Source organism: Phocoena sinus, chromosome 13, assembly GCF_008692025.1.
Source record: "Phocoena sinus isolate mPhoSin1 chromosome 13, mPhoSin1.pri, whole genome shotgun sequence".
NCBI lineage: Eukaryota > Metazoa > Chordata > Mammalia > Artiodactyla > Phocoenidae > Phocoena > Phocoena sinus.
In genome coordinates this window covers 74329529-74473707 of record NC_045775.1, presented here as the reverse complement: position 1 = coordinate 74473707, position 144179 = coordinate 74329529, and positions in this window count along the sequence as shown.

Sequence of the window (144179 nt, the reverse complement as noted above, 5' to 3'; positions counted from 1 at the left end):
AAAAATTCAGTGCTATTTTAATCACAGCTGTAGCAGGAATTTCCATGGAATTTAACCATTTAATTCAAAAAGTGATATAGAAAAATTAAAGACCGATCTTACAGTGGGCAAGGATTTAGGGAAATGGTAACTTGCAGAAACTGCTGATAGTTTAAGTGACTTTGGAGAAAAAATAATTTGTGATATCAAGTCAATTTGCAGATAAACAGAAATGTCATCTCAGAATTTAACATAGGAAGACTTTTACTTGCACAAGGAAAATATAATCTAATTGAAGAATTATTTGTAATCACTAACAGCTGATCATATTATGATATATTCATAGGGTGTAAAACCACAGAGCAACTCAACTAAATAATAAATATACCTTATGTTGGAATAAATAGGAAAGATCTAGAGTGATATATAGAGCATGATAGATTTAATGTAGATTTAATGACTAGCCAAACAGCAATAAATTTTGTTTATGGATATATGCAAATGTAACATACTATGAAAACATTTACTGCAAAGACACATATCACTTTTATAATAGTGGTTACCTCTAGGGAGGAAGGATATTTGGATCTGAATATAAAAGGGAATATAAAAGTGTCCCTTCCCTAATTAGCAACTGTTTGAACCTGCTCATAGGAACTCAGGGAAGGTCGGTCGTGGTTGCTGAATGAAGCCTATTTCCTCTAATCAAGAAATGGGTGACACAGAAAGGGTTTTGTGCCCGGGAACCCCACAGGGTCCTACTCAGTATCAGCATTTATATACACATATATTCAGACATGCATGAACGAGTGAAAAGGGTACCACCTGGTACAAAAGTGGTTAATAAATATTTGTTTTACCTCCTTTTTCTCCTTTGACTTCAGGATAGTTATGGTGACTAAACAAGTCAACACACATGTTCGGGTCACAGCTGCTGCTGAGAAAAAAGAAGTTGAGTCTGTCTCCCCTTCGACATCTCTGTCCATTTCTATATCTATTAATGCATATGTACTTCTAAATTAGTCTACTGAAAAAGACGTAACTATCTGGCATGGCAAAGAAAAATGTGTATGAGGGTAACTGTAAGTTGAATACATGACTATTTTTCAATATACCTAAAATAAAGCTATTCATGATGCCCTCCATCTCTGAGTTTCACAGCATGCCTAGTGTATAGGAAATAATTCAGTATTCAATTCTAGACTGCCACAAATCTCACTTTGTTATATTAAATACGTTTCCACCCCTAACTTCCTGATGGACTGTAAAAGTGGTATGGCAGCTTCTCCCAAGCCATAACATGTAGCTAAATATGTTCTAATAAATTATATCAATTAGGATAAGACATTAATATTCTCTGATATGTCTTCTCTCTTTCCCCATTAAATGTAGTACATGAAAAAATTAAAAAAGCCCAAAACATGAAGAGGGACAGTGAGTGGTTAAACTGTGGACTCTGGAGCCAGGATGCTGAATAGGAGTGTTCTCTCCACCATCTGGGAGAGAGCTGTCCCACCTGTAAAGTGGGATTAGTAACTACCTTTTAAAATGATTCTGGGAATTCAATCTTTTCTATGTTTAAAGCACTTAGAACAGCTCCTGGACATAGTAAGAGAACAATAATATTAGCTCTTATTGTTACTATCATCATAAAAAGGTTGGGGGAAATTTTAAAAATTCCAGCTATTTATGAGAAACACAGCTGAAACAGAAAGATGCCCAAAACTTGAAAATAAAAAGATTGATGATGCACCACACACATTATGACAAAATAAAGTGGGAGAGAACCTATCAATACAACACAAAAGAAAATATGTCAGAAAGAATTTAATGGAACAAGGAGAGATAATTATGATTGATAAAAGATAAATTCCATTAGAAAGATATAGCAATATATCAACTTTGAAGAACTTAAGAAATGTAAAGAAAATAAACATCTATAATTATAGTGACAGACATATACATATGTATATATATATATATATATATATATATATAATCAAAAACTCAATTAGAAAAATAGAAGAAGATGAGTAATACAACTATCACTCTTACTATATAGACACATGGGTATAATTAGATGTGAAACTTGTGTGTATCTGGGTATGGTCAGACTTGTTGCTCTGAAACTTCAAATAGTCCTGATGGATCAACAAAATTCAAAATCCAGAAATAATTATGTTATGTTCAGTGGTTCAGGAAACATAATGACCTTCAACCACCTCCTTGGATTCAAGGGCTTCACTTATTATTCATGCCTAAGCCCCTTTCCTGGGCAGAGACATGGAGATAAAACCTCCTTAGTGCACTATATTCAGCTGGTCATGCAGATTAGAGACCCTGGCCATTTAGCTGCTCTCAGAGCAAGCCCCTTTCAGTGCTGTTTGTAAGTCTGCATAACCATTGTGAATCATTATTTTCAAAAGTCATGTTAACTGAACAGATTGTTTCAGATGAGTAGAGGATAGAGATTGCAGCAAAATGCACATATGACATAAAACAAAGTAGACCCTTTTATTTTTAAGGGTGAAATATTGTGAGGAAGCCTGGCATTCCCAAGGGTCACCCCGCCCAACAGGCTACAAAAGATTCTTATTATCTTAGATGGGTGCTATGAGATATCGGAAGAGAAAAGATAATGTAAAATCTGTAAAGTTAAATTGAATTACTTGGGTGATATGATACACATATATTATTGAAGTTCTCTTTTATGGGATAACTGGAGCTATGAATGTGTTAGGCACGGTTAAACATGTTTGGAAGAGGCACAGCAAAGCTGCATCCCTTCACTGCCAAAGGCTAATGGTGATTAACATCTTTAAAATGATGCTCTACATTTTTCAATCATTTGATGTGTTAAAAATCTAATAATATACCACAGCTTGAGGCCACTACTGTTTCTTCAATTGATTTAACATTGTGCTTTATCTTAAAAAATAATTTAAATGAAAATCAGTTGTGATTTTGACAGAAGGATATTAAAACATGCTTTATTCAGATAGTTATGAAGAACACTAAAGATAATAAACTAGTTAGACCTCCCAGTCTGCCAGAACTATAGAATTAGAATAATAAACAAAATAGAGAAACACCCTCTATGTGAAATTCAGAAACATTTCACAATACGCTACTTTCTTTATAAGGGCTTAACAGATACTAACCAAGAGACTGGTATCATTTTGATGTACTTAACTGTGCTCTTAAAATATTTACAATCACTCTTAAGACCCAAGTCAACACCTGCACCTACTGAGGCTTTTTAAAGGGTGTTTACATCTCAGTAAGTTGATATGGATAATTTGAGGTTGAAAAAAAAAACATACTCTATTCATCTTTACTAGAACTCTGATTTCTACCACTCAGTCTGCCCATTGAAGTAACTTTAACCCTTGCTATAGAGGATCTCAATTCAGATTCAAGGTGTTTTTGTTTGCATACCCACATTTGTTCACAGAGAAAATAATAGAAAAGCAAGAAAAATAAATGGTGTCAATCTTTACCTTTATTTTATTCATATATATATTTGTATGTCATATTTCATATTTGTTTTATAGAGAAATCATATTGTTTGCTCCCATTTAAACTTCCTTACATTTTAACTGTATCCATTTTAATTATATCCAGAAATAAGACAAGTTGGCTACCCGCGACTACAATATTCTCTCATAAGCTCCACAAGACAGGCAGTTGGTCAGATGTTTTGTCACTCTCCCAGAAGCAGCCCTCTGACCACGAACACCACTTATGTTTGGGCTCTTGCCCTCCATCCAAAATTGGCAAATGGCCCTAGGAAACAAGCAGATGCAGACCATCAGCTGACATCTTTCTGGTTATATTTATAAAGAATCTTGGCTCCCTCATCCTCATTGCTTCAGCAACCTCATGGTGACTTTGTATTTTACCTAAAATTCTGGTTTTTCTCAGCAGGAGAGTTGGTTAACTACAAGCTGTTTAATGATACTGGGAAGTAAAAATTGATTTATGTAAATGGGCATTGACTTTGCCATAGTCTAAAATGCATATGGACATATATAAGTAATATTTTCAAAATAAATTGCATAATTAAGGGTATAAGTAATATTTGAAGGAAAAAAATAATAGTGACTAGATTGAAAAATAAGACCACAACTCTTCACTGCTTATAGAGGGCAAAAAGCAGCAAGTCCATGATCTGGGCTCTTCTGATGTGGCAGTACATCAAAACTCACTTCTGTGAAAGGGGGAAAAAAGAACCTTGGGAATTTTGCTCTTTGTGTTATCTTGTAGCCTTAATTTTGTGTGTATTCTTTGCATTCCTTGCCAGAAAAAAGCACCTCTTGCCAATTCTCATACCTAGAACAACTCAGATATCTGTGGTCTTCTGAGGCTCAGCCTGTGTGCATATGTGTCTTTGTGGGGGGTTGTATTCAATAGAAGAAGGCATTTACAAGAAAGCACACACATGTTTGAGAACGTGCATGTACATGCACACAAGCGTACACATTAACCCAATAACTGCCTAAAGTAGAATTCACTTGATATGATATCTTACAAAAACACAATAAAGACAGAACTTAAACTAAGAGTATAGTCAAAACTAATCTCTTGTATTTTTAAAGTACACTAACATTTAAAATCAAGGTTAAAATTAGGCTATTCATAAAGGAAGGACAAAAAAAAAAAAACCACTAGATATACCATCCTTAATGATATAGCCAAAGAGATACTCAGAGGGGAAGATTAGTCTTAATTGCATTTATTAGAAATTAAGACTAACTAAATTAAATTAATTGAATTTCCCCAACCCCCACTTCACCCCAAAATATAAGCTAAGGGTGAACAGACATACATACACTATATACGTTATATGTATATAATATATATATGCATTAGAAAATAAAGTAGAATTAAAGAATTAAGACAAAAACAGAAGTGTGATATTTTGAAACTTTTACATTCTACTGCAAGTATTAAAACTGATATATTGAATGTTTCAAATTTTTAAAAAATAGCCAAATTAAAGAAAAGAAAAGAGAATTTACAGAGATGAAAGTGGAAAGTAAGAGAATCTCCCATGTTAAGTTGTGGTTGAAACCTGAAGCTACAAAGAGTAGGAGGTGGACACAGGTACAGGATCCTGAACCTCGACGTTCACGCAACTTCTGGGACCAAACCTCAGTAAATTGTTTGTTGCAGAAGGTAAAAATTAGACTTCCTGGGTAAAGTTAGGAATTGCCAATTCACAGTTGGGGATGAGGGACCTTGATCTTGTTACTTCTATACACCTACACACAAACTATAAACCAACTTAAAAGACAAACCACACTCTGGAAGAATACTATAATTATTATAATTGCAATACTATAATCGACAAAGTGATAGTCTACAGATTATACAAAAGATACGTACAAATCAATAAGAAAAAAGATAACTCAAAAGGAAAAGTAGGGCTTCCCTGGTGGCTCAGTGGTTGGGGGTCCGCCTGCCGATGCGGGGGGCGCAGGTTCGTGCCCCGGTCCCAGAGGATCCCACGTGTGGCGGAGCGGCTGCGCCCGTGGGCCATGGCTGCTGGGCCTGCCCGTCCAAGGCCTGTGCTCTGCAACAGGAGAGGCCACAGCGGTGAGAGGCCCGCATACTGCAAAAAAAAAAAAAAAAAAGGAAAAGTACTTCAAGGATATAAATAAAATGTGCAAAGAAAAGGAACTCCAATTACATGTATGTGTTTACTCTCTCAGGTTCAGGGAAATGCACATTGCTGAAACAATGACATACCATTTGAAACTATTAGAGTGTCATTTATTTCTTAATTGGCAATAACATCTATTAGGGTTAAGCAGAATGGGAGGAAACAAATATCCTCATACACTGCTAGAGGCAGTGTCTTGTCAATAGATGACCATTGCTATATAAAATTATTTATTGATAAAACTGCAAAGCTGGATGAAATAAATATATTTTAGAAAAAATAAAAAGTCACTCAAGAGCTGTTGAACATGCTAATAGAGCAAATATGTTGGAATAAATTGAAAATAGATGCCAAAAATACTGCAAAAAACTCACTAGGCTTGCATAATTTCAGGATCATTTTTTAATTAAACCATCTCAGAATAAAATATTTATTTAATGTGACATATTAACTAGTCGTGATTTCACTATTCTCCCCATGCGACAAGTGTAATGATATTAAAATGAGATACATACATAGCATACAAAATGCATAAAACAATATTATTTTTAGAGGTGCAGATATAACAATTACAGTATTTTCAAATTAAAAATTTCAGTGTATTATAATATGATATCATGAACAAATAGAGATTATCCTAGTGATAAAATGGTACTTCAATATTATAATTTATGAAACATGTTATATTAAGAGATTAAAGCATAAAGCAAACATCTCAATTGTTGAACGTAAGTATTTGATGTAGTTCAACATTTAATTTGTTTTAAAAGCTCATAATATGCTAGATTTACAAAGAAATTATAGATGTATAATTTCTTTGTAAATCTGGCATATATATATATATATATATATAATTTCTTTGTATTTTTTGGCGATTTTCTTTGGCAAAGGGCCAAATAGTGAAATAGTTTTAGCTTTGCAATCTGTACTCAACTCTGCTCACCATTGGAGCTTGAAAGCACCCATATGTGGAAAAGTGTAGGTATGGCTGTTTTCCAGTGAAATTTTATTTAATAAAACAGACTACTGGGTATTTGGCACATGGATTTGCTGAACCCTGTACTAGAAACATTCTGCCAACCTTAAACTTATGAATGAAAAATTAGACATATTCCCGTGAATTTAGGAAAAAGATTTAGATGTCCACATTCAGTACTACTGTTGAATGCTGTTAGATTCCTAACCAGTGCAAGATGAAAAACAAAAAGAATTATGTACTGGAAAGGAGGAGCAAAACTACCATTACTTATAGATGTTTTGACTGACAGAGAATCAATTGCAAAAGTATTAGAAAAAATAAGATTATAATGATAGGATCTTATAAAAAATCAATCACTTTCCTATATGCAAGCAGTTAGAAAATGCAATGGAAAGGGAGTCCATTAGTAATCATGTCAAGGTCCAAAATATATCTTGGAATAAAACTAACCAGAAATATTATCCAGTAAGAAATTTTTGTTTCTCTGTGGAAAGATTGAAATGGCAGTCACTATAATTTTCAATAAATGTAATGCACCTCACAATCAAAATCCCAATATATTTTTAAAAAATTTTTGTGGAACTTACTAAGGGTTCCTAAAATTTCTATTTCGTTCTTTTTAAGCATGCCATATTATTTTTATAGATTCTACTTATGTTTTCAATTACCACTGTTATTTATTTAATCATACTTAGCATGCTTTTTTGTTGTAGTTTTGTTTTTTGTTTTTGACATCTTTATTAGAGTACAATGGTGTGTCAGTATCTGCTTTATAACAAAATGAATCAGTTATACATATACATATGTCCCCATATACTTTCCTCTTGCATCTCCCTCCTGCCCACACTCCCTATCCCACCCTCTAGGTGGTCACAAAGCACTGAGCTGATCTCACTGTGCTATGTGGCTGCTTCCCACTAGCTATCTGTTTTACGTTTGGTAGTGTATCTATGTTCATGCGCTCTCTCATTTTGTCCCAGCTTACCCTTCCCCCTCCCTGTATCCACAAGTCCATTCTCTAGTAGGTCTGAATCTTTATTCCCATCTTGCCCCTAAGTTCTTCTAACCATTTTCTTTCTTTTTTTAATTTAGGTCCCATATGTATGTGTTAGCATATGGTATTTGTTTTTCTCTTTCTGACTTACTTCACTCTGTATAACAGTCTCTAGGTCCATCCAGCTCACTACAAATGACTCAGTTTCATTCCTTTTTATGGCTTAGAAATATTCCATTGTATATATGTGCCAAATCTTCTTTTTTTTTTTTTTTTTTTTTTTTGTGGTACGCGGGCCTCTCACTGTTGTGGCCTCTCCCGTTGCAGAGCACAGGCTCCGGACGCGCAGGCTCAGCGGCCATGGCTCACGGGCCCAACCGCTCCGCGGCATGTGGGATCTTCCCGGACCGGGGCACGAACCCGTGTCCCCCACATCGGCAGGCGCACTCTCAACCACTGCACCACCAGGGAAGCCCGCCAAATCTTCTTTATCCTTTCATCTGTTAATGGACACTTAGGCTGCTTCCATGTCCTGGCTATTGTAAATAGAGCTGCAATGAACATTGTGGTACATGACTCTTTTTGAATTATGGTTTTCTCAGGGTACATGCCCAGTAGTGAGATTGCTAGGTCATGTGGTAGTTCTATTTTTAGTTTTTTAAGGAACCTCCATACTGTTCTCCATAGTGGCTGTATCAATTGATGTTCCCACTAACAGTGCATGAGGGTTCCCTTTGCTCCACACCCTCTCCAGCATTTATTGTTTATAGATTTTTTGAGGACAGCCATTCTGACAGGTATGAGATGATATTTCATTATAGTTTTGATTTACATTTCTCTAATGATTAATGATGTTGAGCATTCTTTCATGTGTTTGTTGGCAATCTGTATATCTTCTTTGGATAAATGTCTATTTAGGTCTTCTGCCCATTTTTGGATTGGGTTGTTTGTTTTTTTGATATTGAGCTGCATGAGTTGCTTGTATGTTTTGGAGATTAATCCTTTGTCAGTTACTTCATTTGCAAATATTTTCTCCCATTCTGAGGGGTTGTCTTTTCATCTTGTTTATAATTTCCTTTGCTGTGCCAAAGGTCTTAAGTTTCATTAGGTACCATTTGTTTATTTTCCTTTTTATTTCCATTTTTCTAGGAGGTGGGTCAAAATGGATCTTGCTGTGATTTATGTCATAGTGTTCTGTCTACATTTTCCTCTAAGAGTTTGATGGTGTCTGGCCTTACCTTTAGGTCTTTAATCCATTTTGAGTTTATTTTTGTGTATGGTGTTAGGGATTGTTCTAAATTCATTGTTTTACATGTACCTGTCCAGTTTCCCAGCACCACTTATTGAAGAGGCTGACTTTTCTACACTTTATATTCTTGCCACCTTTATCAAAGATAAGATGACCTTATCAAAGATAAGACATGTGGCTTTATTCCTGGGCTTTCTAGAAAGCCTCTTCCATTGATCTATCTTTCTGTTTTTGTGCCAGTACCATACTGTGTTGATTACAGTAGCTTTGTAGTATAGTCTGAAGTCAGGGAGTCTGATTCTGCCAGCTCCATTTTTCTTTCTCAAGATTGTTTTGGCTATTCGGGTTCTTTTGTGTTTCCATACAAATTGTGAAATTTTTTGTTCTAGTTCTGTGAAAAATGCCAGTGGTAGTTTGATAGGGATTGCATTGAATCTGTAGATTGCTTTGGGTAGTAGAGTCATTTGCACAATGTTGATTCTTGCAATCCAAGAACATGGTATATCTCTCCATCTATTTGTATCATCTTTAAATTATTTCATCAGTGCCTTATAATTTTCTACATACAGGTCTTTTGTCTCCTTAGGTAGCTTTATTCCAAGATATTTTATTCTTTTTGTTGCAATGGTAAATTGGAGTGTTTTCTTAATTTCACTTTCAGATTTTTCATCATTAGTTTATAGGAATGCCAGATATTTCTGTGCATTAATTTTGTGTCCTGCTACTTTACCAAATTCATTGATTAGCTCTAGTAGTTTTCTGGTATCATCTTTAGGATTCTCTATGTATAGTATCATGTCATCTGCCAACAGTGACAGCTTTACTTCTTCTTTTCTGATTTGGATTCCTTTTATTTCCTTTTCTTCTCTGATTGCTATGGCTAAAACTTCCAAAACTATGTTGAATAAGAGTGGTGAGAGTGGGCAACCTTGTCTTGTTCCTGATCTTAGTGGAAATGCTTTCAGTTTTTCACCATTGAGGACGATGTTGGCTGGCGGTTTGTCATATATGGCCTTTATTATGTTGAGGCAAGTTCCCTCTATGCCTACTTTCTGCAGGGTTTTTATCATAAATGGGTGTTGAATTTTGTCAAAAGCTTTCTCTGCATCTATTGAGATGATCAAATGTTTTTTCTCCTTCCATTTATTAATATGGTGTATCACGTTGATTGATTTGCATATATTGAAGAATCCTTGCATTCCTGGGATAAACTCCACTTGATCATAATGTATGATCCTTTCAATGTGCTGTTGGATTCTGCTTGCTAGTATTTTGTTGAGGATTTTTACATCTATGTTCACCAGTGATATTAGCCTGTAGTTTTCTTTCTTTGTGACATCTTTGTTTGGTTTTGGTATCAGAGTGATGATGGTCTCTTAGAATGAGTTTGGGAGTGTTCCTTCCTCTGCTATATTTTGGAAGAGTTTGAGAAGGATAGGTGTTAGCTCTTCTCTAAATGTTTGATAGAATTCACCTGTGAAGCCATCTGGTCCTGGACTTTTGTTTGTTGGAACAGTTTTAATCACAGTTTCAATTTCAGTGCTTGTCATTAGTCTATTCATATTTTCTATTTCTTCCTGGTTCAGTCTCAGAAGGTTGTGCATTTCTAAGAATTTGTCCATTTCTTCCAGGTTGTCCATTTTATTTGCATATACTTGCTTGTAGTAATCTCTCATGATCCATTGTATTTCAGCAGTGTCAGCTGTTACTTCTTTTTCATTTCTGATTCTATTGATGTGAGTCTTTTCCCTTTTTTCTTGATGATTCTTGTTAATGATTTATCAATTTTGTTTATCTTCTCAAGGAACCAGCTTTTAGTTTTATTGATCTTTGCTATTGTTTCCTTCATTTCTTTTGCATGTATTTCTGATCTGATCTTTATGATTTCTTTCCTTCTGCTAACTTTGGGGATTTTTGTTCTTTCTCTAATTGTTTTAGTTGTAAGTTTAGGTTGTTCATTTGAGATGTTTATTGTTTCTTAAGGTAGGCTTGTATAGCTATAAACTTCCCTCTTAGAAGTGCTTTTTCTGCATTCCATAGGTTTTGGGTCATTGTGTTTTCATTGTCATTTGTTTCTAGTTTTTTTTTTTTTTTTTTTTTTTTTTGCGGTACATGGGTCTCTCACTGTTTTGGCCTCTCCTACTGTGGAACACAGGCTCTGTATGTGCAGGCTCAGCAGCCATAGCTCACAGGCCCAGCTGCTCTGCGTCATGTGGGCTCTTCCCAGATCGGGGCACGAACCCATGTCCCCTGCATCGGCAGGTGGACTCTCAACCACAGCACCACCAGGGAAGCCCTCTAGGTATTTTTTGATTTCCTCTTTGATTGGTTCAGTGATCTCTTGGTTATTAAGTAGTGTGTTGTTTAGCCTCCATGTATTTGTATTGGGCTACTAGTATTTGCCTTATGCATTGAGGTGCTCCTATGTTGGGTGCATAAATATTTACAATTGTTATATTTTCTTCTTGGATTGATCCCTTGATCATTGTGTAGTGTCCTTCTTTGTCTCTTGTAATAGTCTTTTTTTTTAAAGTTTATTTTTTCTGTTATGAGAATTGTGACTCCAGCTTTCTTTTGATTTCCATTTGCATGGAATATATTTTTCCATCCCCTCACTTTCAGTCTGTATGTATCCCTAGGTCTGAAGTGGGTCTCTTATAGACAGCATATACACAGGTCTTGTTTTTGTATCCATTCAGCTAGTCTATGACTTTTGGTTGGAGCATTTAATCCATTTACATTTAAGGTAATTATCTGTATGTATGTTATTATTACCATTTTCTTAATTGTTTTGGGCTTATTACTGTAGGGATTTTCTATCTCTTGTGTTTCCTGCCTAGAGAAGTTCCTTTATCATATGTTGTAAAGCTGGTTTGGTGGTGCTCAATTCTCTTAGCTTTTGCTTGCATGTAAAGGTTTTAATTTCTCCATCAAATCTGAATGAGATCCTGGCTGTGTAGAGTAATCTAGATTGTAGACTTCTCTCTTACATCACTTTAAATATGTCCTGCCACTCCCTTCTGACTTTCAGAGCTTCTGCTGAAAGATCAGCTGTTAACCTTATGGGGATTTTCTTATGTGTTACTTGTTGTTTTTCCCTTGCTGCTTTTAATATTTGTTCTTTGCATTTAATTTTTGATAGCTTGATTAATATGTGTCTTGGTGTGTTTCTCCTTGGATTTATCCTGTATGGCACTCTCTGTGCTTCCTGGACTTGATTAACTATTCTCTTTCCCATATTAGGGAAGTTTTCAACTATAATCTCTTCAAATAATTTCTCAGTCCCTTTCTTTTTTGCTTCTCCTTCTGGGACCCCTATAATTTGAATGTTGTTTCATTTAATGTTGTCACAGTGGTTTCTGAGACTGTCCTCAATTCTTTTCACTGTTTTTTCTTTATTCTGCTCTGCAGTAGTTATTTCCACTATTTTATCTTCCCAGTCACTTATCCGTTCTTCTGCCTTAGTTATTCTGCTATTGATCCCTTCTAGAGAATTTTTTAATTTCATTTATTGTGTTGTTCATCTCTGTTTGCTTTTTATTTCTTCTAGGTCCTTGTTAAACGTTTCTTGTATTTTCTTAATTCTATTTCCATGATTTTTGGATCATCTTTACTATCATTATTCTGAATTCTTTTTCAGGTAGACTGCCTATTTCCTCTTCATTTGTTAAGTCTGGTGGATTTTTGCCTTGCTCTTTCATTTGCTGTTTGTTTCTCTGTCTTCTCATTTTGCTTAACTTACTGTGTTTGGGGTCTCCTTCTCGCATGCTGCAGGTTCATAGTTTCCATTGTCTTTGGTGCCTGTCCCCAGTGGCTAAGGTTCATTCAGTGCGTTGTTTAGGCTTCCTGGTGGAGGGGGACTAGTGGGACTAATGCCTGTGTTCTGGTGGATGAGGCTGGATCTTATCTTTCTGGTTGCCAGGTACATGTCTGGTGGTGTGTTTTCAGCTGTCTGTGGCCTTATTATGATTTTAGGCAGCCTCTGTGCTAGTGGATGGGGTTGTGTTCCTGTCGTGCTAGTTGTTTGGCATAGGGTGTCCTGCACAGTAGCTTGTGGTCGTTGAGTGGAGCTGGGTCTTGGCGTTGAGATTGCAATCTCTGGGAGATTTTCACTGTTTGATTTTACATGGAGCTGGGAGGTGTCTTGTGGTCTAGTGTCCTGAACTTGTCTCTCCCACCTCAGTGGCACAGCCCTGATCCCTGGCTGGAGCACCAAGAGCCTGTCCTCCCCATGGCTCAGAATAAAGGGAGAAAAATAAAAAGAAAGAAAGGAAGAAGAAGATAAAATAAAATAAAGTTATTAAAATCAAAACTAAAAAATAATTATTAAGAAAAAAAAGTTTTTGAGTAGTAAAAACAAACAAACAAAAAAAAACCGGACAGACAGAACCCTAGGATAGATGGTAAAAGCAAAGTTATACAGACAAAATCACACAGAAGCATATATGTACACACTCACAAAAAGAGAAAAAGGGGGAAAATTATATATATTTTTGCTCCCAAAGTCCACCTCCTCAATTTGGGATGATTCGTTGTCTATTCAGGTATTACACAGATGCAAGGTATATCAAGTTGATTGTGGAGATTTAATCTGCTGCTCCTGAGGCTGCTGGGAGAAATTTCCCTTTCTCTTTGTTCGCACAGCTCCCGGGATTCAGCTTTGCATTCGGTCGCACTTCTGCGTGTAGGTCGCCTGAGGGCATCTGTTCTTCTCTCAGACAGGACGAGGTTAAAGGAGCAGCTGATTCAGGGGCTCTGGCTCAATCAGGCCGGGGGGAGGGAGGGGTCCCGAAACGGGGTGAGACTGCGGCCTCAGAGGCCATTGCACCAGCCTGAGGGGCACCGTGCGTTTTTCTGGGGAAGTTGTCCCTGGATCACGGGACCCTGGCAGTGGCGGGCTGTACAGGCTCCCGGGAGAGGAAGTGTGGAGAGTGACCTGTGCTTGCTCACAGGCTTCTTGGTGGCTGCAGCAGCAGCCTTAGCATTCCAATTCCGTCTCTGGGGTCCGTGCTGATAGCCACGGCTTGAGACCGTCTCTGGAGCTCCTTTAAGCAGTGCTTTTAATCCCCTCTTCTTGTGCACCAGGAAACAAAGAGGGAAGATAAAGTCTCTTGCCTCTTCGGCAGCTCCAGAATTTTTCCCAGACTCCCTCCTGGCTAGCTGTGGTGCACTAACCCCCTTCAGGCTGTGTTCACGCAGCCAACCCCAGTCCTCTCCCTGGGATCTGACCTCCGAAGGCTGAGCCTCTGCTCCCAGCCCCCACCTGTCCTGGCAGGTGAGCAGACAATCCTCTCAGGCTGATGAGTGCTGGTCAGCACCAATCTTCTGTGCGGGAATCTCTCCACTTTGCCCTCCGCATCCCTGTTGCTGTGCTCGCCTCCGTGGCTCCGAAGCTCCTCCCCTCCGCCACCCCCAGTCTCTGCCCGCGAAGGGGCTTCCTAGTGTGTGGAAACCTTTCTTCCTTCACAGCTCCCTCCCATTGGTGCAGGTCCCATCCCTATTCTTTGTCTCTGTTTTTTCTTTTTCCCTACCCAGGTATGTGGGGAATTTCTTGTCTTTTGGGAGGTCTGAGGTCTTCTGCCAGTGTTCAGTAGGTGTTCTGTAGTTGTTCCACATGTAGATGTATTTCTGATGTGTTTGTGAAGAGGAAGGTGATCTTCACGTCTTACTCTTCCTCCAACTTGAAGCTCTTCCCTTAGTATGCTTTTTGATATTTTATATCTTTCAATGTAAATTTCTGAAGTCCTATGTATGGTATTTACATTTTATATTTTATAATTATTCTTAATTTTGATGCCTGGCTTTATTACATGTGTGTGTTTAACTTTCATATCCACTAGAATTTTATCTGTGGAGCTCTCTGAGGTCTATATTGAGGCTGTGTTCTTCCAGAGAAGATTTGACTTTGACTCTGACATTTTGTCCACTTTAAGTTTTGGATGATGTATACAGTGTAAATTTAGGCCCTAAATCCACATAAGGGCTGACCCAGTATTATAGAGTCTACAGGGAAATTTTGAGTCCTTGTACCCGGAGCCAAGCAAGACATAGATTTCCTAACTGTCTGCACTGGTAATGATTTTTCCACTCGCAGTGGCTCATGTCTTTCATGAGCATTCACTTTTTAGTGGAGTTTCAGGTATCATATCCTTTCCTGTATGGGATCAAGCCTTTGTATCTTTCCTTATAGTGATGAATGTTCATCAAATCAATGACCATTAAGACCAAAGCTCTAGGACCCTGTCATCAGGAAGTGGCCCACTGCCATCTAAATTCACTTACAAAGACTCAAGTTTTGGCTAACATCTTTACCCCAGAAGATATCCAATACTAAAAACTCTCCTATGTTTAAGAGATATATTTATAATAATCTATATATCAATTATCTGCATTTTTAGGTGTTTTATTGCTGCAGATTTCCCAGATAATTTAATCTACATCATTACAATAGACAGAAATCTCTTGTATTATATGTCTAGATAGAACTAGGAAAGTTAAAATGTCTCCCACACTTTACTTGATATCAGATAATTAGAGGCATGCTTGGTTTTGTATATATTTAGATTTACAAAATATTCTCTCTCATGACGACCTTTATAAAATCACCTTGCACCACATTTCTTTACAGGACTTATTATTTCTTGTCCTGTTACATGTTTAGTTGTTTATTTATTGTCTCTGTGCTTCATTCTCTGCCATAGCCTCTGTATGAGTGGGGCTCAGCACAGAGGAAATTTGTTGGAAGGTGGAGATATTGAAAAATATCCTCTGAACTGAGAAGAAACTTTGAGACCTAAAAATGAAGGAGGGAGCTCCCTAAAGTTCAATTATGAAGTTTTCTGTGAATAACTTACATACAGGCAGGACTGGGCGGACAATGATCCAGAAACATTTGCAGCTGCAGTTTGCACCACTAAAAGGGGTACAGGAGGAACCAAAGAAGCCAAAGCTGAAATTAGAATCTGACTACTAAGGGAGAAGCATTTTAGCACCAATGGGAAACCCAGGGTTTTTCCTACCCTCCCCCATCCACCCCATGAGGTCTCAGGACAATTAACCATTTATGTCAGCAAAAGCCATTCTTCCAGTTTTCATATTGGATGAAGGCAAGGGTAAATATTGACAGGAAGTTTATCTGGCTTGGCTGCATTCATTGTGAGTAGGCTAAAGCCTAAATAAAATTTAAAATGTCAGTTCTTTAGTCACTCTACCTACATTTCAAGCAATCAGTGGCCTCATGGTGCTCTTGGTTATTTTTGTATTGAACAAGACAGAATACAGAACATTTTCATCATCCCATCAACACAAGAAAATTCTATTGGAAAACTCTGGCTTGGAACATTCTGGATGATCAGAGAAGATTGTAGAGTGTGAAAACTTTCTGCGGTAAGGATTAAAGTATTTGGACATTTGTTCTTTATATGTAATGAAAGGGGAATCCAGGATTCGAGGAACTAGAGATAAACCCTATGTTTTCCCACTTTTGCCACCAAGACCACTTGCCAAAAATATTTAGTTATTTTTAACTTGATAACAGTAACTCAATAATAATTATTAAGCAGAATTTTGTTTGAATCTTCTACAGGGAAAGAAGGCGTAGAGTTTTTTTGTTTGCTTTTTCTTGCATCTAGTTAAAATTGTTTAACATCTAGTTAAATTAAAACTATTTTTTTTCTTTTTCACTATGTGCTTTCCTAAGATACTCAATATGGTTTCATGTGTATACAAGCTGTCTCTACAATGCTAAAGCCAATGAAAAACTGAGAGTGTTGAACGTTTTTATTCAAGAAATTATTTTAACTTATATTTTTAGCAATAACATTAAAAATCAAATGGACAGATCTCATAGTGACTAGTTTGCAAGGTTTATGACTCATTTTTCCTTGTAATTTCCCAGTTCTGTTCTGATAAGTAATATCAGAACTTATTTGGCCAACCCCAACCCAATCCAGTGTTCTCTATCTCCATTAAGGATGCATTTATGTCACACTTTCCACATTTTGATAATTTTCTATGTCTAAATATTGCTACTGCAATGTAGAATTCAAAACAAAACACACACAAAAAAAGCATTGCCCAACCTCATTTGCTTCATGCTTTTAGGGACAAGATAGTTATAGTTTATCTTCTACCAATCAAATGAACACACATAAGACTTAAATCAGAATGGAGTAACATGAGAAAGTAAGCTAGACCAAGGACAGTCATTTTTGCTGGTTTGGGTTTAGCAAAGGCAGCATATTCTATAGCCAACCACTGGGGAGACAAATCCCTGATTCCATAACTTTCTGACCACAAGAGAGGCAGCACTGGAACTGCATCCAGCAAAAGCAAATGTGACTTCCTGTTCTTGTAGCTTCCTGAGGATGGAAGAGAGAATTCAGGTCTGGAAACAGTAGCTATGTAAGTAGCTTTCTGATCCAGAGCTCCCTAATCATGGTAGAGATAGCAGCAACCTTGCCTGAGGTCTTTCTCTTGGAATGCCTCTAATGATTCTTTGAATTCTCTATATCCCTCAATAAATTCCTTTCTCATAAAGTTGTCTACAGTGGATTTTATCATCTGCAACTAAGATTCCTGGCTACTGGAGCCTCAGCAACATAGAGGCAAGAACCGAAGAGATCCATCCTACATCAAAAGAAAGTTGCTGTCATCATCATTATCATCATCATCATCATCATAATCATCATCAAATAGTAATTTATGCCCAATGAAAGTTGCCCAGAATTTTATAAAGCCCTGGGTTCAGTGATGAGATTGAGCTATAGTGTTTTGGTGTTTTTTCAGCACTAATCTCCAGTTGAACAGTGGCTAATATTCTAAAAGGCTATAAAAGGATGAGTCCAGAGCCAATGTCTTCAGTTTTTACTTGTTGTTTGTAGATTCTTTCTCTCATGTAATATGTTCTTGATTCTTTCTCATAAGACTGGACTCTGCCTAACGAGAAAAAAAACTTGGTGAGTATTCTGAGGATATAAACTTTATTCCTAGTTTTAACCCATGTTCCACGTTCTCTTCATTCAAATTTTCTTACCTGTGGAGATAATGTACGTAATATTTTGGACAACACAGCCCCAGGGTCTTTAAATCAAGCTCCTCTTGCCTCTCATTTAAAAAGATGCCCAGAACAAAGAGGTCTTCTATATTTTAGGGTGGTTTCTGTCCCTCTTTAGCAGTCCGTTTGGTCTCTCTCTTATCTTGCTGGAGTGGAAAACCAGCCATGTAACTGAAACACATATATAACATAATTCTCATCAAATTATGTTAACTTATTCGGGGGTAAAAATAGTGGCATACAACAATAACTTCAATATAATATGTCTGTATTTTCCATGCCTAAGCTAAGTTAATTTTTAAATAAAGAAACAATATAACAATGTAAAGGCAGTAAGATACCATGCATTCCAGAAAGAGCCATGACAGGTTCTCAAACTCATCTCCAAAGTAATCATATGGGAAAGAGGTAGAAAGTTGGCTGTGTTGTCCAGAACAATCGGTCTTCTGTGTTTTCAAAAATGCCTCATTTCTCAAAGCCACAGGGGACAAAAAGACCTTAGGGTGAAAGTAATTATTGTACAAAAAAAGCAAAAATGACCAGACTCTAGAGAAGAGGGGAGATAAACTAACCATAAACAGCACCAGTGGTCTCTTCCAGATGATTCTGATTTTCCCCCTCATATTTCTGGCCATGAAAATAAAAGAAAAAAAAGAAAGTTTGAGTTTGGTTTGAATCAGAGACTGTGGGGCTCAGAGGTCTTTGTTAAGGAAGATTTGAATTCTTGCTAAGAGGAAGCTATAAGCAAATCTTTTCATTTTTATTCTAGAATTTTTCCCTTAATTTAGGTACCTGGTAAGGCACATTCAACATTCTTAGATACTGTGGGGTTTAAAAAAATTTAACATCATAAGCATATTGTGTGGGAATAACAAGAAATTCAACAGGATTTACTAGTTACCTTCACTTCCTCTGTTTCTTCTCAAGAATTTTAATACCATCTATTTGTATTAGGCAAATGGCCTCCTTGTTTCCATAAGCCCCTAACTCAGAAATTGGCAAACTTCTTCTGTAAAGGGCTTGATAGTAAATATTTCAGGCTATGTGTGTTATATGGTTTCTTTTGCAACTTCTCTGCTCTGCTGTAGTGCAAATGCAAATGTAGGCAATACTTAAACCAATAAGTATTGGTTGTTCCAATAAAACTTTTTGTACAAAAATAGACATTGAATTAGATTTGGCCCATGGGCTGTAGTTTCCTGACCTGTACCTTAAAATCAAGAACACTAGTTCTCTACCTGTAAAGTTTGAAACACTCTTTGGAGAGGGATATAGCAGATTTCATTAGGCAAATAACATTTGCTAAAGAATACCAGAAAGGGCACTAGATTTAGGTCAGGGACAGAAAAGCAAGTAATAGTTTCAACATACACAAAACAAAACATTCAGAAAAGCAAAAGCTAGTAACATGAGTCCAGGATCATAAAGGATCTGTAATCTGAAGCAAAATAGAGAGTTAAAAGTGTAGACCACACATATGTCACAGGTGACAGTAGGTAGAGATTAAATGAAGAGATTTAAGCAGTCCCTAGATGGAGATTATACAGAAGGAAAGTCCTTGGCCCTTAAGGAAAACAGTGGCTTTAGCTAGGTATCCCTTATTCAAAATAGGGGCTATTAGATAAGTAAGACTGGATAGGAACTTGCCAGTGTTAAGAAAACCCATTTGGAGCAGGAAACAAGATGATAGAGATACATACTATTTCTGACTTTTATGAAGCTCATTGGTGAATTAAGGAGGATAATGCTGTATTAAAGAAGTTCTACCTCACCATGTTCAGGGATAAACCTGGTAACCAGTCCTCTTCTCCACTGTGTACTCTTACAGTGCCTCTCTCCCACTCTAGATTCTCTCCTGACTATATTGTGTCCTAGGCCTGAAGATTGGCCCATACAAATGTATGACATTTATCTGCTCTTCCATTTTAATTTCAGTACCCATTTGATGGACACATTTGTCTTCTGATATAATGACTGTTGATTATTTAGATGAGATAAGCTGAAAAAGGTGAATACTGAAAAGTGTTTGAATGAATTACACTTAGCACTTAGCTTAAGAGGGTCTTTCAACAAACAACTGTTTTGGCATCCTTTCTTCCTTGAAAAGTAATTCTTTAGTATGGTAGAAATTATACAAAATGCTACTGATTTTGTGCACATTCTACTACCTGAATTGAATCTTTATTTTGGATAGCTTCTTCTGTAACCTGATGCATTCACTTATTAGTGAATATTGCCTTGACAATGTGTGTAGATTTGATTTCATATTGAAGGGGATACATATGGGTTTAAGCAGTATGTTTCAAGCACCAGGATAGTACTTTTGATGTTCATGTTGTTAATTGCAGTTGTTTTATGCCAAAAACAGCCAAGATATCACAAGAAGAATATATTATTACCCTAATGAGAGTTCTCAAAAAGAACTGCTAAAATGCCATATTCAGTGAGATGCCAGTTCCATTCTGTCTGTTTTGTATTCGTTCTTTCCTTTCTGTATCCTCTCCTTAACAACTTTATTTCCATAGGCTTACACCAGGGATCTCCAAAGTGAGATTCATGCACCCCTGAGAGTTTGGAAGATTATCCTGTAGGGCACAGGAAGAAAATCCTAGAATTGGTGTCAACATATATTCTTTAAAAATAATGGAGAATTTAAGCTTATTGATTTGAAAATGTTTATATATGTATATTCTTTAATATACAAGATATGTAATTATGCATAAAAGGCATATAATATAATCTATAATAGAATATGATTATGATATTTTTTATGTAGATTGACAATGGTACCCTCACTCAGATTCTAAGTTAGATGTTCCTGTGTCACATAGAATATCCAAGATATCTTGAGGGAACAGTGGGATTCCACAATGCAGAATGGGTGAGACTATGGAAATTGAGTAAAAGTTTCAACATGTTTCAATGCATGCTATTTATTATGAATTACTTCAATTTTAAAATTCATGCCAATTCCAAAATACATGGATAACAACATTTGTTCTAATCCACTGACGAAACATAAGAAAATACATAAAAACATATCAGAGAAGAAAGATTCTCAACAGTTGATTGTTTCTTTATCAAATATGATGCTTTGTGGAACATTTTTATGCATAACTACTGGTTGTGAAGCTGACTTGACTAGAATCAAAAATAAACAAGAATTCCAACCACTGAAAGGGACTCCAGATGGATTTTGTTGCTTTCAACTTTCTTCTATTCCCCTCCATCCTTCATTTCTCCCAGAGTGAACCAACTTCTTGAAACTCACCACCAATCATGTCACCCTCCTTTTCACATGCACACACTGGTCAACCAGAGTTCACATAACCTTAAGAAAAGTATAAGACTCACCACTTTGTGAGCCTTTCACTCTTTTACTAAACCCATTATATATTCTTGCCACATTAGACTACATAAGTATTTCTGAATAACCTTACCTAGAAAATCACGAACTTCCACATTCCTCTTTTATATCTCAAACATTCTGCACTTTCTAAGTTAATCTCACATGGTATCATCTTCATAAACCCTTTTGTATTCTCCCTACTATTATTTTATATCTCCTTTCATATTCCCAGTTTGTGCAGTTGACTTGCCTTTTATTTCTTTTGAGAGAAGAGGTTTTGTCTTATTTGCTTTTGTCCCATACTAGGACTCTCTGTTGAACTGAATAGATTACTCCTCCTGCAAACCTAGTTGAAGGCTTATCTCCCACAAACCTTCTGTAACCATTCAATCTTTGTCTGAGCCCCATCAATGGATATCTACAGACCTTTAGCAAGAAGAAAATCATGTTAAAATGTTACAGCTGTGTTTTATGTTTATTTGGATTGTGTACTTCATGAAGACAAAGACTATGCAGTATTCTTGATTTGAATCTGATAACTCTTAACACAGAGCTTAGTAAGCTGATTAAATGCATGCTGGTTAACATTATTCTAAAGTTATAGTTTGGACAAAATAAACCTTCTGTGTCAGATTGTACTTTTCAACAATGACCACAACATTATCTCCTAGCTCATGTGATACTATTTCCATCAAGAGATGTGGTCTCTGTCTCCTCTTGAATTTGAGTAGGCTAGTGACTTTCTTATAACAAATACAATGCTGTGGAAATGATACCGAGTAACGTCTGAATCTTTGTCAGAAAAGACCATGCAGCTCTTTGCATTGCTTGCTGACCAATCATGGATGGAACCCTGAACAACATCTAAAAATTCTGCCTAGCCCTGAGGCTGCTGGGTTGTAAGCTGAGCCACATGGGAAGCTGCACGTAGACTCTTCAGTTTGAACACTTAGTTTCTGCGTTTTCTCATTCAAGGTTCCAGGTATGTGAGTGAATGAACATTCAGATGATTCTGTTCTCCTGATGTTGAGTCAACCCAGCTTTTAGTTCTTCCCACTCCAGGCTCCAGATACTATGGCACAGAGACAAATCATTTCTGCTTTGCTCTTTCTAAATTACTAAACCAAAGAACCTGTGAGTATAGTATGAATGTTGTTAAGGCTGGAATACCTTGTTATGCAGCCATATTACCAGGAACAATTTTTTTTTTATTTTGAGGAAAATGTTTTTATGCAAACAAACGTGTTAAATATAGCCTATGGTTATGTTTTTAGACATATCCTAAATAACCCTACATGGGCTCATGACTTTCTATATCCCAAACTCTGGAGCCTTGTCACCACTTGGCCTTCCAATGCAATCTCACACAAGACCCCAAATAGTCAAAGTAATCTAGAGAAAGAAGAACAGACCTAGAGGCATCACACTCTCTGACTTCAGACTATACTACAAAACTATAGCAATCAAAACAGTATAGTACTCATAGAAACAGTTACATAGATCAATGGAATAGAATAGAGAGTCCAGAAATAAACCCGTATTCATACATATTCATATAGTCAGTTAATCTATGAGAAAAGAGGCAAGAATACACAATAAGGAAAAGACAGACTCTTCAATAAGTGATGTTGAGAAAACTGGACAGCTACATATAAAATGAAACTGGGCCACTTTCTTACACCATATACAAAAATAAAATCAAAATGGATTAAAAATTTAAATGAAAGACATGAAACCGTAAAACTCCTAGAAGAAAACATAAGAAGTGATCTCTTTGGCGTTGGTCTTAGCAATATTTTTTTTGGATATGTCTCCTCAGGCAAGGGAAATAAAAGCAAAAATAAACAAATGTGACTATGTCAAACTAAAAAGCTTTTGCACAGCAAAGGAAACCACCAACAAAACAAAAAGGCAACTTACCGAATGAGAGAAGAAATTTGCAAACAATGTATCTGATAAGGGCTTGATATCTAAAATATATGAAGCTGTAAAACTCAATATTAAAAAAAATAAAAAATGAGCAGATTGCCTGAGTAGACTTTTTTTTTTTTTTTTTTTTTGCCGTAAGTGGGCCTCTCACCACTGTGGCCTCTCCCGTTGCAGAGCACAGGCTCTGAATGCACAGGGTCAGCAGCCATGGCTCACAGGCCCAGCCGCTCCGTGGCATGTGGGATCTTACCAGACCGGGGCACAAACCCGTGTCCTGTGCATCGGCAGGCAGACTCTCAACCACTGTGCCACCAAGGAAGCCCCTGAGTAGATATTTTTACAAAGAAGACATACAGATGGCTAACAGACACATGAAAAGCTGCTCAACATCACTAATTATGAGGGAAATGAAAGTCAAAACCATAATGAGATACCACCTCATCTGCCAGAATGACTATTATCAAAAAGTCAAGAAACAAGTGTTGGCAAGGATATGGAGTAAAGGGATCCCTCGTGCACTGTTGGCTGAAATGTAAATTGGTGCAGACCTTATGTAAAGCAGTATGAAGTTTTGTGGGCACTTTTATCAGGGAATATTGCTTCCTCGAGTGGATGAGATTTGGAATTAGGAAAGCTGTTCTTACTTTGGTATCTAGTATTACCAAGTCATTGCTAAAATTGGCTATATTCCTAATGAGTATGATTATTTGCAAAAGCTAGCTACAGTTCTTGTTTTTAAGTGGGACTAGGCCTGTGACAGATTTGCTTGAATATCTTCTAAGACCTTGACAAACCACTTTTACTGGGAGAGCCGGACGCTGTACCTACACTTCTCTGAGTCCCAGCTTTGTCTGTTACAGGGCACCTCGTTTGGCTCAAAATTCAAAAAATTTCCCAGGAGTTCATATCTTTGTGTTTCAGAACAAATCTTCTAGCTGTGAACATCTACTAGTTCAGATGAGATTGGCATTTATTTAACCTTCTACCTTGGATATTGTGATATTATGGGTTCAATTATATACTCCCTCCACAAATTCATATGCTGAAGGCCCAATCCCCATTATCCCAGGATGTGACCTTATTTGGAAATAAGGTAGCTGGAGATGCAGTTAGTTAAGACGAAGTCATTAAGATAGGCCCATATTCATTAAGACTGACATCTCTATAAAAAGGTGAAATTTGGACACAGACACAAACACATGAGAATGCCATGTGAAGATGAAAGCAGATGTCAGATGATGCTTCTGAAAGCCAAGAAATGCCAAAGATTGCCAGAAAACCAGCAGAAGCTAGGGAAAGGCATGGAACAGATTCTCCCTCACAGCCCTCAAAAGGAAACAGCACTGCTGATACATTAATTTCAGACTTCTAGCCTCTAGAATTTTGAGATGATGAATTTCTGTTGTTCAGTTTGTGGTACTTTTTTAAACAACTCTAGGAAACTCATATATGGAATTTAGGGTTAGCACTTCTTACACATTAATTCCATACTCCTAGTTGTGGCCTAGAATGCTTAGACCACAAAGGACACAACTCTTCTGTAGTGTTCCTAATCCTTTTGTACACTGTAACATTCCCTGGTTTACTTCTCTATTCTGACTAAATGGAAATAGCAAGGTGATTTAGGATATTACACATATACTCTTGTCAGAAAAGTAGACTCACAGATTCGTATTAGATTACTATTAGTATTATGAATTGTTATATGGTACATCTTTAGCATGCAAATACAATAAAGTAAAAAAAAATAACATTGCAGTCAAATTCAGATCCATTCGATGACAGAAAAAAAAATCAACTAAAGCATTCTTAGGTGTAAATATAGATAAGTAATATAATTTGTTCTTAAAATTAATTATGAGAACCACAGTTGATATGAGTTCCTGAGTATGAGAACAGATGTTTTAGAGCTGACTTTAGACAGAAATCATTTGACCTATACTTCACGCTGCCTGTTCAATGCCAGTCTCTATGTTAACCTTAGATTTGATATTTGAAGTGGTTGGAACAGAGTATAATTATGTGAGGGAGGAAGGAACTTGGCTTTACTGCAATTTTTTTTTTTGAGTGCATATTGGTTTGATTTATTCCCAAAAAGATGTGTTGTAGTATTACTTGCAGGAGGCCAAGTTTTTAAAGATATTTGAATTTTCAGAAAAACTATCCAAGATTTCAAGGGGTTTATGTTATCCCTCTTTCTAACAAAGGGTCATTTCAATGGTAGTTGTTTCTGAGGAGTAGAATTGATGTAAATCAAATTGCATTAAACTCGCCTCACCAAAAACAAATAAGTAAACAAATGTACAAGTGCTTCTTATTTATTTCATCTGCTCTGGGAAACAAGATTCCATCTTTACGTACTGGTTTGATTCCTCTGTTGAAATGCCAAAACTCTATCCACGCCAAGTCCAAGACAAACATTTGTAGATGATCATCACATTTCCCTCACTAAGTCTGGTTGTGGGATCAGAGTTCTTACCATAGTGATCCACAGAGCTTCTATGAGATGCTTAGAAATGGTTTATGACTTGAAACATATTTGATATCCTTGTTTATTGGTATCATTAACTTTATTTCATAGAGATAACTATATACTCAATCATAGTAATTGAAGTCAGTGTCTAGAATATTACATATGCAGGTTTATAAAATAATTGTTTTGAATTTGACATGTATCTTTAAGTAAGTTCTGTAGACTAGAATATAGACATTTACAAACATTTATATTAAAATTATAAATAAGACTATATATGTTATCAATTTTCAGACTGTATGTAGTATATAGATGAAACTTTTTTTCCATGGAGGAACCAGAGTCATAGCTTTGACCTAATCTCATTTGAAACTTCTCCTCTTGCCATTGATCCTTTTCTTTTTTCAGACCAGCCCATGCAATGTTCCAATCATGAAAAGTTACTTCATCCGGTGACTTTCCTCATTAGCTCATATATTAGTGTTGAGGATTTAATTTCACTTTGCTCTGACCCTTGGTCTACAACTTCTCACTTAGCAGTTTTATATACAGAGCATCATTCACAAATTGTATTAGTTATCTATTTGGTGTAGCAACATTTACCCAAACCGAGCATCTTACTATACATTTACTATCTTACACAGTTTCTAAGGGCTGGGAATGTGAGAGTGGCTTAGATGTGGGGGTCTGACTCAAGTTCTCTTAGGAAGGTACAGTCAGTCCGTGGTCTCTCCATAGGGATGCTCACAACATGGTAGCTTGTTTCTCCCAGAGTATCTCTGGTTAAACAAGCCCTGCACGTGATTCTGATGCATGCTAAGGTTTAGAACCACTGATCTAAGGGGCTCTTTTAAAGACACATGCCCATTAAAATTTCTGACATAATTTTCTAGTGGGGAAAACCACTCTTCCCTTGGTATCACATTACTTCTGGAAATGTTTAGTTGTATAAGGGCAGGAACAAAGGAAGCTCTCCCTTACCTGCAACTTTGTTTTACCTATTGGATATTACACAAAACCATGAGAATGTGGGATTTCAGGAGGTGTACACCTACTCTCATAAATATCTTGCACAATTTGTTCCAAAATGCCTCTAGCAAACGTGGGAAGAGTTTTCTTTTTCCTTTTTTTTTTTCAGACTCTCAAACCTACCCAAGATGATTACAAAAATACTCCTCTGGGGCTTCCTTGGTGGCGCAGTGGTTGAGAATCTGCCTGCCAATGCAGGGGACACAGGTTCGAGCCCTGGTCTGGGAAGATCCCACATGCCACAGAGCAACTGGGCCCGTGAGCCACAATTACTGAGCCTGCGCGTCTGGAGCCTGTGCTCCACAAAGAGAGGCCGCGATAGAAAGAGGCCTGTGCACCGCGATGAAGAGTGGCCCCCGCTTGCCACAATTAGAGAAAGCTCTAGCACAGAATCGAAGACCGAACACAGCCAAAAATAAATAAATTAATTAATTAAAAAAAATACTCCTCTGTCCCCATTTTCACAAATGCAAAACCTCCTAAGTCTCACTTACTTCCATTGTTTCATTATATACAACTCTTCTCTGCAGAGTAGTTTGGAACTTAGCTTTTAAAACTTTCTGCCTAATGCCTTCCTTAATTTTGCCCTGTAACAGTTCAAACCCAACTGTACGTAGGCTGCACCATAATTAAAGTACTTGAACAAACAGCATATGAACAAATATCATATACCCAGCTATTAATCCAGCTATTATACACCCAGCTATTCACCCAGCTATTATATACCCAGCTATTAACAGAGAAGAGGATGTTTTAGGATATAATTTTGTTCTCCTATAAGTGGAAGCAAATTTCAAATAAGAAATTTCTGTTTTGAACTTTCCTATCTCCATGATTAAGTTTTGAAGCTCTGCTACTTTAGAAACAAAAAGTTTTTAAATTAAAACCACTTTCAGTGCAATGTTTCTCTTCATGATAAATGGGCATGTTTCACATTGGGAGGTTAAAAGGTGAGAAAAGGCTAAACTGAAACCATCTTCATTGTACAGTGTTTCACTTAATGATAAATGACACTGTTTCAACCGGGGGAGGATGAAAGATTTTACATTTGCTTTGAAGCAGAGAAATAGCCAAGTGCTCACTACTACTGATTATAGATCTGTCTAACAAAGTGGGGGTAAATGGCTGAGTACAAGCCACTATTACACTGAGAAAATATTATTTTTTTCTCTTCTGAAAAACATATTTTGTGCTGCTTAGGAAATCACTTATGTTGCTGTCCATAGAAGAAAAAAAAATTAATATATGAAAATTAAAAGTTTTAATCATCATCTTTTTATTTTTTCATATAAAATTTTAGAAAAAAAAAGGGCAAGAATCAATCAAAACCATCAGTTTCCTAGTCTCCAAAACGTTATGATTTTGAGCCTTTGTAACCTGAATCATACCTTGAAGAACTTTACCCTACTATGGTCAAACATACCAAACTCATAAGAAGGGAAATTATTACATAATTTTTTGATCTGATTCTTGGGTCCACAAGAAGAGCTTAAACATATAAAATGGTGTGCTTTCAGCTGAAGAAAATAACAAGCAAGAAAGAAGATGCAAACTATTGTCTGAGTATATTCAAGTGTCATGGTGTCTACCCACACAGATAGATTTTCATTCAAAGGTTGCTCCTATGAGGATTTCCCATTTCTTGAAAAAAACAATCCATCCACACTTAGTCCATCTTCCCATGCATCTGACTGAAATTATTAGAGAATGAATACAGCACATAGAGTTAGTATATTCTTGCTACCATTTAAAATGACAGTATGAGTTATTTAGAGATTCCAAACCAACTAAAAATAAGAGAAATTGGACTGTTTAACATACCTAGACTCCTTTTTCATGAATAAATACAACAGTTCTTTATTTCTCCTTGGTTTACCAGTAAATTTATTCCTCTTAGCTCTAGTTCTTTCCCTAAGGTTTTTTTTTTTTTTTTTTTTTTCCTTCCCAATCTTATCTCCCAAATCTCTCTCTCCTGGTTCATTGGTCTGACTAGTACATCTTGGACATCTTGATATCCTGTCATAATCCACTCCCAAGCTTAGAAATTTAAAACTCAACCTTTTTTTTTCTTGCCTGCTGCATCTTAGCAGACTAAAAATCACAGGAAGAATAACAAGGAAACATCTTGCTGTGTGACCCATGCCCATCAATTTCCGATCATGATGTAATTCCCACAGTACTGTCACAGAGGCAAGCCCTCATTCTAATAGAAACCCTACTTGGCTTCCAAATTAGATTGATGCTTCAGTACCCACTCTGCCATATTTTACTCTGCAGTATTGATTGCTGTATGAATCAGCCCTGGGCTTACTGGGTCTTTTGAATGCAGTGTCATAGGCTGTCTATGGAGCCTGGTGAATTTTCCCAAATGTAATCGTAATCTTGCCAGTCCAAGTAGGTTCCATTGCTATATTCATATGATCTCTTCACTCTTCTAGAACAAACCATTTTTCAATTTATTTTTTGTTGTTATGGGGGTAAATACTGGGTTTAATATAATTGCATTAAATAGGTCACAAGTATTTCAATGTCTCTGGTTAACTTTTCTTTTCCTTTCCTTTCTTTTCCTTTCCTTTCTTTTCTTTTCCTTTCTTCTTCAGTGTTGTTTCCTTCCCACCTCTCCCCTCCCCTCCCCTCCCCTCCCCTGCTAATTTTCTTTCCTTTCCCTTTCCCTTCCCTTCCCTTTCGTTCCTTTCTTCTCCTTCTCTTCTTTCTCTTCTCTTCTTTTCTTTTCAGCAAGGCTAGTCAGGGTGGGTGGTGGCAGAATAGTGAAAGATACCTCAGTTCTTATTAGGTCTTAAAAAAATTTTACTGTATAAAAAGCCATAAGAGAAAAGAAGATGTAGTGTAGCTGTGGTCTTTGACTCTTCCTAACATTCATTTATCAGCTTATGTGACCAAGATTTCTCATCTAAGTTGGGAAAAAATAACATTCAACTGGAATACTTTATAATATTGCAGCCCCTGCTAAAGATCAAGGTTCTGCCAAAAGAAATACCTATATTTATATATTATGTATATGCACACATGTATATATATATATATATATAGTATATTATATATACTATATATATATTCATATATATGAGATTAGATGTAGATATTTTCCCTTTCATTCTGTGATGCATGCTGGCAAGATCCCTCTGTAGGACCGTAGGCTTAATCTCCCCAGCAGCTGGAAGTGCTGAGTGAACATGGCTTTGGGAATCATTTGGCCGAGGACAGTTGCCTTCCTCAAGGTAACAGCCTCTCCCTAAGGATAGGCTATAATTAACGACTGGTCAATGTGGGAGAAAAAATTCTTGCCTTTTCATGCCAAAAATGGGAAATTCTGAAGGACCATTTTGGCTTTAATTGTCTATTTGGTTTGGTCCATCTTTTCCCTTTGAGCAAACCCAATTCTTTCATTTCCCTTCCCAGGTGGTTTTTCCAGGAGCACCCCCGATCAACTTCCTGCCTTTATCTCAGAGTCTGCTCCCCAAGGAACAATGCTGTAACACACTTCAATTTTTATAGTTTAAAATATTTAAATAGTCTTGTTACAAAACTTTGCAAAGTGGGATCTTTATTTTGATATTCAGGAAGAGCTCAGCTAGGATAATAGAAGCATTACAACTCCATTTATGCAAAAATCAACTAGGATACATAGGTATTAAAGACTGAAAAAGAAAAAAAGAAGAAAAAGATGAGAGTCTCCTCCAAATGTAATGTATAATTCAGTATCAATCATGTCACTGTAATCCAGCTTGGGAAATAGTGAATTACCAGACAGGGTAGTTGTTCAAAAGAGAACAGATGTCCATATAGGACCTGAGACTCCTTTTGTGTCATGTATCTTTATTCAATTCAGCTACTCTGGGAATAAAAAAATATCTCTGGGCCTAAATTTTTATGCAATGCTTTTGTTCCAAGGGGATTCAATAGCTCATTCATTCATATAATAATAATTCTAATAAAAATGAAACAGTAACATTTATTGAAAAGTTACCAAGTATCAATTAGATTATTTTAATTATTGCATTATAAGAGATATTGTCTAAGTTATTCTGAGTGAGTATACTTATCTTCATATCATACATTGGTAAGCTGAGACACAGAGACACCAAGCAATTGGCTAAGAGTCACCCAGCTAAGAAAAGACAGCTAGATCCCAGAGCCAACTTGATTTGATTCCAGAGCCTTAACAGGTAACTCTACCATGTTCTGCTTCTCAACATGGTAAAGCACTGCCTGTCTAAAAATGCTGAAGGAAATCCCTTCACCAACAAAAAGGGGATTAACTCTGCCTCCTACCATAAACCTGCTGGTTTATTTTCCAATAATTAAAAAAGCTGGGAAAGAAAAGAAACACATTTCCCATTGGGAATATGTGGTCTCCTTGTTATATCAATTCCCACCTCTGTGCACTGTTTTATTTCTTCTTCTTCTCCTTCATTCCAAACCTTCTATTCCCTCTGATTCTGTCTTAAGGACCAGTTGGTCCAAAAAGTTATTCCAGATTCTTCCACTCTGCAAAGATTGATAGACAATTTCTTTAAACTTACTTCATCTGCCCAATCTCAAACTGAGATTCATTTTGAACATGTTACATTCTAGATGAGTTTATAAAAATTATCTTCTTTAATCATCACAAAATAATTTGAAGGATGAGTAGTATTACTATTATTTCTATGTACAAATTAGGGAATGGAGACACTGAGCGAATACATGAAACCTTCAGTCATATACAAGTAACTGGTCAAGCTGGTTTTGAACACAGGGTCTGAATCTAACACTCTTGCTTTAGCTGCAGTTTCCTATTGTTTGTCCCCTGATAAACTACCTCCTTTTAATTCTATTTGTGCATTTTTAAATTTCAGATATAGCCTAAGTGATAAGTTAAACTAAGATTCATACATGCAGATTTTTGTCTCTCAAATGTTAGGTTAAGTTCCCTCAATGTGGTCAAGGCGTAGGTCTACTTCTCCTGATCACTCACCAGTCCTCACAAGCCTTACTAGTGGAACAACTGATGTTAAATTAGGTCAGCTAGAACTACTTCTTGAATACTTTTGAGAATTACCCTGTGTATGGAAATGTGATTCTTAGCATGTTTATAAGTCAAAGGTGTATACACTTGCTGCTTTTTAATTAAAAAATATTTTCTTTTCTTCCTTATTAGATCATATCATTCTGCTTATCACTGTATACAGGGAGAAATGAGCAGTAGCACAAGACGTCACATGTCTACTTTTCCCCGAACTCTGTGGCATCCTCACAAGAAGGTAGGTATCTTCCTGACAACACTTTATGCAAACCTGTTGTCCTCAGTTGATGAGTTCAAACTTTTTCATAAATGAGTCATGACATTCAATTAATTAAAGTGAGACCACTGAAGGGGAGAGAGGTTATGATATAACTTAAAAAACAAAGCTTTTTTGGTGAAATTTAAACTTCCCAGTGAGTCAGATGGGAAATATACTTTGAAAAAAGTCAAATGACTTCATTCAATTTTTTTTCTGTGATTAACCTTCTATATGACCAAAGAGGCATAAGAGATTAAAAATATATATCTCTGTCTTTGTTTTCTGGTGTCTCTGCAATTTAGCTATAGATATTGTGCTTGAGTTCTGGAAGATTTTCCTCACATGTCACAGAAAATTGAGATTCTATTTTTGATTATCAATATTCAACTGGCTATTTGCAACACAAACCCAAACAACACATTATGAAATGCACTGTTTCCCTAAAGCACCATTGATACTAATAGCTCAGCAAATAAACTGTATTTAATTATTTACTATAATGACTTTTAGTAGAAAATCAAGATGTCTGTTTTTTATTAGGTTTATTTGGCTCTTTGCTGCTTTGTTAAGGGCTTAGACTTTTTGTACAAAACAAATCAACGTAACTGGTGGTTATGAGAAAAACCCAGTCTTTTGTTTTTGGAAAGATCTATAGCCATGAAATCTAGTCAGAGTATGTGCAGTTTTGGAGTTAATCACATAGAAATTTGCTGACTACCTCCTTACAAGCATATCTCCCTGCCTTCCTATGTTTTATTTTTTGTTTGTTTGTTTGTTTCTATTCAAATAAAGACATCCTTTAATATGTGAAATCTCCCAAACTCCTTTTTCCCTTAGGGGTAAACAATAGAGCTGTTAGTTCAATAAAATTAGTACAGGAATTATGAGGCCTCCACTGTGTACACACAATCCTATGTGTCAGTTTCATTTCAAAAAATAAAGCCCATATGACAAAGCTATTTCTTTCTTAAAATTTTTCCAAATGTGTAAAATTCTTTTTTACACTTTTTCTCCAGTGTGTATATCTGTATTCTCAAGTGCTCAAGTCTTTGTCTTTAAAGGGTAACAAATTCTTTTTGTTTCTGAGTGATGCCACGTTTGATGCTATGGAAAGGAGATTCCTTGTCAGGTCTGAGTAAAAATGTCAAGTGAAAACGAATTTGTTTTAAATGACTTGGGAAGGTGGGAAGTCATAGTTAAACTTCTAGGCCTCTAAGGTAGTGTTTCTCAAACTTGAAAGTACATAAGAATCAATAGGAAGACTTGTTAAAGACAGATAGCTGGGCCCTCCCCACAGGGTTTCCAAAGGTTGGGATGTGGTCTGAGAATCTGCATTCCTCACAAGTTCATTCGTGATACAAATGTGACTATAACTGGGACCTCACTTTGAGAACCACTTAGGAGCACCTTACTTGCAGTCATATTTTTTTGTCTTGTCTCATGCAGTATAATTTTCTAAAACAATGATTTCCAACATATATCACTTGGAAGATTTCACATAAAGCTAATTTCTCAGGCTGCTCTAAAAAAATACAACTGGAAACTCTGGCAGCATGGAGTCCACACTCATACATCACAAGCATCTTCCAGAACTGAGGAGTAGCAATGCCTTTTCGGTGGTGAGATGTGTCCTCTCCAACTATTTTGGTCTACTTGTCTTTATTTTTTACTGTTCTAAGTCCCCCAAATTTTGATATACAGATTTCATTGTCACTTATTTCTAAATACTTTTAAATTTCCTTCTTTATTTCTAACTTTAAATTGAATTTACTTTTTAACTTATGGGTTAAAAGTGTGATCTTTCCAAGTATAAAATATGTATTATATATATATAATTATCTTTTAATTATTGGCTGTAGCTATTTGCATTGTATTAAGAAAATATGCTTTATATAATATCATTTAACACAGGATATATTATGATACACTTAACTTGAAAATTTTGATATTTTTATCTGGAATTTATGTGGTCAACTTTTATAAATATTTTATATGTGAGCATCAAAAGAATGATTGTTATATATTTGCTGCTTTTGGGGTTCAGTACACGTATATTAGATTACAATTGCTTTTTATTTTATAATACTTCTATGGATAATATTTTTTCTCTGTTTGTGTGAGTCTCCCACTATGATTATGGATATGTCAACTTATCCTTAAAAACTTTTTAATTTTGCTCCATTCAATTGTCTTCAAACCAGGAACAGTTTTCTGATTTCTACCACCATAAATTTGTTTTACCTGTTTTTGAACTTCTAAAAAATGTAAGCATATAGTATGTACATTTTTGTGTGTCTGGTTTCCTTCCTGAAAATGTTTCTGAGAGTCATCCATGTGATTGCATGTATCAGTAGTTCATTATTTTTTAATTGCTGTGTAGTATTCCATTTTATAAATATATCACAATTGTTTATCATTCTCCTATGAACAGATATTCAGAGAGCTTCTAGTGTTAGGGTATTACGAATCCTATTTTTACTTCTATTAGTTCCTGCTTAACTTCTTTTATCTGCCTAGCATGTATTCCAAGGAGCCCTTAAGTTCCACTTTGCCAATGTATTACTGATTTATTGACAATGATTTTCAAAGAGGTTTTTCCTCACAACCTGTCAGTTAGTCACTCAGTAAAACTTTATTGTGAATGTATCACATATATGACACTAGAAATCTAAAATCAATTCAGTACTTAAGATCCCAAATATATAGAATTTATAATATGTGGGTTTAGTACTATAAATCAAAATTAAAATTTATAATAAATGTATGAAAGCCACAAAATAGGAGATAAATACCAAGTGGTGTTCAGTAGATAATGAGATTCATCTTAGTGTGGTGAATGAGAAAGGGGCCTCATTGAAAATTATAGTCTAGGAATTTGGTGTTGATAATGAGTGTCATTTGGGTAATCAGACATTGGAGGGCAAAGCAACATTTAATTCAGAAGAATTAACATAAATAAAGGCTTCCATGCAGTGATATTTTTATATTATATGTTATTCTATGTTAAAACTCATACATTTTATAGATTAATAACATGTTAAATCACTATGTAAAACACAAGGGCTATAGAAATTTTAGTATTATTTTGAAAACATGAAATTGGGGAATTACTCCTTCAGTTTGCCTGAAATGGAAAGTGTATGAAGAACATTTCTGGGAAATAACCTGCACTATAGATTGAGATTATCTCCAGACATAGAGAAAATAAAATTTCTCATTTGCCATTCTGACTCATGATTCTGAAAACAAGTATTTAAGTGTTTAAGTTATTTTCCCTTAATAACAGAAACAGTGACTCACTGTGCCCTGGTATCTCTGGTGGACCAAGAACTTACTGCAGATATGTAGGAAAATATTGATTGGTGTAAATCATACAATGGTAATTTTAGTCCAAAGGAATTAATCTTAAACTGAGCAAACCTGGCAAGGCAAGCTGATACATGCCAAAATTAATGGAGATTGCTTGACAAGAATCTAACAACAGGAAAGAAGACCTGTTTACTTGTCATACAAAAAGTTAAGTTATGGGTCTGGTCATGGCAGTCAACTGTTTTAGTCAGATAGTAACATGCTGAAGGGCAGCCAGGTGACGAGTGTGATCATGGTAGATAATTTATAGGCATCATAATACCTTTTTCTTTTTCTGAAGAAATGGTAGAATTGTAATTATTGCTGCCTTGTTTTGCAATTAGTTAATCTATTCAAGCTAGCCACACTTCAACATCCAGTAATCAAAGCAACAACTAAAATGTAAGTGGTTGAAAATCCTGCTGAACTGTCTGTGGTGAAAATCAGAAAATATTATTTTTTAAAGACTTTGTCTTTTAGACCAGTTTTAGGTTTACAAAAATCTGAGAGGAAGATACAGACCTTTCTCATACACCTCCTGCCTCAACACATGCATATCTTCTCCTATCATCAACATCACTCATCAGAGTGGTACACGTTTTACTAAGGATGAACCTACATGGACAAATCACTATCATCCAAAGTCCACAGTTTCTATCATGCTTCACTCTTGGTGGTGTACATTCTATTGTTTTGGACAAAAGTATAATGACATATTCATCATTATAATATACAAAGTATTTTCACTGTCCTAAATATCCTTTTGAGCAGAAAGAAGACTATGTCCAGAGTGAAGAATGAAATCCTGCCCAGAGGTACTAAGGATAGTGTGCTAGGATTGGATGCAAGAGGCGAAGTGTTCTGAAAGTGGGGGAACAGGTAGGTTGGGTCAGACAGTGCCATGCTCATTATTTCCACAGCGGCTGGCCAAAAGGCAATGTGTAAAAATTTTGACATCTGGGGAAAAAGTCATTTAAAAAACCTCAAACCCGTGGAAATCACTGATATTCTTATTATCTCTATAGTTTTGTCTTTTCTGGAATATTATAAAGTTGGAATCACACAGTATGTAGCCATTTTCAGATTGGCTTCTTTCACTTAGTAATATATGCATTTAAGTTTCCTCCATGTCTTTTCATGGGTTGATAGCTCATGGCTTTTAAAGCTGAATAATATTCCATTGTCAGGATATATCACACATTCATCTACTGAAGGATATTTTGGTTGCTTCCAAGTTTGGGTGATTATGAATAGAGCTACTATAAACATCTGTGTGCAGGCTTTTGTGCATAAGTTTCAACTTCTTTGGGTAAAACCGAAGAGAGAGGTTGCTGGATCATATGGTAAGAGTATGTTTAGTTTTGTATGAAACCTCCAAATTGACATCCAAAGTGGCTGTACCATTTTGTAGTCCCATAAGCAACGTATAAGAGTTCCCGTTGCTCCACACCTTCACCAGCATTTGGTGTTGTCAACGTTCCATATTTTGACAATTCTAATGGGTAATGGAGTGCCATCTCATTGTTGCTTTAATTGGCATTTCCATAACGACATATGATGTGGAGCATTTTTTCATATGCTTATTTGCCACCTGTATATCTTTGGTGAGGTATCTATTAAGGTTTGGCCCATTTTAAAATTGGTTGTTTTTCTTATTGTTGAGTTTTAAGAGTTTTTGTGCATTTTGGATAACAGTCCTTTATCAGATGTGTCTTTGAAAATATTTTCTTCCAGTGTGTGACTTATTTTCTAATTCTCTTGATATTATCTTTAGCAAAGCAGAAATTTTAAATTTTAATTAAGTCCAATTTATCAATGATTTCTTTCATGAATCATGTCTTTGGTGTTGTATGTGAAAAGGCATCATCATACTGAAGTTTACCTACATTTTCTCCTGTGTTATCTTCTAGGAATTTTATGGTTTTGCATTTTACATTCAGGTCTATGATGCATTTAATTCAATTTTAGGGAAGGGGGTAAGTCCTGTATCTAGGTTAATTATTTTTTTGCTTGTAGATGTACAGTTGCTCCAGCACCATTTATTGAAAAGTCTATCTTTGTTCCATTACATTCCCTTTGCTCCTTTGTCAGAGATCAGTTGACTATATATATTCAACTCTCTTCTGTCCCGTTGATCTATACTTTCACCAATACCACACTATCTGTACTATTGTAACTTTATAGTAAGTTTTGAATTTAGGTAACCTCAGTCCTCCAGCTTTGTTCTTCTCCTTCAATATTTAGTTGGTTCTTCTGTATCTTTTGGCTCTCTATATCAGGTTTAAATTTAGTTATTGAAATTCATAAGATAACTTGCTGGGATTTTGATTGGTGTTGCATTGAATATATAGATCAAGTTGGAAAGAAATAACACCTTGACAACACTGAGTCTTCCTATTCATGAACATGAAATATTTCTCTGTTTATTTTGTTTTTTTTTTGATTAATTCATTACCATTTTGTAGTTTTCCTCATATAAATCTTGTACATATTTTGCTAGATGTATACCTAAGTATTTAATTTTTGTGGGTAGTAATATAAATGTATTATGCTTTTAATTTCAAATTCTATTTGTTCATTATTGGTATATAGGAAAATAATTGATTTTTGTATATTAACCTTGCATCTTTGCTACAATCAAGACCCAATCCAATGTTATATTTTATATTTTACTTAATTTTAACTTGATTGCATCTACAAAAGACTCTATACTCAAATAATGTCATACTCTGAGGTACTGGGGATTAGGGCTTCGGCATATCATTTTGGGGGGATATAACTCAACCCATAATGGAGTTATACCTCAGTTAACACAGTATAATACCTGCTGTGTTCTATTGGTTCAAACAATCTCAAAGCCTGCCAGTTTCAAGGAGATAGAACATAGACTCTTTTTGAGGATGGATTAGCTAGTCATATTACAAAAATGTTTAAGGGATAAGTATTGTTGTGACCCTTTTTGCGAAATACAGCCTGCCATACTCCACCCTCCATCAACAGTGATTTTTTTTTTTTTTTCTCTATGCCAAACTCACTTGTCCACTGCAAAGAGCTAATTACAACATCGTCTGAATCAGCTCCTGGTAGAGATAAATAAGGCTATTCAGGTAGAGTTCCTTGGGTATACAACTTCTCAAGTATGGTTATTTTTGACTTGAAGACTTGTAAACTAAACAGTTATCTGCCACTCACACACTGGCATATAATGTTGAAACAGAGATAGGTAACCAAAATAGACATGTTGGTTCAAAAAGTAAGGAATGCAATGTAAATACCAGTTACTAGTCCATAGCCATACAGAAATCCACCAAGATGCATAATTCCAGTTCCTGTAAAACCCACTCTTTGATTGTGATATTCTGTGGTTCCCAGCTTAGGTTTTTGACAACATCATTTAAGGCATCCATCCTTTTCTAGAAAAAAACATAATGGTCTGTGTTTCTAGCTGAGTATATTTTTCAGCCAACTTCCTTCCTCTAGATTTATAAGAACTAAAACTGGTAGGAAAAACAAACAAACAAACAAAAACAGAAAAACCTAAAAATTAAATTTTCAAAACAAAAATGACAGCTATTTTAGATATTGTGGAGTCTGGAAAGCTAAGGGTTTTCCTTTCATACCCCTTTGCCACTAGGGGTTATCTTATGACAAAATTATCATCAATGAGATGTATACAGAAGTCTGCTATGGTTCTTCCTTTCTCTAAATCTCAATCTTTATCTTCAGAATACTGCTATGAGGGCTGAGATTCAGCAGTCATCTTGTATCCATGATGGGAAAACTAAGAGTATTTAAATATCTTGGTCCTACTATCTTTACACTGATGGATAAGATTGAAAAGAGCTAAAGCTTTCTGTTTCCTGGGTTCTTTGAGAAACCATGTGCACACATGTGAGAAACATCCCAGTGGGGAACAGAGCAGCTACAGCACCTCCAGATTTACTGTTACAGAGAGAGAGAGAAAAAAAAGAAGCTGTTAATTGAGAGTTCTCTTATGTGCAGTTTAAGGCAATCCTAACCAATACAAGTAAGGGAAGCTCTAATTAACCTATTCCTGAAAAAGTGTTTGTTGACAGTTTATATTTCAAGGACTGTGGTAGGTATTAATTATTCATCTGTGAGCTACACACAGTTGATGATCTCCAGGAACTCATAGTCATAGAGATTCCTAGGTGAAAGGGATGTCTCTAAAAAGGATGCAGGCTCCAATCATCTTTTTCTCCACCATTTTTAACACTTGACTTTGAACTTCGTGGATAAAAAATGGTATCTGTTTCTGTACAAAATTGGATGAAGATGCACATTCTAGGCTGTAAGAACAAGTAAGTGTGAAGAGTTAACACAAGACTGACATGTGATTTAGGAAAATATTCTTCTCCACAGGGACTTATCCCTCCATTTCATTATCTACAAATATGTACATGACTACCCATGTCCTAAGGGAGGCAGGCAAACAAGGATTTTTATCTGGGTATCATGCATCCACAGCAAAATCATAATGCTTTAATATTATTCTTAATATTAAACTATTCAGAGTGAATGGCTATTGTGTAGGACACTAGTAGTGACTGCCACAGAAGGCTGGTCCAGATGACAGGTGGTAAAGGTCTACAGTAATCAAGAGCTCATTATTTCAGGCAAGGTTAGCTATAATAAAGTTCACTGTTTTGTTTCTTAATTGCAGACATCATTACTTCCAGGCAGCTAGCCTGGGAAGTTGCATGCTAAGTAAAATAGCCACATTTTTGAACAAGAAAGAACAATAACAACTACAATGTCTTTGAGTTATATTTATGTCTTTGAAGGTTTTCAGTGGTCCCATCATATTATCTGATCAGGAAAAGAGTTGTGGATTTAAGAGCACAGAACACATTAGAAAAAATGTCAAACTTCTAAGACATTGCCTCATCATTTTATTATTACATATATCACTTTCCCCAATTCTTTAGGCCTAGGGCCCTCAACTCTACTTTCTGTAAGTGCCTTAAGCCATTTCTTCTCTAGTAGTTTTAAGAGTTCCTATTTTTCACATCCACATATAGTCACATTTCCTTCTGATATTTCTCAAGGACCTGAGTTTTTCTTAAATACCACACTTCAAACAGTGTTGTGTCAGAGAATAAGTATAACATGCTGTTCATTTATATAATCATAAAATCTTTAGAATAATAGAGATGGAGAAGATCTTAGTAATAACTTGGTCAAACTTATTCATTTTAAAGTTAAGTGACCAAAGGTAAAACAACAAAAATATTGTAATCCATATTATAACCAGGTCACTTTCCTTTGTACCCCATTTCTGGGATTGCTCTACATGGGGAAACTCCATCTGGTGGTAAAAACAGTTCCTAGAGAGAATGACAGTGGCCCATGGAGAAGCAAACCAGAGAAAGTGATCACAGAGACATCCACTCGAGTCATTTAACATCTAAACTATATTTTGTACACGAACCCATTTTCTAACTGTTGATGTTCATATGATTTTTTTTTAAAATGCTCTCATTATTTCATATTCAGTAAAAGTTACCATGGAATTCCAAAGTTCTTGATTTGCTATCAACTGAGTCATGCTGTTTTCTCCTCTCACTGGCTATGGGAAAAAGAATTAACTGAGTGTGAAACTTTTGCTGTTGCATGAAGGTGTCAAAAGAATAAAGAAAATACACCACCCTAGTTTTGGGACTTTATAAAAGTAACAAGAAGTTTCTGTTCTTGCAGAAGGCAAAGTGAATAAAATTTGTAAGAAGCAAAACTCTCACATATGATAAATTGTAGGAATGGATTTTATCCTGAGGCCCTAGAGACTACTGAAGAATACTATGTAAAGCCCAACATGGTCAGATTTGTGTTATAGAAACCTCTCCACTAGCTGTAGATATTGATTAATTTTTCATGGTGATGGGAGAATACAAGTTTAAAGGATTAAACTCTAATGGAGTATAAATAAAAGAAAATTTCAAAAATATTAGATGGGGAAAAAAGTAACAAAAAGCAATAAAGGAGAAAAAATTGACAAGCAAAAATAGCGAATAGAAAAAAATAAGTAATAGCAGTGAGAGTAAATACAAAATTGATCAAACTAAAATGTATAGGTTCAATTTCCCAATTGGGAGAAAATATTGTAAATAACAAAATACCAACTCATTTCGCAGTTTTAGACTTACCACTTTTTTCTGCCACTTTTCCTACTACAGTTCAGTAAATGGTATCATCATTCACCAGTTTCTTAGCAAAAATTTATGAATTACATTTGATTACTTTTATTTTCTTTTATCTCACATCCAACCATTCAGCAGGATCTGTGTGATCCATCTCCAATTATATCCCCAAACCATCCCTTTCACTGTCTCACTGCAGCAAACCAGGTCCAAGCAATCGCCACATCCAGCCTGGGCCATAGCAATGCACTTCTAGCTGGTCTTCTTCCTCTCTTTCCCTTCTTCAGTGCATTCCCTTCCTCTGAGAATGATATTAAAAAATAAATCTGATACTATCATACCCTAGCTTAAAATCATATTAGAGGTAACTATTTAATTTAAAAATAATCCAAACTCCACTTGATGACTTCTGTTTCCAGCTAAGAGTTAGTAATAAGGACAGATTTACCTTGCCACCATAGACAACTAAAACAGTAGATAAAATAAATGAAACAATGTTTTTCAGACATTAGGAAAACAATAGCAGAACAGTCATTTATAAAAGCAGGGGGAAAAAATCTGAGCCTTGCAAATGTCCCAGCTTAATGCCTAGAGGGAATTGCTGGGTCAAAGCACAGGAGGGAGAATCAAACTGGACTCTGTAGTCTCCTTCAGGTGGAGCAATAGAGCTCAGAGTTCAGGAGGCCCAAAGCATCCAGAAATCTAAAGACAGAGTACTGAGGAGGAAAGAGCTGCCCAGAGAGCTCCAGAGCTCTAGAAAAAAAGCCCTACCTTTGTCTGAGTTCTTATCAGCACACATGTGCAAAGAAATTACAGAGCTGGGGAAAGAACCACAAGAAACAATCGGATGGAATAAATCCTGGAGCTCCCATGAGGCTGATTCATGTTTATGGTCAGAATGAAAAGCTTCAAAATTCCCATCAAAAAGAGCATTCAGAAAGCTATTGCTTCAGTAGTGGGGCCAAATTAGCCCTAGACTAGAGGTTGCTCTGGCCCCAACTAACCAAATTTAAAAGCAGGGTTTATCAAGACCAAACTGATCCCAAGTAATCTTATAACATCTTAGAATAAAACTCAAAAATATTTAAATAAATCCAAAAAAATCCAGCACCCAACAATGTAAAGTTCTGGCATCGTTATGCACTGAATTGTGTCTCCCAAAAAGATACATTGAAGTTCTAACCCCAAAACCTATGAATGTGACCTTACTTAGAAATAGTCTTTGTAGATAATAATCAAGTTAAAATGTGATCATTAAGGTGGACCCAAATGCAATGACTGACATCCTTATAAGGTGAGGGAAATTTGGCATATGGAGTCATATGGAAGGAAGATGGCCATGTGAAGACAGAGGCAGAGATGGGAGTTATTTTACCACAAGGCAAAATACCTGGGACCACTAGATGCTGGAAGAGATAAGGAAGGGTATCCCCTTAGAGTTTCAGAGGAAGCATGACCCTGATAACACCTTGACTTTAAACTTCTAGTCTCCAGAACTATACAGAATATATTTCTATTGTTTTAAGCAACCCAGTTTGAGGAACTTTCTTTTGGCTACTCCAGAAAACTAATGCAGGTAACATAAAAAATTACCAAGCATACAAAGAAGTAGAAAAATGTGAAACATAATAAAGAGTAAAGTTAATCAATAGAATTTAAGACCCAAAATGACTTAGATGATAAAATAGGTAAATAAAAATAATAAAACATCTAACATGAATATAGTTCAAGAAATTACAGTAAGCATGTGCATGATGAGAAATATGGAAAACATAAAAAAGGATTACATCAGACTTCTAGAGATGTAAATTCCAATGTTTGAGATGAAAAATACACCCTAGGGGATTAATGATAGATTATACACTGTGGAAAAAAAGATTAATGAACTTGAATACATAGCAATAGAAACTTTCCAAAATGAAATAGAGAAGAAAGACTAAAGAAACAAAAAATTAATGTAACATCAGTTATTTCAAAATCAGGTGCATACGTAATTAATTAATTTCCACAAAAGAGAGAAAAAGTAGGAAAGAAAAAGCATTTGAAAAAATAATGGCCAAGAATCTTCCAAATTTGATGTAAACTATAAACCTACAGATCCAAGAAACTCAATGAACTCAAAGCAGAAGACATGAAGAAATGATACTAAGGTATATTTCAAAGATAATGCTTAAAATTAGTGATAAAGATATTATTAAAGCAGAGAGAAGGAAGAAACACACACATACTTCCATACTGAAGAACGAGGATAAGAATAATTTTAGATGTCTTGCTGAAAGCAATACAAGCCGTAAATCTTTAAACTCTAGACAGAAACCATCAACAACATCAACCTAGAATTCTGTATCCAGTGAAAATATTTTTCACTCTCCATTTTATGACCTGTGAGATTGTAAATTTCAGCCATCATTTCTCTCCACTCTGCATTCATTTTTTACATTCTCATGAAGATGGCCCACTTCAGTTTACACAACATTTCTAATTCATTCTCAACTGAGAAACATTACATTTATCCTTTTGCCTAGAATATTTTTTCCCCAGACTTAAGCAACCTGGGTTCTATCACTATTCAGGTCACAACTCAGGCCTTCTATGATTATCCTAGCTATAGAGACTGGTGTGCTTAACACAAATCAAGATTGATTGAACAGCAAGTTACCTAGTTTTATTTAAGGAATGTATGAACATTTTTTTTCTTAATAGGCAAAGAAATGTCTAAAAATGTAATCACTCTCAAAAAAATCTAAGAATTGTACATTACGCAGGGCAAGCAGTAACAATAAAATAAAACTTACACTGGTGATAGGTAACAGTGATAAGATTTGCTGATAATTTTGAAAGAATAAGGAAAGTTAAGAATGACGCCAGGTTTTGGGACTTGGATGATTAGAAGAATGAAATTGTTATGGAAATAGGAAAAACTATGGGAAGAGTGCTTAGGAGGAGGAAATCAAGGGTGTATTTTGACATATAAAGTTTGAGATATTTCTTAGATATCCAGGTGACAATGTTAAATAGGTAGTCAGATGTACAAATCTGATGTTAAGGACAGTGTTACAACTAAAGATAAATTTTGTGAGTTGTCAACATATAAATAGTATTTAAAGTCATATGACTAAATTATATGACCTGGAGAGTGTGTATATATGTATGTATTAAGACTAAACTCTGTGTATACCCACTTTAATAGTTAAGCAGATAAGGAGAAACCATCAAAAGGGACTGAAAAAGAGAGACAAATGACCCCCTAAAAGAATAAGAAATACGAATGTATTAATCTTTAAGTGAAGATAAATTTTTCAAGGAGGAAGTGGCAAAAAGGTATCAGATAATACTAAGAATTTGAATAAGACAAGAAAAGATAATTGATTATTGATTGTGTCATATTGGTAATGTTTACAGGGGAAGTTTTAAGAAGTGGTAAAAATGTATGAGGCCCACATGGTTTTACTGCTCATTTTCATATTTTCAAGAAAATGAGAATTTCTAGGTTCTTTAAGTTTTCTCAGAGCATAGGAAACCATGAAAAACTTCAAATTCCCTGATCTTTGGCCTAATTAAAAACATAATAATTGAACAAAGGTAACACCACATCATGTAGAAATGTAGATGAAAATATTGTTATTAAATATTAGGAAGCTGATTATATGAGCATACACTCCAACCAAGTACGGATTCTTTTATAAATATGAAGTAGGCTCAAATTTGGAAAATCTAATTATGCAACTTATTAATACATTAAAAAATAAAACCAATATGAATCTCCATAGGTGAAAATTATATTTTACACATAAGAAAATTGATATATACAGTGCTTAAGAAATATGTTCAAAATAGAAGAGAATGTTCATGGCATAGCTGAGGTTTAATTGCAGGCCTTTCTGACTCCAAAATACTTTTTGTATTAGATAAACCGATTTAGTTGATGCCCAGGTGTCACATAATCCTGAGTGAACCACAAGTTGTCCTAATAAAATAAATGATTGAATCATTTAGAACGTAACAGAAAACCTGAATAAGAGCTTCTCTCTCTTATCAGGAAGATAAAACCTTTCCCAGAAAAACCCCAGCAAGTATCTTGTTATGTCTTATCGACCATAACTGTCTTACATGACCTCTGTGGCTGCCACAAAAGCTACATGGCTTTTGAAGATTCTTGTGGGAGACCACCAGAGAACAAGAGGCTGGAGGCTATTGGGAAACCAAACCATGTCTACCACAGTGGCATTAATTTTTGATTGCTGTCAAATGATAACTTCAAACCATTTCCCCTTCCTCTTTGGTGCAATAAGGAAAGCACAGGACAAGGTGAAAGAGAGGAAACATTTGCATTTTAGCCAATGAGTCTACTCACTTCCAGTCATTTCTCTGTTCTGAATTATTTCCATAATGCAGTCATGGATGCCCATAGGAACTGCTAGTTCGGCAAATGTTTAAGAATAATTCATTTTACAATGCAATCGTTCACAGGGAGCCAAAGACAGTTTTATTGAATTAGTTACAGAAAATAGTTTATGGTTGGAGGACACTGGAGGGCAAATCACTAGTAGTGGTGATTGGTCTTCCGTGATGTGCCTCACACATCAGGAAATAAAATAATGTGAATATGAGAACAGCTAAAGTGATATATGAGGGTTCCAAAGCCATTGTAGGCAACTTTTTTTTGCTTCACTCTAGGATGTCACACACTTAAAATAATATTTTATGGATATGTGACATGAGCAGAATACCTTACGCTATAGTGTTCCATTTGTGCTTCTTGAAAACTCATATTGGAACTGCATGACCACAGATCAAATGGAAGATGCTTTTAGCCAAGTCTGCATGGTCTTGTATCTTTCACCTAAGCAGTATTCAAATCAGCAGGGTCAGCAGAACCTATTCCTCTTAGTGGTACATCTACCATATTTCAATTCGCTGTGTCTCCAACAGAAAGTAGATTTGATTCAGGTCTGATTTGAACATCATCTTATAATTAGTAAACAATGAGAATTTGGGAGCCTCCTTCTCCTTAACTAGATCTTCAAGTGTTAATTCTCAGTTGGTCAAGCAGGGTTGATTTAGGGAACTCCTACTAAATGCACATTACAGAGAAGGATGTCCCAGTTTCTTTCCATAAGAGAGTGAAGGAGGCAGAGGCATTGGGGTCTGCTGGACAGAGGGAAGCTTTAATAGGGCAGTCAGAAACTTCTTGCCTAACAAGCAAATGTGCTGAAGTTTTCTTCCTGGAATAATTTAAAACAAAATCATTTTTTTAGCATGACTTCATTAAAGTGCACTGATTCTGTGGCCATGATTCCAAGAGAGACTGTGCAGAGGAGTTGAAGTTTTTGCCATCCTTTTGACACAATTTCATTTCACTCTCTGTCCTGTCCCCCTTGAGCCTCACATTCAGCTCCTCCTCAATGGGTGCCTCTCATTTTTATTCTGACGTTGTGTCATGCTTTGATAAAGATTTAACTAACCACACTTTCAGTTCTATGGAAGTGGTGGCTGTGTTGTGGTCATAAGGGACATTCATCAAAAGGATTAACTCCTTTAATTAAACCTTCTCTCTTCTGCATCATCATTTTTTCTCTGCTTGATTATTTCTATCAGTATACTAAATTTCTCTAGTAATCTCCTATTTTTTAAAACATAAACAATACCTTGGCTCATCATTCTTGACCCACATGCACCGTCTAGCATGTCACCTCTGCTTTCTTTCATCACAAAGTGATCAAGGTTCAGTGATCCATCACTGGAATTGTTGTATTAACCTTCATACTCTTTTAGCCTTTCAACTCCAGCATTCCTGTAATCTATCTTCCACACAACATTCATAGTTATCCTTTCATATTGTATCATAAAAACTAAATGCTTTTCCCTCTACCTTAGAATGAAATCAACTCCTTTCAAGACCTTAGCTGCTTTGGCCCTTGCCTCATTCTCCAATGTTGTCTCCAACTACATGGCCCCCACCATCCCTCCCTGCCAGTGACATGCACCTAGCTTGCTTTGCTTCAAAAAAATTCATTGCTCTTCTGTCTTTTGAATATTTGAAGGTATTTCCCACCTTAATTTGCTATTCTCCCTACTGTAATTGCCTCTTGCCCACACTTTGAATGACATATCTCTTCATCCATCCACTGAGTCTCAGCTCAGCCATTACCTCTACAAGGAGGGCTTTCTTCTCCCTACCTTACTAGAATTGTAATCCACAAACTCTCTCCCTGATTCAACCTACTTTCATGGAACACATGTGAAATCATTTTGCTTATTGATTTCTTTGTTTATGCTGGCTGCTGTTGCAATCACAAAATATAGACCTAACATACACACACACACAACACACACACACCAAAAATGTGAACCCCATAGCAGGAGGCACGTGTCTGTTTGTTCAGCTCTGCATCACTCAAAACAACAACAACAACAACAATTCTGGCACATATGAAATGCATAATAAATATTTTTTGAGTGAATCTTCCTTCAAATGTGGAATTGGATAAAAGGAAGAATGGTAATGTCAGAGAGCACTCAGGTTAATAATAAACATTAATATATATTATTCTAATTATGTTAGACAATCTCCTAAACACCTTACATGTGATAAAGCAGTTGATTTTCAGAACAACCTTACACTGTGGTGCTTCTATCATCCCTATTGTTTTTGTATTTGGCATCAGATGTGTGTATGTGTATGCATGTGTGTATAAAATTGAAGTGTAATTGACTTATAATATTATATTAGTTTCAAGTGTACAACACAGCGATTCGATATTCTTATACATTACAAAATTATCACCACAATAACTCTAGTTACCATCTGTCACTGTACAAAGTTATTGCAATATTATTGACTATATTTTCTGTGCTGTTTATTACATCCCTGCGACTATTTTATAACTGGAAGTTTGTACCTCTTTATCCCCTTCACCTATTTCACCCATCCCTGTCCCCAGCAACCACCAGTTTGTTCTCTGGATCTACGAGTCTGTTTCTGTTTTGTTATGTTTGTTTGTTTTCTTTTTTACATTCCATGTATTACTGAGATAATTTGGTATTTGTCTTTCTCTGTCTGACTTATTTCACTTAGCATAATACCCTCTAGGCCCATTTAAGTTGTCACAAATGACAAGACTTCATTCTTTTTTATGGCTCAGTGATACTCCATTGTATACATATATACAGCATTTACTATATCTATTCTTCTATCCATATACATTTAGTCTTCTTGCATAACTTGGTTATTACAAATAATGCTGCAATGAATTTTGGGGTGTATATATCTTTTTTGAGTTAGAGTTTTTGGTTTTCTTTGAATAAATATTCAGAAGCAGAATTGCTGGATCATATGGTATTCTATTTTTAATTATTTGAGGAATCTCCATACTCTTTTTCACAGTGGTTGTAAAATCATCACTATTTTGAAGAAAATAAAACAAAGACAAAAGAGATCCAGCAAATGCCAAAGGATACAAAATTAGTAAGGTATGTGGCTGAAATTCCAGTCCAGGAAGTCATCATCTATTTCCTCAATCTTAAATTACATTCCAATGCTTCCTTTTTGGTGGCTCCAGAGCAACTGCCACATGGAGAAGATGCAATGACTTCTGATTTCAAATATGGAGACCCTGAACATCACTTACAGGGTTCAACACGTATCATCACTGGCATTTGTAGGCCAGAGGTCCACTGTCCAATGAGGAAGCAGCAATATGTAACATCTAATACTAACAGATGAAGAAATTAACAATAGTAAAAATAATAAATAATATTGCCTTATTTTAATGTTGCCAACTCTGACTGCTGCAGTGAGTCAGTGTGTAATGGTCGTTGTGTACTTTAGCACTTACTTGGGCAGAGATCCATTTTAGATTGCAAAGGAGAGAAGGAAGGAATAAGATGTTTTCTCACACTTCAATGTAACCGATTCCATTCTACTTCATTTTAATTCATTCCACTCCTCTCGAGCTCAACACATTTTACCCTATCCTATCTTATTCTATCCCATTTTGTTTAGTTTTATTTATTCAGTAATTACTGAATACTTTTGAAGTATAAGGTTTTTAGTTTGATGTTGAGAGTAAGGGAAAAGGTAAGGATTATAACGGTAAGAGGTAGTGTATATCTTCAAGGAGGTTAAAGTCTAGGGGGTGACTTATGTCTAGGAATCAGAAAGTTCTGCATTTCAAACATAGTTCTCTCAAGTAGTCACTCTTTTGGAGACTCAATTTCTTCCTTTAAGACAGTAAAATTTACATATGTATGTGTGTGTGTGTATATATATATATATATAATCATGTTTAATATCAGATAATTAAATGCACTAATATATACAAAGAACCTGCCATAGTCACTGGAACATAAAATTTTAATTCTCTCCCTCTTCCAAAACCACTATAATAGTACAGTAAACAGTACATCATAACAGATGGTGATAATAATTTCCAGAATTTATGTCAAAAACTCAGTTTTTCTTTTCTGAAAAGCTAATTTGTTAAATATAAATTTATTCCTTTCAGGCATTTTACCAAATTAAATAAATTAGGGGAACCTCACTTTTTAGGCTATCCATACTGATATTTGAAAAAGCTGCCAGCTATAAATGTGCCACAGAGTAGAATAGATTCATGGAACTCGAGGACAAAGTGAAGGAGAGAATTTAGAGGTTCTTTGGTCAATTGCCAGCATTATACTTAACAAGAACTTCAAGGTAAAGCAAGTGGAAATGAATTGCCAAAGATCATACTGATTTAGTGATTAGTCCAGATACTTCATCCTCCTTGTTGTGCCTTGGCCTCCTTGTTGTAACCCCTAAAATTCTAATAAAACACATCTATTAGCGAGTGAATACATTTGTGTACACTAATGATATCCTGGATAACAATAAAGAATTCAGGCATTGCCTGTCAAAGTCTCTTGTAAAACAGAATGAATTTCTTTCAAACTTTCATCTTCATTACCTTCATTTTTCCTTCCTTCCTTCCTTCACTTAACAACTATCTATCAAACATCTACTTATGACTCAGTTTCCCAAGATCCTAGTTCCTGTTTTTGACACAGCAAGTTTAATAAGACCAATGGCCATACCACGGTGGTGCAATCAGTTCTTTTATAAACGAACAGAGCACATTCACACAGACCCACACAATCACACACACACTGTAAAAAAATATCTGAGGAACTTATACAAGTTTTAAAGCAAAATATGGGGCTTGCAAGATCAATATTAATTGCTAATAACTGAAGATACCCACATAAAATTTCCGTTCTAAAAACGGAAATAAATGACTATAGTTTTTATTGTAATATTCATAATGCTTATTATAGACCATTTAGATAATACCAGAAAACTAGAAGGGACAAAATAAATCATGGATTCACTACCAGGAAGAAATCACTCTTAATATTTACTAATTTTTTGACATATACTGTTTTTTTGAGGGATGGTTCAGATTATAGTGCACACACAATTTTATAAACTTTTACTATAAACTCTTTATATGTATTTAAAAATAACATTCAATTATTTGCTATTTATTTAGTCATGCCCTTAACAAAATCTGTCTTCCACTCTTAACTACATTTTTTTTTTTTACTTTCATTCCAAACCTTGAAAAGTCACTCAAAATAAAGATAACTCATATCAGGAACCTAGTTATTGATTATATGTTCAGAGATATTGAAAAGGAAATGCAGGAACGTCAGAAATTGAATTCTGACTTCTGAACCATTTGACACTTATTCATAAGCTAAGTCTTTTCCACAGTGTCTAGCATCTACTTCTATCTTATATATAAGATTTTTATTAGGCTCCAATCAAACATTCTAATATTGGCAATTGAGTCATTACTGCTGACTTTACCATTTTGATTCTGCTGTTTCTCTGTGCTCAAAACCTTGCATTAGTAAGTTGTGGAATTTTCCATTTCTTTTCAGACATGGAAAAGTTTGACTTATTCTCACCAGACTACATTTTAGGGATATTGATAAAATTGGATTATGCTGACAGCCTTTTGGTCTGAACTTTTAATTATTGTTTCATTTACTAATTCATTCATGCATTGATTCATTTGCATATAAATTCATGTACTCATGCAGTAATTCCACCCCCACCCCCAGGAAATTTTCTAAGTCTCTTCTATGTACCAGTCACTGTGCTAACTGCTGAGGATTTACAGGTGAATAAAACACAATTCTTCATCTTGGAAGACTCTTAGTTTTGTAAGGAAGAATGATGTTTGATCCCTTTGTCTTTGATAACTTCTACCCTTCTAGCATCCTGTACCCTGAGAGGAAGTGCTTCACTGCACTCTTACTTTGTATTTAGACATCATATTCCCACCAGATTCGGCTTTGTGTATGCACCAACACCTTTGTCTCTCTCCCCCAAATTTTTTCTGAATCCTAAGCTCTCTCTGAGCCAATCTTACTCCATTGCAGAAAACATGACTATGCTCAGCAATGGGATGTAACAAGAATCATTTAAGAATTTGTGACACTCTGGCACTATACCATCCTCCTACTCCAGTAATACTTAAGGGTATTATCTGCAGAAGGAACCAAGTCCTTTCTCCTAATTAAGCCAAAAAGTTGCATTTTTTCACAGCTGGAAAGAGACTGTAGATTTTATGAGAGCAGTTTTATTTCTTCTTCATATGCTGAAAAGCAGAAAATGAATTCTCAAAGTTAAGTGGTAAAAAGAAACAGTTCAGTGAGTTTCTCGTAAATTTTTACATATGGAGCCTACAAAAATTCCCTGAATATCCTCAAATGTTCTGTTGAGGAGATACTGTAGGACAATGCCAAACTGTCATTTTCTATCAACGTAGAATGAAGGCAGCATTATGAGGGGATGAACAGAAAGACAATTCACTAACCCACAGCTGTAAGATGAGTGTTCTCCATACCAAGGCAATTCTCTACCTGGATTTCTAAAAATGTACAATTCTGCCTTTAATACAAGAGAAGTCTGTACTTATCTCAACAACTAGTCAGAAATAATGCAATTGTTATACTACTCTATCAGTCAGGGTTACTCAGATAAACAGAACCAAACATAAATAAGAGATATGTATAGGATATTATCTATCGATCTATCTACATATAGACATATGTGTTATATATGTGTATATACATATACGTATGTGTTGTATATGTGTTATATATGTTATACACAGAGAGAACTTTTAAATAATTGCCTTATATGTTTGTAGGGACTGGAAAGTCTACAGATGAGACAAGCAAGCTGGAAACTCAGGCAGGATTTATATGTTACAGTCTTATAGAGAAAACCTTTCTCAGAGAATCTTCAGTATTTACTATTAAGGTCTTCAACTGATTGGATGAGACCACACAAATTATCAAAGGCAATCTCCTTGAATTATAGTCAGTTGATTGTAAATGTTAATTACGTTTACAGAATACATTCACGGCACCATCTAAGCTAATATTTGACCAAACAACTGAGACCTATAGCCTAGCCAAGTTGACATTTAAAATTAACCATTATATCTGCCTGTGTCAGCAAGTGAATTTACCAGTATATGGTTCAACAGATAAATATAAAACTTTCTATTTTGTCTTTATATGATGACAATTTTATTTTATTTTATTTTTTTATACAGAGAGTGTTATTAATCATCCATTTTATACACATCAGTGTGTATATGTCAATCCCAGTCCCCCAATTCATCCCACCACCACCCCTAACCCCTGCTGCTTTCCCCACTTGGTGTCCATTTGTTTGTTCTCGACATCTGTATCTCTATTTCTGTCCTGCAAACAGGTTCATCTGTACCATTTTTCTAGGTTCCACCTATATGTGTTAATATATGACATTTGTTTTTCTCTTCCTGACTTACTTCACTCTGTATGACAGTCTCTAGATTCACCCACGTCTCTACAAATGACCCAATTTCATTCCTTTTTATGGCTGAGTAATATTTCATTGCATATATGTACCACAACTTCTTTATCCATTCATCTGTCAGGCATTTAGGTTGCTTCCATGACCTGGCTATTGTAAATCGTGATGCAATGAACATTGGGGTACATGTGCCTTTTTGAATTATGATTTTCTTTGGGTATACACCCAGTAGTGGCATTGCTAGGTCATATGGTAATTCTACTTTTAGTTTTTTAAGGAACCTCCATACTGTTCTCCATAGTGGCGGTATCAATTTACATTCCCACCAACAGTGCAAGAGGGTTCCCTTTTCTCCAAATCCTCTCAGGCATTTGTGGTTTGTAGATTTTCTGATGATGCCCATTCTAACTGGTATGAGGTGATACCTCATTATACTTTTGATTTGCATTTCTCTAATAATTACTGATGTTGAACAGCTTTTCATGTGCTTCCTGGCCATCTGTATGTCCTCTTTGGAAAAATGTCTATTCAGATCTGCCAATTTTTGGATTAGGTTGTTTGGTTTTTTAGTATTAAGCTGCATGAGCTGTTTATATATTCTGGAGATTAATCCTTTGTCCATTGATTTATTTGCAAATATTTTTCCCATTCTGAGGGTTATACTTTTGTCTTGTTTGTAGTTTCCTTTGCTTTGCAAAAGATTTTAAGTTTCATTAGGTCCTATTTCTTTATTCTTGTTTTTATTTCCATTACTCTAGGAGGTGGATCAAAAAAGATCTTTCTGCGATTTATGTCAAAGTGTGTTCTTCCTATGTTTTCCTCTGAGGGTTTTGCAGTGTCCAGTCTTACAGTTAGGTCTTGAATCCATTTTGAATTTATTTTTGTGTATGGTGTTAGGGAGTGTTCTAATTTCATTCTTTGACATGTAGCTGTCCAGTTTTCCCAGCACCACTTATTGAAGAGACTGTCTTTTCTCCATTGTATATCTTTGCCTGCTTTGTCATAGACTAGTTGACCATAGGTGTATGGGTTTATCTCCGGACTTTCTATCCTGTCCCATTGATCTATATTTCTGTTTTTGTGCCAGTACCATATTGTCTTGATTACTGTAGATTTGTAGTATAATCTGAAGTCAGGGAGTCTGATTCCTCAAGCTCCGTTTTTTTACCTCAAGACTGCTTTGGCTATCTGGGGTCTTTTGTGTCTCCATACAAATTTTAAGATATTTTGTTCTAGTTTTATAAAAATTTCCATTGGTAATTTGATAGGGATTGCATTGAATCTGTAGATTGCTTTGGGTAGTACAGTCATTTTCACATTACTGATTTTTCCAATCCAAGAACATGGAATATCTTTCCATCTGTTGGTATCATCTTTAATTTCTTTCAACAGTTTCTTAGAGTTTTCTGCATACAGGTGTTTTGTCTCCCTAAGTAGGTTTATTCCTAAGTATTTTATTCTTTTTGCTGCAATGGTATATGTGAGTGTTTCCTTAATTTCTCTTTCAGATTTTTCATCATTAGTGTATAGGAATGCAAGAGATTTCTGTGCATTAATTTTGTATCCTGCAACTTGATCAAATTCATTGATTAGCTCTCGTAGTTTTCTGGTGGCATCTTAGGATTCTCTATGTATAGTATCATGTCATCTGCAAACAGTGACAGTTTTACTTCTTTTCCAATTTGATTTTTTTATTTCTTTTTCATCTCTGATTGCCATGGCTAGGACTTCCAAAACGATGTTGAATATTAGTGGTGAGAGTGGACATCCTTGTCTTGTTCCTAATCTTAGAGGAAATGCTTTCTGTTTTTCTCCATTGAGAATGATGCTTGCTGTGGGTTTGTCATATATGGCCTTTATTGTGTTGAGGTAAGTTCCCTCTATGCCCACTTTGTGGAGAGTTTTTGTCAAAAACGGGTGTGGAATTTTGTCAAAAGCTTTTTCTGCATCTATTGAGAAGATCATATGTTTTTTCTTCTTCAGTTTTTTATTTTGGTGTATCACATGGATTAATTTGCATATATCGAAGAATCCTTGCGTTCCTGGGATAAATTCCACTTGATCATAGTGTAAATTCCTTTTAATGTGTTTTTGGGTACTGTTTGCCAGTATTTTGTTGAGAATTTTTGTATCTATATTTATCAGTGATATTGTTCTGTAAATTTTTTTTTGTAGCATCTTTGCCTGGTGTTGGTATCAGGGTGATGGTGGCCTCATAGAATGAGTTTGGGAGTGTTCCTTCCTCTGAAATTTTTTGGAAGAGTTTGAGAAAGAGGGGTGTTAGCTCTTCTCTAAATTTTGGATAGAATTCACCTGTGAAGCCATCTGGTCCTTAACTTTTGTTTGTTGGAAGATTTTTAATCACAGTTTCAATTTCATTACTTGTGATTGGTCAGCTCATATTTTCTATTTCTTCCTGCTTCAGTCTTGGAAGGTTATACCTTTCTAAGAATTTGTCCATTTCTTCCAGGTTGTCCATTTTATAGACATAGAATTGCTTGTAGTAATCTCTTACAATCCTTTGTATTTCTGCAGTGTCAGTTGTTATTTCTCCTTTTTCATTTCTAATTTTATTGATTTGAGTCCTCTCTCTTTTTCTTGATGAGTCTGGCTAGTGGTTTATCAATTTTTTTTTTATCTTCTCTAAGAACCTGCTTTTAGTTTTATTGATCTTTGCTTTTGTTTTCTTTCTTTCTATTTCATTTTTTTCTGCTCTGATCTTTATGATTTCTTTCCTTCTGCTAACTTTGGGTTTTGTTTGTTCTTCTTTCTCTAGTTACTTTATGTGTAATGTTACATTGTTTATTTGAGATTTTCTTGTTTCTTGAAGTAGGCTTATATAGCTATAAACTTCCTTCTTAGAACTGCTTTTGCTGCATCCCATAGGTTTTGGATGGTTTTGTTTTCATTGTCATTTGTCTCTAGGTATTTTTTGATTTCCTTTTTGATTTCTTCAGTGATCTCTTGGTTATTTATTAGCGTATTGTTTAGCCTCCATGTGTTCGTGCTTTTTACATTTTTTCCCTGTAATTGATTTCTGATCTCATAGTGTTGTGTTCAGAAAAGATGCTTTATATGATTTCAATTTTTTTAAACTTACTGAGGCTTGACTTGTGACCCAAGATGTGATCTATCCTGGAGAATGTTCTGTGCACACTTGAGAAGAAAGTTTAATCTGTGGTTTTTGGATGGAATGTCCTATAAATATCAATTAAATATATCTAGTCTATTGTGTCATTTAAAGCTGGTGTTTCCTTAATTTTCTGTTTGATGATCTGTCCATTGGTGTAAGTGAGGTGTTGAAGTCCCCTGCTAAGACTGTGTTACTGTCGATTTCCTCTTTTAGAACTGTTAGCAGTTGCCTTATGCATTGAGGTGCTCCTATGTTGGGTGCATATATATTTATAATTGTTATATCCTCTTCTTGGATTGATCTCTTGATCACTATGTAGTATCCTTCCTTGTCTCTTGTAACATTCTTTGCTTTAAAGTCTATTTTATCTGATATGAGTATTGCTACTCCAGCTTTCTTTTGATTTCCATTTGCATGGTATATCTTTTTCCATCCCCTCAGTTTCAGTCTGAATGTGTCCTTAGGTCCAAAGAGGGTCTCTTGTAGACAGCATACATATGGGTTTTGTTTTTGTATCCATTCAGCGAGCCTGTGTCTTTTGGTTGGAGCTTTGAATCCATTCACATTTATGGTGATTATGGATATGTACATTCTTATTACCATTTTCTTAATTGTTTTGGGTCAGTTTTTGTAGGTCCTTTTCTTCTCTTGTGTTTCCCACTTAGAGAAGTTCCTTTTGTATTAATTGTAGAGCTGGTTTGGTGGTGCTGAATTCTCTTAGCTTTTGCTTGTCTGTAAATCTTTTGTTATCTCTATCGAATCAGAATGAGATCCTTGTCGGGTATAGTAATCTTGGTTGTAGGTTCTTCCCTTTCATCACTTTAAATATATCATGCCACTCCCTTATGGCTTATAGAGTTTCTGCCTAGAAATCAGCTGTTAACCTTATGGGAGTTCCCTTGTGTGTTATTTGTTGTTTTGCCCTTGCTGCTTTCAATAATTTTTTTTTTTTGTCTTTAATTTTTGCCAATTTGATTACTATGTGTCTTGGTGTGTTTCTCCTTGGGTTTATCCTGTATGGGACTCGCTGCACTTCCTAGAGTTGGGTGGCTATTTCCTTTCCCATGATAGGGAAATTTTCGACTATAATCTCTTCAAATATTTTCTCAGGTCCTTTCTCTCTCTCTTCTCCTTCTGGAACCCCTATAATTCGAATGTCGTTGTGTTTAATGTTGTCCCAGAGGTCTCTTAGGCTGTCTTAATTTCTTTTCATTCTTTTTTCTTTATTCTATTCCATGGCAGTGAATTCCACCATTCTGTCTTCCAGGTCACTTATCTGTTCTTCTGACTCAGTTATTCTCCTATTGATTCCTTCTAGTGTATTTTTCATTTCAGTTATTGTGTTGTTCACCTCTGTTTCTTTTTTCTTTAATTCTTCTAGATCTTTGTTAAACATTTCTTGCATCTTCTCAATCTTTGCCTTCATTCCTTTTCCGAGATCCTGGATCATCTTCACTATCATTATTCTGAATTCTTTTTCTGGAAGGTTGCCTATCTCCACTTCATTTAGTTGTTTTTCTGGTGTTTTATGTTGTTCCTTCATCTGGTACATAGCCCTCTGCCTTTTCATCTTGTCTATCTTTCTGTGAATGTGGGTTTTGTTCCACAGGCTGCAGGATTGTAGTTCTTCTTACATCTTCTGTCTGCCCTCTGGTGGATGAGGCTATCTAAGAGGCTTGTGCAAGTTTCCTGATGGTAGGGACAGTTGGTGAGTAAAGCTGGCTGTTGCTTTGGTAGGCAGAGGTCAGTAAAACTTTAATTCACTTGTCTGCTAATGGGTGGGGCTGGGTCCCCTCCCTGCTGGTTGTTTGACCTGAGCCGACCCCACACTGGAGCCTACCCAGGATCTTTTGTGGGACTAATGGCAGAATCTGGGAGGGCTCATGGCAAGGAGTACTTCCCAGGGCTTCCCTGGTGGTGCAGTGGTTGAGAGTCCGCCTGCCGATGCAGGGGACATGAGTTCGTGACCCTATCTGGGAAGATCCCACATGCCGCAGAGTGGCTGGGCCCCTGAGCTATGGCCAGTGAGCCTACACATCTGGAGCCTGTGTGCTGCAACGGGAGAGGCCACAGCAGTGAGAGGCCCGCGTACCACAAAAAAAAAAAAAAAAAAAGAAGGAGTACTTCCCAGAACTTCTGCTGCCAATATCCTTGTCCTCAAATTGTCACATAGCCACCCCCCACCTCTGCAGGAGATTCTCCAACATTAGCAGGTAGGTCTGATTCAGTCTCTTATTGGGTCATTGCTCCTTCTCCTGGGTCGCGATGAGCACACTCCTTTGTGTGTGCCCTCCAAGAGTGGAGTCTCTGTTTCCCCTATGATGACAATTTTTAATCAAATTAGTTCAACGTCACTTGGAAAAATGATGACTCTTCAGAATTCTATAGGCAAAATGGCGACTTGGAGATTATCTCCTTTGCCCTCCCTCTATAGTAAACTATAGAGAACACTATCTCTGTAATTTTTCTCACTTGAACCCTTAATATAAATCTACTTCAGGTTGCAGGATCAATTATTTGGTTAAGAAATTTTAAATAGTCCATGTCATTCTAAATCTCACCAAGGACTCCATTGTTAGTAATAAGACTTCTACCTTGAGAAGATTTAATCCACCCAGATTGGGGAACCACTTTGATTTTATCATGGATTGCAGTGTCTCTACTTACTGGTGGACCTCCCTAATATGAAATGTTCAACTAGAGTTCGCCAAAGGCTGTCAACACCAAATGTCATTAAAGCCATCACTGGACACCATCTTAAGATGTGTCAGTGTTAAAGATGAACAACAAGAAATTCAAAAGCACAGAAAGATGGATGCTCATGGTGTGAAAACACTATCTCTGGACAAAAGGGTCTTAGGTACTGAGGGTAGAGGTTTACCTAGGGCTTCATTCCCAAAGAAAGAATATGGTGACACAAAACAGGTATCTGACATTTACAAGGGAATGAGAACATGCCAGGGTCCTGTAATAAAATTATTCTCAGGTTAGACAGTAAAAATTAAAAACAGAAGTCGAGCCCTATATAATTTGGACAGAGAGGGTAAGCATGAGATCAGAAATCTGAGTTTAGGAGCCATTGTGTCAGACCAAGGACATTCATCCATTTATTCATATCACTCCTTCATTATTCAGTGCTTATTGAAACAAATACAGATGGTCTTCACAATGTTAAAACGAATGCAAGAGGGATGTTATGTAAAAAATAAACTCATTCAAAGTTCTGTGATGCCATGCTATGATACCTGCTTATTTAGAAAACAATTTGTGTGAAGTTTTCGGTGGTTAGGTTTTTCTGTAACAGGGATTGAGGAGTGAAAGACTGTATGAAGATTTCAGAGGAATTCTGACAATTCCTCAGCAATAGCTCATAATTTGGATGGGAAAATAATTTTCAGAATCTTATCCTTGCTTTTGATCCTTAAGTTTTTCAAGAGACAGAAATATCTAATATTTTATTATAGTCCTTTATGCTAATCTTGTTTTATTACTATGTCTCTATGATGTAAATTGCCACACTACCACTGGTATCATGTAAAGAATAACCTATATTTTCTTTTACTATGTGTATAATTTTTTTTCCACATATATTTATTTATTTTTTCACATTTTCAAAACAGAAACATAAAGCCAGTATCAACCCACACTTTCACTTCCAGAGATATTTTAGCCATTAAGTATCTCCTTTTAGGAAAAATTGTCTCTCAGCAAAATAAGATAATAAAATTGAGCCATACCTTGAAAGCTGCCTTAGGTATAGGCTTGACTTTTCCACAATGAAGTGAAATTCATTATAAGAAACATTAGTCAATAATCAATTATATTTGAAAAGCTTGCCCTCAAGAAGTTCGTATTGTGTCAACCAGAAGAACACCTTGATAGCTAACTCTAATTCAGTTATAGAAAATATAGCAGAGATTTAAATGCGTTGGACTATGTCTGGTATAGAACAGTTAGAGGGAGGATATTCTAGGCACAGGAAGAGGGAAAAGCACAGAAATATGAAGGTTTTGGAAAACTGTAAGAGCTGTGTGGACACTCAAGTTGAATAAAATTATTTTGAAGAGATATTATATATTGAGATGGGAACATTTTAAAAGGGAATCAGCATACTAAAAGCTGAGGATGGAGTGAGAAATATAATTTCATACAGAAAACTAATTTTCACTAGATTGTAATTCTTTGAGGGCTAAAAATGGATCAAATTTTTTAACTGCTGTGTTGCCAGCATGCAAATATATATAGCATCCTAAGCACTATAACCACTAAATTTTTGTTGAATAATTAATGAGTGACTAAATGCTAAGACCTTAAAGGCTGAAAGTGTTTAGGCATTATCCTTAAACAGAGGAATAAACAAAAGCTATTTTTTAATCTTCTGCACTTAAAATATTTAAACAATAGTGACAGGATCCACATTTATCTCAAAAAGACAATGCTGCTTGACATTTGAGGAATAGATTATTAGGGAAAAAGACTGGAACTGAAAAGACCAGTTAAGATCCAATTAAAACACTATCACTGGGATTTCCTGGTGGCGCAGTGATTGTGAGTCTGCCTGCCGATACAGGGGACGCGGGTTCGTGCCCCGGTCTGGGAAGATCCCACATGCCACGGAGCAGCTGAACCCGTGAGCCATGGCCGCTGAGCCTGCGCGTCCGGAGTCTGTGCTCCGCAACAGGAGAGGCCACAGCAGTGAGAGGTCCATGTACCAAAAAAAAAAAAAAAAAAAAAAGAAAAAGAAAAAAAAGAAAATAAACACTATCACTGAAGAAATAAAGCAGGCTTCAAAAGTGCAAGCATGACCAGGGGATGGGAGGGCGAGAAGTAAGATTTATGGTGTTTTTTCTGAAAGGAATAGAGCACCATTTATTGTTTTCTCTTTTTTTTAATTTTTAAATTTTATTGTATTTATTTTTTATACAGCAGGGTGTTATTAGTCATCCATTATACATATATATATATATATATATATATATATTAGTGTATATATGTCAATCCCAGCCTCCCAGTTCATCACACCACCACCACAACCCCTGCCACTTTCCCACCTTGGTGTCCATATGTTTGTTCTCTACATCTGTGTTTCTATCTCTGCCCTACAAAACGATTCATCTGTACCATTTTTCTAGGTTCCACATACATGTGTTAATATATGATTGTTGATTTTCTTTTTCTGACTTACTTCACTCTGTATGACAGTCTCTAGATCCACCCACATTTCTACAAATGACCCAATTTCATTCCTTTTTATGGCTGAGTAATATTCCATTGCATATATGTACCACAACTTCTTTATCCATTCATCTGTCGATGGACATTTAGGTTGCTTCCATGACCTAACTATTGTAAATAGTGCTGCAATGAGCATTGGGGTGCAAGTGTCTTTTTGAATCATGGTTTTCTCTGGGTATATGCCCAGTAGTGGGATTGCTGGGTCATATGGTAGCTCTATTTTTAGTTTTTTAAGGAACCTTCATCTGTTCTCCATAGTGGCAGTATCAATTTACATTCCCACCAACAGTGCAAGAGGGTTCCCTCTTCACACCCTCTTTGACATTTGTTGCTTGTACACTTTCTGATGATGCCCATTCTAACTGGTGTGAAGTGATACCTCATTGTAGTTTTGATTTGCATTTCTCTAATGATTAGTGATGTTGAGCAGCTTTCCATGTGCTTCTTGGCCATCTCTATGTCTTCTTTACACAAATATCTATTTAGGTCTTCTGTCCATTTTTTGATTGGGTTGTTTCTTTTTTGAGTAATGAGCTGCATGAGCTGTTTATATATTTTGGAGATTAATCCTTTGTCCGTTGAATTGTTTGCAAATATTTTCTTCTATTCTGAAGGTTACCTTTTCACCTTGTTTACAGTTTCCTTTCTGTGCAAAAGCTTTAAAGTTTCACTAGGTCCCATTTGTTTATTTTTGTTTTTATTTCCATTACTCTAGGAGGTGGATCAAAAAAGATCTTGCTGTGATTTATGTCAAAGTGAACTCTTCCTATGTTTCCCTCTAAGAGTTTTAGAGTATTCAATCTTACAGTTAGTTCTTGAATCCATTTTCAGTTTATTTTTGTGTATGGTGCTAGGGAGTGTTCTAATTTTATTCTTTTACATGTAGCTGTCCAGTTTTCCCAGCACCACTTATTGAAGAGACTGTCTTTTTTCCATTGTATATCCTTGCCTCCTTTGTCATAGATTAGTTGACCATAGGTGTATGGGATTATCTCCGGGCTTTCTATCCTGTCCCATTGATCTATATTTCTGTTTTTGTGCCAGCACCATATTGTCTGGATTACTGTAGATTTGTAGTAGAGTCCAAAGTCAGGGAGTCTGATTCCTCAAGCTCCGTTTTTTTACCTCAAGACTGCTTTGGCTATCTGGGGTCTTTTGTGTCTCCATACAAATTTTAAAATATTTTGATCTAGTTTTGTAAAAAATTCCATTGGTAATTTGATAGGGATTGCATTGAACCTGTAGATTGCTTTGGGTCAAATAGTCATTTTCACAATATTGATTCTTCTAGTCCAAGAACATGGAATATCTCTCAATCTGTTGGTATCTTCTTTAATTTCTTTCATTAGTGTCTTATAGTTTTCTGCATACAGGTCTTTTGTCTCTTTAGGTAGGTTTGTTCCTAAGTATTTTATTCTTTTTGTTGCATTGGTAAATGGGAGAGTTTCCCTTTCAGATTTTTCATCATTAGTGTATAGGAATACAAGAGATTTCTGTGCATTAATTTTGTATCCTGCAACTTTACCAAATTCATTGATTAACTCTAGTAGTTTTCTCATGGCATCTTTAGGATTCTCTATGTATAGTATCATGTCATCTACAAACTGACAGTTTTACTTCTTCTTTTCAAATTTGAATTCTTGTTTTTTTTTCTTTTTTGTCTCTGATTGCCGTGACTAGGACTTCAAAAACTATGCTGAATAATAATGGTGAGAGTGGACATCCTTGTTTTGCTCCTGATCTTAGAGGAAATGCTTTCAGTTCTTTACCATTTAGAATAATGTCTGCTGTGGGTTTGTCATATATGGCCTTTATTATGGTAAGGTAGTTTCCCTCTGTGCCCACTTTCTGGAGAGTTTTTATCATAAATGGGTGTTAAATTTTGTCAAAAGCTTTTTCTGCATCTATTGAGATGATCATATGGTTTTTATTCTTCAGTTTGTTAATATGGTGTATCACATTGATTGATTTGCATATATTGAAGAATCCTTGCATCCCTGCGATAAATCCCACTTGATCATGGTATATGATCCTTTTAATGTGTTGTTGGGTTCTGTTTGCTAGTATTTTGTTGAGGATTTTTGAATCTATATTCATCAGTGATATTGGTCTGTAATTTTCTTTTTTTTAGTGTCTCTTTTTTTGATATCAGGGTGATGGTGGCCTCATAGAATAAGTTTGGGAGAGCTCCTTCCTCTGCAATTTTTTGGAAGAGTTTGAGAAGGATGGGTGTTCGCTCTTCTCTAAATGTTTGATAGAATTCACCTGTGAAGGCATCTGGTCCTGAACTTTTGTTTGTTGGAAAATTTTTAATCACAGTTTCAATTTCATTACTTGCGATTGGTCAGTTCATATTTTCTGTTTCTTTCTGGTTCAGTCTTGGAAGGTTATACCTTTCTAAGAATTTCTCCATTTCTTCCACATTGTCCATTTTTTTGACATAGGTTTGCTTGTAGTAGTCTTTTAGGATGCTTTGTATTTCTGTGGTGTCTGTTGTAACTTCTCCTTTTTCATTTCTAAATTTATTGATTTGAATCCTCTCCCTCTTTTTCTTGATGAGTCTGAATAGTGGTTTATAAATTTTGTTTATCTTCTCAGAAACCATTTTTAGTTTTATTGATCTTTGCTATTGTTTTCTTTCTTTCTCTCTCATTTATTTCTGCTCTGATCTTTATGTTTTTTTTCCTTCTACTAACTTTGGGGTTTTATTTGTTCTTCTTCCTCTAGTTCCTTTAGGTGTAAGGTTAGATTGTTTATTTCAGATTTTTCTTGTTTCTTGAGGTAGGTTTATATTGCTCCAAATTTCTCTCTTAGAACTCCTTTTGCTGCATCCCATAGGTTTTGGATCATCATGTTTTCATTGTCATTTGTCTCTAGGTATTTTTTTGATTTCCTCTTTGATTTCTCCAGTGATCTCTTGGTTTTTTAGTAATGTACTGCTCAGCCTCCATGTGTTTACATTTTATACATTTTTTCCCCTATAATTGATTTCTAATCTCTTAGCATTGTGTTCAGAAAAGATGCTTGATATGATTTCAATTTTCTTAAATTTACTGAGGTTTGAGTTAAGACCCGAGATGTGATCTATCCTAGAGAACATGCTGTGTGCACTTGAGAGGCAAATGTAATCTGCTGTTTTGGGATGGAATGTCCTATAAATATTAATTAAATCTATCTTGTCAATTGTGTCATTTAATGTTTCTGTTTTCTTATTAATTTTCTGTTTGGTTGATCTGTCCATTGGTGTAAGTGAGGTGTTAAAAAGTCTCCCACTATTATTGTGTTACTGTCAATTTCCTCTTTTTTAGCTGTTAACAGTTACCTTATGTATTGAGGTGCTCCTATGTTGGGTGCGTATATATTTATAATTGTTACATCCTCTTCTTGGATTCATCCTTTGATCATTATGCTGTGTCCTTCCTTGTCTCTTGTAACATTCTTTATTTTAAAGTTTATTTTTTCTGAGTATTGATACTCCAGCTTTCTTTGGATTTCCATTTGTATAGAATATCTTTTTCCTTCCCTTCAGTTTCAGTCTGTATGTGTCCCTAGGTCTGAGGTGGGTCTCCTGTAGACAGCATATATATGGCTCTTGTTTTTGTATTCATTCAGCGAGCCTGTGTCTTTTGGTTGGAGCTTTGAATCCATTGACCTTTAGGATAATTATCAGTATATGTGTCCCTATTACCATTTTCTTAACTCTTATGGGTTTGTTTATGTAGGTCCTTTTCTTCTCTTGTGTTTCCCACTCAGAGAATTTCCTTTAACATTTGTTGTAGAGCTGTTTTGGTGGTGCTGAATTCTCTTAGCTTTTGCTTGTCGTAAAGCTTTTGATTTATCTGTCAAATCTGAATCGGATCCTTGTTGGGTAGATTAATATTGGTTGTAGTTTCCTCCCTTTCCTCCCTTTAAATATATCATGCCACTTCCTTCTGGCTTGTAGAGTTCCTGCTGAGAAATCAGCTTTTAACATTGTGGGAGTTCCCTTATATGTTAATTGTCATTTTTCCTTTGTCACTTTCTTTGTCTATAATTTTTGTCAAGTTCATTACTATGTGCCTTGGTGTGTTCCTCTTGGGTTTATCCTGCCTGGGACTCTCTGTGATTCCTGGACTTAAGTGGCTATTTCCTTTCCCATGTTAGAGAAATTTTCGACTATAATCTCTTCAAATATTTTTTTGGGTCCTTTCTCTCTCTCTTCTCCTTCTGGGACCCCTATAATGCGAATGTTGTTGCATTTAATGCTGTCCCAGAGGTCTCTTAGGCTGTCTTCATTTCTTTTCATTCTTTTTTCTTTATTCTGTTCCATGGCAGTGAATTCCACCATTCTGTCTTCCAGGTCATTTATCCATTCTTCTGCCTCAGTTATTCTGCTATTGATTCCTTCTAGTGTATTTTTCGTTTCAGTTATTGTATTGTTCATCTCTATTTGTTTGTTCTTTAATTCTTCTAGATGTTTGTTCTTTAATTCTTCTAGGTTTTTGTTAAACATATCTTGTATCTTCTACATCTTTGCCTCAACTCTTTCTGAGGCTCTGGATCATCTTCACTATCATTATTCTGAATTCTTTTTCTGGAAGGTTGCCTATCTCCACTTCATTTAGTTGTTTTTCTGGGGTTTTATCTTGTTCCTTCATCTGGTACATAGCCTTCTGCCTTTTCATCTTGTCTATCTTTCTGTGAATGTGGTTTTTCTTCCACAGGCTGCAGGATTGTAGTTCTTCTTGCTTCTGCTGTCTGCCCTCTGGTGAATGAGGCTATCTAAGAGGCTTGTGCCAGTTTCCTGATGGGAGGGACTGTTGGTGGGTAGAGCTTTGTGTTTCTCTGGTGTGCAGAGCTCAATAAAACTTTACTCCGCTTGTCTGCTAATGGGTGGGGCTGGGTTCCCTTCCTCTTGGTTTTTTGGCCTGAGGTTACCCAACACTGGAGCCTACCCCACTCTTTGGTGGGCTAATGGTGTACTCTGGGAGAGCTCACACCAAGGAGTACTTCCCAAAACTTCTGCTGTGAGTGTCCTTCTCCTCATGGTGAGCCACAGCCACCCTCTGTCTTGCAGGAGACCCTCCAACACTAGCAGGTAGGTCTGCTTCAGTTTCCTATGGGGTCACTGCTCCTTCCCCTGGGTTCTGACGTGTACACTACTTTGTGTGTGCCCTCCAAGTTTGTAGTCTCTGTTTCCCCCAATCCTGTTTAAGACCTGCAATCAAATCCCACTAGCCTTCAAAATCTGATTCTCTAGGAATTCCTCCTTCCGCTGCCGGACCCACAGGTTGGGATGCTTGATGTGGGGCTCAGAACCTTAACTCCAGTGGGTGGACTTCTGTGGTATAAGTGTTCTCCAGTTTGTGATTCGCCCATCCAGCAGTTATGGGATTTGATTTTATTGTGATTGCCCCCCTCCTACTGTCTCATTGTGGCTTCTCCTTTGTCTTTGGATGTGGGGTATCTTTTCTGGTGAGTTCCAGTGCCTTCTTGTCGATGATTGTTCAGCAGTTCTGATTTATGGTGTTTAAGGGTACAAAATTGTAATGAGTAGTAATTAAACCATAGAGATCTAATGCATAGTGTAATGAATATAGACAACAGTATCGTAATATAATGATGTAATGTAATAAATAATGCTTCAATGGAGACCATATTACAATATATAAAACTTTCAAAGTAACACTCTGTACACCTTAAATTTACAAAATGTAACATGTCAAATATATCAAATATAAAAAAAGCACAAGGGTAGAGGATATTAGAATAGAAAAGATTTATGAATGAATGGAAAGGAGAAATCAATAGGGTTTAGATATAGATGTAGTTGGGGAAAGAGGAAGGCATAGCAGAGGATGGAATGGCCCAGGATGCTCTGCCAAATGGCACTCAATGAAAAATAAATTAAAGGAAGGGGAGTGGTTTGCCTTCATCTGCCTTCCCCTCATCTGTGTCTGCATATGAAAATCACTTTGGGAAATAGAAGATATCTAAAATTTTATGACTACACTAAACATCCATATGTATACATAACTTATCAATGAATACCTTTCTTTTACTCTAATTTATATTAATTTCATTTAATTGCTTTAAAAGAATGCTCTGTTAACAGAAAGATTATGGAACATTGACAGGTATGTCTTACTCTTTTCATACTTTGCACTTAGCAACTTGCCCATCATGTAACAAATGTTCATAGATTCTTCATATATGGCTTCGGATATACTCAATCTAAACATGGTCCTGATGCTCTCTTTTATGTTTTTCTAAATATTAAATTATTAAATACCTAATAAGTGCCTGTAAATCTGTGTTCTTTGGTCACATCTTCTCCATCTATCCCTTTATACAATCTTGCCAATAAGGAATTTCTGAGAACTGTCTACATCCATGTTTTGTTATCTAAATATCATTTTATTTGGTCCTCATTTCATTGCTCTAACCCAGATATTTTATGAATAACCAAAAGGTTAACAATGGTTAAGCATTTGAGCATTGATTTATGACTGCATATTTTCTAATATTTGATTTTTCCACAATTAAAGAAATAGTTCAATATTATGACACTGACTTGTTCTGAATATTTTAGAGGCTGTAATTTTTAAACAGAAGTAGAAACAGAATTACAACAGGATATCTTAATCCTCATCTTTCTGAAGTTACTTAAGAATAATGAACAGTGGAATACTTATATGGCTTTGGAAGTGCCAGATTTGATGTTACCTAAAGTGAATTTCAGGTCACAACTTAGTCATCCCTAAGCATTACCCCAATGGCAGATTTTCTACTGTATCAAACTGCACAGTTTTCTAGCCCTAAAGAGAAATAAATGATTACTTCTTTTTTTTTTTTTTTTATAATATCTTTTTTTTTTTTTTTTTTTAAAACATCTTTATTGGGGCACAATTGCTCTACAATGGTGTGTTAGTTTCTGCTTTACAACAAAGTGAATCAGCTATACATACACACATGTTCCCATATGTCTTCCCTCTTGCGTCTCCCTCCCTCCCACTCTCCCCATCCCACCCTTCCAGGCTGTCACAAAGCACTGAGCTAATATCCCTGTGCCTTGCGGCTGCTTCCCCCCAGCTATCTACCTTACTACGTTTGTTAGTGTGTATATGTCCATGACTCTCTCTCGCCCTGTCAAAACTCACCCCTCCCCCTCCCCATACCCTCAAGTCCGTTCTCCAGTAGGTCTGCGTCTTTATTCCTATCTTACCCCTAGGTTCTTCATGACATTTTTTTCCCTTAAATTCCATATATATGTGTTAGCATACGGTATTTGTCTTTTTCTTTCTGACTTACTTCACTCTGTATGACAGACTCTAGGTCTATCCATCTCATTACAAATAGCTCAATTTCATTTCTTTTTAAGGCTGAGTAATATTCCATTGTGTATATGTGCCACATCTTCTTTATCCATTCATCCGATGATGGGCGCTTAGGTTGTTTCCATGTCCTGGCTATTGTAAATAGAGCTGCAATGAACATTTTGGTACATGACTCTTTTTGAATTTTGGTTTTCTCAGGGTATATGCCAAGTAGTGGGATTGCTGGGTCATATGGTAATTCTATTTGTAGTTTTTTAAGGAACCTCCATACTGTTCTCCACAGTGGCTGAACCAATTCACATTCCCACCAGCAGTGCAAGAGTGTCCCCTTTTCTCCACACCCTCTCCAGCATTTATTGTTTCTAGATTTTTTGATGATGGCCATTCTGACTTGTGTGAGATGATATCTCATTGTAGTTTTGATTTGCATTTCTCTAATGATTAATGATGTTGAGCATCCTTTCATGTGTTTGTTGGCATTCTGTATATCTTCTTTGGAGAAATGTCTATTTAGGTCTTCTGCCCATTTTTGGATGGGGTTGTTTGTTTTTTTGTTATTGAGCTGCATGAGCTGCTTGTAAATTTTGGAGATTAATCCTTTGTCAGTTGCTTCATTTGCAAATGTTTTCTCCCATTCTGAGGGTTGTCTTTTGGTCTTGGTTATGGTTTCCTTTGCTGTGCAAAAGCTTTGAAGTTTCATTAGGTCCCATTTGTTTATTTTTGTTTTTATTTCCATTACTCTAGGAGGTGGGTCAGAAAGGATCTTGCTGTGATTTATGTCATAGAGTGTTCTTCCTATGTTTTCTTCTAAGAGTTTGATAGTTTCTGGCCTTACATTTAGGTCTTTAATCCATTTTGAGCTTATTTTTGTGTATGGTGTTAGGGAGTGAGCTAATCTCATACTTTTACATGTACCTGTCCAGTTTTCCCAGCACCATTTATTGAAGAGGCTGTCCTTTCTCCACTGTACATTCCTGCCTCCTTTATCAAAGATAAGGTGTCCATATGTGCGTGGGTTTATCTCTGGGCTTTCTATCCTGTTCCACTGATCTATCTTTCTGTTTTTGTGCCAGTACCATACTGTCTTGATTACTGTTGCTTTGTAATATAGTCTGAAGTCAGGGAGCCTGATTCCTCCAGCTCCTTTTTTCGTTCTCAAGATTGCTTTGGCTATTCGGGGTCTTTTGTGTTTCCATACAAATTGCGAAATTTTTTGTTCTAGTTCTGTGAAAAATGCCAGTGGTAGTTTGATAGGGATTGCATTGAATCTGTAGATTGCTTTGGGTAGTAGAGTCATTTTCACAATGTTGATTCTTCCCATCCAAGAACATGGTATATCTCTCCATCTATTTCTATCATCTTTAATTTCTTTCATCAGTGTCTTATAATTTTCTGCATACAGGTCTTTCGTCTCCTTAGGTAGGTTTATTCCTAGATATTTTATTCTTTTTGTTGCAATGGTAAATGGGAGTGTTTTCTTGATTTCACTTTCAGGTTTTTCATCATTAGTATATAGGAATGCCAGAGATTTCTGTGCATTAATTTTGTATCCTGCTACTTTACCAAATTCATTGATTAGCTCTAGTAGTTTTCTGGTAGCATCTTTAGGATTCTGTATGTATAGTATCATGTCATCTGCAAACAGTGACAGCTTTACTTCTTCTTTTCCGATTTAGATTCCTTTTATTTCCTTTTCTTCTCTGATTGCTCTGGCTAAAACTTCCAAAACTATGTTGAATAAGAGTGGTGAGAGTGGGCAACCTTGTCTTCTTCCTGATCTTAGTGGAAATGCTTTCAGTTTTTCACCATTGAGGATGATGTTTGCTGTGGGCTTGTCATATATGGCTTTTATTATGTTTAGGAAAGTTCCCTCTATGCCTACTTTCTGGAGGGTTTTTATCATAAATGGGTGTTGAATTTTGTCGAAAGCTTTCTCTGCATCTATTGAGATGATCATATGGTTTTTCTCCTTCAATTTGTTAATATGGTTTATCACATTGATAGATTTGCGTATATTGAAGAATCCTTGCATTCCTGGAATAAACCCCACTTGATCATGGTGTATGATCCTTTTAATGTGCTGTTGGATTCTGTTTGCTAGTATTTTGTTGAGGATTTTTGCATCTATGTTCATCAGTGATATTGGCCTGTAGTTTTCTTTCTTTGTGACATCCTTGTCTGGTTTTGGTATCAAGGTGATGGTGGCTTCGTAGAAGGAATTTGGGAGTGTTCCTCCCTCTGCTATATTTTGGAAGAGTTTGAGAAGGATAGGTGTTAGCTCTTCTCTAAACGTTTGATAGAATTCACCTGTGAAGCCATCTGGTCCTGGGATTTTGTTTGTTGGAAGATTTTTAATCACAGTTTCAATTTCAGTGCTTGTGATTGGTCTGTTCATATTTTCTATTTCTTCCTGATTCAGTCTTGGCAGGTTGTGCATTTCTAAGAATTTGTCCATTTCTTCCAGATTGTCCATTTTATTGGCATAGAGTTGCTTGTAGTAATCTCTCATGATTTTTTTTATTTCTGCAGTGTCAGTTGTTACTTCTCCTTTTTCATTTCTAATTCTATTGATTTGAGTCTTCTCCCTTTTTTTCTTGATGAGTCTGGCTAGTGGTTTATCTATTTTGTTTATCTTCTCAAAGAACCAGCTTTTAGTTTTATTGATCTTTGCTATTGTTTCCTTCATTTCTTTTTCATTTATTTCTGATCTGATTTTTATGATTTCTTTCCTTCTGCTAGCTTTGGGGTTTTTTTGTTCTTCTTTCTCTAATTGCTTGAGGTGCAAGGTTAGGTTGTTTATTCGAGATGTTTCCTGCTTCTTAAGGTGGGCTTGTATTGCTATAAACTTCCCCCTTAGAACTGCTTTTGCTGCATCCCATAGGTTTTGGGTCGTTGTGTCTCCATTGTCATTTGTTTCTAGGTATTTTTTTATTTCCTCTTTGATTTCTTCAGTGATCACTTCATTATTAAGTAGTGTATTGTTTAGCCTCCATGTGTTTGTATTTTTTAAAGATCTTTTCCTGTAATTGATATCTAGTCTCATGGCGTTGTGGTCGGAAAAGATACTTGATACAATTTCAGTTTTCTTAAATTTACCAAGGCTTGATTTGTGACCCAAGATATGATCTATCCTGGAGAATGTTCCATGAGCACTTGAGAAAAATGTGTATTCTGTTGTTTTTGGATGGAGTGTCCTATAAATATCAATTAAGTCCATCTTGTTTAATGTATCATTTAAAGCTTGTGTTTCCTTATTTATTTTCATTTTGGATGATCTGTCCATGGGTGAAAGTGGGGTGTTAAAGTCCCCTACTATGAATGTGTTACTGTTGATCTCCCCTTTTATGGTTGTTAGTATTTGCCTTATGTATTGAGGTGCTCCTATGTTGGATGCATAAATATTTACAATTGTTATATCTTCTTCTTGGATCGATCCCTTGATCATTATGTAGTGTCCTTCTTTGTCCCTTTTAATAGTCCTTATTTTAAAGTCTATTTTGTCTGATATGAGAATTGCTACTCCAGCTTTCTTTTGGTTTCCATTTGCATGGAATATCTTTTTCCATCCCCTTACTTTCAGTCTGTATGTGTCTCTAGTTCTGAAGTGGGTCTCTTGTAGACAGCATATATAAGGGTCTTGTTTTTGTATCCATTCAGCCAATCTGTGTCTTTTGGTGGGAGCATTTAGTCCATTTACATTTAAGGTAATTATCAATATGTATGTTCCTATTTCCATTTTATATATTGTTTTGGGTTCGCTACTATAGGTCATTTCCTTCTCTTGCGTTTCGTGTCTAGAGAAGTTCCTTTAGCATTTGTTGTAAAGCTGGTTTGGTGGTGCTGAACTCTCTCAGCTTTTGCTTGTCTGTAAAGGTTTTAATTTCTCCATCAAATGTGAATGAGATCCTTGCTGGGTAGAGTAGTCTTGGTTGCAAGCTATTCTCCTTCAGCACTTTCAGTATGTCCTGCCACTCCCTTCTGGCTTGTAGGGTTTCTGCTGAGAGATCAGCTGTTAACCTTATGGGGATTCCCTTGTGTGTTATTTGTTGTTTTTCCCTTGCTGCTTTTAATATGCTTTCTTTGTATTTAATTTTTGACAGTTTGATTAATATGTGTCTTGGCGTGTTTCTCCTTGTATTTATCCTGTATGGGACCCTCTGTGCTTCCTGGACTTGATTAACTATTTCCTTTCCCATATTAGGGAAGTTTTCAACTATAATCTCTTCAAATATTTTCTCAGTCCCTTTCTTTCTTTCTTCTTCTTCTGGAACCCCTATAATTCGAATGTTGGTGCGTTTCATGTTGTCCCAGAGGTCTCTGAGACTGTCCTCAGTTCTTTTAATTCTTTTTTCTTTATTCTGCTCTGCAGTAGTTATTTCCACTACTTTATCTTCCAGGTCACTTATCCGTTCTTCTGCCTCAGTTATTCTGCTATTGATCCTATCTAGAGTGATTTTAATTTCATTTATTGCATTGTTCATCGTTGCTTGTTTCATCTTTAGTTCTTGTAGGTCCTTGTTAACTGTTTCTTGCATTTTGTCCATTCTACTTCCAAGATTTCGGATCATCCTTACTATCATTATTCTGAATTCTTTTTCAGGTAGATTGCCTATTTCCTCTTCATTTGTTAGGTCTGGTGGGTTTTTATCTTGCTCCTTCATCTGCTGTGTGTTTTTCTGTCTTCTCATTTTGCTTATCTTACTGTGTTTGGGGTCTCCTTTTTGCAGGCTGCACTTTCGTTGTTCCCGTTGTTTTTGATGTCTGTCTCCAGTGGCTAAGGTTGTTTCAGTGGGTTGTGTAGGCTTCCTGGTGGAGGGGACTAGTGCCTGTGTTGTGCTGGATGAGGCTGGATCTTGTCTCTCTAGTGGGCAGGTTCACGTCTGGTGGTGTGTTTTGGGGTGTCTGTGGCCTTATTATGATTTTAGGCAGCCTCTCTGCTAATGGGTGGGGTTGTGTTCCTGTTTTGCTAGTTGTTTGGCATAGGTTGTCCAGCACTGTGGCTTGCTGGTCGTTGAGTGAAGCTGGGTGCTGGTGTTAAGATGGAAGTCTCTGGGATATTTCCACCGTTTAATATTATGTGGAGCTGGGAGGTCTCTTGTTGACCAGTGTCCTGAAGTTGGCTCTCCTACCTCAGAGGCAGAGCCCTGACTCCTGGCTGGAGCACCAAGAGCCTTTCATCCACACAGCTCAGAATAAAAGGGAGAAAAAGTAGGGAGAATTAGTAGAAGTATGAGTAAAGAAAGAAGAAAAGGAGGAAAGGAAGGAAGGAAGAAAGAAGCAAAGAAGGAAAGAAAGGAGGGAGGGAGGGAGGGAGGGAGGAAGGAAGGAAGGAGGGAAAGAAGGAAAAAAGACAGAAAGAAAGATGATACAGTAAAAATAAAATAAAGTATAATATAGTTATTGAATTAAAAAATATTTAGAAAAAAAAAAAAAGGGACGGATAGAACCTTAGGACAAATGTTGGAAGCAAAGCTATACAGAAAAAATCTTACACAGAAGCATACACATACACCTTCACAAAAAGAGGTAAAGGGGGAAAAATCATAAATCCTGCTCCCTGAGACCACCTCCTCAATTTGGGGTGATTCGTTGTCTAAAGGAGGGAAGGAAGGAAGGAAAGAAAGAACGAAGGTAAAGTATAATAAAGTTATTACAATTAAACTTAATTATTAAGAAAAAGAATTTTTTAAAAAAAGTCATGGACGGATAGAGCCCTAGGACAAATGGTGGAAGCAAGAGTATACAGACAGAATCTCACACAGAAGCATACACGTACACATTCACAAAAAGAGGAAAAGGGAAAAAAATCATAGATCTCGCTCCTAAATTCCACCTCTTCAATTTGGGATCATTCCTTGTCTATTCAGGTATTCCACAGATGCAGGGTATATCAAGTTGATTGTGGAGCTTTAATCCGCTGCTTCTGTGGCTGCTGGGAGAGATTTCCTTTTCTCTTCTTTGTTCTCACAGCTCACAGGAGCTCAGCTTTGGATTTGGCCCTGCCTCTGCGTGTAGGTCGCTGGAGGGCGTCTGTTTTTTCGCTCAGACAGGACGGGGTTAAAGGAGCCGCTAATTCGGGGCCTCCGGCTCACTCAGGCCGGGGGTTGGGGGATGGGGGTAGGAGGGGCACTACGTGCGGGGCGGGCCTGTGGCTGCAGAGGCAGCGTGACGTTGCGGCAGAGGCCGGCGTGATGTTGCACCAGCCTGAGACCCGCCGTGCGTACTCCCGGGGAAGTTGTCCCTGGATCCCGGGAACCTGGCAGTGGCGGGCTGCACAGGCTCCGCGGAAGAGGGGTGTGGAGAGTGACCTGTGCTCGCACACAGGCCCCTTGGTGGCGGCAGCAGCAGCCTTAGCGTCTCCCGCCCGTCTCTGGGGTCCGCGGTTTTAGCCGCGGCTCGCGCCCGTCTCTGGGGTTCGCGCTTTTAGCCGCGGCTCGCGCCCGTCTCTGGAGTTCCTTTAAGCAGTGCTCTTAAACCCCTCTCCTCGCGCACCAGGAAACAAAGAGGGAAGAAAAAGTCTCTTGCCTCTTCGGCCGGTGCAGGCTTTTCCCCGAACTCCCTCCCGGCTAGTCGTGGTGCACTAACCCCTTCAGGCTATGTTCAAGCCGCCAACCCCAGTCCTCTCCCTGAGCTCCGTCCAAAACCAAAACCCGAGCCTCAGCTCGCAGCCCCGCCCGCCCCGGCGGGTGAGCAGACAAGCCACTCGGGCTGGTGAGTGCCGGTCAGCACCGATCGTCTGTGCAGGAATCTCCCCGCTTTACCCTCCGCACCCGTCGCTGTGCACTACTCCGCGGTCCCGATACTCCCCCCTCTGCCTCCCGCAGTCTCCGCCCGCGGAGGGGCTTCCTAGTGTGTGGAAACTTTTCCTCCTTCACAGCTCCCTCCCACTGGTGCAGGTGCCGTCCTTATTCTTTTGTCTCTGTTTTTTCTTTTGCCCTACCCAGTTACGTGGGGAGTTTCTTGCCTTTTGGGAGGTCTGAGGTCTTCTGCCAGCCTTCAGTAGGAGTTCTGTAGGAGTTGTTCCACGTGTGGATGTATTTCTGGTGTATCCGTGGGGAGGAAGGCGATCTCCGCGTCTTACTCTTCCGCCATCTTCAAGGTCCCCCCCCAAATGATTACTTCTTGAAGATGAATTTAAGAATGTAGATATTCAAGAAAATGAATGAATGAAAATGAGGAATTTTAAAATTAAGATTCAGTGCTTTGTAGATTATAGATATATGATTATATGATACAATAAATTATGTAATGCATTATTAATATTTTCATTATTATATTACATCTGTGTATGACATATAATCTTAGTATTGCTTGTAAGTCTATTTCCAATTCCTCTGTTCATGAGGAAGCATGGAGCATGGGCCTGTGTGTTTGCTTCTTTCATTATGTCATTTAGCAAATATATATTAAGTATATATTATGTACCTACTATTTCCCAGATACCTTGTACTCACTGAGACTGTAGTAAATAAAGCACTACATGGTCAAAGTCATCTTAGGGATGATGCGTAGCCAAATATTACATGAATAATTGATTATTTAGCTTTGGGAGAGGGGCCTACTTGTATTTCAACTTGCTCTCAGACTTCTGGATTGTATATTTAACTAATTTTATATGTCATCTTCTAAAATTAATGTTTTTCTTTTGTGTACTTTCTTTTTGAATAAAAAAGAAAAAAGTTTGAATTATTATTCTTTACATGAGAGATGAAATTACAAAAATCACAGATAGATTACTCAACCATTAACTATGATATAAAACCCATAATCTCCATAAATAATAAAACAAGGGGATACCTAGCAATATCTAAGGCATCAGAAATATGACCTGTAGTATCCTAAGTAATTCTTGAGACTTAAAAATTAACTCATCTGTAAAAATAGGTACTCTAATATTTTCCTATTTCCAGTTACAAGTGTGCTCTAGAGAGTTGAGAATCAGCTCTTTCTGTCACGTATACTGGACTCAGAGAAGGAACCAGGCAGGGCAAGTCTGAAGCAAGTGACAATGATTCTGCTTGAACTCTCTTGGCCCTCTAGGCCCTGCCAGAAACTTTTATTTATTTATTAATTTTCACTTTATTGTGTATAAAAAAATAACATTTGCTAAACACAGAAAAAACAGTAAGGAAAACGAAACATATTATCATCAGCAAATCCCTTACCCATCGCTACATAAGTATATGTGTATGTTGGACATACTATAAGGTGACTCACAATGTGTTATGCTCCATACTATTGAGTGTGGGAAGAATTGTCAACTGCCTTTTAGTCAATGGACTATGGCAAAGATGATAGGATAGTTACTCCCGTGATTACCCCATATAAGAACTATCTTAGCAGACTAGAGAGAGGCCTTTCTACAGGCCTTGTAAACAGCCATGTTGTGAATTGCCTATGAAAAGGGCCACATGGCAGAGAACTGCACGTGACGTTTTGGAGCTGAAGGCCTCAGCTTTATAGCTGCCAGGAAGTGAATTCTGCCAACAAACTGAATGATTTTCAAAGAGGACTCTGGCTCTGAACTGCAGAAAGGAACACAGCCTGACCAACACCTTGACTGTAACATCCCGAGCATGTAACCTGTTCATATGCATGTCATATATTAGCATAATATATGAGATATATATATATTATTAGCATAATATATGCAAGTGATCCCAAACAATAATCTGAACCCGCGCAAATAAACAGAGGACTGGTAAAGGCATTTATGTAAATAAATGAGCATAAATCCACATTTCTCTCCTTTCTTTTAACTGATTTTAAAAGTAATTATATAAAACAATATCTATAACATATAAAACTATAATGAATTTGACAATAACAGCACACAAGATGCAGGTTGGAGCAAAGCTGTATTGAGTGAGCAAATGACACGATATAACTATAAGCGATAGCAGATAGTAAGCAGCATCTGCAGGAATAAATGAAGAGAACTACTGGTTTAATTCTCGGCAAAGAAAGTGTGAGTTTAAGAAGTTTCTGTGGTCTCTACTAAAAGTTATCTGAGATTAAAGCATCATTTAGCAGCTGACACAGAACCAAAGCAAGGGTCTCTCCAGTAATGAGCAGAGTTTGTTAAAGGAAAAGTCCTAGAGTATATTATGGGTCAGTCACAACAAAGAAAATAGGGAGGATAGAACCCACACAACCCCTTCCCTCTCCATACCCCTCCCCCCTACTTCTCCCCTCCCCAAATCCTGCATGCATTCCTATGGCTGAGACCAATATGAAAACTTGTGTTGATGTCAGTTCACTACGTGTACACAGGTGGGTGGATAAAACCTGTCCAACGCCACTCAAGAGCCATTGACAGCATCGACTCTAGGGCAACACAATGTTCCTAACGTTTTTCGTTGTTGTTTTTTTGTTTTTTGCCTAAAAAGTTGTCCAGAACCGTCTGTTTTCAACATTCAGCTGCAGAAGTCTTTTTTCTTCCATGTCGTGTTGGACTATGCCACTTAGGTGATGGTCACTCTGGTGATTATCTGTCTATCTCATTCCATTTGCCCTCTGCTGTAAACACTAGAAAGAAGATGAAGACAGAAGAAAGAAAAACCTGTTTAGATTATGAGGAGCCCATGAACACATTGTACGTGCCCACTGGGATGCATGTGTGCAGTTTAATCCCGGTCTTTCCATGGGCTTCCCATTGGGGTCCTGGATGATTTGAAGATTAATTAGCTTTCCCTTGTCTAGTTCTCTGTTCATCTTTTAAAATTATAATTTCCTAGCACAGAGCCCATTCCTTCTGCTACCTGTTGGAATGTGTCTTTTTGTTTTTATACAGAAAAAAAGTTTCTGGATGACCAAGAAATTAATATATTTTATTTATCATCGAGGGTTTTTAAAAAACTGGGGAAAATAAAACAGAGTGAGTCATTCAGTTTTCTAGTGTATTATCAAGGAAATCTGTCAATGTAACATACATATCCATTTACCTTCCAAATCCCACATCATATCATTGCTGCACTTAGAAAATTTAAGAATTGATTTTCAAGAGAACCTTCAGCCCAAAGATCCTTGCTAAAGCGTTAGATCTAGAATTAGCTTTTTGGTAGATTTTCAACTTTCCTGAAGTGTACAATGCCACCACCTTTCTTCTTGACTCTAGAAATAATTAAATATTTAATTTATTTTTCACACATTTATGAGCTGTCTGCCTTTTCCTCACCCTGCCCTAAGTGTAAGTAATGCAGTCTTGAGACAGAGAGGCTGTTGGTTTTAAATCTGAGTTCCTCAATGACACAAAAGCATATGGCAGTATTCCCAGGTTGCCAGAATTTAAACCATATGAATTAATACTTAATGATATGTCTGTACTGTATGCATTCAATAAAAAGCATAATATCATTTTCTCTACCATCGAGGACTTTCTAAAATCTGATTATGAGAGGGCATGCACATTGTTCTACCATCCTGGGAGACAACAGACCTGAGGTGAAGAGGCAGCACTTTGGTTAAAGAAAATCAGTTCACAGGGATTAAGCCTCCACCAGTATCTGAAGGGTGTGAGGAAGAGGGTCTCATAGACCTTGGCTGGGAAGAGCCACACTGGGTCTCACAGTAACAGCAACTGTGCCTGGGCTCTAACAGGGCACTATTACAAGTGAAAGAAAGAGACATTGGTGAATCCCTTCAAACTGTGTCAATAAGGCAGACATTACCACAAATAAATAACTCAGTAAACATAAGGTAAACAACACTTAAGGCTAGATGTCGTGGAACTGTGAGCATTCTCACAAATGAGATGAATTTCTTGTCTATTTTTGTATTAGGGAGGTAAGGTTGCTTGCTCAAATTATGCTTCTTCTGGAAGATAAGAAATCATAAATATGAAACTATAAAAGATTGTATTCATTCCTCACGAAGGGCTGTATGTCTCACAATATCTAGTACATGCACACAAACCACCTGCTTAATGTCAAATGGTTGAATTAGATAAGGGAAATCTAGGCATGATTTAGAGACTGGTGTTGGTCTTACAGGGTTGCTACGTGGCCAAAGTCTGACTTAGTAACAGTGTGGTAGAGATCTATGTTATAAAACTCATAAAAGATGAGCCAGGTTGCTTCCACGTCTTAGCTGTTGTAAATAGTGCCACTGAACAGTGGAGTACATGTATCTTTTCGAATTAGAACTTTTGTCTTTTCCAGGTATATGCCCAAAAGTGGGATTGCTAAATCATCTGGTAACTGTATTTTTAGTTTTTTAATGAAACTTCATACTGTTTCCCATAGTGGCTGCACCAACTTACATCCCCACCAACAGTGTAGCAGGGTTCCCTTTTCTCCACACTCTCTCCAGAGTGTGGAGAAATTATTACTTGTAGACTTTTTGATGATGACTATTCTGACAGGTGTGAGGTGATACCTCATTGCAGTTTTTATTTCTCTAATAATTAGTAATGTTGAGTATATTTTCATGTGCCTATTGGCCATTCGCAGGTCTTCTTTGGAGAAATGCCTATTTAGGTCTTCTGCCCATTTTTTTTGTTGTTGTTGTTGTTATTGAGTTGTATGAGCTGTTTGTGTATTTTGCAAATTAAGTCCTTGTCAGTCGCATCATTTGCAAATATTTTCTCCCAGTCCGTAAGTCAACAGATGAATGGATAAAGAAGATGTGATATATATATATATATATGTATATAGTAGTATATATATATATATATATATATATATATATATATACACAATGGAATATTCAGCCATAAAAAAGAATGAAATAATGTCATTTGCAGCAACATGGATGGACCTGGTGATTACTATACTAAACGAAGTAAATCAGAGAAAGACAAATATCATATGATATCATTTATATGTGAAATCTAAAAAAATGTTACAAATGGACTTATTTACAAAACAGAAACTGACTCACAGACATAGAAAACAAACCCAGTTATAGGGAGAACACAGTACCCACCCCCCCCACCAAAAAACTCCCAGTAAATATGACATTATCTAATGAAAGAAATGTCAAGGAATTTGCTCTTTCTTAACTTATCCATGAGCTTAATTTATTGTCTTACACTTTAAATCTTTCCTATGAAGGCAAAACCTAGGAAACAAAATAGTAATTGGAGAAGCCTGAGTTGGACTCATTCTGGGATGAGTTATAATGTGAAGGAGGATGCTTCTGCATCCTGAGAAGCTCATGTTTCTCTGGAGGAATTTTCAGCCTTGGGCACTTAGGGTAGAGAGACAACAAAAAGACCAAAGAGATAGGATGCTGAGCCCCGTTTCTGCATCAGTTAGGGGGTGCTAACTTTCATCTGTCATTATAGTGAAGTCTGATATAAAATTTCAGTGAGGGTAAGTTATGTTGTAGGTGGTAAAAAATAAATTTCAAAGGCTCTGATGAAAATAGCAAAGAAAACTCTTACTGCAATAACTATTTTCTACTTAACATTTCCAGGTCTGAACTCCTTAGCCTGTATCAAGATCCTGGATAACTTGGCTTCTACCTGTACTTTCTGGATTATCTCTCACAATCTTACATTTCACCAATCCATTACCCCAAACACTTGAGAGTTTATTACATTTCTTTATTTTTCAGGTGTCTGGGTATTATGAATTTTCGTATTTTAAAGCTTATCAAATACATTAAAATAAATCCTGCTTTTGCTGACCTGCATGGAGAATTAGAGCCTCTTTAGTATTTATATTAATTTACCCACATTCTTTTCTGCTTGTTTTTCACAAAATAAGTTAAAGTTAATCTGATTCGAGATAGAACTGTGACATTTAATATTTTATATGAGCCAAGATATGTATCTTACAAAGAACTATCTCCTTTTCTTTTCTGTTTGTTTGTTTGTTTGAATTTATTTTATGGAAGTACAGTTGATTTACAATATTGTGGTAATTTCTCCTGTACAGCAAAGTGATTCAGTTATATATATATATATATATATATATATATATATATATATATACATTCTTTAAATTTTTTTTTTTTTCTTTTTGGCCTCACTGCATGGCATGAGGGATCCTAGTTCCCTGACCAAGGATCGCACTCATGCCCCCTGCAGTGGAAGTACAGAGTCCTAACCACTGGACCACCAGGGAAGTCCCTATGAATTATTTTTCATATTCTTTTCCATTATGGTTTATCACAGTATATGGATATAGTTCCCTGTGCTATACTGTAGGACTTTATTGTTTAAACCTGAGTATTTTTTATAGTTTTTGTTTAAACCTGAGTATTTTATAGTTTGTTTTTTTAATTGAGATATAACTGACATATAAAATTATATTATTTTCAAGTGTACATGATAATGAATCAATATTCATATATACTGTGAAATAATCACCACAATAAGTCTCGTTAACATCCATCACCACAAATAGTCCCAATTTTTTTCTTGTTATAAGAACATTTAAGATATACCCTCAGCAACTTTCTAATATACAATAAGTATTATTGACTATAGTCACCCTGCTGTATGTTACATCTCCCGGACTTATTTATTTATTTATTATTATTTTTTGCGGTACGCGGGCCTCTCACTGTTGTGGCCTCTCCCGTTGCAGAGCACAGGCTCCAGATGCGCAGGCTCAGCGGCCATGGCTCACGGGCCCAGCCGCTCTGCGGCATGTGGGATCTTCCCGGACCGGGGCACGAACCCATGTCCCCTGCATCGGCAGGCGGTCTCTCAACCACTGCACCACCAGGAAAGCCCAAGAGTTTTTTATTTTATAACTGGAAGTTTGTACATTTTGACCCCCTTCACCCTTTTTATTTTGGCCAAACTTTGTGGCATGTGGAACTTCCCCAACCAGGGATCGAACCTGCACACCCTGCAATGGAAGCATGGAGTCTTAACCACTGGACCACCAGGGAAGCCGCTTTATCTCCATTTCTACTTACAGAATTCAGAGTTTAGAGTTAGCTTTTGCCTCACCATTTAATACTGAAATACTATTACTAGTGTTTCAAAATTCCTGATACAGAGAAACTGCATTGAGACTCACGACACTAGTGTAAAGGATGATCATTAATTATTATATTTTGGGTGACTGTACCAGTCAAGTAGTGTATAACCTTTGGAGGAGTAGATTTCCAGGAAATAATTTCATTTTTCTGTCTTTCAAAATTATCCTGGTAGAGAATGTCACACACAATTTTTATGCAGCACACTTTAAATGAAAAAGTGCAAAATCTAAAAAGGAATAACATTTCCTTCAAATACAATCTACATCAAAATAAGAGTCAAAGTTATTCAGAAAGTCATCACATTTCAATTGATAAAAATGGGAAATGTTAGCATGTATTCTATCAAAGTTTATGGTATTCTATCAAAGTTTATTGTGATATCATTGGGAAATTAATCAGGGAATGAACATTTCTAGGAAATAAGAGAGCTGAGTGATAATTCCCCCACACAAATTGCAGTCAGGAAGCAATTAAGCGGCATTACTCACAATGTCCATTATATAGAAACTACTGAAATATCTATGACAAATGGTTAAAAAAATGAGGTATATACTTATGATGGAATATTATTCAGCCTTAAAAATTAAGGAAACCCTACCATTTGCAACAATCTACATGGGCCTGGATGTTATGACATTAAGTAAAATAACTCAGTTACAGAAGGACAAATACCACGTGATCTAACTTGATGTAGAATCTAAAATAGTCAAACTCATAGAAGCAGAGAATAAAATGGTGTTTCCCAGGGGATGTGGAAAGAGGGAAATTGGTAGTTGTTTGAGACATATAAACTTACAGTTATACTAGATGAATAAGTTCTAGAGATCTGTACAACCTAGTGTCTATAGTTAACAATATGGTGTTTTGCACTTAAACATTTGTTAAGAGGGTAGATCTCAAACACACATGCAAGAGCAAGAGGACACAAGAAAATATTTTAGAGGTGATAGGTATGATTATTACCTTGAAGATGATGATATCTCAGTGTATGCAAATGTTCAAACTCATCAAAATGTATACATTACGTGCAATTTTTTTGGGTCTGTACCTCAATAAAACAAAAGAAAAAGAAGAATTAGGAGTCCCACTTCTGAAATGGCAGTGCGTGTTGCTTCACAGATCTGTTTCTCAGTAAAAACAACTTGTAACAGTCGAATAGCATCCTCCCCAAATACATGTCAACTCAAAACATTCGAATGTGACCTTCTTTGGGAATAGGGTCCTTGCAGATGTAATCAAGTTCAATATCTTGAGATGAGATCACCTAAATCCAGTGATTGGTGTTCTTATTAAGAAAGATCACTCACAGAGGCACAGAGAAGATGGCCATGTGAAGACAGAGCCAGTGGTTGGAGTTATGTTGCCAAAAACCAGAAATACCAAGAGCCATCAGAAGCTGGAAAGTGTAAGGAAGGATTGTCCTGCAAAGCCTTCAGAGAGAGCATGGCCCTCCTAACTCCTTGATTTTACACTTCTGCTCTCCAAAAACTGTGAGGGAATACATTTCTGTTGTTTTATTCCTCCCAGTTTATGGAAATGTGTTACGGCAACATTTCAAAACTAATAAAAAAACATAACTGGGAAAAACTATTAAAATCTCTGCATATTGTACTAAAGGCATAGAAATAAATAAAGAAACATTTACTCAAGAAAATCCACTAAATATAAATAATAACATGGAGGTACTGTAGCCCTTGAGTCATGACCTGCTTCCACCCCCATCCCTTGGCAGAAGCTACATCCTGGGTGATTGTGGTCAAGAGGATGGAGCTTCAGACTTCTCACCAATCAGACAAGAGATGTGGACAAGGTCTGTGATACAGACTGTGGTATATCTAACCACTCCCATGAGATCAACTACCATGTATACACTGTTATCTTCAAAGTCTATGTACACAGCACTTGTAAAATGAACCATTCAGCAAAGAGGAAAGTGGGCAAATAAAGAAAAAAGGAAGCAATCTTATTTGAACTAACAGATATTGCAGAAAATTTTGTGAGAGATGAGAAAATTTGAGAGATGAGGTGTCTTGTCTAAAAACTCAACAAGTAAGGAGCATTGGCTGTTGTACTCAGACATATAATCTGGGAGTATAAACTTTCATTCTTGAGGTTACTGTCAATTACTTGAATAGCTGGTGTTTCAGGACTTTCCTTATTAGATTAGTTGCACCCTTAAGAACGAAGTGAGTTTATGTATTTGAAAATATAATACAACAGTGCTGCAGAATTAATGGTGCACTTTATGTAATCTCACTTTTAAGTGCTTAAGTATCCTAAGCTAATTCCTTCATTATGTGCTAAATCCAAATTGATCTTTAAAGAGATAAAATCTGTTTCTCCTGATATGGAGTTCATTCTACCTGTAAAGGGCAACATAAAACCATTTCCTCTTATTACTATTCCTTGCCAAAAAGCCAAGTCTAAGACCCAGAGGGACTGAGTGATGAAAAAATTAAACTCTATGGAGGAAAGAAATGGAGTGCACTGGGGAAATTATGAACAACTTTGGCCAGCTGAAAGCAGAAAAAAAGTGTTGTGGATACCTAAAGGGGAAAAGGGAAGGAATTCTCAAGAATGTGTAAAGACACAGAAAGAGAGTAGAAGTAGCTTCAAAGACATTATTATGTTGTAAGTTTCTATAAATATATAATTTTATAGAAAGTTTAATTTATACATACCCTTTAATTGTAACTGACAATGATTTCATATTGCTCTCTTTTTCAAAAAGTAAAGTGTTATTTGTCCAAGCTATTTTAAAAATTCCAGTGTATTCATATTTCTCTCTCCATAATAATGTTACCAAGGAGTATTAAAAAATCCACTATCTGAAAAAAACATGTACAATGGTAATTATAGGTTTAAAATATTTGGCAGACTTTCCCCATCCTATCTAACGATAGAATATTATGCTGGGCTCTACTATTTGTCAATTTCTTTATATATGGCAAACATCTTTATTGACTGTAAAGCAATAATTGTCAGGGACTTGAATGAACAAATACCTTTTCCCTTCATTTACCTTACAATTTATTTTATTTATTGCCTTGCCATTATTTTTGGCAATACCATCAACCAGAACATTTGCTTACAACCCATTTCTTTAATTATTTTCAAATGAAAAGTCACTAATGCATCACAGCGAGCCATTTCTTGTAAATTTATTAAATGTACTTAGAGTTTTTTAAAGTTTATTTTAATGAATTGTGTTTCCACCTCAAATACAAAGTAGGAAAATATTATCTGAGGTTGACTATAATTAATAAAATCCACAAGAGAGAGAGTATTACTTATTCATTGATGGGCCTGCCTCTGTCATCTAGAAAATTCTTATTACATATGTGTTGAATAAATAAGCTCTAATGATAATTCCCACAATGGAAGTTAGGATAATCTGAATCATTGTTCAAATTGTCACAGTGCTACAGAGAGACGAACACTGTAAAATTTGTTTGGTTGATAAAAGGAGAATCAGAGGAAACGTACGAAAAATATAGAAAAAATCAGAAAAAACTGCAGCTTAGCAGTCCCTTCATATACAAAATTCAAATTTAGCAAAATCTTTACATTTTTATCCTTTATATACATAAAATTCTTTAAAGAATACCCTACAGAATACTAAAGAATTCTGAGTAATTCTCCACAGCAGGAGAGTGGGTGGGTGAGAGTATATATCTTCTTAGTCAAAATATTTTGTGACTTATGCCCATTATCCTTTGGATATTTTTAATGCATGTTAATGTATATAATCATAGTCAATTTAAAAGGTCTTTAATAACTAAAGTTATTAAGTATAATATAGTCCCATATTGCTCATGGTTTCTTTTTTTTTCAAAATTAGAATCTTTTTGGAAATAGAATACTTGGGAACAGATAAAGATGTAAAGATCTCTAGATGTGAAAAAACACAGATAAAATTTACATTGACTTTGAAAGAGGGATAAAATTTTCCAGGCAGACATGACCAGTAGAATGTTAGACAATCTTGCTTTAAAAAAGCCCACGCATAGACATAGAGCCATGACAGATGTTGAAAGCCTGTAGTATTAACAAAGTGGGAATGTGTTTGTTTAGCAAACTTAGAGGAAAGGAATGGCTCAATTAAGAGTGGAGAGATAGGTAGGGCCAAGATTTTGAAATGTACTGTCTACTACTGTGAGGAATTAAGGCTAATTTGTAGACATAGAGAAGATGGAAATAATTATATATGTAGGGTCAACATATTTGGTTTAGTGAAAATAATTAGTAGCAGTATTAAGGGAATAAATGTTAAGATGTTCAGTAAATAGTTGAATATATTGGCTTGAATCTCAGGAGTGAGTATTATCCTATGATCAATTTTAATTTAAGGCTTTGTAGTGGATACATTTTGGCTTATATCCTGAATAAGACAAGAATAGAACCCTAGGTTACAAACATTTAATGAGAAGCTGGGAAAAAAAAAAAAAAAGAAGAGATAGAAAAAGAGAATCATATGGAGTGGTGAAGAAAATATTACAAAAAATAAACAATATGACTATGATCAAGAAGGGAAAAGAAATAAAAATTTGTCACATGTAGGCAAGTAGGGAATCCCTGGGAACTATATTAAGAAGCATATCAAAGCACTCAGAAGGTAGAAAATATAGAAGTAATTGGGAAAAAAACTAAATATTTTTTGTTTAATAAATGCTTGAAGTATAGTATAAACAGGTATCTTTATAAATCACTACAACATGAAAACTGCTCTGAAACCATTACTCAGATCAAGATATAGAATCACCAGAATCTAAAATGTCCATCTTCCCAGTCAGTATCCCCACCCTGCCCTCAAAAGTAAGTGCAATGAGACATCCAGCATCTAGCGTATTTTTGAACTTTATTTAAATAGAATCATATAGTATGCATTCTTTTTGTCTTCTTTCAGTCAATATTTTATAACCAATCATTTATCCTTATTGTTTCATGTAGCTGTAGTTCACTAACTCATTGTTTTCTAGTATTCTAATGTGTATATAAAATCTATCTATCTATCTATCTATCTATCTATATACACATATACCACAGATTATTCATAAATTATATTTTTGTGGTAATTTGCATTATTTTCTCTTTGGGCTATTATGGATAATTTTGCTGCAACTATTTTTTGTACAAGTCTTTTGGTACACATATGTTTGCTGTGTGTTTAAGTATATACTTAGCAGTAGAATTGGTAGAACAGAAGGAATGCATACATTATGCTTTAGTATGCGCTGCAAAAAAAGTTACCAAAATCATACTAATTTACATGCCTACCAGCAGTGTATGAAAATTCCTCTTGCTGTACATTTTTGTCAAAGCTTGGTATTGACAGCCTGTATTGTCAGTTGACAATACACACGTTTTGTTTCTGGGTGCTCTGTTTTGTGGCAATGATCTCTATGTCTGTTTTTATGCAAGTAACATATTGTTTTGGTTACTGCAGCTTTGTAATGTATTTTGAAAGCAGGAAGTTTGATGTCTCCGGTATATTTCATGTTAAGTGTTCTTAGTAATATAAAATAAAATAAGAATAAGAGTAAATAAACACAATAAGATGAATAAACTAAAAAAAAAAAGAGAGAGGACAGATTTTTTTTTATTCAGAGGAAGACTTTGTGATGATTGGTAGATCAGAAGGAAAAGTTTATAATAGAATTGACAATACAAGTTGTAATGTTAAAAAAAATGTAGTTTGTAAGGCACAGGCATGGCAAACTAGGAAATGTAGCTGAGAGAGAGGTTGGATAGGGTGAGGGCCTCAAAGTGAAAGACTCAAAATACATGAAAGCCAATTTAAGGAAACGGAAAAGTGGCAAATATTAGGAAAATAAGGTTAAAAATTGAAGAGCAGAATTTATGAATTTCCTTAACAGAAGATTTCTAATATTATTTGTTCTACTGAAGACAAAGTCCAGAGAGTAGACATGAGTGTATAACTCAAGGGGCATAATTTTATTTTATTGGTGTTTCTTTCTTTTTGGGAAAGAACAGTTAATATAGCAGTCTCTTACTTTGGGCCCTTTTCAATATATAAAATATGATTAACAAAAATAAGATAAAAATAAAGATATAAATAGGGCACAATCTTGCAGATACTGCATTATGCTTTCTTTTTTCTTATGCACCTTAATTTATTCCTAAATAATGGCATTTGAATAAATTGTGTGACTGATTAGCAAGTTAAGATATTTAGCTAAAGAAGCAGGTACTAATGAAAACCTGGGACTTTTAAGCAAAATTTTGAGTACAAGTTTTAGAATGAGCAAATGCAGAATAAGAAGAATAATTTTAAGCATAATAATGATTCTCATGTTAATAAGAATGATTGGAGAACATCATGGCCAGACCTCTCATCATCATAAATGTAAGTAATTTAAAATAATTATTATTTATTTGCTCTCCCATGTTAATTATTCATTGGGTTACTTTTCTAATTAAAAAGGCAAACAACTTTAAAAATAAAAAACTGGTCTTTTGCTTTTTTTTTTTTCTGTTGGCTAATCAAAAGTGAGATATTCTGAATAAGGTTACAGATTGCAATTATTAACTTATAAAAGATCCAGATTATCAGAAACAGCATAAACAGACATAAATATGAATCTGGATAGACTTACCCCAACTGTATCACAGATGAGATGGCTCAAATTTGTAATATTGATTTACATACTGAAATTTAAAATTTTTCTAGCACATTTTCTGAGTCCATACATTAATTTAATGAATATACACCCATAACATCTTTTGTCTTTAAACAGAGATAGAAACAACAATGAAAACTTGAAAATTTATATCAAAAGTCAATATATTTCTATGAACATTTACAAAATATTTACTATTTTCCTAGAACCTTGACCACTGGCCCCATAAAATTAGCAAGGAAAAGGAGATTCAATTCTACACAGAAAGAAGAATCAACCAAATCTACTTATGTTTGAGCAATGAGAAAACCTGTATTCCTAAAACAAGAATATATTGCGTTCTGAGCATCTATAGGTTTTCTTGAACCTTTTTATAATATTTTGATTTAGCCCACATGGAAAAATATAGTGTATGTATAGTAGGATGAAAAATGGAAACAGAATGAATTAAACTGAGAACAACAACAACAAAGCACTATTAAAACAGTCCTCCAGGGCTTCCATGATGGCGCAGTGGTTGAGAGTCTGCCTGCCGATGCAGGGGACACGGGTTCGTGCCCTGGTCCAGGAAGATCCCACATGCCGTGGAGCGGCTGGGCCCGTGAGCCATGGCCGCTGAGCCTGCGCGTCCAGAGCCTGTGCTCCGCAACGGGAGAGGCCACAAGAGTTAGAGGCCCGCGTGCCACAAAAAATAAGAAATAAAATAAATAAAAATAAAATAAAATAAAAAATCGTCCTCCAACTTCTTAAATGGTTTATTCACCAATATTATTATTAATCACTATTAATCACATGTTTCTTCAACTGTATATGGACATAATTTTGAGAAGGAAAAATACCTCTGTATTTAATTTAAAAAATGTATAAACTTTCTTGGCTTACAGATAAGCAAAATGTTTTCAGCCTTAAGAAAACTGATTTCAGCAATGCCTTTGCCAACATATTCTATAGTATCTTTTCAGAGAAATTGAAGAAATGTGATCTGATTGGTTTTGTTGGAAGCTGGATTGTAACTGGTTAAACCACTTTATCTATGGAGGTCCTGGGGACTCAGTGGTAAAGGATGAATACTCTGACTTTACCTGATATCTCAGTGGCTATATCCAACTCATTTGGGTATGAAAGCCTGAAGATCCATGGAGAGGCTGGATCTTCTAGTAATAGAAATCAACTAGATCTTGTTTTTTGAATTTGAGTTTTGAAAAACCTCACTCTTTTCTCAAGAATTTTCTCCATTAGAGAATAGTTCACCATAAGCCCAGTTCAGATCCACAGGGAGTAGTTTGTGGCACACTTTGAGATCTTCAGTGTGTTCCTGACTCAGTTGCAGATCTCATTTCCATTCCCAGTCCTATGTTGATGTAGAATAACTATACTCTGTGCCCTAAGGATCTCTATTTTAAAAATGCCATGCACTGATTTACAATATTTTATATATTTTTATAATTGTAAAGCACCTTTAAAATAAAATCAGATATGTGAGAGATGGAGATGAAAAGGAGAAAGCGAGGAAGAGAAAGGGAAGAAGGGAAAAGAATAAGGTAGATGGAAGGAGAAAGTGGGGGGTAAGGAAGGACTAAGTTAATGAAAAAAGGAGCCAATGGATGAGCAAACATGGCTTGAACTCATAAATGTTTGTTGGCTTAAAGGAAAGGAGGAAGAAATTAAGGTGGGAGAAAGAGAAACAAAACTAACATTCATTGACTCTTTAGTTTGTAATAGTCACTGTACTAGGCAGTGTCACTTATTGTATATGAACTTCAATCTCTACATCTTCCTTGCGAGATAACTATTTTTCATGTAATAGAACTGAGATTCTCTACCTGGTCTGTCAGAATCTGAACCTCAGGATCTTTATACTGAAAATCTCAAAGCAAGAAATGAACTTGCCCCATTGAAAAACTACACAGCAAGCTTTCACAGCAAGCTTTTCTAATCCTTAAACTTTTCCACCGCCCTAACTATATATGAAGACATATGCTTGGCAGTTATGAGGCTGAAGTTTTCTCTTTACCATTTTATTGCCCTTATGTCATTTCTCGGTTATAATTTCCATAACATCAGGTCAAAAATGCAAAGAATCTATGTGGTGTCTTAAATGTGTAATTTCACCTACCTAATCAATATTCCAACCGTGTTAATATTTAATAGTGAGGCAGAGAAGACAACAATATTGATATGCATCCTTCCTTCCTAGACAGATTTTCTGTCTAAAAAGGAAGCTGAAAGGAAGAAAGGGAGAAACTACACATTTGGTGATCAGGAAAATAATAAAAATCAAGTCTCTCCTCTGAGAAAGAGCCAGCTCCAACTCCTATAAACCTGTCTCTGAGAAGAACATTAATGGCCTCTGCTGCACTATTTCCGGACAGATTTCTGATTAGTTCCTAGAAAATTTTGAGGAAAAACAAAATGGTTGATAATTTTGTTGTTTAAAAAACATCTGAAAATAAACCAAATTTATAAGATGTAGAAAATTCAATTTTATATCATTAAAACACTGATATGTTTCATGACGGAAAACTTATCAATGGATCACACACACAGAGAAATATATCACTACATCCAGTTTATTATTTTTGCAAATGCTAATGAGAAATAAAGAATTGAAATGTAAGTAAGTCATAAAAAGTGATTTTAAAAGGGGAGGGGGAAGGTGTTGACTTAAGTAACTCTGAAAATGAGTGTAATCTATGACTAAAGGAAAAAGGAATTCACATTAGCACTGTACTTCAGGTGATGAAGCTGTTTTCCACAGAGGCACGTGTTCACAATTCTGATATTGTTATACATGTATACTAGGATTGAGCTATTAAGTAAAGAGAGCCAGAAGTCTCACCCTTGGAATGAAAATTTACAGATAAACAAGTGGAGGAGGCTACAATGATCCATGTGGTAATGAATTAGAGTTGGTGATGCCAGAATGAATTCATATTTAGCTTAATATGGACATAGATCATTATATCTATATATAGATTTTTGTGTGTACATGGGTAGTCTACAAACATATATTCCCTTGCTCTGTCAACTGAAGGGCCTAAAAATGACACCCTGTTAACTACGAGCACATTTATTCATATCTTGATTTCTAATAACATTCTCCAATAAAAAGAATCAGAGATACCCATAAAGATGGATGATTTCATAGACAAGATGAAAAGATGAGGCTGAAAAATCTTGTAGTGCCAGAAATAAAGTGCTCAAAACGCCCCACAAAAACACAAAACCCCCACCATATCGAAAATGGTATGTCAAAGGGACACTAGAGCCAATTAAAAGATCTCCCAATGGACAGAGATGGAACCGCTCAATCAAAATAAATTTAAAAATCAAGTTGTATTGGACTATAATCCAAATTAATCTAAATATCTATGAAGCCATTAATTTTTAATAAATTAATTGATGCAGAGGAGCAGACAAATCTCCCATGCAGAAGCATTCTGAATAATTTATGTAGATACTCTGTCTTCAAGAAGAGGGAGTATGACTCCCATTCCTTAAGTGAGAGTACTTCCAAAGAGTATGGTATGAAAAGGGGGAAAGAGAGTAACTTTACAGAGGAGAAACCCGACACAGACTACTTTAGCCAGGTAATCGAGGTCAAGATCAATAGTGATAAATCACATTGATTAGTATGGACCTTTGATATAATGTGATTAAAGTGACATTTTACTTGTATGGTTTCTCTTCCAAAACCCATAACCCCAGCTTAATCATGAGAAAACTATCAGACACATGTTAATAGAGAGATATCCTAGAAAATATCTGATTAGTACTCCTCAAATCTATCACTCATCAAAAGCAAGCAAAGTCTGATAAACTATCACAGCCAAGAGAAACTTAAGAAGACATGACAGGTAAATGCAAGGTGTGTTGGATGGAATCCTGAAACAGAGCAAGGACATTAGGTGAAAACTAAGGGGATCTGAATAAACTATAAGATTTACTTTTTACTGTATTGATACTGGTTGTTAATTGTAATAAATGTACTAATAACAAAGGTACTAAGATGTGTGGGGGATAGGGAGGGTCTCTGTACTGTCTTCTTAATTTTTCTGTAAGCCTAAAACCATTCTAAAAAATAAAGTCTATTAAAGTAAATTCAAGTAATGTAGATTGTATGAACATAGAGTAAAAGCAGTGAGCAGCAGAGTAGGGAAATGGTGATGTACTTTTTTGTTGCTTTAAAATAAACTCTAAGTAATTGCCATGGTCAAGTATGCTCAATAAATTTTATTTGATTGACTGATTGAATGAATGAACAAATGGACAAATGAATGACAAATATATAGCATGTTACTTCCAGTTTTCCATTACCTTCCTTTGATAGATTTCAATTATTGGTGAGGTTTTTCCACATTTCCTGAACATGACCTCAGAATCTTTTAATTTTCTCCTGGCTTTCTCAAAATTTAAATGAAGTTGGTCACTGTTCAGCTGTATTGTTTGCTTCTCTAGTGCATTTTTGAAACTCTTGACAATAATGAATTAATCCTTCCTGAGTGTTATCCTGAAGTGGGTAATAAAAACAAATAAGATCATGTGGTTGGTCTATAATGTGAACTAGAGAACTTTATAAAGGAGGTTGAAATAAATTTAAATTGAATATCTACCATATAAAACAATTAGTAATAATAACTGAATATTACTCAAAGTATGGAGTAATCCTTACATGCAAGGCACAGAAATCTTTGACACACTTCGAACTCTTCTTTGCTATAGTTGTGGGTTGGTGTAAAAATAAAGTCAAAACAAATTTTATACTCAAACAGCTTCTGGTCCATGCATATGGATAAAACATTTGCCTATGAACTGTTACTAGTAACAAGTGAATGTGTAGCAGAAGTGGCAAATATTCCAGAGATTCAGAGGAGGGAGGAGGCAAAGTAACCTGGATTCCTTAGATATAGAGGAGAAATAACTGAACTGACTCTAAGTAGTGGATTCTATTCCCCGAGTTTCTACAATAAAACTGATCAATTTCTATTGTACACAATGTCTATTAAAAGAGGATATTATGATGCATCCTATCTATGCTGCAAGAATTTGAGGATTCAGAGAAATTTTGCACAAAATGTACATTAAAATTTATAAGAAATAGGCAAATAAAGTATCCCTCCATCTTCTATCTTTAAGCTTATTTCCTCTTCCTCCTCTATTCCAAAAGCTCTTCAAGCCACTGGACTTGATAATTCATTAAATCTACTGCTTTTGTAGTGTTCTTGTCAGTCAACTCTCCTCTCTGTTGTTGAAGACTCTCTAGACCCAGGCTCCCTCTTACTTCACCTATTTGCCTTATTTGACACTGACTACTCACTCCTTCTTGAAATGTATTTTCCTGTGGCTTCCAAATCCTCCTGACTTTTCTACTACTTAAGGTTGTTTATTTTCAGTCTCCCTTGCTGATTCCTCCTGATCTTAACGCTAAACGTTGATGTACTACAAGTTCAGATGCAGTATCTCATTGACGTTTTTCTTCGGTCTACACTCACTCATTCGCTGAGTTTCTCAATCCACTCTCATGCCTTTAAACATCATTTTTAAGATAGTGATTCTCAAACATATATAAAACTGAAGTTTGTGAAAATTTTTCCCATTTTTTTCCTGCCCCTGAGTCATTTTTGACATCTTTCTTTATCTTACATCCCAAGTCTAACCCATCAGTAAATCCTGTTGGTGTCACCTTCAAATTATATCCAGAATCCTACAACTTTTTACTGCCTCAAACACGTGAACTATACCTGTAATCTGGCACACATATATTGTTGAATATATTGCTCTTCTTTTGCATTTGTTTTTCCTTATAAAGATCTGAGACTCTTTAGGAAAATATCTCTGTCTTTCTGAAAGAGTTTTCAAATGGCATTTCCATGGAGTAACACTACTGCCATTCCTTGATGAGGTTTTCACTGAGCCTTGGAGAAAATATCAAGACGAAGATACCAACTGTCTTACCACCTTAAAGATTGCCTTTTACTATTAAATAAAGATAAAAAGGAAAGTTGATTGCATTTATTTCAAATCTTATTTCAAAAAAAAATGTTAACAACATTATGACTGTTTTCTGTATTGTGACTTTTAATCTATGACATCCAATTGCATATGATATTAGCCTATTAATATCTACTTGAATTTGGATCATATTTCTGAAGGCATCTCACTGTATAAGCATAAGTAAAACATTTAATTTCTCTGAAGTTCAATTTCCTTGTACATAAAATATAGATAATAATACTATTTTAAAATTATAAATATAAAATGATAGTTTCTGGAAAGAAAGAAATTATAAATAGATTAGTTATTATCATTTCCATAGGTCTAGAGCCTAATAATAGTGTCTGGTGCATGCTGAAGTAAAATAAGATGTTTGAATTGCATATACATTCCATGAGGATCAAATAATAGAAGATATATTTATTATAGCAAAATATGCAAAGTTAAGGACTTAAAGTTATTTTTAACTCAGCTTTTGTTTTTCTCACCTACAATCCAGAATCTCATTATATATATAAAATCCATATTCAGATTCTTCCTGATCCAGAGACTGTGAATGAAAATGGTAAGTTAATAATTCCATTGAAAATTTGCAATATTATTTTATAAAGTTGGACCACAGTACTAAATGCATTGTATTGAAACACCAATATGATGAAATCTGCTCCCCACCACCATGTGACTTATTCTGTCTTCATTCATTTAGCTTGAGAGAAAGGTATTAAGTGAAAAAAAGTGCTGGAGTCTTGCTGTGCACGTGTCATACTCTCATCAATTGATAGTAACAGATGCATAAGAGTAATTTGGAGTCATCAGGAAGCAAGTGAGTAAAGGGAAAAATAAACCTACTTAATTTGATGTTTTATTTAATGAGAACCCCTTGGGTTAATATTAAAAGCAAGTCATGTCTTTCTGAAAAGATTAGTCTCATCCAGCAGGTTACTCAGATGCTCACTCTAGTTGGCAGCAGTTTTTAGTTCTAATAATCTTAGTACCGAGAATGAAGAGGGATGCTGATAAACCTTGCAACTGCTACTAATTAGAAATGCATAATGGTAACAACATTTACACCTCCAGCTCTTTCTTCCTATAAGTAATTGGATAAAGTACAGTTGAAGAACTACCCACAGTTAACATAAGTCCAAAGTTTAGAAAGAAAGAAATATTACCAAGCTATAATAATAAAAGCAGTATAGGCTTGGCATAAAAACAGACACACAGATCAATGGAACATACTAGAAGGCCCAGAAATAAATTCAACTAATTTATAGTCAACTAATTTTTGACAAGGACACCAAGAATATACAATCAAGAAAGGATAACCTCTTCAATAAACTGTGCTGAGAAAAATAGAGATCCACATGAAAAAGAATAAACTTGGACTCTTGTCTTAAACAATACACCTATTATCAACTTAAAATGAATTAAAGACTTAAATGTAAGACGTGAAACCATAAAATGCCTAGAAGAATACTTAGGGAAAACCTCCTTAACATTGGTCTTGGTGATGATTTTTTTGTATCTGACAACAAAAGCACAGGCAACAAAAGTAAAAATAAACAGGTAGAACAACATCAAAGTGAAAAGTTTATGCACAGCAAGAGAAGCAATCAGCAACATGAAAAGACAACCTATGGAACAGGAAAAAATATTTGCAAATCATAGATCAGATAAGTTAATATCTAAAAATATAAAATGAACTTTTCAATTCATTAGCAAAAAACACATAAACCAATTAAAATGGTCAAAGGACCATTTTGAATAGGCATTATTCCAAAGAACACATACAAATGGCCAACAAATATAGCAAAAGATGTTCTACGTCGTTAATCATCAGGAAAATACAAATGAAAAATACAATGACATATCACCTCATACCTGTTTGGATGTCTATTATCAAAAAACAAGAGATATAAATGCTGGGAAAGGTGTACAGAAAAGGGAACACTTGCACCCTTCTGATGGGAATGTAAACTGGCACAACCATTATGAGAAACTATATTGATATTCTTCAGAAAATTAAAAATAGAGCTACCATATGATCCAACAGTTCCACTTCTGAGTATACATCTAAAGGAAATGTACCATACTTCCATGTTCTTTGCAACATTACTCACAAATAGCCAAGATATAGAAACAAGTGCCCACTGATGGGTGAATGGATAAAAAAAATGTGATATCTATATATAGAGATAGTTATGTGTGTGTGTATATATATATATATAGAATATATATAAAATGGAATATTATTCAAACATAAAAAAAGAAGGAAATTCTACCATTTGAGACAACATGGATAAAACTGGAGAGCATTATGCTAAATGAAATAAGCCAGACAGAGAAAGGCAAATACTATATAGTATAAATTACAATGTGTAATCTAAAAAAACAAATAAGAACTCATAGAAACAGAGAGTAGAATGGTGGTTGTCCAGGGCTAGAAAGGTAATGTAAATGGGGAAAATTTGGTCAAAGGATAGAGACTTTCAGTTATAAGATGAATAAGTTCTAATCTAATGTACAACATGGTGACTACATTTAATAATACTGTATTGTGTATTTGAAATTTGCTAAGAAAGTAGATATTACATGTTCATTCCGCAAGCACACAAAGTTAACTGTGAGGTGATGGACATGTTAAATTATTTGATTGTGGTAAGTATTTCACAATGTATACCAAATAATCTCATTGTATGCTATGAATACTTTACAATTTTATCTGTCAGTTATACCTCAATAAAACTGGGAAAGAAAAGAAGAAACCATTCATAAAGCACACGATCATCCATTTTGTACTAAAATATTAGCACATGCATGTATTACAAACATTAAAGCAGGCAAAAATTCATTTAAGAAAAATAAGGTAACTTCCATGGCAATATTATAAAATTATATAATAAAATTTCAAATATATATATATATATTATAAAAATACATAAGTAGAGAGTTATAGAAATATAGATTATTTTAAAATCTAACAATTTTAAATATAAAATTTGCCTTTTGTCTATTTAGCATAACATTACATGAACTTGTCAGAATTTACCTAATCAGACTCCAATTGGCACATATTTGGGTGCTTTTCATGCTTTTCTCTTTAGGATTACACTAGCTTCTCTTTAATGCTGATTATCTAATATTTATTTTTCTCTGAATGGGATGGACATATTCACTAGAAGGCAATTTATACTTTAGAACCTAGTGAATGATGAATCTTAGGTAATATCAGAGTTAATTCTAAACTTTGGTTTCGGATAAAAATAGAGCTATCAATACCATATGATCCAGCAATCCCACTCCTGGGAATATATCCAGAGAAAAACATGGTTTGAAGGGATATATGCTCCCTAATGTTCATTGCAGTGCTGTTTACAATAACCAAGACATGGAAGCAACCTAAATGTCCACTGACAGATGAATGGATAAAGAAGATGTGGTACATATATACAATGGATTATTACTCAGCCATAAAAAAGAATGAAATGATGCCATTTGCAGCAACATGGATGGACCTGGAGATTATCATACTAAGTGAAGTAAATCAGACAGAAAGACAAATATCATATGATATTGCTTATATGTGGAATCTTAAAAATAATGATACAAATGAACTTATTTACAAAACAAAAACTGGCTCACACACTTAGAGAATGAACTTATGGTTAGCAGTGGGGAAGGATGGGAGGGAGGGATAGATTAGGAGCTTGGGATTGACATGTACAGTGCTATATTTAAAATAGATAACCAACAAGGACCTACTGTATAGCACAGGGAATGCTGCTCAATACTCTGTAATAAATGGGAAAAATTTTTGAAAAAGAATAGATACATGTATAAGTGGACCACTTTTCTGTACAACTGAAACTAACAACATTGTTAATCAACTATACTCCAATATAAAATAAAAATTTTAAAAACTAAAAGTTTGGTTTTGGAGAGAAGGGTGTGTGTGTGTGTGTGTGTGTGTGTGTGTGTTTATAGAACTACATTGTTTGGATTGCACAGCATAAACAACAGCTCTGTCAGAAAACTTTGCCCCAGAAACCAGTCTTTCTATACCAGTTGTGCATTACGTAGTGAATCAGACATGGGTCATAGTCTCTCAGTGCCATTATCGTGGGGAATTTGACACTAAAAATCTTTTTACCAAATTAATTATTCTGTCACAAAAATATAACAGAAACATGAAATAAGCTCTAATTCATGGTTATTTCCTAGGGCAGGCATAAGGGAAAAGAAGAACTTAAAAAAATTCTATGATATCAAACAACTTACAATGGGGAATGATCAGTTCTACAAACATACAATTAAAATCAAACAGAATTTAACAACAGTTTGTTGTCTCTTATGAGAGAAGCAGCCACAATCACTTTGGTCACTATAATTTGCTCATCTAATCCAGTAGTGTAGATTTGTTTTCATTTCATTTTGGTTCTACTTATGTGACCTCTCCTCTGGCAGGTGCACAAACATATCCCAATTTTATTGAGCCCAGTACTATGTAAACAGCATAAAAAGTAGTAGGATGTGTTTACCTAACACAATCCTAGAAAGTCACAGTCTTATTGATGAAGAGGGTACAGGAACAGATAATAATACAAAAACATATGCAATTAACTGATAAATAATGTAGACAATTAAATTAAAAATATTTAGAAAAAAGCAAAATACAAACTGGAGAAAGTGAGATTAAAGTAGAAGGGTGATGATTGACAATTGTGTACGCAGTAATATTTAGAACATGAAGGGCTTTCCTTCTTCCCTTCTCTTCCCTACACACAGCAGGGAGAAAGCTAATTTGATTGATTATTCCAATTTATAGATTTAGAGACCACATGCAGGCTACATATATTTATTTTTGTGTTGGGGAAGTGGCATCAAACGTTGCATTTGTATCAATGAAATAGGAACATAAGGGCCTGGCTATTTACACATCCTTCAGTTTGTGTTTTTTGTTTGTTTTAAATTACATTTATCTACGTGTGTGTGCATGTATCTTCATCACCATTTAATTCTCCTGTTATTTCAGTCAGCCAGAGGTAGGTAAGAGCTCAATATTTAGACTCAATATTTAGACGTGACTGAGGGAAAAGGAGAGAGAGTATTGGCTTTTTCACCGTAGAGTGAGTCCACACAGTTTAGCAAAAGTATTTGTAAAGGCCATCATCAAATAATAAAAGTTGGTATCTTGCTTGCTATTTGCTGCTGTTCTATCCGTATATAACTTCCTCAATATCCTCTTAGGATAGAATGAGGTTAAAACTAGTTTCAGTTAGTCCTTGTCCCCTTGACAAATAACATAAAACTATAATGTCCATAACATTGATTTTCTGTTCACATTTTCTGAGTTGGCTAGGTGGCTGAAGCCCAGTATCTGGGGGATAGGTAAAAGTGCTCATTATTTTTGCCTCCTTCCTTTTTCTCTGGCACAGGGCATTTTGTTTGCATGGCTTTTCCAGGAATTGTAGTGCTAAGACCAAATCCTTAGACTTCATGATGGTGAAATGTACAGGCCCAATGAGATAACGAGGGTGGGAGAAGGACCATTACAAACAGATCCAAATTTTCAATATCAGAGAAAGAATAGATATGCTGGAGGAGATGTCACGATGTCACTAGCATTTGTTAAAATATTAGTGCAAAATAACATCCTCGGGATAGTGATAAATGCCTGTCCTGAACTTAAGAGATGACTTGTGTTTGGAGGGTGAAGTTGAGGGAGGATTGAGATGTGGAAGAGAAAATCATATTTAAGAAGACGCTCCTTTGATTCAAGCAATATACTGCATTATGTTACCTAATTTATGAGTAAATGATAGGCACAGGGGTATTCATTGCCTTTAAGAAATGTAAGGTACACCTGTGTAGGAAAAAATGACTTTCCAGTTGGTCATTCTCCTAGAACATCACAAGCAGTAGTTAACTTATTCTTCTGAAGTGCTGAGAAAAGGTGAAAGGGATCTGAATATTATGTAGGTTTCAGAGAGACACACAATAAAGTGTTAACTTTTAATGAGTAATGCATATGAGTTTTGGAGAAAAATATAAAGGTATTTTCCAAAAGAAAATGTTTCTTTTTAAAGAAACAGACGGTGAATAAGAGGAAATGTTACTGAAGGAATAGCAAGCAGATTAGCCTAGGGGATAGAGGATTTGGGTGGGTATGGTGAGAATCAGAGTTGATTTTAATGGCTAGCTCAGTGGTACTCAAATTCTTTATAAAATTACACTGTGGGAACCCCTCCTTTACTCACTGAAGCAAAACCTTTTCAGGCAATTCTGAGTAATAAACATGGTTACAATCACTAAGATTGATACTTCTACATTTTATTTGTGACACTGACAAATGAAAGTATCCTGATGTGGGAACCAGTTCAGATCTAGGAAATGCCATACCTAGGACTTTACTAACACATAGGGCATTGAGCTTGTAGAAGATACAGAAGAGGGATTTGTTAATGGCCATCACCTAAAAAACAGTTGTCCTGAGAGATAGGAAATGTAGGGTTACTCCCAGAGCCTAATTCCAGAGACAGAAAGTTTCACATAGGCTGTTATTTCTTGTTCTAAACAAATGATCTGAATATTGCCCCTTTAGCAATAGTTTCACCACCATAAAAGGAAGAAGGAGCTACATCATAGATAAAGAGTTTGAAAATTGCCTACTGAGTTTCCATTTTCATTCCTATTCCTATTTCCACTTTCCACTTTCCCTAGTTTAGGCTAAGGATATAAAAATGCCCAGTACAAGACCATTTGTCATTTCTTACTATGTCAGTAAGCTGGGAGAAAATTCCATGAGTTTGCTTCTGTCTTTTTTTTTCTTTCCAGGGGGAGTTTCTAATTTACTGTGTATATCTTATTAACCTGTTATGTAATATTTCAAGACTTGGCTTAGGAGGCAGCAAAACAATGAAACAAAATGCTGTTTGATACATTTGGTGAACTCTCATAAATATATTTAACAGAAATAACCAATTAACACCTTTGAGAGTTAAAAGAATTTCCCTTTGTAAAATCACTACATTAGGTCTATTCAAGAGAAACATTTTTATTGTGGTAAAATATGCATTTCATAAAATTTCTCATTTTAAACATTTTTAGTGTACAAATCACTGGTATTTATTATATTCACAATATTATACGGCTACCTCAACTATCTTGTTCCAAAATATTTTTATCACCACAAAAGGAAACCCTGTTCCCATTAAGCAATTACTCTCATTCCATCCTTCTCACTGTGCATGATAAACACTAATCTGATTACCCTGTCTATGGATTTGCCTCTTCTTGGTATATCATATACATGGAATCATGCAGTTCTGGCCTTTTCTGTTTGGCTCCTTTCACTTAACATAATGTAGTCAAGGTTTATCCACCTTACAGCATGTAATAGTATTTCATTTCTTTTTATGGCTGAACATATTCCATTGCATTGTTAACCAAGAATTGCAAGAATGGAGACCTGGTTGAGACCAAAAAATTGATTATTTGTGGTTTAGTAGGACTGCAACCCAGGAAACACAGATCCAAGAAGCACTTAAATTGTAATCCCTGGACTACAAGATGGGAGAAAGCAAACAAAAACCCTGCAAGGTCACATAACTTGTTTGTCGGGAATTAGGATTGGAGATGGCAAGAAGTAAGGGTGCTTGTTAAGCAAGGATTGGTCAGGGTCCAAAACAATTACATATTGGGAAGGCAGAGGGTGAGGTGGTGGTGGGGAGACTTCAAAACTACAAGGTTGCAGCTAGCAGCTGCTAGCAGATATTGTTTCAAAAACTGATGATGATGTCCTTGAGTTTGATGCAGTTCAGAAAATTCAAATTCTCAGTAATGTAGGAACATACCTGAAACTACATTCACAATGGCCACCTGGCCCCATTTTGGATGCTTGAACCATAGCTACTCCATTTTCATTTTTTAAATGATCTTAAATATGTCATCAGCATGTATGTACTATATTATGTTTATCCACTCATCAGTTGTTTGACATTTGGGTGATTTCCTCTGTTTGGCTAATGTGAATAGTGCAGCTAAGAACACTCTTGCTAGTTTTTGTTTAAATTCACTTTGAGTCTATATGTTGCCAAAGCCAAGTTTTTGTGCCCGATGTCCAGTGAGACCAAACAAACAAAACAAAACATCAGAGTTTGCAGCAGAGAAAAGTTTATTGCAGGGCCAAAAAAGGAAAACAGGCAGTTTGAGCTCAAAAAGGCCTCTCACCCTGATGGTTTTGGGGGTAGATTTTTATAGGCAAAGTTTGGCCGGGAGGGCTGCAGTGTGTGTAACCTTCCTCTGGTTGGTTGGTGGTAAGCTAACAGGGTGGTGTTCCAGGAATCTCACTCATCAGCCTTCTGGTTTCAACAAGTCTGGGTCCACGTGCTTGTACTCAGCCTGCAGTCACCATCCTACACCCAGGTGGGGACCCTAGTTCCTGTAGAAGAACTCAGAGATTTGTATCAGATTGCTTTGCACATCCCCAGGAGGGACCAGGACCCTGCCGCACACTGCATTACTGTTTCTTTCTGCATTCTCTCATTCCCCTATTTAGTAACTGTTTGAATCTGCCCTTTGGAACACAGGGAAGGTCTAGGGGGCTGAAACCTTTTCCCTTCAAACAAGAAATGGGGGTTACAGAAAGGCTTTTGTACATGGGAGGGTCCCAGAGTCCTGCTAGGTTTTATATACATAAGAGTAGAATTGCTAGGTTGTATGGTAACTCTATATTTAATTTTTTGAGGAATTTCCAAGCTGTATAACAACAGTGGCTACACCATTTTAAATTCCTATCAGCAATGCATGAGGCTTCCAATTTCTTCATATCCTTGCCAACATGTAATTATTTTCCCATTTTTTAATTAAAAAATGTTAATTATAGTCATCCTAGTGAGGGTGATATGGTATCTAATTTTGGTTTTGATTTGCATTTCCCTAATGACTAATGATATTGAGAGGTTTTTTTTTCATGTATTTGTTTGACATTTGTATATCTGCTTTGGAGAAATGTTCATTCAAGTCTTTTGCCTAATTTTTATTTGACCCACTTTATGACCTATTTTGTGTTGAGGTGTGAGAGGTTTATTTAATATATATATTCTGGATACTATCATCGGATATGTTGATTTGCAAATATTTTGTGCCATTTTTTAGGCATCTTTTCACTCTATTGTTTTCTTTGATGTACAAAAGTTATGAATTTTGAAGAAGTCATGTATATAATATATAAATATATATATGTATTATTTTCTTTTGTGACTCATTCCTTCTAATAATCCATTGCCAAATCCAAAGTTATGAAAATTTACTCCTATGTTTTCTTCTGAGAGTTTTATAATTTAAACTCACATAATTAGATTTTGACCCATTTAGAGTTGAACTTGTATGTGACACGGAATAAATGACTTTATTATTTTGCCTGTAGCTCTCCAGTTGTCTCTGCACTAGTTTTTGAAAAGACTCTTCTTCCCCATTGAATGAATGGTCTTGGCACTCTGTGGAAATCAACAGACCATTGATATATGGGTTTATTTGGGGCCTCTCAATTCTATTCCATTGATTTATATGTCTGTCCTTGTGTTAGTAGCACACTGCTTTAATTAGTGAAACTTTATATTAAAATCTGATATTGGGTGAGGCCCACAACTTTGCTCTTTTTCAAAAATGTTTTTGATATTTGGCATCTTTTGCAATTATGTATGAATTTTAGAATCAGCTTTAGGATCATTGAGATTGTGATAGGAATTACATTGAATCTGAAAAACAATTTTAGTAATAAAGTTGTTTTTAACACTGTCAACTCTTCCTTCCATGAAGAGTTTCACTTGCTTAGGTCTGCTTTAATTTCTTCAAGCACTGCTTTGTAGTTTTAAGTGAGTAATACTTACACCTCCTTAGTTAAATGTATTCCTAAGTATTATAATATTTTGATGCTATTATAAATGGAAGTGTTTGTGCTTAGTTTCCTTTTCAACTTGCTCATTGCTTACAGTAAAAAAAAAAACCTGTTTTTGTGTGTTTTTCTTATACTCTGCAAATTTGCTGAATTAAAGGGCTTTTTTTAGCTCTAGTGGTTTTCCGTGAGTGGATTCTTTTGGATTTTTTTACATCATGTCACTCACACATATCGTTTTACTTCTTCCCATTCTAGACACCTTCTCTTTCTTTCTTCCCCCTTTTCTCTCTCTCTCTTTCTTCCTTTCTCTTTCTCTCTCTCCTTCCTCCCTTCCCCCTCCTTCCTTCTTTTCTTTCTTTCTTTCTTTCTTTCTTTCTTTCTTTTTCTTTCTTTCTTTCTTTCTTTCTTTCTTTCTTTCTTTCTTTCTTTCTTTCTTTCTTTCTTTCTTTCTTTCTTTCTTTCTTTTTTTCTTTCTCTTTCTTTCTTTCTCTCTCCCTCTTTTCTTCCTTCCTTTCTCTTTCACTTTTGGTTAATTTACTTTTGGAATTTCTAGTACAGTAATGAAGAGAAGTGGCAAAAGTGGGGATTTTTGTCTTTTTCCTGATAACAGAGGGAAAGCTTTCACTGTTGGATATGGTGTAACCTTGAGGGTTTTAAAAAAATTTTTAGAATAAGTGATATTTATCATGCTTAGGAAGCTACCCTCTGTTCCTAGTATGTTGAATGTTTTTATTTGAATGGGTATTGGATTTTTTTTCAAATGCTTTTTCTGCATCAAATAAGATGAGCAGGGTTTGTTTTCTTTGTTGTATTAGACTGATGGATTTTCATATGTCATAACACTTGCATTCCTGGGACTGATCCCACTTCACTATGGAGTGTAATCATTTCAGTGTGATGCTGGATTCATTTTCCTAGTACTTTGTTGAATATTTTAAATGAACATTCAAAAGAACATTTGTCAGTAGTTTTCTTTTTTTTAAATTTATTTATTTAGTTTTTATACAGCAGGTTCTTATAGTTATCTATTTTATATATATTAGTGTATATATGTCAATCCCAATCTCCCAGATCATCCCACCACCACCACCACCACCCCTCACCTTCCCCCCCTTGGTGTCCATAGGTTTGTTCTCTACATCTGTGTTTCTATTCCTGCCTTGCAAACCGGTTCATCTGTACATTATACTAGATTCCACATATATTGGTTGATATACGATATTTGTTTTTCTCTTTCTTACTTACTTCACTCTGTATGACATCTCTAGGTCCATCCATGTCTCTACAAGTGACCCAATTTCATTCCTTTTATAGCTGAGTAATACTCCATTATATATATATATATACAACAACTTCTTTATCCATTCATCTGTTGATGGGCATTTGCATTGATTCCATGACCTGCCTATTGTAAATAGTGCTGCAATGAATATTGGGGTGCATGTGTCTTTTTGAATTATGGTTTTCTCTGGGTATATGCCCAGTAGTGGTATTGCTGGGTCATATGGTAATTCTAGTTTTAGTTTTTAAGGAACCTACATACTGTTCTCCATAGTGGTTGTATCAATTTACATTCCCACCAACAGTGCAAGAGTGTTCCCTTTCCTCCACACCCTCTCCACCATTCGTTGTTTGTAGATTTTCTGAAGATGCCCATTCTAATTGGTGTGAGGTGATACCTCATTGTAGTTTTGATTTGCATTTCTCTAATGATTAGTGATGTTGAGCATCCTTTCATGGGTTTGTTGGCAATCTGTATATCTTCTTTGGAGAGATGTTTATTTAGGTCTTCTGCCCAATTTTTGATTGGGTTGTCTGTTTTTTTAATATTGAGTTGCATGAGCTGTTTATATATTTTGTAGTTTTCTGAGTACAGGTGTTTTACATTCTTAGGTAGGTTTATTCCTAGGTATTTTATTATTTTTGTTGCAATGGTAAATGGGATCGTTTCCTTAATTTTTTCTTTCTGATCTTTCATTGTTAGTGTATAGGAATGCAAGTGATTTCTGTGCATTAATTTTGTATTCTGGAAATTTACCTAATTCTTTGATTACCTCTAGTAGTTTTCTGGTGGTATCTTTATGATTCTCTATGTATAGTATCATGTCATGTGCAAACAGTGACAGTTTTACTTCTTTTCCAATTTGTATTACTTTTTTTTTTTTTTTTTTTTTTCGGTAAGTGGGCCTCTCACTGTTGTGGCCTCTCCCATTGCAGAGCACAGGCTCCGGACGCGCAGGCTCAGCAGCCATGGCTCACGGGCCCAGCCACTCCATGGCATTTGGGATCTTCCCGGACCAGGGCACGAACTTGTGTCCCCTGCATTGGCAGGTGAACTCTCAAGCACTGCGCCACCAGGGAAGCCCCTGTATTACTTTTATTTCTTTTTCTTCTCTGATTGCCGTGGCTAGGACTTCCAAAATTATGTTGAATGATAGTGGCGAGGGTGGACCTCCTTGTCTTGTTCCCGATCTTAGAGGAACTGCTTTCAGATTTTCACCATTGAGAATGACATTTGCTGTGGATTTGTCATACATGGTCTTTATGATATTGAGGTAGGTTCCTTCCATGCCCACTTTCTGAAGAGTTTTTATCATAAATAGGTGTTTAATTTTGTCAAAATATTTTTCTGCCTCTATTGAGATGATTATATGGTTTTTATTCTTCAGTTTGTTAATATGGTTTATCACATTGATTGATTTATGTATATTGAAGAATGCTTGCATCCCTGGATAAATCCCACTTGATCATGGTGCATGATCCTGTAATGTGTTGCTGGATTCTGTTTGCTAGTGTCTTGTTGAGGATTTGTGCATCTGTATTCATCGGTGATACTTGTCTGCAATTTTCTTTTTTTTAAGTTCCATATTTTATCTACATGATTTTTGATACTTAACATTCTTCTTTTTTTTTTTAACATCTTTATTGGGGTATAATTGCTTTACAGTGGTGTGTTAGTTTCTGCTTTATAACAAAGTGAATAAGTTATACATATACATATGTTCCCATATCTCTTCCCTCTTGCATCTCCCTCTCTCCCACCCTCCCTATCCCACCCCTCCAGGCCGTCACAAAGCACCGAGCTGATCTCCCTGTTCTATGCAGCTGCTTCCCACTAGCTATATACCTTACGTTTAGTAGTGTATATATGTCCATGCCTCTCTCTCGCTTTGTCACAGCTTTGCAATTTTCTTTTTTGTAGTATCTCTGTCTGGTTTTGATATCAGGGTGATGGTGGCCTCGTATGATGAATTTGGGAGTGTTCCTTCCTCTGCAATTTTGGGGAAGAGTTTGAGAAGGATAGGTGTTAGCTCTTCTCTAAATGTTTGATAGAATTCACCTCTGAAGCCATCTGGTCCTGGACTTTTGTTTGTTGGAAGATTTTTTTTTAATTATTTATTGATTTTTGTCTGTGTTGGGTCTTCGTCTCTGTGTGAGGGCTTTCTCTAGTTGTGGTGAGTGGGGGCCACTCTTTTTCACGGTGTGCAGGCCTCTCACTGTCACGGCTTCTCTTGTTGCAGAGCACAAGCTCCAGACGCACAGACTCAGTAGTTGTGGCTTACGGGCCTAGGTGCTCTGTGGCCTGTGGGATCTTCCCAGACCAGGGCTCGAACCCGTGTCCCCTGCATTGGCAGGCAGATTCTCAACCATTGTGTCACAAGGGAAGCCCCCTTGTTGGAAGATTTTTAATCACAGTTTCAATTCCATTACTTATGATTGGTCTGTTCATATTTTCTATTTCTTCCTGCTTCAGTATTGGAAGGGTATACCTTTATAAGAATTTGTCCATTTCTTCCAGGTTGTCCATTTTATAGGCATAGAGTTGCTTGTAGTAATCTCTTACAATCCTTTGTATTTCTGCAGTGTCAGTTGTGATTTCTCCTTTTTTATTTCTAATTTTATTGATTTGAGTCCTCTCCCTCTTTTTCTTGATGAGTCTGGCTAATAGTTCATCAATTTTGTCTTCTCAAAGAACCAGCTTTTAGTTTTATTGATCTTTGCTATTGTTTTCTTTGTTTCTATTTCATTTATTTCTGCTCTGATTTTTATGTTTTCTTTCTATCTGCAACTTTGGGTTTTGTTTGTTCTTCTTTCTCTAGTTCCTTTAGGTGTAAGGTTAGATTGTTTATTTGTGATTTTTCTTATTTCTTGAGGTAGGCATGGATAGCTATAAACTTCCATCCCAGAACTGCTTTTGCTGCATCCCATAGGTTTTGGATCATCATGTTTTCATTGTCATTTGTCTCTAGGTATTTTCTGATTTCCTCTTTGATTTCTTCAGTGATCTCTTGGTTATTTATTAGTGTATTGTTTAGCCTCCATGTGGTTGTGGTTTTTTATGCTTTTTCCCTGTAATTGATTTCTAATCTCATAGCATTGTGTTCAGAAAAGATACTTGATGTGGTTTCAATTTTCTTAAATTTACTGAGGCTTGATTTGTGACCCAAGATGTGATCTATCCTCGAGAATGTTCCATGCACACTTGAGAAGAAAGTGTAAACTGCTGTTTTTGGATGGAATGTCCTATAAATCTCAATTAACTCTATCTGGTCTATTGTGTCATTTAAAGCTTGTGTTTCCTTATTAATTTTCTGTTTGGATGATCTGTCCATTGGTGTAAAGGAGGTGTTAAAGTCCCCCACTATTATTGTGTTACTGTTGATTTCCTCTTTTAGAGCTGTTAACAGTTGTCTTATGTATTGAGATGCTCTTATGTTGGGTGCATATATATTTATAATTGTTATATCTTCTTCTTGGATTGATCTCTTGATCATTATGTAGTATCCTTCCTTGTCTCTTGTAACATTCTTTGTTTTAAAGTCTATTTTATCTGATATGAGTATTGCTACTCCAGCTTTCTTTTGATTTCCTTTTGCATTGAATATGTTTTTCCATCCCCTCAATTTCAGTCTGTAGTTGTCCCTAGGTCTGAAATGGGTCTCTTGTAGACAGCATATATATGGGTCTTGTTTTCATATCCATTCAGCAAGCCTGTGTCTTTTGGTTGGAGCATTTAATCCATTCACATTTAAGGTGACTATTCATATGTATGTTCCTATTACCATTTTCTTAATTGTTTTCTGTTTGTTTTTGTAGGCCCTTTTCTTCTCTTGTGTTTCCCACTTAGCGAAGTTCCTTTTGCATTTATTGTATAGCTAGTTTGGTGGTGCTGAATTCTCTTAGCTTTTGCTTTTCTGTAAAGCTTTTGATTTCTCCTTCAAATCTGAATGAGATCCTTGCTGGATAGAGTAATCTTGGTTGTAGATTCTTCCCTTTCATCACTTTAAATATATCATGCCACTACCTTCTGGCTTGTAGAGTTTCTGCTGAGAAATCTGCTGTTTAACCTTATGGAAGTTCCCTTGAATGTTATTTGTCATTTTTCCCTTGTTGCTTTTAATAATTTTTCTTTGTCTTTAATTTTTATCAATTTGATTACTATGTGTCTCAGTGTGTTTCTCCTTGGGTTTGTCCTGCCTTGGACTCTCTGCACTTCCTGGACTTGAGTGGCTCTTTCCTTTCCCATTTCAAACAAGTTTTCCACTATAATCTCTTCAAATATTTTCTTGGCTCCTTTCTCTCTCTCTTCTACTTCTTGAACCCCTATAATATGAATGTTGCTTCATTTAATGTTATGCCAGAGGTCTCTTATGCTGTCTTCATTTCTTTGCATTCTTTTTTCTTTATTCTGTTCCATGGCAGTGAATTCCACCATTCTGTCTTCCAGGTCAATTATCCATTCTTCTGCCTCAGCTAATCTGCCATTGATTCCTTCTAGTATATTTTTCATTTGAGTTAGTTTATTGTTTGTCTCTGTTTGTTTGTTCTTTAATTCTTCTAGGTGTTTGTTCTTTAATTCTTCTAGGTCTTTTTTAAACATTTCTTTCATCTTCTGGTTCTTTGTCTCCATTCTTTTTCCGAACTCCTGGATCATGTTCAGTATCATTATTCTGAATTCTTCTGGAAGTTTGTGTATCTCCACTTCATGTAGTTGTTTTTCTGGGTTTATTTCTTGTTTCTTCATCTGGTACATAGTCCTGTGCCTTTTCATTTTGTCTATCTTTCTGTGAATGTGGTTTTCATTCCACAGGCTGCAGAATTGTAGTTCTTCTTGCTTCTGCTCTGTCAGCAGTTTTCTTACAATATCTTTATAAGGCTTTTGTATCAGGCTAATACTGGTTTTGTAAAATGAGTTAGAAAGTATTCCTGCTATTTTTTTGAAGAGTTTGAGAAGGATTGCTGTTCAATCTTTAAATGTTTGGTAAAATTAGCCAGTGAAACCATCTGGTCCTGGGCTTCCCTTTTTTTGGAGGTTTTTAAATACTGAATAAGTCTCTTTACTTTTTATAATTTATTCAATTTTTCTATTTGCTCTTGAGTTGGTTTTGTTAGTTTATGTTTTTCCAGAAATTCATCCATTTCATTAATTTGTTGACATATAATTGTTCATAGTCTTCTTTCATGATTCTTTTTATTTCTGTAAGTTCAGTAGTAATGTCTCCACATTCATTTCTGATTTTAGTAATTTGAGTCTTATCCTTTTTTTTTTCTTAGTCTAGCTAAAAGTTTTCCAATATTGCTGATCTTTTCTAAGAATGCACTTTTGGTTTTGTTACTTCTCTGTGTTGTTTTTATACTTATTTCCTGAATTTCTGCTCTGACCTCTATTATGGCTTTTATTCTACCAGCTTTGGTTTTACTATGTTCTTCTTTCTCTAATTCCTTAAGATTTAAATGTAGGCTACTGAGTTGAGATCTTTACTTTTTCCTTTTAATTTAGGCAAAGACAGCCATAGTTTTCCTCTGAGCATTGTTTTTGCTACGCTCTATATTGTTTTGTTTTTGTTTTGTTTTCATTCATTTAAAAATATTTTCTAATTTCTCTTGTGACTTCTTTCTGACCCATTGATGTTTGAGTGTTTAATTTCCACATATTTGTGAATTTTACAGTTTTTCTTCTCTTATTAATTTCTGGTTTCATCCTATTGTGATGAGACAAAATGCTTTGTATGATTTCAATCTTTCTCAACTTGCTGATGATTGTTTCATGATCAAGTATATGATCTAGCCTGGAGAATGCTCCATGAGCACTTTAGAAAAATGTACATTCTTCTGTTGTTGAGTAAGGTGTTCTACAGCTGTCTTCTAGGTCTAAGAGGTTTATAATGTTGTCCAAATCTTCTATTTCTGTGATAATTTTCTATTAGAAACCAAAGGTACAATACCAAAAAAGTTACAAACCAAAAATATAGTAATACTGCCTTTTATATTTACTTGTGTAGTTATCTTCACTAGTGACATTTATTTCTTCTCATGGCTTAGAGTGTCTGTCTAGTGTCCTTCCTTTCAGCTTGAAGGACACTCTTGCATTCTTGTATGGTAGGTTTACTAGCAACAAACTACCTCTGCTTTTGCTGTTTTAAAATATTTGTCTTGTAATTGCAATGTCTAGGCTTCTCGGGGCAATTTCTTTTAATAATTTTTTCTTGTGAATAAGTCACACTTTCTTGTTTCATTTCACACTTTATAGGTTTTTGTTGAAAACAGGACATTTTGAATATTATAATATGTAACTCTGTAAATCAGAATTTACCCTCCCCAGGATTTGTTTCAGTTTGGAATTGTTTGTCCTTTGTATGTTGACTTTTCTAAATAAGTTTTGTGAGAATTATGTTCATTGCTGTGTGTGGTCACTAACATTTCCATTTTGTTAGCTAGTGGTCAAGGAGTTGTGTGACAAACATTTCCTGAAATTCCTGGTGTGAGGGGTACCTCACCTCTCCTGGTCTTTGCAGATTGGATCTGTGTTGCGGTACTCCATCAGTGCTTAGCAAGACCATTTGTAAGTCTGCTTTACATTCATTCACTGTTTATATAGCACCTAAGGTTCAGCCAGAAGTGAAAGCTTGGAGTTTTCTCATGTCTTTTCTGAGGATGTGTCCAGCCCTGTGCATGTGTATGGCCTTCTGGATTCCTCAGTATATGCACTTTTAAAAAACTATACTATTCCCATTTATGTTTTTATTAAGCACTTCCTTAATTGTTATAAATTATTAATTATATTCCAGAGTTTTTTGGTTTTTTTTTTTTAAGTTTATATCAGATTAATCATTACTTTAGTGGAGGGATGACTCTAGCTTCTTAGGCCAGAGTTGATTTGAGAATGGCTGATGGAGAAGGAGACACTTTAACAAATAGTGCTATTGTAAAGCCTGAGAACAAAAAACGAAAATTCAAAAAGAATATTAAAAACCAGGAATCGTAAGCAAATTCAAAACTAATATTCTGGGGTTTTTAGGCTTTATCGAAATGTAATTGACATATGACATTGTTGCAGGAAAGGGGGACCCCTTCCAGGGCTGAGAGTAGGCTCTTATCTAACACTTGGAAATGAATTGTCTGAGGACACACACATGCTGACAAAGCGAGAGACTTTATAGGGAAGAGGCGTCTGTGTGGAGAGCGGCAGTGTCAGGGAACCCAGAGCTGCTTTGCCATGCGGCTTGTGGTCTAGGGTGTTATTGTAATTGGGTTAGTTTCCAGGTTGTCTGTGGCCAATCACTCATACTTGGGGTCCTTCCTGGTGGCACGTGCATCACTCAGCCAAGATGGATTCCAGCGAGAAGGATTCTAGGAGGTTAGTAGGACCTATGGATTGGTGTCTCCTCTCTCCTTTTGACTTTTCCCAAATGCTTCTGGTTGGTGGTAGCTTGTTAGTTCCACATTCCTTACCAGGAAAACCTGTTGTAAGATAACTCATGGAAGTGATTACTATGGTGCTTGGTCAGGGCGGGCAGTTTCAGTCAGTGTTTCCCCTAACAACACTGTGTAAGAGTAAAGTGTTGATTTGATACACATATGTCAACTAAAAATATTCACAACTTAAAAGTTGAGAGTTATGTTTTATTTGGGGGACATGCTGAGGACTTCAAGCCTGGGCGGCAGCATCTCAAGGAACCCTGAGAAAACCCTGAGGTGAGGGGGGAGCCAAGATATATAGGTGTTTTGCAACAAAGGGTAGGTAGTAGGAACAAAAGATTATTGTTAATAAAAGAAAACCATATATCTCAAGTTAAGGAATTTAGCGCTTTTCTGTATATGGGAAGGTGCAAGAGTCTGGGTTCACTGAAATCACCCTTTCGATATGCACCTCGGCTATCTGTCTGTCAGTGTCTTGTGTTTTCACATCCTGAGTTTCCTCAGGGCTCACTCTAGGGATTGACAAAGTCTGATGGCTGCTAGGTGGCAGGTATGCTTTGTTTCCTTCCTGAGTTCCCTCAGGGCTCACCAGCTCACTGTAGGTGGTGGCTGAAATTGCCAGTGACTGTGACATCCTTTGTTTACTGGTATGACAGGCAATACTCTATTTCTCACATATATAATGCAAAACGATTACCACCACAGTGTCAACTAACACCTTCATAATGCCACACAATTACCATTTATTTTGGTGGGTGAGAATATTTACAATTTACTCCTTAGCAACTTCCAAGTATAGTAACACTATTTTTAACTATAATCACCATGCTGTACATTAGATCCCCAGAACTTATTCATCTTCCAATTAGAAATTTGTACCCTCTGACCAACACCTCCCCATTTCTCTCACCAACAGCCCTTTGTAACTACCACTAATTCTCTGTATCTATGAGTTTGGCTTTTGGAGACCCCACACATAAGTGAGATCACAGGATTCATTGTTCTCTGACTTATTTCACATAGCATAATGCCCTCAATGTCTGTCCACATTGTTATAAAAGGCAGGATTTCCTTCTTTTCTATGACAGAGCGACATGACATATATACACCATGTATACATACACCACAGTTTCTTTATGCATTTATCTGTCAATGAAAACTTCAGTTGTTCCTATGTCCTAACTATTGTGAATAATGCAGCAAGGAAATGGTGGCTTGCTTTCTGCACATGCTCCCTCACTGTCTACCAAAGCTCACTCTGGCTGCAGCCCTCAGGATCAGGCACAGGGAGCCAGCCACAGAGTGTAGGGGGCTGTGGGTGATGCACATGGAACACTGGGAGTGCCTGCGTAACAGCTGGAAGGATCAGTGGATGAGGTTTTCCCTGCAGCTCTTGGGAAGCTTTCCTGATGGAAAACACAACACAGTTAGCAGGAATCACACCATTTAGTGCCTCTAAAAATCTTAACTACTCGTCTCCTAATCTTCCTCACCCCAGCCATGGGGCTCCTGATTAGTACTCTGGAGCCTGCAAGAGAAACATGGGTCCCTTTGACAGTGCCCCACACAGCTAGAGAGCCTGGTGCTCACTCACTTGTTCTTTCTTTCTCCTGCAGGAGAAATCAGAGACCAAGAAAGTCTCACTTAGCCATAGCTTTGCCAACTTGGGAGATGGGTGATGCAAGCAAAGTCCCTCTCCAGGCATCCAAACTTGTCATTTTTTTGCTCCAATAGTGTACTGGAACTTCTCCTCTGGAAACCTGGACCTCCACAACAGCCCTCTCATACATGGGTGACTGTGCAAGTCAGTGCCCCAGGCGCTCCCAGATCATGGCTCAGAGGAGCTGGAGCTAGTTCATAGGCTACTGCAGGGTCCACAGCTGGTACCCAAGGTCTGTCTGCCTATAACCCAGTGAACAAGTGGGCAAGACTCCTCCCAGGTGTATGGTGTAGGGTGCTGGATCCCACAACCCCAGGAGAGGTGCTTTTGTTTGTGGATGGATGCTGAATTTCTGTTGTTGAAAGGAGAGACAACACAAGGAGCATTTTATGCCAGGATGCTGATTTCACTCTGAAGGAAAAACTGGTTTTCAAACTGTGATCTGGTGGCATCAAGATTAATAGACCTTACTTAGGATTAGCCATAAGTATGAGAAATATTAAGGGGAAAATATCTGTACCATCCAACCTAGTACTTAAAGTAACACTTTTATTTGTTTACCATACCAAATAAGGTTTAAATATATATATTTATATAATAAATATATAAATATGAAAAATGTTAGCCACAGAGGTAAAAAGGAGGCAGGGAGAGGAAAGAGACAGAGACAGAGAGCAAGGGAAAGAGACAGAGAGACTGAAAATTCAGTAGGTAGCAAGGGGAGGGAGTATCAACAAAGCTTTTTGCAGCACAATTGCCATATTTCTGTATACTTCACTGCATTTCGGTGGAAGCAACTCTTCTTGGTTTGAGAAAACTTGGCCTTATATATTTTTTTCAGCCAATTTCAACAAATTGCTTTCTCTGTGATATAAGATGAGCTTCTCCAATAGTACTCTGCAGAAGTGGTCCCTCAGGCAGTTTGGAGTTGAATATACTGAAGAAAATGTATGTCCTCACCTTACACATCCATGGGAAATGTGAGGGTATTAAGGTCTCTGAGAAGCCTTTCCAGAAAGAAAGTTTTAAAACTTTCTTTGTACTAGCATTTCTCAAACTTACTTGATCATTGGTACTTTATTTTTTTAGTATGAAACAACTTTTAACCTGAATACCATGCTTTCATAAACTCAATATTAGATTAGCAATCTCTCTGAGTCTATAGCACAGAGATAAAATAACCATCTTCCTGTCCACATGCAGTGACAGCTCAGTAATATAATAGGAGGGCTCATTATAAATTATAATATTTATGTAAATAAAATTACTGTTATATCCATGGATAATTATTTTTAAATCATTTCATTTCCTATTCTTTCTTTGTGGAGGCAGAACAGTGAGTTGGCAGAGGGTTCAGCATTTGTTTTAGAGATGAGTAAATAGTCTTAAAAAAATTAAATGCCTTACCTAAGACCTCACAGCAGCAGCTAGCTGAATTGAAATGATAAGCCAGATCTCCTGACACTTGGAACAGAACACTATTTATTTTCCTACTCTGCCTCTATATGGTCACATGTCAAACAATTCATGCATAGAGCTGCTGCGGTGAGAATTCTGGAAGCATTGTAAGACTAACTCTGTAAAATATTGAATAGGAGAAAATTAGGAGAGAATAGTAATTTAAAATTCAATTTTGATATCCATACATAGTATATTATACTTAGAGATGAATGTAACATATTTAAAGCATTTTTAATCCCAAGTAGTTTAAAAGAAAAGTGTATGTTCTTGAATGAATGAACCACAGTCATTTGAAAATGTGTACCACTTGATACGGTCAATGAAAAAAATCTAGATTAATGAGATGTTTCTAGAGGTGCCTAGACTAAAACACTGATGTTTAAATTTTGACACTGATCTCCAATTATTAATTTATAATTCAAAAATGTGTTTTACCCATCCCCCATTCCTTATATTTTATCTTTTTTAAAGTTCTATCTTTCCTTCAACCTTCTTATTTTATTTCTTTAGTTGTTCATGGTCACCTCTGTTGAAGCAAGTTCCCGGTGAAAAGAAGGAGAGTTTGGCTAAAAGGGAAATGGCACTGGCAAATGATTCTGCTCTAGTCCTGAATGTATTTGCAAAGTGATCATTTCAAAGTGACATTGTTAGGTAGTTAGTCAGACATTAGCAGCAAGTAGGCGACTGTGGCGAAAAGACAAGTGGGAGTAGTCGAGTTACACCCCAACCATCTGGGGACCCCCCGGGGACCCCCAACCCCACTCGCACCCCGCAACCCTACCCAGAACGGGCAAGAAACTACGGTCGTGTAGCGGACAAACTTATCCTGACAAAGAAAGGGCCAGTAACGCGAGGGAACGTCTCCATGCTGCGCATGCCCAGACCAGACAGGCATCTAACCTATAGTAAAACCAAACTCATTATACCATCCTTATAGTAAAATCTACATGTGGTTTTGCACCCCACCCCCGCCCCGTGAGCTTTTCTTACGAATCAAGGGTGAGAGCCTGTGCAATAGCGAACTTGTTACATAGCTCAGGACTGTCAATTAAATAATGATCCCCTGTCACTCACCCCGCCTCCCCGCAAAATGCTCCTTAAAAATGCCCTTAAGCCTCTACAGGAATGCTGCTTTCACTTTGCAGAAACAGCGCACTCTCCCTCTCTGAGAGTGTACCTATGCTTAAATAAACTTTGCTTTGCTCTTACGCCTGAAGTGGTAGTCTGCAATTCTTTGCTTGCTCTCCTGAGAACCGAGATTGCTGGTCCGGGTCTTCCATTGACCTCCTCGGTTGAAGCTATTTTGACACAACGCACTCCAACCCGGTAACACCGCGAGCGACATTTAAGGTACAGACACAAGCAGATGAAAAAGAGGTCGCTTTGGGGAGGCTAAAAAATGTTGGTATTTTTGAAGATCAAACAGTATTTTCATGGATTTCTCTCAAACTCAGACACTATTTCTGAGATAGAGAAACTAGTCAAAGAAGCTCAAGGGCCAAAATCAAGGCTTAAATTTTTTTTAAATATATATTTATTTTCATTACTGTTAGCTGTATTTCCAGGTATTTTAATGTTTAATCATTAAGAAAATAATGATTAAAATCAGGATTGCTGTAGAAAATTTTCCTAATTGTGTGAACACCACTGTGGCCTCATTAACAACTTTAGTCTGTGGGTCTAAGAACTGAACTGAAAGATGTTCCTGTACTTAACACATCAGAAGTGTATTAAAACAAAAACAAAACCAAAACAAGTCCAAAAACAAAAACTCATGGCTTAATCTTAAGTAGAATTTCTATTGTAGCCTCATTGAGTACAAAATGGAGGCGTCCTTTTTACAGGGACTTGAAAACTTCTCTATACCAGAAAGTCATTTCCGTAAGAGGTACTTCATTGCTGTAAATGTTTATCCCTTTCTCCTCTGCCTCCACATCTTCTCCCCTCTATGGAGAACCCGTCAACAGCTTCCTACACAGACTCATGTAATAGGTTTCCTGGTGATCGGGAGGCCAGCTGGTATAAAACACCAGCCCCTGCACATTTAAAGTGCATTTGCATTTAATTTCAGCTTTTAAACAGTGAAGTTGGGGGTTTAGTCAGTAACTTACTGGTCTGGGGATCTCGTCTAAGTTTCTAGAGAGCAGTAATGACTATAATGATAATCTTAATAGCCACTGTAGTGCCTTACATAGTGAGTAATCGGCACTTTAATGAAGATTATAAGCCAGTATGAGTTTTTGAAGTATTTATTGATATTTGGCTTATTTGGCTTAAGTCTGGGATATTTCTATTCAGTAAAGGCAAGTGATGCTGAGCAATGTTTAATCCCAGGAGGAAAAACCTGAAGAGATGAAACAACTGATTTATCTGTTCCCTGAAAGTCCCTGGGGACACCTTCTGTTCAAGATTATGCAAATGGACCTTGTTTGGATTTCTATGCAATTTTCCTTTTCACTTACTGACAACTTGCTTAATTTCCTGATTTGCTTCACAACCTGTTGCAAGCATCTTGAATCACCTCTTATTACCTTTTCTATCCCCATACTCACTTCCATTGATTCTTTCTATTTGTCCATTTGAGAAACTCGAGGACTTCTCTCTGCTATCTTATTCTGCAGTGGATCAACATATGCCATTAACATTCCTCTAGAAAGGATCATAAAGTCCTGTACTAAATATCAGTGCCTGGTTGTAGTATCAGACTCCTTTCTGAAAGAGTTCAGATTATAGTCCAAACATCTCTGAGTAGTGGGTTGAAGTTTAGTATCATTTCAACAGCTTCCAATATGTAAATATGACTTGCCATTCTGAAGATCTTTTAAGAAAGCCAACTCAGTAGGAAAGTTCTCTCTGAAAGCTTTTCATGGATATGCGTATTTTTAAGATCAAGGATTAAAAATAATTCTACATTCCATGTCTATAAAGTGTTTAATCACAACAAAGCTGCCTAAAACACCCATTCATTTATCAAGATCTTGTTGCTAACTACATCCATGGTTAGGGGAGAAGCTGATAACTCATTTACATCTCTGGTTCAAAGGGGAAGTGTGCCTTTTGTAGAGTTTCTCACGACAAAATCCATGCTCTGCAGATTCCCAAGCTCTGTCATAGGTCCCTGAATCTGAATATAATGGAGTCATGGTTGAGAAACTACATTTTGAACAATTACTCAGAGGTGTTTCAATGTGGTATAAAATATGGGGACTACTGATAAATACATGGTCCTGAGAACAAAACACTTTCTTGATTTTATTTCAATAAATGGTATGCATTGATTAATTTAAGCAGCAGTTTTAACATTTGTTTAATATGTTAAAATACATGAATATTGATCTGCTTCAAATTATTGTCACTCTCTGATACAAAGTAAGCTTGGTGATGTGGGCAGAAACAAGAAGTTATTTCATTTCTTCTTTCTGTCTGCCCTGGGCTTCAGTCCACTGGGCATTTCTAGTACATGGTAAGCAGAAAAATTGCTCCTCTCTTGGTTGGTATCAGCTTTTGAGACAGCTAAATTCCTGTCTCCTGGTCAGCACCCTTCCCCACTTGATACCTCTTTTTCTGTGTCCATCTAGTCTCTCTGAAACAATCACTGCAGAACTTAGAGAGGAATTAGGTGAAGTAACTGTGGGAGGGTTAGGCTACCACAGAGAGTGACCACAAGCAGAACTCATGAACACTTGATACCTAATAGTGCCAGTGGACTGTATCTTTCATCATACTCGATTCCAGTATTCCAGAGCTTCACATGCTGGACATCCAGTTAGGAATTGTGCCCATCAATCCACTGATGCAGTAAAAGAAGCTTTCTAAGAATGAGGATACTCAGTGCTGACATGTATTCAATGAAATATCTCTTCCAGTTCATTTGTATATACAATTATAAAATGGCACAGATCCAATCACCCTTATCTTAAAAGCCTCAGGGCAAATGATTCTTGGAATTCAATTTTTTCAGAGGTTAGAAAGTCAAGATAATTTGCAGCATCCAAAACAAACATTTTATTATTTCTGCAGAAAACTCTATGGATATTTCATATACTAGAACAAATCAAGTGTATAATTAGCCTCTGAGAAAGTGGAAAAAAAGAAGCATCTCACATCCAGAAGCTGTGTGGCATTCATAGCTATTATCCTACCTAAGCAACTGTTTTCCTATTATCCTACCTAAGCAACTTCACAGAACACCAACCTCAGACAAGGTTACTCTGATTCTGTGATAAAGTGGAGAAAACATGGCCACTTCTTAACTTTGTCTAAGCACAACTAAAATCATTGCCAAACATTCACTTTCTGGGGTAAAATGAGTGAGTGCTACTTCTTTACCAATTGTGTTTTGGTAAAGCTTCATTCTCACTGCAGCCTGCCCTTCCTATAGATAAAATTTATTGAGATACCCAATCAAAGAATTGCCCCTGTCTTCTGATAGCATCCAATCTAGAGCTCACCCCACTCCCTTTAGACTCTCTTCAACATCACCCACACAAAGCCCAAGACCAGTAAGTAGTTATTTCTAATATCCTCTTACAGAGATAACCCAGTGTGCTTCATGGTGTGTGTTCTGTACTGAGTAATAAACACAATTTGCTCAACTTCAGGTGTGTCCCTAACAGTTTTCAGTGGAAGGCATCGGCACCTCGTATTATGTCAGTTCAGGTCATCTTCTGATACTAAATGAGTTCAAATAAATCAGGTTTTGTCATTAAATGAGTTATGAAAGAGATTTTTAAGTTTAAAGATATTTAGGCTTTAGAATTCCAGATAAGGCCTTGCACACACCTGATAGTATATTTGGAAACAATTTGGCAATATGTATCTAGAGCTTTAAAAACGTACACATGTGGATCCATAATACCTTAAGGGAAAATATCAAACTTTTTTATCGGAGTATAGTTGCTTTACAATATTGTGTTAGTTTCTACTGTACAGCAAAGTGAATCATCTATATGTATACATATATCCCCTCTTTTTTGGATTTCCTTCTCATTTAGTTCACCACAGAGCACTGAGTAGAGTTCCTTGTGCTATACAGTAGGTTCTCATTAGTTATCTATTTTATACATAGTATCAATAGTGTATATATGTCAATTCCAATCTCCCAATTCATCCCACCTCCCATTTCCCCCTTGGTGTCCACATGTTTGCTCTCTACATCTGTGTCTCTATTTCTGCTTTGTAAATAAGATAGTCTATACCAATATTTTCAGTTTCCACATATATGCATTAATATACGATATCTGTTTTCCTCTTTCTGACTTACTCCACTCTGTAGGACAGTCTCTAGGTCCATCCATGTCTCTACAAATGACCCAATTTCATTCCTTTTTATGGCTGAGTAATATTCCATTGTATATATGTGCCACATCTTCTTTTTTATTTTATTTATTTATTTATTTTGCAGTATGTGGGCCTCTCACTGTTGTGGCCTCTCCCATTGCAGAGTACAGGCTCTGGACGTGCAGGCTCAGCAGCCATGTCTCACGGGTCCAGCCGCTCCGTGGCATGTGGGATCTTCCCAGACTGGGGCACGAACCCGTGTCCCCTGCATCGGCAAGCAGACTCTCAACCACAGCGCCACCAGGGAAGCCCTGTACCACATCTTCTTTATCCATTCCTCTGTTGATGGACACTTAGGTTGCATCACTAATTATTAGAGAAATGCAAATCAAAACTACAATGAGGTATCTCCTCACACCTGTCAGAATGGCCGACATCAAAAAATCTACAATGAATGCTGGAGAGGGTGTGGAGAAAAGGGACTCCTCATGCATTGTTGGTGGTAATGTAATTGATACAGCCACTATGGAGAACAGTATGGAGATTCCTTAAAAAACTAAAAATAGAACTACCATATGACCCAGCAATCCCACTACTGGGCATATACACAGAGAAATCCATAATTCAAAAAGACACATGCACCCCAGTGTTCATTGCAGCATGATTTACAATAGCCAGAACATGGAAAATGTCAAATTTAAATGATTTTTTTTTGGCATTATTTATGACAGCAGAAATGTAGAAATAAAAGTGGATATTTATGGGATGGGTCTTTGCAGTAACTTTTTGGATATGACACCCAAAGTACAAGCAACAAGATCAAAAATAAATAAGTTGGAGAACATTGAACTAAAAAGCTTCTGCACAGCAAAAGAAACAATCAACAAAATGAAAAGGCAACTTACGGAATGAAAGAATATGTTTGTAAATCCTATACCTAATAAGGCAATATCTAAAATAGATAAAGAATTCATACGACTAAATAGCAAAAAAATCCAATTTCAAAAAAGGCAAAGGACCTAAATAGACATTTTCCCAAAGAAGGTATTCAAATGGCCAATAGGTACATGAAAAGGTGATCAATATCATTAATCATTAGGGAAATGCAAATAAAAACCACAAGGAGATTTCATTCCACACATGTTAGAAAGGCTATCGTCAAAAGACAAGAGATAACGAGTGTTGTCAGGATGTAGAGAAAAGGGAACCCTTGTTCACTGCTGGTGGGAATGTAAAATTTGTATAGCCACTATGGAAAGCAGGATGAGGTTTCCTCAAAAAATTAAAAATAGAACTGCCATATGATCCAAATATTTCACTTCTGGGTATTTATCCAAAGGAAATAAGAACACTAACTTGAAAATATATATGCACCCCCAAGTTCATTGAAATATTATTTACAATAGCCAAGACATAGGAGCGATCTGTGTGTACATTGACAGATGGATAGACAAAGATAATATACATTTATATGTAATGGAATACTATTTAGTCATGAAAAGGAAGGATATCCTACCATTTGCAAACAACATGAATGGACCTTGAAGGATTTATGCTAATTGAAATGTCAGACACAGAAAGACAAATACTGTATGATATCAATTATATGTGGAATTTAAAAGCAAAGCAAACTCATAGAAAAAGAGATCAGATTTGTAATTGCTAAAAGCAGGGGTAAGGAATGGGGGAATCGGGTAAAGGTGGTAAAAAGGTACAAAATTTCAGTTGTAAAATAAAGAAATATTGTGATGTAATGTACCACATAGTGACTTTTTTTTTAGCTATATGAGGTGATGGATGTTAACTGAACTTAATGTGGTAATCATTTCTCAATATATACACATGCCAAGTTATTATGTTCTATACCTTAAATTATACAGTGTTGTATGTGAATTGTATCTCAGTAAAACTGAAAGAAAAATATTTCTTAAAAGTAGATATCCGGGCTTCCCTGTTGGCGCAGTGATTGAGAGTCCGCCTGCCGATGCAGGGGACACGGGTTCGTGCCTGGTCTGGGAAGATCCCACATGCCGCGGAGCGGCTAGGCCCGTGAGCCATGGCCGCTGAGCCTGCGCGTCTGGAGCCTGTGCTCCGCAACGGGAGAAGCCACAACAGTGAGAGGCCCGCGTACCACAAAAAAAAAAAAAAAAAAAGTAGATATCCAAAAATATAATTATGTATTCACGAAAAATATTATTATGCAGCCACAAAAATGATGTTTAAAAGAGTTCTGTTGAACTCTTATGATATAATGTGAGTCAAAGCAAAAGACAAAGTTGGATACACAACATGATCTCATGGAAATTTACCAAATGAAGACAATGGTCAATTTTGATTGATTTGCATATTTTCTTTACTCCTTCACAATTCTCTTCTAGACTTTTACATTTTTTTCTGAGATCACTATGAGCGTGAATTAGTCTTTTGGAGAGACAAACATTGCTCATGTATATTTGGTAACCATTATGTTGGTTGCAATCTCTGTGGAGGCCAAATGAGTAATAGAATTTAATCATTCCTAGGAGGCTTATAGAATAAGAAATATGCTGAGGAATGTATAAGTGAAACAATTAGATATAAAATAGCCATTTAGCACTGGAGGCATATATGCAGTAAACTAGTGATTGTTAAATCTCAAGCAAGCAGGAAGGGGCAGTTTGAGGCAAATATGTATGTATATATATATGTATATATATATATATATATATATATATATATATATTTAACAATGTGCATAGCTTGCTTATTGCTTACCATGGAGAGAGGTGATGTGGGTCTTGGATATAAAATTAAATTTGACCTTGCTTGCATTATGCCAATTTGCTGAGTAAATCAATACAATAGATGGTATAATTTTCCATTCTTGCTTTTTCTCTTGCTTATGAGCAAATGACTTTGACACGAGAAAAATAATTTTTCAAAAGCTAAACTGTATTTACAAGGGTTAAATAATTCAACTTGTCAACAGCCTTTCTTCCAAAATATATCTGAAGCAGAGAAATCCTTAGGCGATTTACACTTTGGGGTAAGCAAATTTCTTTGGCATTTTTTTCTCTGTAGTAATTCCATTAAAAGAGCACAATTTATTGCACATCTGTCTTTGCAGATTTTATCAATGCTGAAACCTTTTAAACTGAGAATGGGATTAAGTAAACCCCATTTACCAATGTAGTAAAATATAATAGACATCCAGCCCATTAAATGGCCAACTAAATCAATATATCCATTTGGCAGCAATTTCCAGAAGATAAGATGAGAACCTCCTGCTCTATTTGATAGCTGAGTAAACTTAAGGGGAAGAATTTACAGTAGTTTCAGTGTGTACTTTGAAGGAATGTTCATTATTCTCAAATTACCTTCTCATGTCAGCAGATTTGTGGTTAGTAAACAGGGAGACCATTCATACTCCTTCTCCTGAGCGGTTATAGAGTCTGCAGTGAGGCGACTGAGGCGAGGGCAGACAGGTATTTGAAACTATTTAACAAAGAATAGATTTCAGCTCTGATTAAAAGATATTTATAAATTTTGATTGTGTGAAACATATTGTTCAAATCACCCCAAATAATATGGCTGTCTATATGAGGGAAAAGAGGGGAGAACTGAAGGACACATGAAGGTAAAAAATGTAATAATAAAAATAACTTGCAATGTGCTTATAATGTGTCAGGTGCTGTGTCTTATATATTTATTGACTTAATAGAGATCAACCAAAGAAGGAAAACTAACTTGATTTGTGCTTACAATGTGCCAGAAATGATTCTTGGAACATTTACATACATTATTATTTGTTTAACCTTTACAAAACTAAATGTTTGAGGTAGATATTATTACGGATATGGAAACAGAGTATCAGAGTGAACTGCCCCAAAATCACAATTAAAAGTATTGAGAATAGTATTTTAATGTAGGCTTTTGCTTCCTTGGCCCATTGTTCTGTAAAACGAAATACCAGAAATAGGAGACGTGTAAAGTGTATGTACAGTATATGTGTGTGTGTGTGTGTGTGTATATATATATATATATATATATATATATATATATATACACACACACACATACATACATATATATTCATATAGGCTAAAAGCCGAATATTATAAATAGTAGTTAACTCTTTTGATGACAGTTCAGGAGACAGAAGTTAGTGACTAAAGTCAAGCACTGAAATCAGACACAGAAGAAGCAGGTTATGGTCAGTAGCTCAGAAAATGCTCAGGGTCAAAAACAGGAGTTGAAGCATTATTACATGTAGAACACAAATTCTGTGACTTCCTATACCTACCTTTAAACAAAAGAGTTAAGTTATGATCTTAAATGAGGCAGTGTGCCTGAAAACTCCTAACTTTGTGCTGGACACACTTTAACTTCAATAAATGCCCATTGAACCTGCAGACTCAGGGGGTGTGTGCATAAAAGTTAAATCACACAGATGTGATTTCCAGTCCCAAGTCTGCCCCATTTTTCAGCTGTAGGACTTTTGACAACATTTTTGGATGATTTTACTTCTTTAAGATTGTTTCTTTATTTGTAAAGTAAGGAGATAATAGAATATAACCCATAGTTTTTACATGATAATGTTACACAATGCTTTTAAAACACTTAACTCACTGCTTTGCACTTAATGCCCAATGAAAATTCTTATTCCCTATATATATTATCTCTATACACACATAAACGTATACATATGCACACACATGTACTCTTTATATGCATATAGACATTATGGGCATATTATTCAGAATGAATTTAAATTGTACATATGTATATCCACATATATGTATGTATCTATATTGTATGTATATATCTTATATATATATGTGTGTATTGGATAATATACATATATGTATATATTTTATATTATTGACTTAATCTATGTAAAATATTGTAATATTGTATCTGAATTTTTGACCAAATAATATAAACATGTTCCTTTTTAATATTTTAATAACATTTCTTCACAAAATATTTTTTTTCTATACAAATGACTATACACAAAGAATAATGACTATACAACACTCAACTCTGTGAGTGGCCCAACATTTACTCAGTCACCTCCTTTGGGCATTTAGAAAATTTCATATTTCCCCCAATATATATAATGTTGTAATGAACATTTCTGTATGAGTTTTTTAAGCTTTTATTTATCTATTTTGGATTATTTTCTTAGAATAGAATAGCACAAATTAATTGGTGAAATGTTATAAATATTTTATACTACTAATTTGTATTACAAAACAATACAATAAAAACTTATGTACGTATATTTTGGAAAACATATCATAAGCAACATTAACTGCTTAATTTGAAATATATGAGTTGCACACTTTCTTCTTCCAAAAAATGGATTGGACATAGTTCACATTAGATAAAGGTAGAAGATTATATTAATTAAGCTGTGGAAGCCAAAGGAAAGAAGTCAGCATTCGCTGAGCAATGTTGATTTCACATTACATATTAGGTGCTGTGATGTTGCCTTATTTAAATATCACTACAACCCTGAGATAGATATGATCTCTTTTTACAGTGTAAGAAGCTGAAGCTTACAGAGCATGTGTAACCTGTCCCAAGTCATCAAATTACTAGGTAGTAGAAAATAGACTTGAACTTAAATCTGAATCTCTACTTCTCTACACTAGAAGCATAATACAGAATTGTCCTGAATGAGCTTAACATTGAAGGGGGACATCTTTTCCACATCTTTGCCATGGGCTCTCCCTCAATCAACCTCACTTTCCTCCTAAAAATTGTTTAGCATTCAAGAGCATGGAAGGAGGGGTAGGATGAACGTGAGTTTTGTGTTGCCTCATCTAGGGTTCCAAGGTAGAAGATCTAAATCAGAAAAAATTCTGAGGGTCCAGTCTGAAGTTCTCTGCTAACGTTTTATAGATTTGGAGAATCCACTAGAAGTCAGAGGGGATGAGCGGAGGACATTAGGAGGGCAAGAAGTGTTGGAATGAAAGGATCAGTGTTAGAAAAACATGATTTCTTAGCAGGATAAGCTCTTTGTAAATATTTATCTTGGTTGTTTACTATATAAACATAAACCTTTAGCCACTGGCGTGGACACTGGATGGGAAATATGCCTCTGGTTTAATGACTGTTCTGAAGTTGATAGTTTGGTGCTATTGGGCATGCAAAGCTGTAACCTCGCTGTCTCCACATGAGCCAGGTATTGAGAAAGGGAGAACTGATTTTCAGCATAAAGAGGCTTTTCAGTTAATCTTCCTGTATGCAGATGTATTAAACATGGTCTTTTTGGAGTTAGTAATTCACTCCTGTTTCCCTGAAGTAATGGATTTAGCCTTGATCTAGGTGGATATTTATGGCCTTTTGTGAGCTGCTACTTGCAACCAACCCCAAGTTACACAGGTCTAAAAATGACCTGAAGCAGTCAAACCTGGAATAGCTTTAGTAGCTGTTACCATTTGCATCTTAACATGGTAGGGTGCATTTTTAAGTGAAGCAAGTCTGTTAAATTACTGTTTCATATTTCCAAGACAGCACACAAAGGATGCACTCAATTCCTGTTTCCTAATCAGTGCATCATGGATGCTTACCATGTATTAAAACATCTTCTGAGCTTAATGACATGTGGGACTTCTTAAGTGTTGTTGATAGCAGTATCAGTTTTCACAGTTTACCTGGTGGTGTAGATGGGAAAAGAGGAAGTTTGCCTATTTACTTATGTGCTTAAATCTAACGTAATTGTTGGACCCTCTTTAATCTTCTCTGTTGGGCTACAGGTAAATTTTCAGTTTGCTTATAGTTACCCCTAATGCTTATGGACACTTTCTTCTTGAATGAGGGCCACTCTCTCAGTGCAGGTAGCAGGGAGAGGTCAGTGTGAGATATAACTAATTTTTTCTAACTACTGTGTGACAGCTGCTTGTCTAGGGCTTGGTTTATATGTGTTTAATTAGCTATAGTCCACCTTAAAATAATATTATATAACTTCAAGTGTAATGTGAGGATCTCATGGAAGTATACTACCAATCCCTTCTTCCTCTTTTTGTGCTATCATTGTCATACATTTTTACTTTTGCATGTGCCATAAATATATAATAATTGCTATTATTTTTGTTGGAGGAGCTCATCAAGAGGACATGACAACTGCTTGACCCTCCAATTGGACCAGAGCAATCAGAGGCTCCTCACTTTCACTCAGTCCTTGGAATATACCTTCTGCCCTCTGTTCCCATGGCTGAAGCTGTTTTCAAGGATGCAGTCTTGAGAGGGCAATCCAAAATAGATAAATAAAAGCTTAAAAGAACTCATACAGAAATGTTCATTACAACATTATATATATTGGGGGAAATATGAAATTTTCTAAATGCCCAAAGGAGGTGACTGAGTAAATATTGGGCCACTCACAGAGTTGAGTGTTGTATAGTCATTATTCTTTGTGTATAGTCATTTGTATAGAAAAAAATTATTTTGTGAAGAAATGTTATTAAAATATTAAAATGTAACATGTTTATATTATTTGGTCATCTGGATAGTAGAGGTGACTGAACCCAGTTACAACCTCTATATGAACTCAAGATTCTGGTAGGTGAGTTAAGAGATCTTGTCTTGTGGACACCCAAGCAAGACAGGCCTGTAATATAAATTCCCATTCTTATTAAATCTGCCATCTCCCAATCTGCAGTGGTCTGTCACGTTCTTCAGTCTCTCCTCGCCTGCACGTATGGGGGCCAGTTTTGGATTTTACCTGAGACGTTCCCAAATTTGCAAACCAACAAATTTCTAATATTCTTCACTTATGTGCTTGTGTAAGTGTGTGTAGTTCCATGTTTCTGTCTGTTATTATTTTGTTTAAAGATTCCTTTAATATTATTTATACTGCAAATGTACTGTCAAAGACTTCTGTCAGTTTTTGTCTGAAAATCTTCTTTTTCATTTTTTTGAAAGGTATTTTCGCTGGAGGTAGAATTCTGGGTTAACAGATTTTTCTCCTTTCAGTACTTAAATGATATTATGCCATTGTCTTTGGCTTGCAGATGTTCTCATGAGAATACTGATGTTCTTTTTTCCTCTATACATAATGTGTCTTTTACTTGCTGGCTGCCTTCAAGATTTTCTCTTTATTTGTTATTTTCAGCAATTTGAATCTGATATATCTTGGTGACTTTCTCCTGTTCATTTACTTATTTGACATTTATATACTTATTTTTTTAGTCCTGTATGGTATTTCCTTAGCTTCTTGAATCTTCAATTTGTTTTCTTTCATTACATTTAGAAATTCTTAGACATCATCTGTTGAAATATTTATTTTGACCTGTTCTCTCTCTCTCCTCCTTCTGTATCTCTGCTGGAACTCCCTATTTGTTCATGCATGATGTCTACCTTTTCTAATAGAACCTTTAACATATTAATAATAATTGTTCGGCTTCCTTGGTGGCGCAGTGGTTGAGAGTCTGCCTGCCGATGCAGGGGACACGGGTTCGTGCCCCGGTCCGGGAAGATCCCACATGCTGCGGAGCGGCTAAGCCCATGAGCCATGGCCGCCGGGCCCGCGCGTCCGGAGCCTGTGCTCCGCAACGGGAGAGGCCACAGCAGTGAGAGGCCCGCGTACCGCAAAAAAATTTTAAAAAACAATAATAATAATAATAACTGTCTTAAATTCCCAGACAGATGTTCCAGCATCTGAGCCATATCTCAGTTTTGTTTGGGGGATTGATTTTTCTCTTGCAGTATATTGTTTTACTTCTCGTTTTCTTGTGCTTCATTTAAGTTTTGGTTGAAAGTCAGACATCTTGTTTGGGCAGTGGCGATTGAGATAAATAATATTCATGCCAGAAGATGGGCACACTTCTTTTTAGCTAGGATTTTATTGTGGGGTAAAGTTAAGTCAGTTGAATCAGGTGTCTTGCTGGGTATGGGTTTTGTTGTTACTACTGTTACCCTCAGCAAACTACAGGCTTCAAAGTCCTCTGGCATTATATTCTGTTTACTGTGGGGACCAACTGAGTTTTCTTCAGTGTGTGCTCCACTCTCAACTTTGAGATCACGGATTCTCTTTCTATACCTGTCCTACCTCTAACAGTAGACCTGCTGGCCAGAAATAGGGGGAGACTGTATTCTCTATTGTCATGGTTCAGTCTCAGTTTTTTTTTTTTTTTTTGCGGTACATGGGCCTCTCACTGTTGTGGCCTCTCCCGTTGTGGAGCACAGGCTCCGGACACACAGGCTCAGCGGCCATGGCTCATGGGCCCAGCAGCTCCGCAGCATGTGGTATCTTCCCGGACCGTGGCACAAATCCGCGTCCCCTGCATTGGCAGGCGGACTCTCAACCACTGTGCCACCAGGGAAGGAAGCCCCCAGTTTCAGTCTTAATCAGATGTTATGCTCCTGAATCTTTGGAGTGAGACCTTCTCAGTGATCCAGCCCCTCCCCAACCGGTAAGGGATCTCTAATGGTCTTGATGCAGGAGTTTCCTCCTGCCTCTTGCCCAGGACAGGTCTTCACAAGTGCTGTTAAGATGAGATGACCAGTTTTGTTCCTTCAGCATTTTGAGGCTTTTTTTTTTTCTACAGAAGATAGGAAAGCAGGAATCAGACAGAACTTATATCATTGCCCACACTGTTTTCAGTCCTAGTTCTAGAGAACTCAGAGATATTGTGCAGAGTACAGAGATGGGGTTACAGTCAAAGAAGACATAAAAACTGGTATGGGTAGGTGAATCGAGGAACCAAGAACAAAATTCACAGGGACAAGGCAAGTGTTCAAAAATTATCATTGAGGCATATCAGGTAAGGGTTATATAATCAGAAGAATGACTTTATTATAAATGCCAAGATGACTGTAGGTGTGGGAGTGGAGAAATGCAGGTAAGACAAACTTACATAGGCATAGAGGAGGCATGTTCCTTCAGCTGTCTCCCAATAAATGTAAACTGTTATTTAAATGCAAGACCATGAAAGTATACTGTCTTGGTAATAAAGTAGTCAAAGTTTGATGTGTTAAAAAACAGAGGAAGCTTCAAACTGATGAAAAATGTATTTTAATCTACTCTGTTTATGGCAGAGACTACAGTTAAGCTTATTAGCTCCTTATCCTATGTTTTTATGTATTTTTTTTTATGTAGGTCCAGATTAGTTAACAGGAGTGACCCACTCTGACTACTAATCTTCATAAGGATTGAGAATTTCAAAGGTAGAAAAAGAAAGAAAACAGAGGATGGAAACATTGAATAGAATATTTAGCACATAAAGTTATTCCACAAACAGAAAAAGATAAATTCCTGAAATAAGAAACATCAGGGAATATAGAAGACAGTGAAGTGATGTGACTAATGGTGGAGATGGGTCAGCATGTTTTCAAGCAAATACTATCAGACAATGTCTATAGGTCAGATGTTGTTAAGGACTCAAGCAAAATTAAAATGGGGTCTCTGCCCTTGTGACAGGGACTTACAAATTGTTGGGAAGACAAATCTTATACATGTGAAACTATCAAGAAAATTGGGCATTCTGAGTAATCCATGACATCATGTGTGATCTGAAAACATTTTCACCAGCTTCTTCTGGACCTGATTTCTGTATCTGCCTCTCTGGACCATTTAGCATCTCATTGCTCATTTAGCATCAGTGATGCCACAGTTTGGTTTCTCTACCATTCTGAACAATTTTCTGCCTCCCATTGTCAATTCTCACTTTCTTTTGCTCCTTTCTGTTTATCTCCTCTTCCCCACTCTCCTCAGCTAAATGGCCACCCAAAGGTTGAGTCTTAGGCTCTTTTCTTCTCTCTCTCATCAACACAACTCCAGCTATGTTCTTCTTCCATTTAATTCTCAGAATAAAACTGGTATTAAATTTAAACACTGGTTCTGCTCCCTAAATCTTTCTATTTGGAATTCTAACCTATCATATCCTCTTTCAACGAATTAATGTTTATTAAACACCAGAGACAATCTTAGACAAAGAGGGTGCAAATATGAAAAAGGAGTCATGCCTGACTTTAACAAAGCAGCAGTATTAATAACAATCATTCATTCACTCTCTCATTTACTCCACAAATACTTAATGTGAGACTAGGGATCTTGTCCTTTAGAGTTACCATTATATTTCCAACATTTGAAGAGTTCCTGGTACAAATGAGGCATTCACTGAGTATTACCAAATTACCCAATGAAAGTAAGTAAGGGAAGCCTACCTGAGAAAAGACAGAGTTCTGTTTAGCACAAGGAAGGAGAGGGAGACAATGGTCATCATTAAGTAAATAAAATAATAGGGGATTATTGGAGAGAGTTGATATCCACTGATGGTGAATTAGGGGAAAACATTTATTCTGCAATGGAAGGATATATTTTGGATTTTTTTAATGGTTGAAAACCAGGACTGTGAATAATTGCTATTTACTCCTAAAGGAAATAGCAAACCTTGATTCCACAAACACTTTAAGAAAAATACTGTATAAGTTATTACTTATATATGATTTAAATAGTCTTACCTGAGGGGAGATTGTATGAAATCTTCAGGGTACCTCACAGTAGGGGTAATGTCCTCATTAGACAAATGTAGTTATTTGCATCTAAAACTTTCCTTTATCTCCTTTGTCATCTCTATAAATTGCTGAAATCTGGGATTAAATAGATGATTCCCCAAAGGAATACCAGGATATTCGATGCTGAATTTCATAAACAATCTTTTTTCCCCTGCAATCTGGCACAGAAAATTTCTTGAAACCTAAAAGCACTATTCCTGCATTTGATGTAAATAGAATACTCATGAATTTTAAACATTCTCAATATACCACTCATTTAATACTCTAAACAAATACTGTGCTACTCAAAAAATACATATTAAGTTCAGGAAAAAGGAAAGGAAAACTTGTTTCCTTTATGGTTATGGGTAGCATTTAAATATCACACAGTGCTATTTGAGGGTCATCAGTTGACTGTAGGACTTTATACCTCTCTTAAAGGAGCACCCTGGAGATGTGCACACTTAACAGAGGTAAGGGCTTCTTTCTACATGTGGTAATGTTGGAACAGGAATTAGTCTATAAAATAAAATTTAAAAATATATAAATAATCCAGCAACCTGTAGCAATGAGTAGAGCCAAAGGCTGCAAATCACAATTAGGAAAAACTGAATAAGGTCCCTGCATGTAGATTTGATCAGCTGAGTGTATGCCCTGAGCTTTCTAAGTGAAAAGTGCCAGAAGTTTGGTGACAGTCATATTTTTAGCATGAGGCATTTATTTAAAAACTATGAATATATAGGTACTTCGGTAAAATTTAAAGTATCTCTTTTGTCCTAAAGACATCTTTTTGCTTAATATGGGAACTCTGAAAACATTTTGGCTACATACAGGAACAAAAGAAAGATACCTCTTATTATCATTATTTTTAAATCTTTGGTACTATTATCCAGTGCAATTAGATAAATAAAGGTTAAAAAATAAGGGTATTTCTATACTATAAAAACTATAAGAACTATAAAAATTAAATGTTTTAAAATCCCATAAACCAGGGCTTCCCTGGTGGCGCAGTGGTTGAGAGTCCGCCTGTCGATGCAGGGGACACGGGTTTGTGCCCCGGTCCGGGAGGATCCCACATGCCACGGAGCGGCTGGGCCCGTGAGCCGTGGCTGCTGAGCCTGTGCATCCAGAGCCTGTGCTCCGCAATGGGAGAGGCCACAACGGTGAGAAACCCGCGTACAGCAAAAAAAAAAAAAAAATCCCATAAACCACAAGAAAACTCTAGTTATTATTACTGTGCTGGAAATCAGCCCCAAATTTAGTAGTTTAAAACAACAATCATTATAATCAGTCATGATTTCTCTGGGTTAGAAGTTTTGGAGCATATTAGCTGTGGAGTTTTGACTCTGGCTAGTCCTGAGGTCATCCCAAAAGCTTCTTCACTCAGCAGCTGTTACCTGGGCTGAGAACTGGATGATGAGAGAGCTGGGGCTCCATAGGCATCTCTGTCTGTCTCTCTATGTGATCTCTCCACATGGTTTCTTCACTAGGTGATGACAGGGTAGCTGGACTACTTGCATGGTAACTCAAGCTTCCAAAGGCACATTTCCAGGTAGAAAGCCAGGCAAAGCCATTGGTAGGTTTTATCTTAAGAAAACCACATAGCTATCTTTAGAAAATACAATCTTCTACAAGAAGTTCATTCAAATGGGAAAAGACACATTACACAATAAATGGTGTGCATAGCTTATTGAAAAATGTAAATCTATATTTAAAATAGTACACCAGGAAATTTTCAACACATGGACTATGTAAATGTAAAACTATACAACTATAAATTACTGGAAAAAAATGTTGGCAATTGTTTTTTTCAATGTCAACTGTTACTCAAATTTAAAAAAATAAATAAAAATAATGTGAATATGATAAAATAAAATTTGTTGCATGGTTCTAAATTTTTAAAATAATAAACACAGTAAAAAATGATAGTAAACTTAAAGTCATGAAAATTTTACAACTCCTATCACAAACAAAGTCTAATCTTTCTAATATTATAAAATATTCTCAGATAAATAAGATAAAGACTAATAACCCAATGGGGTAAAATGGGAGAAGAAATAAAATAGTATTAGTGAAAATAACATATAAACAGTACTTAAGCATAGGAAAAGCTACTGAATCTCATTTATAAGAGAAAGAAAATTAAAACTATATGGAGAATCTCTAATTCACTTATGAAACTGATACCATTCCAAGATATATTAACACACAGTACTGTTGAGGCCCATAAGGAAATAGAAATGTATTGCTTTTTGAAAGTGTAATTCTTTAGAAAGGGCTTTTTGTCATTTTTTTTTTTTCAAAATAGCAATTGACTCCACAATTTTACTGTAGGGACTATATTTGCAGTAGGCAGAATTCTAAGAAGATACATAATGACCCATGCCCTTGTGTAATCCCAGCCCCTTGACTGAGGTAGGCTAGATCTATAACTTGCTTCTTAACCAATAAATACGGTAAAAGTGATAGACTGTCACTCCAGTGATTATGCCAAGTTATAAGTCAACTATAAAGGGATTTTGAAGGTATAATAAAGACCCTATAATCAGTTGAGTTTAAGTAGATCAAAGGTGAGATTATAGTGGGTAGGACTGACCTAATCAGGTAAACTCTTATTAAGTTAAAAAAAAAAAAAAGCAAGATGTAGAACAACACGGTTATGTACAACCAATTATGTAATAGAAGAAGAAAAAGAATACAGATTTTATTTGCTCGTATATACATAAAAAAGAACATGAATCAAAAATAGTAATCATTTGCTCTGGCAGTTGGAAGATAGGATTTGATCTGAAAGAGGATAGTCATAGGAGGTAACATTTCTACTGTTAATATATTATTTCAAAACATTTTAATACATCAAATTTATTTTAAAGTTAAAAAATAAAAGTATGAATGTCAAGATCCATCTTAAGGAATATCACAATTCAGGGAAAAAATATGTATTAACAAGAAACACAAAGGCCAAGAACATTCAAGAACATAACACACTGTAAGAGAGTGGACAGGACAAAGAGGGTTCACGGTGAAGGTACATATTTCACACATTGTGGGATGGTTGGTCTGATTTAAAACACTGGAAATGAATAGATACCTGGGATAATGAGACACTGTCAGTTTTGGAGGCAGCCAGGTGTTAGTTGGGTCAGATATGGGGTGCATTGAACCTGGTGTTGGGAACAGAGAAACAGTGGCCTGTTAGCAGTATGGCGTTGAGGGCCAACTCTGTTTTCCACCCAAATGTAGTCCAATTAGGCAAACTCCATTTTCATTCCTTAAGTCCTACTTTTCCCATAGTGCCATTTCTTTATTTGTTTCCAGGAAGCTTTCTTGAAAATCACGTGGTGTTTCCATGGGTTTGATGTAGATATTGCCAACATTATAGGACAACAATGCTGATAACATCAGTGAATTCCCAGTGTCTGCCCTTGAAGGAATCTCACAACTGCCTGTCTATTTAACTGGTTTCCTGACATGACTCATCTTTTATTTCTAGAATGATCCTGACAATATTTTTAGAGACAAACCCAGGCCAATATAATATATACATTATTTCATTATTTGTTTAGCAAGAAGGTTTAGACCTTTAAGCAGTGAGACCATAGAGACATCTCAGAAGTGCTCTGCATTTTAAAAGCACCTTTGTGACTTCAGTGTATGATGAAGGCTTTACCAGAACGATGATATCTGTAAATTAGGTACAAAGAATATGAATGAGAAAACCCCTTTTGTTTATTCAGTGTCTGTTTCTGGGATCTGTGTCTGTGCTGGACAGCTGTGGGGAACAAGTCTGAAGCTGATGCTGTTTGCACTTCATCTGGTACTATTAGAGGGTCCCCCTCCCCTCCCAAGGGGACATAGGGGTATTTTCACTCTCCATCATTCATTATAATTCCCCACTATTTAAGCTGCAACTTGGGAGTCATTAAACACTTTGGGGGAACTATATTAGCCATAGCAGGTCACTAGGGAACTATGTACTGTGCAGATGCTTTAATTTACAAATCACCCTCTGGAAAATAAAGGGAGAAAGGGAGCTTGGAAAGTGCTTCTTTTTCTGTACTGGAACTTATACACTATAGGAATTTTAACTCCACAAACTCATCGTGACATAAGAGCTTCATAAATACAAAGGAGCCTTTCTATCGTGTAAAATAAGATAATTCAGAAATCTCTTGTTCTGTTTCCACTTAAGCTATTGTTATAATAAACACACTTTCCCATGACTCTCCTAATAGCATTCGAACAAGAATATTAGCAAGGTCATTTCCTGCTTCTGGCTAATTCTCAGGACAGATAAGCTCTACTTGCTTTCTTCCCCTAGTAGAATACGTAGCCAATAAAGCTATGTGTTGATTTTTATTAGAAATTTATTTTGAGGAGGGTAGATAACTGATTGACATGAAATAACTGGAACCTATTTGTGGATATTTCAAGTGTGTAAATAAACCTTTACTAAATTGACTGCTGTTGACCTGAGACAGGTCTTTCTTTTTACTGAGAAAAAAGTATTGCGAGACTGTTTGATTGCTTCCAGGTTTTGATGATTATAAATAAAAATGATATTAAAAAAATAGAATGCAGGTATATGTGTGGACATACACCTTCAAATACATTGGGTAAATAACTAGAAACACATTTACTGCATTGTAGAAGAATGTCAAATACTGCTTTGTAAGAAACTGCTACATTGTTTTCCAAATTGGCTATAACATTTTGCATTCCTATCAGCAATGAATGAGAGCTACTGTTGCTATTCATCTATGTTAGCATTTAGTATTGTCATTTTTTTTCCTTTTTTTGGATTTTAGCCTTTCTATTAGATGTGTAGTAGTGATATCTCATTGCTGTTTTATTTGCAATTGCTTAAGGGCAAATTATGTTGAACAACTTTTTATATGTTTATTTGCCCTTGGATATCTTCTTTGACAGGTGTCTTTTCAGTTCTTTGGCCCATATTTTAATTGGGGTAGTTTTCTTATTGTTGAGTTTTAAGAGTTCTTTGTACATCTCGGATACCAGTTCCTTAACAGAAACTTTGTTTTATTTGTGTTTTGCAAATACTTTTCCTCAGGTGGTTTGTATTTTCACTCTTTGTATTTGTTTGTTTGCAGAGCAGAAGCTTTCATTTTAATGAAGTTTAATTTATTTTTTCTCTCATAGAATGTGCTTTTGGTGTTGGGTTTAAAAATATATCACCAAACGCAGATCACTTCCTGTTTTCTTCTAGCAATTTTCTAGTTTCTGCATGTTTTTATTTGTTTGTCTGCTTGCTTGTTTTTGTTTTGGTTTACATTTAGATGTATTATCCATTTTGAGTTAATTTTTGTGAAAAGTTTTAGGTATGACTGGGTTTTTCTTGCCTTTTAGCAAGCTCTGTAATTTTTTTTTTTGTTGATAGACATTATGTATCAGGTAATAGTGCCTGATGTAAATAGGTCTTTAATTTGAAGTTTTCTGTTAGTCTGACTAGGAGTTGGTCTGTGTTTTACTTGCTGTAACTGTAGGTGCCATACACTTCAAATTCCTCTACGCTTATCTCTCCTCCTGTCTTTGGATTTGTCTAAGAACTTCTTAAACAGAGTCTGCAACTTACAGCCTTTTAGCTGCAATCCATTCTTATTATATTGGATCCCTGTTGATATGTTGATTAGTTATAGGGGAGAAAAGGGTTTCTACAATCTTATGATTAAATCTCGGTGATTTGGTGAGCCTGTGTTCATGGCCTGTGGCCTTCACAAGGGTTTCTTAGCTTCTGGCCCTCTTAGGTGAGACAGGAAGTCTAGATAGGATTGGTCAAGGATAAATGCCCTTCTCCCTAGTGGATTAAGGTTCTGATAAAGTCATCCTCTCTGGGGAGTAGGCCTTTGCTACCGAAAATTGGGAACATTTCAAAATTATTATTTACATCCTCCAATTTCCAGAGACATGAGGGGACTTTTCTTGACTCTTCACCATGAGTATCTGGTAGGGTACCTGAAGAGAAGCCCATTAAAATATGGGGGTCCCACCTAAAACTGCAGGCTGCCAGGAGTTTTTCTCTTTCACACTCAGCCTACAGCATTTTATCAAAATTACCATTAAATATTTCTACCAGTTTATGGCTTCAGTGGTTTCTACTTTGGGTTACTTTATCTCTGCTGTGTTCTCTATATTTGCCGGCTCTTGTAGATCTGAGGGTGTCAATGTGTCCTATAATTTCCATTCTCTGATTAATCCAAGAAAAGTCATTGAGTTTTTCAGTTTGCTCAGCTTTCTCTTTTTTTGTTTTTTTTGTTTTTTTTTGTAAAGATGTGAGCAGCAACCACTTCCAAGCTCTTTACATGTTGGGGATGAAACTGAGATGGGTTCTTATCTTGAGTATAATGAAAGGAAATACCTTCTTTAAATGTTTAGCCCCTTCTAATTACCATATTTTTATTTTTACTTTTCAATATTTCCTTTGTCCTAGTATTGAACTTTATGAAGATGATTAATATGCACATATTTTGACAAATGAAATACCGGCCCTCCTTAGAAAAAGCAACATGGCCCTGTGGGTCTGCGAGGACTTTTGCTCAGAGGAATTAAGTGTAAAAATATATAAAAATTAAGTCAGCATGCAAACCCTCATGCACCTACAGGGTCAAGCAGGTAGCAGTAGCACTAATGTGTAACTCACTCTGGTTGTAATGAAACTGAGGATTAGATTCATCAGACTTGCTTGTCTAATAATCAGTAAATTGTAACCTGCCTTCACTTATCAAGCTCACTTTAATTTTTCTTGCAAATTGCATACACTCTGAGCTTCATGTAGCTTAGACAATATATCACAAGACTCCTTTAACCGCCCCCTACAGATAACACCTCTGATGTATGGGTCAGTATAGTATAGTATAGTAACAATTATCTAAGTTGTTTTTCAGGAACCTGGAACTAGTTCTTGTCCAGCTTAAACTGGTGGAGACCACAAACCACTGAACTGGGCCTACCTGAGTGTCTGATGAATGGACTTTTGAAGTCACAGTGCCAAAAACCCCACCCTTGGATTGTGCTAATGGCAATATTTTCTGGACATGCATCCTGTGAACGTTCACTAAGCTCAGTGTGCCTGCAGAGCAATGATTACCTCATCTTTTCTTGCTTTCAATAAATTTCTCCTGCACTGCTGACCACCCTATACATTTTACCCTTGAATATCTCAAGACCCTCGCGTCTGGGGAGTCTCATTTGAGAATTGTTCTCCTGTTTCCTCACATGACTGTCTCGTGAATAAACTCTTTCTTGGCTACAGACGTCAGAGTCTCAGCATGTGGCTTGCTTGGGAGTTAGGCAAATGAACCTGGTTGGGTCACAGTTACAGGAGTATGGAATGGGTGGCCAGACTAATAGACACACATGTCATATTATGGCATTTAAATTAAAAAATAAGGCAAGGAAAAAGTGCATCTGTGAGCTCTATGCAGGATAATGACCACTAATATTTCATTTGTTATGCATGTGGCTGATTTACTCATTGGGTTTCTACTATGTAGGCTCAAAAATTGAAATATTTTAGATGAGGACATTGGAAATTTTATCTATGATAAGGGAATTATTATGCTTTTAGGATGGAAAGTGGATGCTTCTGCTATCCTATATGCACAGGAATTTGCTGCTGAACTGAATTTCTCATTCATGTAGGCAAGAAGATTAAACAGAATGTCATACTAAAGTATCTGCTTGGTGGCCAGACCTACTTTAAGAATTGCTATTGTAAACTCATTGTCACATTCTTCAATATCTCCTCTGTGCAGGTTCTAGGAGCAAGAACAGAATTTTAGAAAGCAACTGTACAATATAATAATTACAATTAAATTATTCATCATACTTGACCTGTTAATTCTACTTTTAAATTTACACTTAAGAACTAATATAAAATACAAACCCATATTTCTGCAAAGATGGTCCTTGTTTATAAAACAAATAAAGGATATGCACAAACAAAAACAATTTTTAAAGTAGATAAAACATGAAATAGTAAAATTGCTACATGTAATTTGAAGTAGATGTTAAAATTATGTGTACAAAGAAACAGTAACAGGAAAATATATAAGTACTATATTAAAAAATGAAAATCTGTATCTGTGGCAACCTAAAACAGCATGCATAAAAAAGGAAAACCAGGGCTTCCCTGGTGGCGCAGTGGTTGAGAATCTGCCTGCCAATGCAGGGGACACGGGTTCGAGCCCTGGTCTGGGAAGATCCCACATGCCACGGAGCAACTAGGCCCGTGAGCCACAACTACTGAGCCTGCATGTCTGGAGCTTGTGCTCGCAACAACAGAGGCCACGACAGTGAGAGGCCCGCACACCATGATGAAGAGTGGTCCCCGCTCACCACAACTAGAGAAAGCCCTCACACAGAAATGAAGACCCAACACAGACAAAAATAAATAAAGCAAGAAAGAAAGAAAGAAAGAAAGAAAGAAGCTTTCATTAAAAAAAAAAAAAAAGGGAAAACCATACCAAAGTTTAAAGACCATTTCTTCTCGGTTCAGTGTCATCTTTTTATTCTCTTGTCCATATTTTTTATCATAAAGGGTATTCCAACTTTGTGTCAACCATGCCCATTGTCTAATCAGCTTGGGTTGCCATAAAAAATGCCACAGACTGAGTGGCTTAAACAATAGGAATTTATATCTTACAGTTCTGGAGGTGGGAAGTCCAAGATCAAGATGCCAGCAGGGTTGGTGTCGGGTGACAGCTTACTCTTTGGACTGTGTCCTCACCTAGCTTTTCCTCTGAGTGCTAGTGGAGAAAGAGTGAGAGAGAGAGAAAATGTGAGCCAGTGAGGAAGCTCTCTGTTGTCTCTAATAAGGGCACTAATCCCCTCTTGAGGGCCCTGTAGAAGAGGCAAAATTTACCCTTTCTCATGTTAGGGTTTCTGCTGGGGCTCTAACAAAATGACAGATTAACATGAGAAAAACAGTCTATTATCAAGCACAGTGCACATCACCTAAACCAAAAATGACTCAAAATAACAGTTTGAATCCCACCTTATATAGCATCTCCAAAATAAATTAATAAATTTATTAATTGATAGAGCAATGACAGGAAAAAGAAAGCAGTTTTAGCCTTCCAAGGGTGGCAAACTGTGGAAAGGTGTATATGTGGCAGGAAACTAATAAAGTTAAGGTTTGTTTATAGATTCCTATGGTGCCATCTCTGGGCTGATAAGACTCAGTCTCCAATAAAAGAATTTATATCTTTTCTTTAGGCAGAAAAGGGGAAGCTTTTTTTTCTGCATTAGCTCTTTCTTAATTGCCTTCAGCATAAAATAATTTTTACATCAAAGAGGAATATTTTTGGTTGAGATATTCTGGTTTCCTTCAGCACTATACTCATGATCTCATCTAAACCTAATTACCTCCCAAAACTACCATTATTAAATACCATCACATTGAGGATGAGGGTTTCAACATATGGATTTTGGGGGTACATGTTTCAGTTCATAGCATCCACTTTAGGCATTGTGTTTTCTTATTTTTGACTAATATTTTTGCATGTAAAATGCTGTCTTGATATTTCTTTAATTTGCATTTATTTAATTGCTTATGTTTTTGTATAATTTCCCATATGTTGTTTGCTTGAGCTGTGAGTTTATATCCTTTCCACATTTAACTACTGGGATTTCATTTTTTTTCTCTGTATTTGAATGAGCTCTTTATAGTTTCTAGATATGTACTATTTAATTTTTTATTGGGTCCAAGTTTTCCTTTAAACTATTGTTTTTCTTTTTATTTCTTTGTTTTTTCTATTTTGTTATTTCAGATAACATTAGGGACATTTCTGTGTTATAGTTGAATCCTACACACACTTTGAGACTTAAGATTGACTCCATTTTCATCATGAGTTCTTCCCCTTCATTAGGACTCTCTGAAGCCCACCCATATCTTCAATCCTTCTTGCCATTTTCCTCTCAGTAAATTTGTCTTTATTTATAATCACTTGGAAAATATTTATTGAGCTTTTATTATGAACCAGGAATATTTTGCAGGCATGGAGAGTCAATCATGAATAAACAAATTTCCTATCTTCAAAGACCTTATATTGTAGAGTGATAGAAAGACACAAAAAAA